Here is a 143,698-nt window from a genome sequence, read left to right as displayed (position 1 = left end):
CATAGACAGAAAGTAGAATGGTAGTTGCCAGGGGTTGGGGGAGGGGAGAATGGGGAGTTAGTGTTTAATGAGGATAGAGTTTCAGCTGGGGAAAATGAGAAAGTTCTGGAGATGAATGGTGGTGATGGTTGCACAATAATGTGAATGTACTTAATGCCACTTAAGTGTACACTTAAAAAGGGCTATACTCAATATTTTGTAATAACTTATAAGGGGAAAGTATCTGAAAAAGAATATATATATATGTGTGTGTGTGTACATGTATGTGTGTGTATGCATATATGCATGTATATATATATATATATACACACACACACATATTAATTGAACCACATTGCTGTACACCTGAAACTAACACAACACTGTAAATCAATTATACTTCAATTTAAAATAAGCAAAGGAAGCAAAAAAGGCAGGGCTAAAATGGTAATTTCTCTTATGTATATTTTATCACAATTTTTAAAGAAACAATGTTGGATAACCCAAAATTAAACTAAGTAGCTGGACTTGAAGAAACATTTAAAAAAAAAAAAAAGAGCATCTAGAAGTCAGAAATTGGAAGCAGCAGAGAGCTGCAATGCTGTGGGCCTTAAGGAAGCTTGATGGAGAGGATAGGCAGCCTCAAGGAGCTGAGGGCCTCAGTCCTACAACCACAAGGAACTGGGTTCTGCCAACACCCAGGGAGCTTGGAGGAGGAACCTCAGGTGAGACTCCCACCCTGGCGGACATCTTGATTGCCGCTTTGTGGGATACCGAGCAGAGGACCAGCTACTCCGTGCTGGGCTCCTGACTTGTAGAAACAGGGAGATACTACAGACTGTCTTAATCAGCATAGGCTGCTGTAACAGAATACCATAGACTGGGTGGCTTGTAAACAACAGATCTTTGCCTCTCACAGTTCTGGAGGCTGGAAGTCTAAGATCAAGGTGCCAGCATGGTTGGGTTCTGGCACAAGCCTGATTCCTAGATGCAGATGATAAATATTGATATATATATCAATACAGTATATACTGTATATACTTGGCAGAAGGGGTGAGGGAGCTCTCTGGGGTCTCTTTTATAAGGGCACTAATCCCATTCATGACAGCTCCACCCTTATGACCTAATCACCTCCCAAATGTCCCACCTCCTAATTCCATCACATTGTCAGTTAGGATTTCAACAGATGAATCTGGCGGTGTTGGGGGCACAAACAGCCCATAAAAAATAAGTTTTGTGGTTTCATCCACCATAAAAAGAAAGGGAGAGAATCCTTCTACGGGGAAGTAGGTCCCTGCATCCCCTAGGACACAGCTCAGCTGGATGCTCACACTGGGTGACTGGGGAGAATGGGCAAAAAGTCAGGGTTTGGGAAGCCAGCAGGGCTGGTCCAGCAACACTGGGGGGCTGTTACTACCCCAAGGCAGCAGGGGTGAGGGAAGGGCAGGCACTGTGTGCTGGGGAGGGGAGTGTGGCCTTCAGCAGGAGATGAAGTCACCTCAGAGCCTCCTGGCAGGAAGGGACCCCAGAGGACCATTTCCCCAAACCACTTCCCTCCTGCCCTCAGTGCCCCTCAGGGGCCTCCTACTGACCAAACCGAACAAGGAGCCATCAATGTGTTAGAGGCCAGCCTCCTGGCCCAGAGAAGGATGAGAAAACAGAGAGTAGAGCCAGCACGGGCCCCACTGTCAACCTCCTCAGCTCAGCATAGGAGACAATTACCCCTGGAGTCCCCCCACTCCCTGGCCTCATCTCTCACGCTCCCCTCAGGCACTGAACACCCCAGCCAAACAGAAAACCTAGAACACGGTTCCCCAACACACCATCTCCACATGAGTCTGGGCGATGCACGCACTGCTCCTCCTTGGCCTGACCGAAAAGTCTGCAAACTTTTTCTATAAAGAGCCTGACGTAAACATTTTTACCTTTCCTAGTCATACATTTTCTTGAAATGACTCAATTCTGCCGTTGTAGTGCTAAGCAGCCGTAGGCAACGTGTAAATGAGTGAGAGTGGATGGGTTCCAGTAAAACTTGATTTGTAAAAACAGGCAGCCAGCCCGTGGGCCATAGTTAGAGACGCTTGGCCTAACCCATTTCTATCCACCACCCCCTACAGGAAGTTTTCCTGGATGCCCCTCTGCCTGGTGAAGTGACATATGCTCCCACTTTTTCACGTGTCCCTGCAAATTCTTCCAGGCCAGGGGACTGGTCCCACCCCCCGACCCCGCAATGCTTGGGACAGAGTCTGCACAGAGCAGATGCTTTAAAATGGATGCAAATCAAACCCACTAGGTTGGCCAAAAAAAAAAAGGAAAATAACAAGTGTTAGTGTGGAGAAATCAAAACCCTTGTGCACTGCTGGTGGGAATGTGAAATGCTGCAGCCACCAAGGAAAACGCTTTGGCAGTTCCTCAAAAGGTTAAACAGAATTACCACATGACCCAGCAATTCCACTCCTAAGTATAGACCCCAAAGAATTGAAAGCAGGTGTTCAAACACTACTCAAACAGCACTACTGGGACTTCTCTGCTGGCGCAGTGGTTAGGAATCCGCCTGCCGGTGCAGGGGACAGGGGTTCAAGCCCTGGTCTGGGAAGGTCCTACATGCCGTGGAGCAACTAAGCCCCTGCGCCACAACTACTGAGCCTGTGTTCCACAACTATTGAAGCCTGCACGCTTAGAGCCCGTGCCCGGCAACAAGAGGAGACACGGCAATGAGAAGCCCGTGCACCACAAGGAAGAGTAGCTCCCACTCGCCACAACTAGAGACAGCCCACGCACAGCAATGAAGATCCAACGCAGCCAAAAATAAATAAATAAGATAAATTTATAAAAAACAACAAACAGAAAAACAAACAAACAGCACTACGCACAATAGCCAAACAATACATAGCCATCAACTGACGAATGGATAAACAAAATGGGGTCCCGCCACACAATGGAATATTATCCTGCTTTAAAAAGGAATGAAATGCTGATTCATGTGCCAATGTGGATGAACTCTGAAAACGTCATGCTGAGTGAAATAAATCAGCTAGCATCTTGATCTCGAACTTGGCAACCTCCAGAACTTTGAGAAATAAATTTTTATTGTTTCTAAGTCACCCAGTCTATGGTAGTTTGTTAGAGCAGGACTAAGACAGGTTACTTTTATGTGGTATGAATTTCACCTCAATTTGTTAAAAAAGTTAAAAACAAAAATGAATACACAGAACCAGAAGGTGCATATCTGAAATTCCGCTCGCTCTTTCCCTCTTTCTCCAGGGGTCTCGGCCCGGCACCACCCTCCGTGGCTGACTCAACCTTCCTCCTACAAACAGCCCGGGGCTCCCAAGGGTGCAAGGCCATCATGGGTCCCACACCCCTTCACGCCCTGGGTGTTGCAAGCAAGGACACAGCCAAGCCCAACTGCCATGGGTTTAGCCAATATTTTCTCAGAGGGGTGCCGTCCCTGGGTTGAGGGCACAGGTATGACATTGCCCTGAGTCAGGCCTTGGCTGCGCTCCCAGCATGGCAGCACATGAGTCAGGCCAGGAGAGCTGACAGCCCCTCTGGTTTTTCTTGCTCTGCACATACCGGCATATGACCAGCTTTCTGCGGTTCGTAAGTCATTGTTTGGAGTAAACAGTACAGATCGCTGAGCACAAGGCTCCCCTGAGTCAGGGGAGCTTAGACTTTGCTTATTAAATTGCAAATGTCCAACGTCTTCCAAGCCAGCCAGTGACGGGGATGATGGAGGGAGGTTTCATTCCCAGAGCTGGGAAGGGGTCTGACCACCCAGCAGGGCTCTGGAGTTTGCTGGAAATGCAAATCACTGCTCTGAGGAGCAACCTCGCCTCCTATGCTTACACAGAGCATCTCTCCTCTGACCTCCTGGGGAAAACTTGGAGACATTTTTGGTTGTCACAACTGAGGGATGCTATCACTGGCATCTGATGGGTGGAGACCAGGGATGCTGCTCAACATCCTATAATGCACAGGACAGCCCCACCACAGAGAATGATCCGGTCCCAAATGTCAGCAGTGCTGAGGTTGGAAAATCCTGCTTACAGGCCCCTGTAACTAACCCAGTTCTCACGCTGGCCTGCCCAACCCCCTCCTTTTAAGAACATATTCTAGGGGAGATGCAACTTAACTACTGAGGCTTCTTGCAATAGGGAGCAGAGTTGGTGGGTGTAAGCAGAACCGAGCTGCTGTGTGATCTTCAGGAGGTACCTTAGCCTCTGTGAGCCTCCGTTCTCCCTGGGATAATTTGGATAACATCATGGAGCTGCTGTGCAGATTAAATCAACTCTGAGAGTTAAAATGGCTCAGTTGATGTTCTTTAGGCTGTAAGTTAGAGGAACATGCTTCAGGCAAACCTCTCAAAAGCTGCTGCCTCTCTTATCGCTTACTGGGGCTGTAAAGTGTGCATATCGGGAAATTGTTTGGGGAAAAGATAAGAGGACCATTTCAGGATTCCAGGCTCTGCGGTTGGAGAAGTTCTTCTGCATCCATGTTCTCCCATTAAAATCCGTCTTCCAGCAGCATGAAGGGGATGCATCCCAGGGCCTGGCCCGGTGCCCAGTACGTGCTATCGCTGTCTTCTGCTTTCAAGAAACCAAAACTCAATCTGGTTCCTGAAGATGTCTAAGGAATGTTCGTGGTGCCCCTGAGCATGAAGCGCAGCGTTCACATCACAGTGAAAAGTCATGCAGACATCAGGTACCCCTGGGATGGTGTGATGTGGAGGACCCGTCACCTTTGTGGTCCTCTCCCCAGATATCCCCCATCTAATCACAAGAAAAAACATCAGACAAACCCAGATGTGGGGGGAGACATCCCTGGTGGTCCAGTGGGTAAACTCCACGCTCCCCCAATGCAGGGGGTCCTGGTTGGGGAACTAGATCCCGCATACATGCCGCAACTAAGAGTTCTCCTGCTACAGCTAAGAAGTACGCATGCTGCAACTAAAGATCCCATGTGCCGCAACTAAGACCCAGTGCAGCCAAAACAAATGAATAAATAAATATTAAAGAAAAAAAAACAGATTGGGGTGGGGGACATTCATTGGTCCTAGGAGATAGCCAGCCAACACTCTACAAGACTATCAAGGTCATGAGAAAAACAAAGTCTGCAAAACTGTTACAGGCCAGAGGAGACTGGGGCAAGGTGATGACTAAATGTAGTATGGGATCCGGAACCAAAAGAGGACATTTGTGGATGATGTGGGGACATCCAATGAAGTCTGCAGTGCAGCATCAAACAGCACCGCCCAGTGTTAATTTCTGTTTTGACAAATGCCCAGTCCTCTCGTAAGATGTTAACTTTCAGGGAAGCTGGGCCAAGGAGACACGGGGGACTCTGAATATGCTCTTCGCAGCTTTTCTGCCATCAGATTTGTCATTCCAAAATTAAAAGGTTATTTGTAAACACAACAGCTTTAAGCTAAGAATGGAAGGGGTAAGCAGTTAAACAGGAACATACTTAATGCGAAAACATCTTTCCTCATCTATCTGAAATTCAAATTTCACTGGGCGTCCAGTGTTTGATCTGGCAGCTCTAGCCTCAGCAAAAGAAGGGCGTTCCATTAACTGGGTCGCAGAATGGAGGGATGGGCTGGAGTCGAGGGGGTAATGAGCGCCCCATTTCATGGAGATGAGTAATGACTCAATCCTAATAATGGTGATGAGAACAATAATAACTGCACCTCTTTCATGGCATTTATCTTGCTACACCCTGGTTGTTTGTGGGCATGCTTTACTCCCTTCTGGGCCCAGGATCTCAGCTATGTTCAACCCGGACCCAGCATGCAGAGACCCCAGCTCACTCCTCCTGTCCATGCATATGAGTTTCCTGGGGCTGCTTTAACAAATGACCACAAACTGGGTGGCTTTACATAAAACAAATGTTTTGTCTCACAGTCCTGGAGGCCAGAGGTCTGAGATAAAGGTGTGGGCAGGGTTGGTTCCTTCTGGAGGTTCTGAGGGAGAGAATCGGCCCCATCTCTCTCCCAGCTTCTGGCGGCTGCCAGCAACCCTCAGCGTTCCTTGCTTGTGGCTGCATCACTCCCATATCTTCCTCCATCTTCACACAGGCTTCCATTCTCTGTCTGTTTCCCCTTCTCTTTCCCTGTAAGGACAACTGTCCCTGGACTTAGAGCCCACCCTAAATCCAGGATGACCTCATCTCGGGAGCTTCCACTTGATCACAGCTGGAAAGACCCTATTTCTAAGAAGTCACAGTCACAGATGTGAGAGGTTAGGGTGTAGACATATCTTTTAGTGGGGACACCACTAACCCCACGACACTGTGGATATTTTTCCATCAGGACCTGTCTCTCTTTAAGTTTTTTTTTCTTAACATCCTCCCCCAAAATTCAACCAGAAAAGCCTTTGTAGTACAGGGAGCACGTGTCAGCATTTGCCCAGGGTCAAGGAGCAAAACTGCATAGATGTTGAAGAACCGGGAATGAGAGGGGGCTAGTGTGATGGTATAGGGATCCCAAACCCTGAGGCAGTAAGCCTCAGTTTCCTCATCTGTAAAGGGGGTTTATTACACCATCCAGGTGAGGTCCACCCTGGCTCCCAGTGGGAAGTGGGAGAAGCCTTGTGTTACAGGAACAGGAGAAGAGAGAAAGTGTGCAACAGAGAAAGCCAAACCACGGGGTCTGGAAGGAGGAAATGAGATTGTGCTTATAGAGGCTCAAATAAATGTCATCAGAAGAATAAATATCCTGGAGGCAGGGGTTGGGGTCAAAGCTAGAAGACCCGTCACTGTCTCCAGCCCAGGAGAGCCTTTTCAAAGTGGATCTGATTAGGTGGCTCCCCCAAAAGTTAAACATAAAGTTATCATAAGACCGAGCCATTCCGCTCCCAGGTATAGACCCCAAAGAGCTGAAAACAGGGACTCAGACAAATACTTGTACACAAATGTTCACAGCAGCACTAGTCACAACTGCCAAAAGGTGGAAACAGCCCAAATGTCTATCGACAGATGAGTGGATAAACAAAATGTGGTCCGTCCACACCTTGGAATATTATTCAGACATAAAAAGGGCTGCTACAACATGGACAAGTTTTGAAAACATTATGCTGAGTGAAAGAAGCCAGACACCAAAGGTCACTTAGTGAATGATTCCATTTATATGAAACGTCCAGAACAGGCAAATCTATAGAGACAGGGAGAAGACTGATGGTTGTCAGGGACTGGGGGAGGGAGGGAGTAATGGGGAGTGACCACTAATGGGTACAAGGTCTCCTTTTGGGGTGATGGAAATGTTCTGGAACTAGCTAGAGTGGATGTTTGTACAACATTTTGAATGTACTTAATGCCACTGAGTTGGTACACTTTAAGTGATTACTTTTTTGTTTTCTGAATTTCACCTCGATTAAAAAAAATTGAAAGTGAAAAAATAAGTGGATCCGAACAATATATATGCTCCTTTGTTTTCCAGAGAAATGGTTCCAGGCATCCAGAAATACCTTGTCCCCAAACAGAAGATGTGGAGATTCACAAATAAACTTTAACAATGTTAAATGGGGTCCTTAAGCAATTCATCCCTTGTAGATCACCGGCCAACCTGTCGAGTGCCTATCATTATTAACAGTATATAATAATGATATAATAACATAATAACTTAATCATGTTGTTATTATTTTCCACCCTGATTACAGCATTGCAGGTCAGCAGGGTGAAGCAATGTCCCTGAGGCCATTCACCACAGAAGGAGCAGAGATAGATTCAAATGAGGTCAATGCCAAAGCCAGCTCCTCTGGCTGATGACAGGAAACCAAAGCAAGTTGTGTGACAACAGGCCACGATCCCTGGGGAGGGGAGGCTCTGTGCAGGCTTGTTATCCATATAAGCGAGAATCAAACCTTCCTTGAAGTCAGAAGGCAGGCAGGTCAGGGGACTGTGTGAGGAAGCGGGTCCCCCAGGTGCCAACAATGTGGGGCTCAAACTTAGTCACTGTTGCCCCAGCCCCCAGGCCTTTCCTGCTCCCCCTACCGGGTCACACATATGGCTATGCCGGGCACATGAGTGCAGAACACAAAGGTGTCTTGGAGGGCAGAACGCCAGCCTCCTCCTCCTGGCAGGGTGTGGCAGGGAGGCCTACAGGTCTGACCAGCTTCCCAAAGGGGTGACTTTACAGGCAACAGTGCTGGAGTCCCGGGCCAATGAGGGGAGGGGAGGCCAGGGCACTCAAGGTGGGAAAGGACATGACTGTCTTTTCTAAGTTATGTGTGTGGGATTGTTCCTGGGCTCCAAGAAGTGACATGGACAACACATTATTCCTCAGTCCATCAATAGGTGAAGGGGTGACAAAGTTGTGGTCCATATGTAAGATGGAATACTATTCAGCAATGAAAAGGAACCAGTGACTGGTACACGCTGCCTCAAATTATGCAGAGTGAAAGAAACCAGATGCAAAGGACCACATTGTGTGACTGCATTTATATGAAATATCCAGAAAAGGCAAATCTACAGACTCAGCACATCAGTGGTTGCCTGGGCCCGGGGGTGAAAGTGGGGATGGACTGAAAATGGGACAGGAGGGATTTCCTTGGGTTGATGGAAAAGTTCTAAATCTGGACTGTAGTGATGGTTGCACCACTTGGAAATTTCACAGTATGCAAATGATCCCACTATAAATAGAAATAAAATTAAAAATTTAAGAACCTAAATAAAGGGCTTCCCTGGTGGCGCAGTGGTTGAGAGTCCTCCTGCCGATGCAGGGGACACAGGTTCGTGCCCCGGTCTGGGAAGATCCCACATGCCGCGGAGCGGCTGGGCCCGTGAGCCATGGCCGCTGAGCCTGCGCGTCCAGAGCCTGTGCTCCGCAACGGGAGAGGCCACAACAGTGAGAGGCCTGCATACTGCAAAAAAAAAAAAAAAAAAAAAAAAAAAAAAAAACCTAAATAAAATTAAAATTTTAAAATAAAAAATTAAATCTAAATAAAACTTTAATTTTTTTTTTTTTTTTTTTTTTTTTTTTTTTTGCTGTGCCACACGGCTTGCAGGATCTCAGTTTCCCAACCAGGGATTGAACCCAGGCCACAGTAGTGAAAGCCAGGAATCCTAACCACAAGGCCACCAGGAAGCTCCCAAACTTAAAAATTTTTTAAATTAAATAAAACTAAAAATTTTTAAATAAAAAATAAATAAGATTAAAAAAGTTTACATCTAAATAAAGCAAAAATTTTAATAAAATACAAATAAATAAATCAAAACTTAATAATTTGGGGCTTCCCTGGTGGTGCGGTGGTTGAGAGTCCGCCTGCCAATGCAGGGGACATGGGTTTGTGCCCCGGTCCGGGAAGATCCCACATGTCGCGGAGCGGCTAGGCCCATGAGCCATGGCTGCTGAGCCTGCGCGTCCGGAGCCTATGCTCCGCAATGGGAGAGGCCACAACAGTGAGAGGCCCACGTACCGCAAAAAAAAAAAAAAAAAAAAAAAAAAAAACCTTAATAATTTTAAATCTAAATAAAACTAAAATTTCTCAAATAAAAATAAAACAAAAAAGCAGCCCCTAGCCCAGATGCTATAGCCAACATGTAACAAAAAACCTAAGCAAAAAAAGAAAAAAAAAAAAGCTCTCAAGTCAGTCATCACTAATAAACTGTACCTTTACAACCAGGTGTTGAGACATCCCTTGATGGTGAATATCCAAACCACTGACCTAAAGGATGTCTTCAGATTCACGCCCATATCTATTTGGCTAGTTATTGATTTAACACCTGGAAGCTAAGTAAGGGCAAAGACCAGCTTACTCTGGATATCGGTTCACTCTCCAGCACCTGCTCAGTAATAAGAATTCCAGAAAGGTCTATGAAATGCATACTGAGAGGCAGTGATTGTTTGGGAGCCCAGCTCAGACTCTGGAGTCCAAAAGTAGCTCTGCTGGCTTCTCCATATGGAATCAACTTCTCTAAGCTTTGGGCCAGAGATTCAGTATTTCTGCTTATGACCATCCAGTCTCTTTCTGTGCATGGTCTCAATACATCCATGAATGGGAGTGGCTGCATGCCAATAAAACATATTTATGGACATTGAAATTTGATTTTCTTAGAATGTTCATGTATGAAATAGTATTCTTTTGGGTTTTTTCCCAAACATTCATAAAGGAAAAAAACATGCTTAGCTATTGGCCAAACAAAAGCTGTTTTGGTCACATAGTGTGTGCTTCCCTTTGGAAGAAATATCTAGAATAAGCAAATCCATAGAGACAGAGAGTGGATTCGCAGTTACCAGGGGCTGAGGGAGGAGGGGATGGGGAGTGAGTGCTGAAGGGGATGGAGTTTCCTTTGTGGGGGATGGAAATATTCTGGAACTATATAGAGGGGATGGTTGCACAATACTGAGAATGTCCTAAATGCCTCTGAATTTTTCACTTTAAAATGGTTAATTTTTTACTATGTGAATTTCACCTCCATAAAAATTATGCACACATATATAATTAACATTGGAGTATAGATGAAATATTAAGAACACTTTGCTGTACAGCAGAAATTAACACATTGTAAGTCAACTATACTTCAATAAAATAAAATTTTTTTTAAAAAGAGCAATACTACTGACATTTTCATACATATATTTTGTAAAAAAGCCACAAGTCAGGATGTGCCAGCCCTTGATTTAGGCAAATAAAAACAGCTTCCAGGATCGGAGGGCCTCTTCTAGGAAAAGTTCGTTACATGGGGTGTCTCTTATCTTCATCAACAGGTGACAAGGCATTCTCATACTCCTTTGATGGAACAGGAACAAACGTTCAAAAACAGAAGGCCCTTCATTCAAAGTTACTGAGATATAAGTGCCAGGGCCAGGATCTGACCTGGGGTTCTGGCTGAGCACTCCCATTCTGTTCTTTGCTCACCACACTAAACAGACCTGCTGTGAGGATTAAATGAGAAAACACATACAACTCTTCAATGCAGGACCTGGCATACAGTAGGTGTTTTTTTTTTTTTAAATTAATTAATTAATTAATTATTTTTTGGCTGCCTTGTGTCTTCGTTGCTGCGTGGGCTTCCTCTAGTTGTGGCGAGCAGGGGCTACTCTTCGTACAGTAGGTGCTTCATAAATGTTCCTTCACCTCTCATGTCCCTGCATCAATGAGACTGAGATTGTCATGGTCTGGCTGGTGAGGAGATGATGAGGGGTCCCCATAGGAATCCATCAGTCATCAACCAAATGCAATTCTTCACCTTCCCTACAAGCTCACTACTTAATTGTTCATAAACAGTAAGAAAACCTCAGAGACAGGGAGGCAAATTGGCAAGTGCCCTTTCTCATTGGACCTTGGCCACAAGCACGGCAGTGGCAAGGTGGTGACCTTCAGAAAAAAGCCCACTTGCAGGGGCATCCCTGCCTGCATCACTTCCCATCCTGGAGAAACACCGAGCTGCCAAACATCTTTGCAACATGGGGAGCTAAGTTTGGCAACACGCTGCAAAGAACTTGTGCAAACTTAAGCAGAAATACCCCGACTGCCCCAGCTGGGAGTCATCGTGCAGTTGCTGCTGTCATGCGACTGTAATTCCTCTAGAGCATTCACAATTAGTCTTGGAAGCTCAGCTGTATTTTAAGTGACGTGTTTTCTGTAGAATTCCTGAGTGCTTGCTCTTGGGAGTTGGGCCAAGTGCACACAATAGCTATTTGGGGAGGAACAGCTAGTAAAGGGAGAGACGGTCTAGACTCTAGAAGAAAAGTGGAAAGAAGTAAAGGATACTAGAAATGGCCAGGACCCAGTTAAAGGAGATTGTAAGCTCTCTGTGGGCAGAAACGGAGCTGTGTACTTCTTTACATTCCTCTCCATGTCCAGCAGAACATGGAGAGGGAGCTCAACATTTATTTTTTGTTCAGGCTCAAAACCTCTGATTTGCAAGTTTCCTGGGTCCTTAAAGACAGCCTGGCAAGAGATGGTAAATGTGAAGCTTCATGCATACTACTCCAACAAGGCTCCACCAGTGACAGACATCACCAATCAATCACGGACAGACATCACTAATCAATCACAGCACTCTTTTCCAGCATTGAACCTGGATGTAATCTCAGAATCTGTGCGAACACAGTGCTCAAAACATTACCAATGGATTGGAGGGAAACTATCTGCCCCCTCAGGTTAGATTATTCATGTTGGGCTGTTAGGAGAGGATGGGAGGCCTTGGGAAAGAGATGAGAACAAGGGCATCACCATCAAGAGGCATAAAGTTCCCAACTGGGAGAGGGGGGCTGGCAGGGCATGAACACAGAGTCAGTCCCTACCCTTTAGGAACTTAGCCATGACAGGGAGAAGGGTGCTCATTTACTTAGCACCCACTGTGTTCTTCAGCATCACCAGTTTGCTTACTGACCATGTAATCCTTGGACATGTGCCTTATTCTCCCCCACTTAGCAGTGGGACAGGCTGCTTGGAAGCTTTGCCAAGAGTAAGTCGCCCAGCTTGTAAGAGGTAGTGCTGGGACTTGACTTCAAGTCCAGAGCTCTTTCTCCAACAGCATCATCACCTGAGACGTCACAAAGACACATACCCACACAGGTGGGCGCAGCCTGGACAGCAGGGAGACAGGACCACAGCCTGAGAGGTGCCATGCTCCAAACCCCTCTGTGCCAAGCCTCTCCCTCTGCCTGAGACCCTCTATCTGGCTCATTCATCCATGCCTATAATCACGCAGTAAATACTCATATCTCACAATGAAACTGATGCTCAGAGAGGTTGTGTGATATGCCCAAGGACACACAGCTAAAGTGGCAACTAAAGCCCACGTTCTTTACGCTCATTGGTGGCTCTGTGTAATTGGTTCCATTCCCCGGGTGCTCTGCTGGAGTGTCTCACGCTGCCCCAGGAGGTCCTTGGTGGGTTGCCAGCATCCTCACATCACGTTTGTTTCAACAACAGGTCCACAGCTGGGCCTGGGGGACACAGAGGTGAATCAAGGGAGGCCCCTGCCTTTGAGGGGCTCCCTCTCTGAAGAGGAAACCAGGCAGGCAGGCAGGCAGAACAGCTGGTTACCATGACGTATGAGCTTCCTGGGGCTGCCGCAACAAAGTGACACAAACTCGGTGGCTTAAGATAACAGAAATGTATCCTCTTTAAGTTCTGGGGGCCAGAAGTCTGAAATTAAGGTGTCAATAGAGTTGGTTCCTTCTGATGAGGCTCCGAGGGAAAATCTGTCCCAGGCCTCCTTCCTGGCCTCTGGCAACCCCAGGCAATCTTTGGTATTCCTTGGTTTATGGCAACAAAGCTCCAATCTCTGTCCCCATCTTCACATGGCCTTCTCTACATTTGTATCTCTGTGTCCTTTCTCTTATAAGGACACTTATCATTGGATATAGGACCCATCCTAACCCAGGATGATCTCATTTTGATACGCCTAATTACATCTGCAAAGACCCTCTTTGCAATTAAAGTCACATTCACAGGTACCAGGAGTGAGGCCATGGACGTATCTTTTGGGGACACATTCAACTTATTACCACCCGTGGTGACAAAGAAGGTGCACAGGAGGCTGGGTGAGGAGGAGAGAGTGTAGACAATCCCACAGGAGCAGAGAGCCACCTGCAGAAGTTCCTCTGAAGAGCCGCAAGAGATGTAGCTATTCACTTGCTTGTTCATCCCTTTGGTGAACGTTTATTGAGCGCCTACTGTGTGCTGAACTGGGGTTGAAGAACATAATGGATCCAATATAGACCTGGCTCCCATACTCCCTGTGATTCATACACTATTTGTGGTGGAGACAGAAAAAAAGCAAACGGGTAAATAAAAATAATGACCAATGGTGAAAAGTGCCACAGAACAACAGAAAAGAGGGGGTGGAGGAAGGAACTATATGGCCTGAGGAAGGGTACTATTTGTGGGGCTGGTGGGTGGGGGTGGAGCCTGGAGAGCCCACATTTACACTGAAACACACAGTCAGATGAGCTGAGGACACAGCCTTTTCAACAAAGTGTGCTGGAACCACTGGGTATCCACGTGCAACAAAACAAAACAAAACAAAAAACCAGCCAAACAACTACAACAAAATTAACTCAAAATGGATCATTCACTTCAATGTAAAATGCAAAACTGTAAATCTTCTAGATGACAACATAGGGGAAAATCGAGATGACCTTGGGTTTGGCACTGACTTTTTAGATACGAGACCAAGAGCACAATCTGTGAAAGGAAAAACTGATAAGCTGGGCTTCATTAAAATGAAAAACTTCTGTTCTGCAAAAGGCACCATTAAAAGAATCAAAAGACAAGCCACAGACTGGAAGAAAATCTTTGCAAAACACCTACCAGGTAAAGGACTCGTGTCCAAAATATACAAAGGATTCTTAAAGTCCAATAAGAAAATAAAAAACCCAGTTAAAAACTGGGCCAGAGATCTGAACAGACCCCTCACCAGAGAAAATATACAGATGGCAAATAAGCATATGAAAAGGGGCTCCACATCAGATATCATCAGGGGATTGCAAATTAAAACAACAATGAGATACCACCAAACACCTATTAGAATGGCTGAAATATAAAAAACCAACACCACTAAATGCTGACGAGGATGTGGAGCAACAGGAACTCTCATTCATTCACCGCTGGTGTTACAGCTACTTTGGAAGACAGTTTGGTGGTCTCTTACTAAGCTAAACATAGTCTTATCCTACATTCCATCAATTGTGTTCCTAGGTATTTATCCAATTAATTTGAAAACTTATGTCCAGGCAAAAACCTGCACATGAATGTTTATAGCAGCCATATTCAATGCCTATTCAATAGCAACTCGATTGCCCCAAACTGGAAGCAACCAAGATGTCCTTCAATAGTTGAATGGACAAACTATGGTACATCCATACCATGGAATATTATTCATTGATAAAAAGAAATGAGCTATCAAGCCACCAAAAGACATGGAGGAATCTTAAATGCATACTGCGAAGTGAAAGAAGACTCTGAAAAAGCTACATATGGTGTGGTTCCAGCTATATGACATTCTGCAAATGGTAAAACTATGGAACCTAACCAGGACTTAGAAGGGAGGGAGGGATGGATTTTTAGGGCAGTGAAAACAGTTCTATATGATAGTTCTATATAGTTCTATATGATGTAACAGCAGATACATGTCACTATGCATTTGTTGAAACCCACAGAATGTACAACACAAAGAGTGAACCCTAAAGTAAACTGTGGGCTTGAGTTAATAATAATGTATCGATATTGGTTGGATAATAACTTATCAATATGTAACAAAGGTATCACGCTAAAGCAAGATGTTAATAATAGGGGAAACTGTGCCTGGGGAGGGGATATATGGGAACTCTTTGTACTTTCTGCTCGTTTTTTTCTGTAAACCTGTTGCTGCTCTATAAAAATAAAGTTCATTCGTTTGGGGGGGAGGGGGCGGGAGATAAGCCAGAGCCAAGCAAGTGGAAAGTGAGAGGACTGAACGCTTGGTGGAAGGCACAGCAAGTACAAAAGGCTGGAGGGAGGAATGTGCTTGGCGTGCTCCAGAACTGGCAAGGGACGGGGATGGGCTGGAGAGAGCTGCAGGAGCTAGCTGAGGCTGAGGGGAGGACCCAGGCGCCATTTGAGCAGAGGTCCGCAACTGACTGAGAATTATACAACCTGGGAAACAAATCTGATTCCCTTCAACTTCCCCTCATTATCATTCAGGGAAATTGAACGAAATGGCAGTGAGCAAAGCTCATCTAACCAGCACTTGAGTGAGCTCACAGGATATCGTCAACATTTCCACCAAAGAGAAAGCACCCGCATGACCCTCATGATATCCCTTTGGGGTAAGGTACTATTATATTCTGCATTTCTCAAGATTAGGAAGTGAGCCCAGAGAGGCAAAGCCACTTGCAAAGCCACTTGCTCAAGGTCCACTGACCACACAGAGAGTGGTCAGTGGCTGAGGCTGACTCTCAACCATCACAGTGGCAGCCACAGGAAGCATCTTGGAGCTCAACTTGAAATCTCCAGCAGCCCAGGAAAGCTGCAGAGGGGATCCCTGAACTACTACCACCCCAGCAACTGTGCCTGGGACTGAAGCACCTCTGGGTGCCCCACACCTGGCAAATAGGGCTTATCAACAAGTGTTTGCCTAATCCACAGTCTGATGAATCACGATGAGATGGCACACCTCTGAGGCTCCTTCCAGCTGGGAGGGTCCAGGACTGTGGACCCCAGAGGGGTCTCTTGGTGCCTCTGTGATGGCAAGGCAACCCCCTGCAGTTTCCCTGGGATGTGGGGGTCCAGATGCTGTCAGTGACAAAACCCTCCTGGCCCCAGGGAAGGCTTCCAGGTCAGGAGCTGCCTGCACCCGTTACCACCTGGCCGTGGGACTGTGGCTGACCATGGACACCTCCAGGCCTGAACATGGGTTCTGGACTCAAGAGACCAGGGCTGGATACTGGTTCCAGGTTACACCATGAGATGTTCTCCCTCTGATACCCACTTGGCTCCCCTTTTCCCCAGGTCTTGACTCACACATCTCCTCCTGGGTGTGGTTCAAAATTCCACCAACCTCTTTCTCCCCTCTCACACACACTCACTACCCATCTCCCTCTCCTGCCTTCCCCAATATAGTTGTTTATTTCACTTCTCCGCCCCCATCCCCCACTACAGTGAAAGCCCCAAGGGCAAGGGGATTTGTCTGCCTGTTGGCAAATGTGTTCCCAGTGCCCACACAAGGCCAGCACACAGTAACAGCAGGAGTAACGGTCCGTTCCTGGCAGGCCCCATGCCTGGTGTGGGGCATCTGGTGGTGGTGGGGGCGGGTGTTTACATGCTCACAGGGGAGGCCTGTTCCCTGTGGCCCCTCTGGTGCTGGGTCTGTGTTGTTAGATTCCTTGTCATGAGTCTCCTCACTTACGTGAGTCAGTAAAGGCACCAGGCCTGCTGGCAGCTGTAGGACCTCAAGCGTCTCCCAGCACCTCCTGAGCCTCAGTTTCCCCGCCCTGAAGGGCTTCCTTGAGGGAGAGCATCTCAAAGACTTAACATTTCTTGCTGTCATCATGCAAGGTTTTTGACAGAGTGGTGGGCATAACAGTGGATCAGGCTTGGTGGGTTCACAGAAAATGAGGAGCTGAGTCCGGGGAAAGCCACTCTGAGCTCGCGGGACCCAGTTAACCTCATCCACCTAGGATTCTGTGGACCCCTCTGTGGCTGCGGGGGCCCATCTCCCCATCCATCAGAGATCCCTGCAGGCCCCGGATGCCGCCCCCGCTCCAGGTCCTCCCTGTCCTCCCGCAGGCGGGAGCCCACGGGGTGCCCCGGGGATCCCTGAGCGTCACGCTGCTGTTGTGGAGCGTGTGTTGACGCCGTCGCCGGGGAGACAGGCGGGGGCGGGCCCGGGCCGGGGGCGCCGCCTAGCTGCGCACGATGGGCCGAGCCGGCCGCTCAGGGCCCTGGCGGCCTCAGTGGCCACTGCCGCCGCCGCCCGCCGGCTTATATACCGCGGCTAAATTTAGGCTGCGCCCGGAGCTCGTCCCCATCCGGGACGCGTTTCCGCCGCCGCCGCCTTGGCCCGGCCCCCGCGCGCGCCGTGCCTATAAGGCTTGGGCGGGCCCGGCCGCTGCCCGCAGAGCCGTCCCCGCCCGCCCGCGTCCCGGTCCGACCAGCCCGGCTCCGGGCAGCCACTCACCGGTGTCCCGAATCCGCGTCAGCCCCGGGTCCCAGCCATGGCGCTGAGCGAGCCCATCCTACCGTCCTTCTCCACTTTCGCCAGCCCGTGCCGGGAGCGCGGCCTGCAGGAGGTGAGGGCGGCAGGGACCGCGGGCGGCGGGGGCGGCTGACTCAGGGTAGTAGAACGTGGGCTGCGGGGTAGTAGAACGCAGGCGGCAGGGACAGCGGGTTTAGGATAGTAGAACGCAGGCAGCGGGCAGCGATCCCCGGCCCCACCGCGCGCTCACGCCCGCGCCTATCGCTCTGTCACCCGCAGCGCTGGCCGCGCGCAGAGCCCGAGGCAGGCGGCACGGACGACGACCTCAACAGCGTGCTGGACTTCATCCTGTCCATGGGGCTGGACGGCCTGGGCGCTGAGTCCGCCCCGGAGCCGCCCCCGCCGCCCCCGCCGCCTGCGTTCTACTACACTGAGCCCGGCGCGCCGCCTCCCTACGGCGCCCCCGCGGGCGGTTTGGTGTCCGAGCTGCTGCGGCCCGAGCTGGACGTGCCGCCGGGGCCAGCGCTGCACGGTCGCTTCCTGCTGGCGCCGCCTGGCCGCCTGGTGAAAGCCGAACCCCCCGAGGCGGACGGCGGCGGTGGCTACGGCTGCGCGCCGGGCCTGGCCCGTGGACCTCGGGGCCTCAAGCGCGAGGGTGCCCCGGGCCCGGCAGCTGCGTGCATGCGAGGCCCCGGGGGCCGCCCCCCGCCACCGCCCGACACGCCACCGCTCAGCCCCGACGGCCCCGCGCGCCTTCCCGCGCCCGGCCCGCGCGCCCCCTTCCCGCCTCCCTTCGGTGGCCCCGGCTTCGGCGCACCCGGGCCCGGCCTGCATTACGCGCCGCCCGCGCCCGCCGCCTTCGGCCTCTTCGACGACGCGGCCGCCGCCGCCGCAGCTCTGGGCTTGGCGCCGCCAGCCGCCCGAGGTCTCCTCACGCCGCCCGCGTCTCCGCTGGAGCTGCTGGAGGCCAAGCCCAAGCGCGGCCGGCGGTCCTGGCCGCGCAAACGCACCGCCACGCACACCTGCAGTTACGCGGGCTGCGGCAAGACCTACACCAAGAGCTCCCACCTCAAGGCGCACCTGCGCACGCATACAGGTGGGCAGCGAGCACGGGCTGGGGATCAATGCGGGGGGAGCTAGAGGAAGGGCGTGCTTAGGAACCCCCCAGAGGGCGTGGCCCAGAGCTTGGGGAGGGGGCAAGGTCTTAGAAAGCCCCCTGGGGCTTGGCTGGGGGCGTGGCTCCGGAGCCTGGGGACTGGGCGCGCGCTTAGGACCCTCCTGGGAATGTGGCTCGGGACTTTGGGCAGGCATGCACACTTATGAAACCTAGGGGGATGCTATGTCTCAGACTGTCGGGGGGAAGGTGCAGGCTTAGGAGCCCCCCGGGGGCGTGGCTGAAAGACATTGCAGAGCGGACTGTGCACGCTTAGGACCCCTGGGGAGTGAGGATCAGGAGACCCGGGAATGGGAGATGACGTGCCTAGGATCCCTAGAAGTTCAAAACATAGCGGGGCGCGCTTCAGAGAGCTGGTTAAGGGTAGGTTGTGCGCCCCCGAGTAGCCACTAATCAGGGTGAGTGGCTGTGAGTATCAGAGCCACAGGCGGGAGAGAAACTAAGGCCGGCTCTCGCCCCCTCCCTGCAGGCGAAAAGCCCTATCACTGCAACTGGGACGGCTGCGGCTGGAAGTTTGCGCGATCCGACGAACTTACGCGCCACTACCGCAAGCACACGGGCCACCGACCCTTCCAGTGCCACCTGTGCGACCGTGCCTTCTCACGCTCGGACCACCTGGCTCTGCACATGAAGCGGCACATGTAGCCTGGACGCCCCCCGCCCACCCGCGCGCGGCCGTGGCGGGTCCCACGCGCCGGGCACGGCCCCCTTCCAAACTGTGACTGGTATTTATTGGGCCCAGAGGACCGGGCCGGGCACAGCGTGGCCACCGAGGGGGCTCCCCCCACGACGACGACGACGACGCCCGGCCCCCATCAGAGACTGAAGGCCCGGTGGGAGAAGACCACAATCCTCCTTGACGAGTTTTGTTTTCAAAATGGTGCAATAATTAAGTGTCGTCTTCCTCCCTGCCGGGTCTACACTAGAGGATCAAGGCTTGATGCCTTGTGAAAAATACAGCCTTAATTTGTACTGTGCAACATTTTTTATAATATTGTACATAATGACTGTGACAGATATTGTATTACTGTAAATAGGAAGACAGGTGGGCATTTTGACTGCCTGGTTCATTTTTATAAGATTTTGCTGTTTTTTAATTAAAAAAAAAGTTTTGCATCTTTTGAAAAAAATCACAGCACTGGTCTGGCTGCTTGGAAGCTGGGGGCTTGGGGCACTTGGGGGAGGGGCTGGGGGGAACGGGCAGCTTTGATGGAGGGCAGCCTGGCAGAGGTAGGGTGAAGTGGGTCCTGCCCTGGCCAGCATCTGGGGTTGCCAGCTGCAGCCCCCAACTGCCAGGAACCTGTGGGTTTTTCTATAAATTTAAACACTGCCTTTTAGGACTGAGGGAGAGTTATTTTAAGGTTGTTCCCTGAGCCATAAATTGCCTCTTTTTCCCCAGAGCTGGAGAAACTGCTGGTCCCACTGACGTGGCCTCCTCTGGGCTGAAAAAAGCCTTACCTCCTTTTGGAAGCTTCTGAGGTTTTAGCCAAACTTCTGTAGTGTGCAGACTTTTTTTTTTTTTTTTTCCCCTTCAGAAGGGGCAAAATGCTGAGTTTCTGACCTGTTTTGCCTTTCACTAGTCTTGCTTTTTAGATTTTTTTAATTTTTTATTTTTAAGATGAGTTCCCCATCCTGTTAGAAAAAAATGAAATCCACATGTGAGGGTCATGGATGGTGAGTACGCTTTTCCAGATGAGCAGACAGAGGCCCAGAGAGGTAGCTATGGAACAGTGGTGTCAGGGTGCCAGCCTGGTCTGGCTGCCTCCCAGGGGTCCCTGAATCCCACTAGAGGGATTTCTGCAACAACCCACCTGTTGCTGGTGGTGGAGGGTTATAAGACCCTCCCCTGCAGCTGCCCTTGTGTGAAGGAATCCCATCAGAGCACCAGCCTTGCTGGCTGGAGGCAGCCACTCCAGAAATGTACCTCGTGAGCAAGGGAGGACCCCTGTACAGCACCCTGAATACCTCAATCAGGCGAGGAGGTGCCTCTGCCTGGCAGTTTCCCCCTCCTCTTCCCCCTTCTGGGGGCCCTGGGTGGGTAACCATGGCCACTAACAATTGCACAAGTTCTTTCCAGAAAGTGAAAATAGCTTGTAAGCAGCGCCTGTTTTAAAACCCTCTTGCCCTATTGCGACAGAGGCTGGGATTTCCTCCCTTCCTCCCTCTCTTCATCCTTCCTCCCCACCCCCTACCCCTGACGGCAGCCCTGGAAACAGCTGAGAGCGTTTGGTAATCCACAAAAAGCAGAAATGGGAGATGACAATCTGATGCATCTTTCTCGAGTCAAGAGCCTGGGCCCACTTCCGCTGGCGATGGGGTGTGTGAGTGTGCGTGTGTGTGAGCCTCTGAACCCTCTCTCTGCAGCTTTTGCAAAAAAACGATTCCAGAGCAGAGCGCTGGCCCCCTCAATCCGTGGAAACGGCCCTCTTTGCTCGGAGCTGGTTTCAGAGGCAGTAGGAGTAGAAGAAATACTCGCAAGAGATTTTAAATAATTTTTTGTACGGTCCTCCAGTCTTTCTCGTTGAGTTTTTAAACTTACGGGTAAAGCCATGTTTCTGGCTTGCTCAAAAACACCTCCCAGAGGCCTCTGAATCCAATGAGAGGCCACTTGTAAGGGGACTGAAGCTGTTGAGTTTCTGTTTCCTGAGCGCCTCCAACTGATACAATAGAAAGTGTCAGGCTCCTACGCAGCAGTACGTTTCAGCAAGACACGGGCTGGCAAAGAGCTGGCTTGCACTGATTAATGCAGAAACACTCCCTCATCGTTTTCTCTGCCCCTTTCTGAAACCCAAATGTTGACTTCCGCCAAACAGCTTCTGGATGGGTGGTTCTCAGCCAGTTGCAGCCCAGTCTTGAGATATTTGGGGGTTTCACAACTGGGGGATGCTGCTAGCATCTAGCGGGCGGGAGCCAGGGATGCTGCAGAAACATCGTAGAAGGCACAAGGTAGCCCCCTCCACGGAGAACCATTCGGTCTCGGTGCCGTTCGTGCCGCAGCTGAAACACCTGCTCGAGTTCCTAAAAGATCATCATCATTCATCGCTTTTACTAGCAAGGAGGGGGCTCCACCCCAGGAAGCAAGTTTCCATGACAGATGCCACCCAGAGAAAAGTATGAATAAAACCTCACTGCTGGGCCCTGTCCCCATCCCTGTGACAAGACACAGAACACTTTTCCTTCCTGGTGTCCACTTGAGAAAATATAAAATATCAAACCAGAAAAAAAATGTTTTGCCCTGCATTCTACAACCCAATTTTCGTCAAAGTTTTTTGGAGGAAGGGGTTTCTGGTCAGTGGTTGAATTGTTTTCACATGGCTGTGACTATCACTGTATCCTTTTTTTTTCCCAGGAAAAGTTATAACCATTTTTCCACATATTTTCCTCCACAATATGTTTTTATTATTTTAAATGGCTGCATAATATAACATTTGGACGTGCCAGAATTTGCTTATACAAACAAGCGCTGGGCATCTGTATGTACACACTGGGCCACATTTCAGATTGTCCCCCAGGGTTGGAAAGGATGACAGTTTTGGAGGACTTTGGGCATTGCCAAAATGCTCTCCCAAGAGTGACTCCAGTGATGGGGGAAAGATACAGGAGCTGTTTTTCTACTAGAAGTTTCCTGTATGTCAGGGAGCCCAGGCATCCTAGAATGATGTGGTGTGAAGTGGGGGGAGGGAGAGCCTTCAGAGGGTCAGGTGAGTCCCAGCACATGCCTGACTCAGCACCTGCCCCATCAGCAAAGCTGAGCTAGCACCCAGGCTTAGCCACACCCTGGGGAGTTTCAAGGCAACAGGCCAGAGATGAATGGCTCTCAAAGGCACCAGCACCAGGTGTCTCTGATAGCCTAGACCCACGCTGAGCTGGTGTGTGACAAGCACAGGGTTTCTCAACCCCATGATCATCAACATCGGGGCTGGACCCTTCTCGGTGGTAGACGCTGCCCCGTGCACTGTAGGACGTTGAGCAGCATCCCTGGCCTCCACCCACTCGATACCAGCAGCACCTACGCCCCCAAGTTGTGACAACCAAAAATATCTCCAGACACTGCCAGTGTCCCCTGGAAGCAGGTTCACCCCAGTTTGAGAACCACTGGGTTAGGGGGTTCTGTAGGCACGTGAGACACTTTGCATCTGTAACTATCTGACCTGAGGTGCTAGGATGCTGCACGTATTTAAATACAGAAACTGAGTGGGAGGGAGAGAAGAGGTAACTCACAAACACTGAAGGATCAGCCTGGTTTATACCATCTGACCCATCGGGAATTTTTTCTGGTGCGCAGTGTGAGCTACGAACCTACATAAATTTTTTTCCAAATACTTCATACAGGGCTTCTCAATCTCGACACTGCTGACATTTGAGGCCGCATCCTTCTTTACACTGGGGGACTGTCCTGCACATTGTAGGGTGTTCAGCAGCATTCCTGGTCTCAACCCAGGAGATGCCAGTAGCACCCCCAGCCCTGCAGTCCCGCAGTTGTGACAACGAAAATGTCTCCAAGTGTCCCCTGGAGGGGGAGGGTGCAGAATCGCCCACAGTGAGTACCACTGCTTAGGCAAAACCATTCTTTCCCATGGAAGCCCTCAGCTCTGCTGTGCGGGCCTGTTTCCTTGACTGGGAGGTGAGGGTGGTGCTGCGGGGATGGAATGACAGACGGGAGATGAGTGCCCAGCACTGGGGTGCGGCCTGCAGGGTGAGTCTCCCCTGTGAGGTTGGTGTGTGTGAATTTCAAGTCTTGCTACCCACCGTCTCTCTGTGTCTCTAGATAGACGGACGGACCGACAGATGGATAGATGATTGATTGATAGATAGATAGATAGATAGATAGATAGGTAGATAGATAGAAAGGTGGATGGATGGGGCTTCCCTGGTGGCGCAGTGGTTGAGAGTCCGCCTGACGATGCAGGGGACACGGGTTCGTGCCCCGGCCTGGGAAGATCCCACATGCTGCAGAGCGGCTGGGCCCGTGAGCCATGGCCGCTGAGCCTGCGCGTCCGGAGCCTGTGCTCTGCAGCGGGAGAGGCCACAACAGTGAGAGGCCCGCGTACCGCAAAAAAAAAAAGAAAGGTGGATGGATGGATGGATAGATAGATGATAGATAATCTTTCTCTCAATCTCTCTCCCTTCTCTTCTCTCCACCTGTCTCATTCTCTCTCTCAACCTCTCTCTCTCCTCCACTCATTCATTCAGCAAATGCTCCCAATTCCTCAGCCCTGATCTGAGTCCTGGGGAAGCAGGAGTGACTCAGAAGTGACTCAGCCTTGCCTCTTCACCCACAGCCACTGTCAACAAAAGTTTGTTGAATGACTAACCCAGTGTGAACTTGAGCTGAGCTTCAGGCTGGGGCAGGTGCTTTCATCCTGGGTATTTAATACAAATTCTCTCTTTCAATCTTCCCACAAAGCTGGGGGGTTTGCGGGAGTGGAATAGCCACCCCCATTTTCCAAATGCAGAAAGCTGGTGCGGAGAGAGGAAGGCTAGCCCCTTGCCTGGTGTGGGTGTAGGTGGTGGAGTGAGGGCTCCAACTCAGGCTGGTCCAATCTTGACGTCACAGCTCCTACCCACACCTGGAAACATCTACATGCTAAACTGCATCAAGCTCGCCTGGTTTTCTTCCACGCACACAGTCTGGGGGTTCCTGGAAGCCCCAATGAGTTCCTTCGAGGCTTCCGTCTGAATATCCTGGAAAACTCACTTTCCAGGAAAATCTTGGGCAGGGAGAAATGGGGTCAGGAAACACAGGTGTCAGGGGGCAGCCTGGCTAGGTGAATGGAGTTCCCTGAGACATTGTAATAAGAAACAAAAGGAGGCCAGAAGGAAGAAGATCCCCCCAAAAGCTCCCACTCCTAGGTGTAGACCCCAAAGAATTAAAAACAAGGACTCAGACAGATGCTTGTACATCAGTGTTCACAGCAGCGGGATTCCCAGCCACCAAAAGGTGGAAACAACACACATGGCCATCAACTGATGAATGGATAAACAAAAGGTGACACATCCATGTAACAGAATATTACTAAACCATAAACAGGAATGAAGCACTAACCCGGCTACCAGGTAGATGAACCTCAAAAACATTATCCTGAATAAAAGATGCCAGACACAAAAGATCACATACTGTATGAGCCCACATATGTGAGGTCCTAGAGCAGCTAAATCCACAGAGGCAGAAAGTAGAAGGGTGGGTGCCAGGGGTTGGGGGAGAGGACCAGGGAGTTAATGTTTAATGGGGACAGGGTTTCTGTTTGAGGTGATGAAAAAGTTTTGGAAATAGTTAGTGAGCATGGTTGCATAACAGTGTGAATAAAATTAATAGCACTGAATTGAGTACTTAAAAATGGTTAAAATGGTATATTTTATGTTATGTACATCTTATGATGATTTTTTTTAAAGGCTTGGGAGTCTCCATAGGCATGAGGTGGGGAGAGAGATTTCTATGAGTCAGACCGTGCGATGAGTGTTTTCCAGGCATTTGTGCCTATTTTACAGGTAGGAAAATGGAGGCCTGGGGAGACAAGGCCACTGTCCACATAATGGAGCTGAGCTTTGAACCTGAGTCTTCCTGAAATGAAAGTTTTTCTCCAACTGGATGTCTCTGCAGTAGACAGTCCCTGGGTCTCTCTGGCCCTCTGTTTCTCCACCTGAAAACAACCAGGGCAATGGCTCCTCTACATGGACCATATATTGGGGACAATTTTATCTTCCCAACAATATCAGATGGTATCCTATAGCAGGTCACTACCATTCTAGAATAAATCCAAAGATTTCATTGTGGTCTGGGGAGCCCCACCTCCTCCTGCCCACCTCTCCTTCATGCCTATGTGTTCACTCAGCCACACTGTTCTCCTTACTGTCCACCAGACATGCTCCCCTTCAGTGCTGCCTCAGGGCCTTTGGACCTGCTATTCCCTAGACCTGAAATGCTGTTCCCTGGATTCTTCCCATAGCCACTAGTAGCAGCCAAGCCAAGCTGCACTGGGAGAATCTCTGCAGCCTCAAAGCCAGAAACCAGATCCTCAGGTGAAAGGCAGGAGGCCACCAGACAAGGGGCCGGGGCCCTGCTGGCCCTCACCCCACAGGGGGTGAAAGAAGCTGTCCCTGGAATCTCAATTCCCATCACCTTTGCTTCTCAAGCTGTGCCTGGGAAAACCCCTCAGTGGCGTCATCTCTCCTCTTGTAGAAGAGGAAACTGAGGCCCAGAGGTGTTTCCCAGAGTCATACACTGATGCTAGGACTCCCACTCTGAAGGTAGGGGTTTTCCCTTAGCTGTGCACTCGCAGAAGGCCAGGTTCACTCTGGTTCATGAGGGAGGCTGAGAGAGGAGGCAAATCTCAAAGCCCCATCCTCCACCAGTTTTAATTCTTCTTTTTTTTTTGGAAGAGCGTAAGGGTGGAGAAGGGTTACATTTATGGCCATTTGTGGCTCTGGGAATAAAAAGACATGCCCTCCAGACCTGCCTCAGGGCCTTTGCACTTGCTGTTCACTCAGCCAGAAATGCTGGCCAGCTGCTCCTTGTCTTTCAAGGCCCTGACCATCCATCCAGCTGACCTTACCCCCTCCCTGGGATGGAGGACACAATGTCCTCCTCCCGCTGGACCACACTCAGCAACTTCTTTCAGATGAATGGGCTCCTCGAGGCCTGACTGCACGTTGGCAAACGTTACCCAAGCGGGTGGAACTCAGTGGTGGGCGGGTGGTGCGGGGGTGCAGATGAACTCTTCAATGTGCCAGAGAGGTGAGTAGTGCATGGGGAGGCTCAGAAAAGGGGAGGAAATTGCCCGAGGTCACACAGCAGGAAAAGCCAGAGTTCCCTGGAGTTCTGTCTCCCAAATCCTTACCCAGACGCCCCAAGGCTGAGACCCTGTGGCCGTCCTGTCTCAGAAGGCTCTGTGCCCCACACCTGCCTCACCCCTCTCCTCCACAAATCCCAGGGCCTTGGCTGGGCCTCCTGGGAGAGCACAGCTGATTCAGCCTCATGGGACCCCAACTAGCCTGCCTCCAATGTTGGGGCTCATGGATTGGCCCACCTGGGAGGGAGTGGGGTGGAGGGAGACCCCACATATGGGGCTTTCAGGAGAGCACAGGGGGCACAGGGGTGAGCCAGGGCTGCGGGACTGAGAGGCAGTGGGGAGCCACAGAAGGACGAAGGCAGGGGTGACCATCAGCTTTGTGTTCTGTCTCTCAAGCCCTATAACATGGTTCTTCCACCATGACCCACGCCTGCGAAGGCACCCCTTTCTCCTCTGAGGTCCCACACCCTTCTCTACCCTTCTCTGGGTTCCTTAAGCATTTTTCACCCCAGAACCTGGAGGCTGGTTCTGACTTGGGGTTCCCTGGGGGCAGAGGCCAGGCCCTGGCTGGGACCAACCAAGGGAGACAACCTCACTGTTCTACGGGGGACACAGCCCTAGGAGGATGGGGATAGGTACCCTGCCAAGACCCTGCTCCAGGCCTGAGTACTTTCTCTAGGCTGTGTCTCCTCCATCTCCCTATTCTCTTCCCTTCCATCTCTTGTTTTCTTTCTTTTTTCATTGCCGTAAAATACACGTAACATAAAATTAACCATTTTACCCAGTATTAAATGTACATACAGTTCTGTGGCATCAAGTACACTCACACTGTTGTGCAGCCGTCACCACCATCCATCCCCAGAACTTGTTGACCTTCTCAGACTGAAACTCTGGCCCCATTAAACACTAACTGCCCAGCCCCTTCCCCCAGGCCCTGGCACCCACCACTACCTTCTGTCTCTACGAATCTGACTACCTTAGGGACCTCATGTAAGTGGAGACTTACAGTATTTGTCCTTTTGTGACTGGTTTATTTCACTCAGCATAATGCCCTCAAGGTTTATCTAAGCTGTTACGTGTCAGAATTTCCTTCCTTTTTAAAGCTGAATAATATTCCATTGCGTGGATAGCCCACATTTGTTTATTTATTCATCCCTTGATGGATACTTGGGCTGCTTCCACCTTTTGGCTGTTGTGGGTAAAGCTGCCATGAACATGGTATGCAGACATGTTCTGAGACCCTGCTTTTGGGGATCGACCCAGAAGTGGAATTGCTGGATCCCTTGTTTTCTTTTGAAAGCTTTATTCGCTGACTCTCAGAAAGTCAGAAGTGTTTTTCTTTTCTGAGCAGCTCACCCAGGAGCTACAGGATCAGGCTGAGCATCTGCAAATCTCTCAGTGTTTGGATCTCCTTTCTGCACCAGTTCGCCACTGTTAGCTTCAACCAGCCACTCTCTGGGCCTCGGTTTCCTCCTCTGTGAAATGGGGGCAACAGAAAAGGGGAGGGGAGCGCTGCCAGCAGCCTAGCTTCGGGGTCACCCGGAAATCGGGGTTTTGCAGCAGCCCGGGCTGTGCAGAGAGGCAGAGGCTCCCCAGGAGCTGGACAGGCCTGCGGTCGAGGTGCCACTCACACCCGGCACGCCCGCCCGCCCGCTCAGCCTACAGGCTGCTCTTCTTGCAGCCAGCACCCGGCCCCACCAGGCCTGGACTACCCGGGACAGCCTTCTCGGGAGGGAACACAGACCCCTGGAGGCCAGATCAAGAGACCCTCCACTGGGCCAGGGCCTGAGCTGGGCTGACGTCATCCACCCTCACTCCGAAGCAGCAGAGGCCGTGCCGTGGTACAGGCCAGCCAGGCCTCCTGGTCCCTTGTCCACCTTGAGCCACGGGAATGGACACGCTGGCTGAGTGCCTGCCAATGGCACCAGCTTGCCAGGGCCTGCTCCATTTTAACCTACAACAACATGAACAGAATATTCTATTGACAAGCCTTTCTATTTTTCCCTCCCCTCCACCACTTTTTTTTTCTTTTTTCTTTTTTTTTTAACAGAGGGAGTCTGGAAACCAACCAGACTGAACAGACACATCTAGAACACTCCACCCAACGGCGGCAAAATACACATGAACATTCCCCAGGATGGGCCACCAACCAACCTCAACAAATTGAAGCGGCTTGAGATAATACCAAGTATGTTCTTAGACCACAATGGAATGAAATTAGAAACCCCAGAGAGAAAGCTGGCAAACCCGGAAATACGTGGAAATTAAGTAACAATAGTACAGAATTACCTGCTCCAAGATTGAACCAGCAAATCTCGGAGGCAGGAGATTAGTTCTGGGGCCGAGGCTGGGTGGGGGAGCTCCAAGGCTGGGGGGAGGTGGGACACAGATCCGGCTTTGCTTGGGGGCCTGCCTGCACCCAGGATTCATCTGCAGATCTTGGGGGGGAGGGCGGGACCGTGAGGTCTCCGGGTGTCCCTTGGGGATTTCTTGTGGTTCCCATGGGGTCGTAGCCTCCAGAATGCGAGCCTGCCCTGATGCGCGCGGATGACCCCCAAGCCCCCAAGGGCAGCTCTCCTCGTGGCTCCAGTGGGGTCCGCTGGGGGGCTGCTTCTGAGAGCCTGCCCCAGCCGTCCAGACAGCCTCCTCCCTTGCTTGCTTAGAACATGCTGGAGACTCCTTCACTCTGCATTCTGGCCCTTAATGGTCAGCAGTCTCTCTCCTCTGAGCCTCTGCTTCTCCCACGTCACTCTCCACCTTTCACCCTAATCTCTGGGTCTCCCCCGCCCCGATCCGACTCACTCTTGCTTCTCCCCAACCCCACATCTTTGCAGAGGCTGTTCCTTATGCCAAAAAGCCCTTCCTATGTATCCATGGAGGGACCGTCCATCCTTCAAGGCTTAGCTCAAGCGTCACCTCCTCTGGGAAGACTGCCCTGACTCCCCCAGCAAAACCTCTTCTCCCCACCATGTGAACCCGACCTCACTGGGGCGGGGGCACCTGCATGGGTATCTGGCACCCCCATCCGATGGGGCCTGAGCAGCCAGGAGTGAGGGGTGCTGCATGACCGGGGGGGCCTGGTTGAGAAGGAGTCAGCACCACGAACAGACGTAGTGGCTCTGTTCCCGGGTCCTCATATGCAACCAAACCCCAAATTCAGGCCTTCCTGGGGTAGCAGGATTTCTGACCAACTCCAGGAGTCGGTGCTGATGCTAATGCGGGGCAGTGTACAGCATGCAGTGTAGACAGGACTTGGGAGTCCAGCAGCCCGGGTCACCCCAGCTCTGGTGTTTGCCTCTTGGCTGCGGCCCCCGGCAACTGCCCAATCTCTGGGAGCCAGAGCTTCCCCCTGGGCTGGTCAGAAAAGTAAATCAGAGTCAAGTTCCCTCCGACACACATACTGTGGGAGCTCAGCCTCTGCTGTTTCCTCCCCTGCATCCTCCAGGGGGGATTGAATCTTATCTGGTGGGTCTTGGGCAGGGCCCAGAAGTTGCCATGTGTGCAGCGCCCCGGGGATTGGCTCAGCCACACTTTGAGACACGCGGCTCTAAATTGTCACAGTCATTCAGGAAATAGTTCTGCACCCGCTGAATGCCAGATGCTGTTCGCTGTTCGAGAGGCTGCCATCCTGCCTTCTCCAGCACATCCTGATTGCCCTCCGCCTCCATCACCCCTGATTTCAACCTTGACCCCAAGTTGGCCTTTTGGGGACTGTCCCAAGACCGAAAGACACACTCCTTGGCCAAACCCCCTGTCTGTGGCCTCAGGGTTCTATGATATTTCAAAGCAAGGAGAAAAACCAGGAATCAGGAGTCCAGCCAGCCCCATTTTTCACTTGGCTTTAAAATATGCCCAGAGGTGCCAATCCCAGCTCTCAGGAGCAGAATTCTCCGCATTCCTGGTGTGTTTCCGTTGAACCCCAAACCTCAAACACATCCTGATGTCTCATTTCCTCAACAAGGCCTGGGGTGACTTAGGCCAGCTTGCCGGGGGCTCATCGGTTCATTTTGAGTCACAACGGAGGTTTGTCGAAGGAAGGATTTCTCATCTCAGAAGTTGGCGGCTGTTCCATCAAGCACGGCTGGTTCCCACCAACTCTCCGCCTGCCTCTGTGCAGTTTACTGCAGGAGCCCATGGCCGGCTTTGCCCTGCGTGCCAGGATCTGGGCTCCCGATGACTTGGAGGGGCAGCCCCGGTCACAAGGCAGGGGCTGGGGACACTGGACAGGTCTGAGCTGAGCTCCTGAATTCATCACTGTCAACCTGTGACTCCCAGGCCCCCCTTTCCTCCCCTGTCAAAAGGGGTCCTTAGCAGCTGTCTTGGTAGCTGCTGTCTGATGGATGGGGCCTGCCCTATGCCTGGCACACAGTAGGTGCTCAATGAAGGAATGGTGGCCATTATTAAGAGAGAGACAGGGAGTTCCCTGGTGGTCCAGTGGTTAGGACTCTGTGCTTTCACTGCTGAGGTCCTGAGTTCGATCCCTGGTAGGGGAACTAAGATCCTGCATGCCTTGTGGTGTGACAAAAAAAAAAGAGAGACAGTGGAACTCCAAAGGAACACGCCCACTCATTCTGCTTACTCCTGCTGGCCTCTGGGAGGTGGGACTGGAGGTGGGGGGACTGCCATGTCTTGGGACAGTTCCTGATGTCACTGGCAACTGAGCTGACTTCTGCACAGGGAGACTCAGGCGCCCTATGCAAATGCACAGGGAGAGCATCAGTGCAGGTGACCTCGTCCTGGACCTTTCTGCAGTGTAAGCGGGCATCTCAGGGGTGCCTCTTTGAGTGGGAAGGGCCCCTGCAAGATTTTTGCCTGGAAGAAGAGTTGTGGCAATTATTTTTATTATCGCTGTTGCTGTTGTTGGCATGTTGGTTTAAGAAATAATTGGGATGTTCATTGCAGCACTATTCATAACAGCCAAAAAGTAGGAGGAACCCAAGTATCCATCAGAGAATGAATAAACTAACGAAATGTGGCCCATCCACACAATGGAATATTACTCAGCCATAAAACGGAAGGAAGCACTGACACATGCTACAAACGTCGATGAACCTTGAAAACATCAGACTGAGGGAGAGAAGCCAAACATGAAAGGCCATGTGGTGTATGATTTCATTTACATGAAATGTCCAGAACAGGCAAATCCATAGAGACAGAAAGCAGATCAGTGGTTGTCAGGGGCTGGGGGAGGGAAGTGGGGAGTGACTGCTAATGGGGATGGGTCTCTTTTTGGGGTGATGGAAATGTTCTGGAACTAGAGGTGGTGGTTGCACAACATCGTGAATGTATTAAATGCCACTGAATTATATACTTTAAATGGTTAATTTTATGTTACGTGAATTTCACCTCAATAAAAGCAAAATGATTTCTAAAGAAGCAACTGGGAATAGAGGTTTCAATTGTAAAACTTTGCTATTTTTAACGAAATTCTTTTCGTGAATGTAAAAGTAAAATAAAATTTATCAAGGGATGCATGGATAACAAAACATGGTATATACATACACACAAGGTGCATACAACGTGCACAATGTATATACATCTATACGATGGAATATTATTCAGCCTTAAAAAGGAAGGACATTCTGACATATACTACGACATGGATTAAACTTGAGGACATTATGCTAAGTGAAATAAGCCCATCACAAAAGGACAAATACCGCATGATGCCATTTACGTGAGGTCCCTAGAGCAGTCACCTCCAGAAAGTAGAAGGGTGGGGTGCCAGGGGCTGGGGGAGGGGGATGGGAAGTTAGTGTTTAATGGGGACAGTTTCAGTTGGGGAAGATGAAAAAGTTCTGGAGATGAATGGTGGTGATGGTTGCACAATAATGTGAATGTACTTAATGCCACTGAACTGTATTCTTAAAAATGGCTAGGATGGTGAATTTTAAGTTATGTGTATTTTACAAGAGTTTAATAAATAAGCAAATAAGTAGGAAAATCAGAGTAACAACAAAAAACTAACCTGCAGCCTCTTGGACTCCCAAACAGTAATTTCGCATCTGCTTTGCTGACAGTAACATTCACTCATTATATTAACAACGGACACACAGGAAGGGTGAAAGTTCAAACCCTCTTTTCCATTTTCATTACGTTATACTGTATAGAGTGTTAGCACTGTGTATAACTGCATACATGAGTGATTTTCAGGAAAACGATGGATTTCCCATTTTATGGTTAAAAAAAATTCTTTACAGCCTGAGCATTTGCCAGCCTTGAGCCAAGATGGGAAAGAGGGCCCCGAATATAGAGAATGAGGGATGGAAGAAATGGAATGACCTTGACACTATCATTAGATTCACAGAAGGAAACATTCCTTCTGTGAATTTCACATAATTTCCTTTAAATATATTGGTTCTATGGGAAAACAGGGAGGGGACTTCTGGTTTAACAATGTTGCAAACAATGTAGTATTTAATTTTTATTCTTCCAAGTAATGCCACCTGCACCCCAGAGAGAGCTAAAAATCAAATTACACAGGAATCAGAAACTGTTCAGCCCTAATGAAAAAATTAATTCAGCTGGAGCTCCGTGGGGGCAGAGAAACTGTCTGGCTCACCACTGCCTTTCCAGTACCCAGCTCAGGCCCTATATCTGGCGTGGCAAACTATGGCTTGAGGGCTGAATATGGCCCTCCAGCTGCTTTTGTAAATCTGCTTTTGTAAATAAAGCTTTATTGGTACACAGCCACATGCATTCATTGACATCTACTCTATGGCTGCCTCTGTACTATAATGGCAGGCTTGAGTCATTGCAACAGACACTGTGTGGCCTTAAAAGCCAAAATATTTATTACCCGGCCCCTTACAGAAAGTTTGCTGTCCCCTGGTCTAGAACAATATGAGTGACAGTAAAAAGTGTGCTGAATTAAATCAGATGCAAAGTAGAATTGGCTGCTGGCAGCATCTCCTGTTTCTGGAAACACAAATGCATTTGCGTGCATCAGGTTCTTGAAGAAATACAGCAAATCGACTTTGTATGGTTTTCCGAGGCTCCTAGGAGAAAGTTACAAACGACAAACAGTAGGAAAGAGTGCCCAGGCCTCGGGACTTGAACAGAGTAACCGGAGCCTCTCAGGTAATTGGACGGAGGTGATTTGGTGAGAATGGGCTCTGCTGTCATTTAACCAACTGCAAGTGGGAGGAATTTTCTAGATCCAGTTTCACAGCCACCACAGGCCCTCGGTGAAAGTCAGATGAGGGTAGCTTCCTGAGTCTCACTGCCTGACTTCAACCCTTATAGATGGCTTGCAAAGTCTCCCATCTGTCCCGGGTCCCTGAAGCCCATAAGAAAGTGCACAAGCCCATGGAGACTCTTAGTCTCTTTTGTGGGGAGGTGACCCAGCCCATGACTGATGGAAAATGCCTGCTTGTTTGCTCAGCCATGCTTCCAAAGAAGCATTTTAGTTCAGGGAATACATGTGGCACTGTCCTAGGGATTGGGGTGCAGTGTCAGCAAGATAGCATGTACGAAAACAGGGTTCAAAAGGGTTGGTGTGGATGTGAGAGATGCTGTCAAAAATAGAGAAGAAGAATTGCTGGAAACGTGTCAAAGGCCCTAAAGACAAGATATCCAAAAATGCCACCCGCAGGGTCTTCTCCCGAGCTGGCACATAGGCCTGGGGGACAGAGAGAGCACTGCTATGGGTGATGCATTCTATGTCTGAAAGGAGCCCCACACCCCCAGCTGAAAATCAGGTTCCCATCACTTCCTCCATCAAATGAACCATCTTCCTTGGCCCAGTCAATGCTTGGGGGTGGGGGGGGCACCTGGGAAGAGCGTACAACTCAAGAAAGTGGAATGGGGAATGGAAAACGGGGGAATTCTCTTCCTCTGTTGGGCAGATGCATTTCTTTCCTGGGAGGGCCAGGTACGAGAGGTGAGGTAAGCCTGGGGTAAGCCTTGAGGGTCAGAGGACCATGATACCGGAGAGAGGATAATGGCTCTGTGGCATCAAACAGGTGTCCTAAGAGAACGGGTCCTCAGGAAGGCTGAGCATCCCTGGAATTTCTCCTGGGCTGGAAGTGATCTGCTCTGTGGGAATGTCTTGGTCAAGGGCTCATGCCAGGACTCATGCATTCCAACTCCTCAGATTTAAGTGCAGGAGCTTTCTACACAAGAATGCCAAGCCATTTCCAGTAAGTCTCATCAACAGCTATAAAAATAACCACTGTTGAAGTGGTGACAAGCTCATGATACAGTCCTGTAGTGCCACAGAAGGGCCATGGCATCTGGTCCCCCTTGAGTGGAAAGTCCCCTGGCTAAGCCTCTGGATTAAAAGTAACATCTTGGTTTCAGACAAGACTGCCATTTTCCTGAATGGTGGCTGATAATGGACTTGGTCTGTACAAGGCACTCAGTACACTCGAGCCCCCTTCTCTCGTAAGACCACAGAATCATACAGAAAGTTAATGGCAGGGCTGGACCTCATGTCTTCCTCAACCCAACACTATTTCCTTTAGAACGAGACTCCCATAATAAGAAGGAATAATGTAGTAGCTTATTTAGTACAGACAGAGTTACCTCTCTGCATGCTCCTGGGTAGTAGAACTAGGATATGTATGCCCTGCTCTCAAAGTGCAAAGCAATCACTATCACAGCAGCCATAGATCTAATAATAACCATCTGACTCAGTAATAACAAAACCCGCTACTACTGGCTGGGGGGAGGGAGAAATGGGGAGCTGTCATTCCATAGGTACAGAGTTTCAGTTATGCAAGATGAAAAAGTTCTAGAGAGCTGTTGCACAACAATGTGAATGTACTTAACACTAATGAACTGTACATTTAAAAGTGGTTGAGATGGTAAATTGTATGTTATATGGTTTTTTTTAAACCACAGTTAGTAATTAAAAAAATAAAAAACAAAACAACTACTACTGTTCTGATTATAGAATGTTCTGGGAACTCTGCTGTGGATTCTCACAAAAGCCCTGAGAGATAGATATTATCATCTCCACATTACAGATGAGGAAAAATAACTCCAGAGGTGAAATCACCACCCCAAGCTCACCCCACTACTAAGAGAGGAGCTGGGTTTACAACAAGTCTGCCTGACTCCAAGTCTGTGCCCTTTCCAACACACCCATGGCCTCTTCATAACTTTGTGTCTTCTGTGGTCTCCCTCAGGGGAAGAGAAGCCATAGGGTTCTTATCCCAGGATCTAGAACCGGAAAGGAATCGGAGTTCTGGCCTACCACTTTGTTCTCGTAGAACCGGGATCCCTACTTCCTTTAAAAAGTATGTTTGCGGTAAAACAATGGCTGCATCTTGTCTTGGGTCTTTTTTTGGCTCTTGGAGTGGAAACTCTGCCCTTTGTCTTTAGTACAAAGAAACAATATTCGTAGCAGACCACTATCTCAAAAGTCCTTAGGCTTCTAGTCCTTGGAAAGGGCTCTCTCTCCCCTTGGTTGAAGGTTAGCATAGAAAAGCCACTGGAAGTTCACAGAATTGTTACTTATTAAACTAGTGTTTCTTATACTAGTTTTTTAAAGTTTATAAGATACATACTATTATATAATTGATATTGATATAATTATACTATTGATTTATATTTATATATTACATTATATGACATTATACTATATCATATTAAACTAGTGCTACTTAAATTAATATTTCTCCCTTAGCTATCAAATGGTTATCAAGAGCGGGCAAAACATTAAAACAAAATTTTTTTTACACTCCCACCAGTGGTGTATGAAATTCCTGGTTGTTTTACATTCTCATCAATATTTAATGCTGTCAGTCTTTTAAATTGTAACCACCTATATAGTATATCATGTGGCTTTAGTTTGCATTTCCTAAGTCACTATTATTGGTAAGCACTTAAGCTTATTTGCCCTATGCACATCTTCCTTTGTGAAATGTCTTTTTAAGTCTTTGGCCCTTTTTTATATGAGTTGTTTGTAGGAGTGGTTTATATATTCTGAATACAAATCCTTTGTCAGATATAGGCATTGCAAATATTTTATTTCAGTCAGTTACTTACCTATTTATTTTTAATGACACCTTTGTTGGGATATTTTTAAAAATTTTAGGCATGGAAAATATTTTTATTTGGAAAAAAATTTGAAATATATTTGACATTTAACATTGGGTAAATTTAAGGTGTATAACACATTGATTTGATACATTTCTGTATTTTAATATGATTGCCATAGTAGCAATTAGCACCTCTATCACATTAGATAATAATTATTTCTTTTGAGTGGTGGGAATAATTTATGAGAACTTACTAGTCTCTTAGCAAGTTTGATGATTGTAATACAATATGGTTGTCTACATGTGGACAAAATATTTTCAATAAAGATGAAACTGACAGGATGACATCTATTCCATTTCCTTCTTTTACGTTACTTGAGATCCTAAAATATGTGTTTTCTAGAGATTTGAACAATAATATTAAGTATTCTAGAGTTAGAAAGGTCTTCATTAGTCATCTAGTCCAACCTCCTCAGCCAAGTGAGGAAACTGAGGTAAGGGGCCCAAGGTCACGAAGCAGAGACCACACAGCATGGCCACCAGAAAGCAAATCAAAGCAAGATATTTAAAGACCCACTAAACATAAACACAGCTCCAACCATGCAAGCCCACATCACGTAATTTCTTTGGAATATGCTCGTGATAAGGATCACATTTCCATTTCCCTCTATGTTTTTCCAACAAAAGCTCATGATACAATTTGTACAGCCTCTGGTAACCTTTACTGGGGAAAATTTTGGGAAAGAAAAAAAAAGGACCATGTTTCAAAGGCACCAGATCTGATAAGGGGGCAGAAATATTTACTCCATTATTTCAAGAGGCAGGTTCTTTGTTGCTCAGACGCTTCCTGTTTTAAAAATAGCTCTCCACCACTGTTCCAGAACTAGAATGTCCTTTTAAATGAAATTGGCTTTGAAGATGTGATTTCATTTACTTGGAGCAAGTTTGCAGATAATCAATCATCCTTTTGCAAAATGCTGCTCAGACCAGGTATCCGGGACCTTTGGGTTCTGGTCCAACTGCAGCCAGAGCTGGGTCGCTGGACCGTGAGGGGGGTTGGGAACCAGCTGCCACAGGTGGGAGCCGTGCTAAGGGGACAGAGACTTTCAAGCACCCGGGCAGTAAATCAATGACGCTGCAAAATCACAAGTTGCCACTCATCTGAAAGATGAGATTGGTGGAAGGAGGGTGTTACTCTTAATTTTGTTAGGTGTGATCATAGCCTGGCAGTATGTGAGAAGGTCTCACATATCTTGGCCATGTGCATTTGACCGTGGAAGGGTGAAGTGATGTCATCACCGAATTGCTTTAAAGCACGTTCGCGAAGAGAAGGAAAGGAAGAAAGGGATGGGTGAAGTGAAGGTGGCAAAATTCGGAGGACAGTGATGCCAGGTGATGGGTATTTGTGGGTTTATTGTACTCTTCTTGCTGCTATTATGCTTGGAGATTTTTCACGATAAATTTTTTCAAACTGGATATTCTGTTTTTCAGGAAAGGGTGTGAATGTTCTCTGCCAAGGAAGAGGCTGAGAGAACCCATGGGAGTGTAAGTGGATTGGTGGATTTGAGGCTGGTTATTTACACAGCAGGTGTGTGTGTGTGTGTGTCCGGGGAAAAGGAAACAGGATTTAAAACTGTCTGCGGGGGGGACTTTAACACACCACTTACACCAATGGACAGATCATCCAAACAGAAAATTAATAAGGAAACACAAGCCTTAAATGACACATTAGACTGGATGGATTTAACTGATATCTATAGGACATTCCATCCGAAAGCAGCCGAATACACTTTCTTCTCAAGTGCACAAGGAACATTCGCCAGGATAGATCACATCTTGGACCACAAATCAAGTCTCGGTAAATTTAAGAAAATTGAAATCATTATCAAGCATCTTTTCCAACCACAACATTATGAGATTAGAAATCAATTACAGGAAAAAAAACGGTAAAAAACACAAACACATGGTGGTTAAACAATATGCTACTAAACAACCAACGGAATGCTGAAGAAATCAAAGAGGAAATAAAAAAATACCCAGAGACAAATGGAAATGAAAACACGGCGATACAAAACTTACAGGACACAGCAAAAGCAGTTCTAAGAGGGAATTTTATAGCAATACAATCTTACCTCCAGCAACAAGAAAACTCTCAAATAAACAACCTAACCTTACACCTAAAGCAACTAGAGAAAGAAGAACAAACAAAACCTAAAGTTAGTAGAAGGAAATCATAAAGATCAGAGCAGAAATAAATAGGTGAAGAAAACAATAGCAAAGATCAAAGAAACTAAAAGCTGGTTCTTTGAGAAGATAAACAAAATTGATAAAACTGGCTGGTAACTTTTTTTGAGGGGGCGTTCTGGGATGCTCTAAAAATCAGAAAAAAACGTCATGGACACTCTCTGCCCCCCCCAAAAAAGAAAGATTCACAAATGTGCATTCAGGGGTTCACAGATGCCCAAAAGCATCCCCTTGGATGAGAGCTCTTAATTCAATGCATGGTCTTCCATTTCTAAGACACAAAGAGACAATTCCTGTACCTTTTCTAGGTACAATGGCTGTGTAAGGAAGCAGCAGGCAACAAGAAATACATCTTTTAAAGATCAGCAAAACGCTGAGCCACAGCCACTGGCTGGCTTTGGGGCTCCGGGCAAATGACTGCAGACAGTGAGCCTCAGTTTTCCCATCAGGAAAATGGGCTAACACCACACCCCCCTTACCTACAAGGTTGTTCTGAGGTAGAACAAAATAACAGATGTTGAATGCTCTGAAAACCGGGAGGTTTTCACCAGATATAGAGTGTGGGTCACATGCTCAAATGGGGACCTATGACCACCTCGGAGAGAGGTGACGTGGTCAGTGCCTTCCCCAAAGGGATATAATAGTAGGGGTACGCAGCATGGGGCTTTCGGATTTATTCTGATGGTTCCACTGCAGGAAGAAAAAGCCTTAGGGATCACCTCCAGCCACGTTCCGGGAGCTGCTAGCTCTCCTAGAGAGGATTAGGGGCACATCAGAGGCTAGGAAGCCCACAGGCCTTGGCACCAGGCACCAGGTCCCAGACCCACGTCACGGCAGAGAGGCAAGGCCCTTCCATGGGCACCGAGGAATCCCACCCACTCCAGGACCTCAGAAAGACTACCAAGGGCTTGGACTGTCCTGGTTGATCTCTACATTCCCCTAAACCTGTCGTAAACACCAGTTTATGGTTTACTTTCAATCTCACAGAGTATCGCTCTGATGCAAGACTGTGTAACTACATACCTGGGTCTGAAAAACTGTCTTTCGAAAGCAATCTATCCTCAGGTGATGAAGGTCAACATCAGTGGTGATGAATCCTGTTGATGACACGGACTCCATACGATGTGATGAGAAGGGCATTTCACCCCTGAGGTCCTCCCCAAACCCGTCACCCCAGGCTAACCATGAGAAAAACATCGACAGATCTCAACGGGGGACAACATACAAGACAGCTGACCACTCCTCAAAACTGTCAAGGTCATCAAAACCAAGGAAAGTCTGAGAAGCTATCTCAGTCCAGAGGCACCTAAGGAGACACGACAACCAAATGCCATGTGAGATCCTGGGACAGAAAAAGGCTATTAGGGAAAAAACTGACGAGATATGAATCAGGTGTGGACTTTAGTTAATAATCATATCTCAATATTGGGTTCCTTCAATAACAAATGTACCAGCCTGAGGCAAGATGTTAAAGAGAGGAAATCGTGAGGGGTTTATGGGAACCCTTTGTATTATCTTTGTGATTTTTCTGCACATCTAAAACTGGTCTAAAAAAATTAAGTTTATTAAAATGCAAAAACAAGCAAGTAAGTGTCTCTGTCAGAATGATTCCCTGGCTGGGATAAAGTATTTGGGGTAGGTAGGGGGTTGTCAACAGCCCTGCCCTAGCTGGGGAAGGAAGGGGAGAAGGTAAGACTGGTGGGACCCAGAGACCCAGAACACACACTGAAAAGGAACTTTTCGAGAAGGGTTTCTAGGTATCTGAGCCACAGATACCTAGAAACAGGGCCTGTGCATGCCCTGCCATTTCCAGTAAAGGCTCCTTCTGATGTGGAACATTCTGGGTCTCTTTAAGTCCTGGCAACTGGGGACTTCCCTGGTGGCACAGTGCTTCAGAATATGCCTGCCAGTGCAGGGGACACGGGTTCAAGCCCTGGTCGGGAAGATCCCACATGCCATGGAGCAACTAAGCCCGTGCACCACAACTACTGAGCCTGTGCTCTAGAGCCTGTGAGCCACAACTACTGAGCCCATGCGCCACAACTACTGAAGTCCGTGTGCCTAGAGCCTGTGCTCCGCAACAGAAGCCCCCGCAATGGAAGGCCTGGGCACCGCAACGCAGAGTAGCCCCCGCTGGCCGCAACTATAGAAAGCCCGCGTGCAGCAACGAAGACCCAACGCAACCAAAAGTAAATAAATAAAAAATAAATAATTAAGTCCCGGCAATGGTGTCTCGCCCCCTTCCTGCATGGTTTTAAGGTCAGAGGTTCTGCACTGCATTTCTCGGTGCTCAGGCCACTCAGACTCACAAGTTTTGATCATCTTTACCCAAGAGAAGTTGGCCAGGGCTGTCTCGTCTCCCTGGGTACGTGAGAAGCAAAGCAGGGGGCAAATCTGCAATATCCTCATCAACTCCTGAGGTCGTCCCAACAGTTATGTCCAAGCTTCTGGAAGGTTCTAGGGGAATTCAGCTGCATCCCGGTGGAAAGCTCTCCCCGTGTGCCAACTCTGAATACGGGTTCCTGGTGTGGAGACCACCCTGCCGGCCTCACCCCTCATGCAGACTAGACGAGGCCCCAGTGAACTGTATGCAGGAATCTTGTTTCAAACTGCACTGTTGGGACAAAGGGCCACCTGCCTTAGACGCAGTGAGGTCACAGCCCACCATTTCAGAAGCACGCTGCATCCCGAGGGACAGGGTGACCCTTGAAAACTTCCAAGACTGGCTTTCTCTGCTCAAACACTTAGGATTTAACCGGGAACGTTCGACCTGGTCTTCCACCTCTGCCCGGTCTGCCTCATGTGACATCACGTGTGAACGTTAATGCAAGGAAAACAACGTTTAAGTGGAAAAGAGAGAAAAAAAAGGATTCTTGTGTTTTGTATTAAAATATTTTATATTAATCATTCAAACTTAATTTTTATACAATGAATGCATACATCACCGGGGTGTCTGTCTCAGAGGGAGGTCAGGGAGGCGACGGGGTGGGGTGTGCCCCACACGCTGGTACTTGCCCAGCTGTGAGCAGGGGATGAAAGGCAGGAGACAGGCGCTTTCCTCTGCTCGTCCTGCTGGTTCTGGGAGGGAGACGGGGATGTCACAGCGAAGAGGTGGATCCTTGGGCATCTCCTCGGGCCTCCCGCACTGGGATGAGCTGTGTTTCCATGCCCTGGGTGAGCCACCCAGAGCCCGAGGCCCTCCGACCAGCGAGCCCTTGACGTAACAGTGGCTGTGACATGTCACAACGTGAAGCGGGGACCGCCGAGACCGAGTGTGCGTCTATCTATAGGGACTTCCGAGGCCTCGCCTGTGGCAAGCCTGCCCCGCGGCCGTGCTGCCGGCGGGCGCGAACACGGGGCCGCGCCTAGGCGGCGGGCATGTCAGCCTTGCTGAGCGCGATGGCCAGCTCCAGGTCCTCCTGCTCCTGCCGCCGCAGCCGCGCCAGCCTCTCCTGCTCCGCCTTCTCGCTCTCCCGCTTGGCCCACGCCAGCTGCTGCTCCTCATTGCCAAACTGCGAAGGAAAAACGGAGGGTGGGTTACACGGCCCCGGCGCTGGCTGCCTGCTGGCTGGGGCGGGGAGGGGTGGGGGCGTGCAGCTGGGCGAGGAGGCGGAGGCCTGTCGTGGGTGGACGGGTGGGTGCAGGGAAACGCAGTGCTGGTGTGCGTGCGGGGAGGTGCCCGGTGCGCAGGTGAAGAGCAGGAAACGCCGGAAGCCCTTGTCTTGGTTGGGGAGGGGGAGGGGGCGCGCACGCCCCAGTCCTGACCCCCAGTCTGGAAGGGGTCAATGCACTGAGACACAGGGCTGAGTCTGACCTTAACTGCCACCAGAGAAACCAGCCGTCCCGTCCCTGCAGGGGCCTGAAGCAGGCGGAAGCCAGGCATGATATCGGGGACACTGAGACTTCCAGGGACTCCCCCCCACAGCACCCCGAGGAGGCTTCACGGGGTGTGAGGGAGAAGCTCCGCGGGGCCTCTTCTCAGGGGAGGCCGGGGCGTCTCTGGAAGCAGCTGGGGAGCAGAGTCAGCGGAGGCCCAAGGAGCTGGGACAGCAAACCCTGCGGAGCCTGGGCTTCGACGGGCCTTCATGCCCAGGTGAGAGGCGCTGGGGCTGGAGAGTTCGGTTCAAACAGATCTCTGAGTCTCAAACGCGTAAAGGGGCCTTGAGGCCAACTGAGATGATGAGGTCCTGAAATGCAGCATCTCCGTCTCAGCCAGTCCCAGGAGCTCTGGGAGATGCTCAGAGCCACCTTGTACTTGGACGTTTACAGGAACCCTGGCATTTACACCGCCATCTAGTCCAGGAGTTTTTTATTCTTGGGGTCCTTTTCCGAAAGGTTCAACTTTTTTAAAAATAATTTTTTAAAACAAGGGAAGAAACCGTTTTGATCCCGAGATGGGCGAATTCAAACCATTCGGGGTACCTTAGCTCTATGGAAAGAAAAGCAAAGCCAGACCTCACACGCTCTTCCCCTGGTGGGGGTCCCCGACCCCCCGAGGCTCCCGGTTGCTGTACTCTGTCTCCAGATGAGGTGCCTCCAGCACCAATGGCCCCGAGCAGAGCTGAAGCCCATTCGGACCCCTGGCCTGCCTGGATCAGCGTCTCTCTTCTGTGCACTGACTCTGGCTGGCTCTCTGCTAAGCACTGGATGACACACCAAAGGTAAAGAGGGGCCTGGCGCCACTTGGGAACAAACAGACCTACAGACAATCCCAACCTGAGAGAGGCTCTTGCGTAGGCCCCGGCAGACCCACCAGGAGCCCCGTGGAAGGAACAGAGACAGGAATTCATGGCTACTTCTTCACTCACACACACACAGTCTGAGTGGGAGTGGAGGTGCAGGTGGCTGCAGAGCCTGGGCCCTCAGGACTCTGGACCTTCTCCCTGGTTTGGGGGGCAGTGGGGATGGCAGTGGTCAGCTGTAACTGCAGAGTTGAGGGCACAGGACAGGCCCTGGAGGTCTGGGCACCATCCCCAGTGAGGTGCCAGCTCTTGGGAGCCAAGTGCTCAAACTTGGTGCTGCCAGAACAGAGCACAGGGTGGAAGGGGCCGGACCTTGAGGGGCTTACAGGCCCCAGAAGGGAGCTAAGATTCTCCTGAAGAGGCTCCCTGGGCAAGCGAACGGGGCGATGGGGTTGGCAGCTTCTGAATGTTTCATGACCTGACAGCCAGTGTGTGGGTGAGGCAGGGCCAGACAGCGGGGACTGGGGCAGCGAAGGGCTGGGTTGGGGGAGGCTGCTTTGGAGCTGGATGTGGCCCCGAGGAGGAGAAGGAGGAAGCAGGGCAGCCTGGGAGGCCTTTCTCCACCTGCCTGGGGAGTCAGACAGGGGCAGGTGAGGGTCAGCACAAAGAGGGGCTGTCCCCGGGAACAAAGGCTGGTCCTCGTTTTCTAGAGAAACTGCCCAGAAAAATGCTCAGAGGGCTGACGGGTCTCCAAGTTGGACTCCTGAAAACCAGTCCCCGCCCCTCGTGTTTCCACCGCTGGTCACAGATAATCGCCCTCCCCCCTCCACCGCCTCCCCCCGCCGCCCCACCGTATTCTTTGGGGAATTTTTCAACACCTCTTCAGGAGAAAAACAAGGAAAAAACAACAAATGCTGATGGGAATGACTCTGCGGTGCTGCTGATAGCAGCGGGAGGGGACAGCTGGGCTGACAGGGACCTCGCCCTTGCCAGCTCAGAGGAGGGGGCGGGTAGGGGCCAACAAGTAATGACCGGGGTGGTCCACACCAAAGCTGAAAACCAAGGCCTGGAGGGGTCAAGGGATTGGCTGAGGTTACATGGCCAGGGACGGGCAGGCTGGGCCCACGCCACGGTGCCCACTCAGCCCGGGTGCCTCCTGCTCAAGGAGTCCATGTGTTCAAAGTAAACGTGCTGACAGGAACGTTCTAGATGCCTTCAGAGTGGACTGGTTTGAGGCCAGCTTAGGATCCAGGATGGAGACTCGCAGCAGGCATGCGGTCTGCTTGCACTTGAGGAGCACAACGGGCTGTGATGTCTGAGGGATACTGGAGGAAGGGGCTTCTCTGTGGCTCCCTCTGTGTCTCGGAGCAGCAGAAAATCCTTCCCCCGGCCCCGGTGGAGATACCTTGACCGGGCCGCGCTCTTGTCCTCTGACCTGGATGCGTTACACACCGGCGCGAACCTGGACCGCCTGAGGGTGCAGGAGCTGCTCGGTAAACGGCAAGCTCCGATTTCTGCTTCACTCTTGTGCCGTCGAGGAACCGAGACCCGGCTGGGCATGAGCATTCTGCTCTTCCGAGATACCTCCCGCGCCGGGGCCTGACGGACTCTAAGCGGTTTGATTTCGGCGGCCTCTCCACAGAAATCCGAGGTTCAGAGGCCTCTGAAGAGGCACGTGAAGCACCGGCACCCTTCCTCCCCAGGGATCGACATGTGCACCTGTCTGCCATCACCATGCGTGGGGACACTTCTAGCCACTTCCCATTAACTCGCTTATCCTGCTATCGCAAATGCATCTGACTCGTTTGACGACGCAAAGCGTGACTGATCCCGTCTGATATTTGCTCTGCTCTTAATGCAGACTTCCCAAAAGAAAGCGCTGTTTTGCTCACCTCTAAATACTACTTCCTAGTAAACACATTCGCCTAAGACAGAAAGGCTTGTTTTAAAAGAAATACCAGAGAGATTTCCTGTGAGCCGCTACAAGCACAAGTAACCCACTGATGGAAACTGGGGGCTTGTAAATCAGAGGGTTCCAGAGTGGCAGAGCTGGGGCGCCAAGGGGGGCGGGATTGAGTACACTTGTGACGCTGGCGTCCCTGAACTCCAACACGGACCAAGCTGCTTTTGCACGGGTAACAAGATGTCCTGATGGCACGCTTAGAACATCCAATCTGAAAGAGTCACGCTGCCAGGCTGCTGGGCAGTTAGAGACCTCTCTGCCTTTACTCAGGGAAGCTGAAGTACACAAACCAGAGGAACCAACTTTGACCTTGAGTTGGCATGTATCTTTGAGGTCCAGTGAACACAGAAACCACCGGCCAATGGACTGAGCCCCCGGACGCCATGAAAACGCAAGGACATCCTGAGTCCCTGGAGGTGGGACACTTTTGACCATGTTTTGGACCACGGTATGACTGAGGGGACAAACCAAACCGGTTAGGTGTCCTGCCTCCCACGCATCCCATCCCATTAGAGTGGGCTGAATCTCCCAGTCAGGTGATTTCCCCTGGAAAGACTGGGGCGTCTGAAGTGGGAAAGGTGATTTTAAACGTAAAACAGCAGGGCGGCAAACTGGGCAGAATCCAATTCCTGGCCTGGAGTTGAGGGTGATTAAATCCCAGGGGTGTTTTAAAATCAATGTTAACAACTGTGCTGGAATGACCAGAAATGATGTGTCAAATGATAACTTGAAATCTTGGGGGTTAAAAAAAAAAAAAGTTTTCCAAAAACCAGCTGGAGTGGGGGGTGGGGGGGTGGGCACAGGAAATAGAACTGTGCATTTCAGAGAGAGAACAGTCATTTCTTCCAATTGCCATTCAAATCCACTTACCCTTCCGCCCTACCCTAGAGTACCTGAGTCATGCGTGAATAGCTCTATTTTTTTCATCAGTGTTTCACAGTTTTTCCATTGAAAAATAAAGGCAGTGCTATCTAAGAAAATGTAGATAAAGCGGGTTTTGTTTCTGGCTTTTATTAACAATGTTGCCACTTGTATATATATTCACAGTGTGCCCTGGCTGTCAACAAAACCCGGCTAACTGCAGTCATAAAATATTTACAGGTCGCCAAGAGCCAGGAATGTGTCGGCATCTTGGGCGATTTCAATAAGCCACGACAGCTGTGCACGGGGTGTATCTGAAAGGAACTGGGTGTTCACTGGGCACTGATATGGCAGAGCGTGCTTTAAAATGGATATTCTAGGAGTGGAAGCATCTATAAACAATACATCTCACAACGAACGAGGAAACAGGGTACTCTGCAAAATCGAGGGAAGAAAACCTTTTAAAACACACAGGTGCGCAACAGACAGTGAAACTGATTCTGGGAAGACAACGTCTGAAGCTCTCTGAGAACAAGATCTCTGGGTGCTGATGAGGGTACTGAAAACACTCTAATGTGACAGCGTTTTACAATCTGGAATCTTTTTTCACACCAAGACACAAAGCCAGACTTTCAAAATCCCTGGATTAGCTTCGAAAAAGGCACTTAACTCTGCTAATGGCTTTCTGAATTTTTGTTTTGCTTTTTTGGGTTTTTTCCCTGCAAAAGGAAGGGGATTCAGAGTGGCTGTTCTAGGTTGCATTTCAGTTTTCATTGTAGCTGGTAACTGAAATAAAAGTTTTAAAAAATCAAATTTGCTTTCCCTTCATGTGATTCGGCTGGGTCCTTCAATTCGCACTTGCTGCCCAAACTGCACTGGGTGGGACCATCAGAACTCCCCCACAAAGACTTTTTTGAGGACAGCAAGACCCGAATGTAACTTTAGCAGTCTTGTTTTCGTACTTCAGAAGCTTTTGATGTCCTGGCTTCCAAAAAAGTCAATGAACACAACAGGCTCTGGGCAACAGAACTAATACAAAGAGTCTACCGTGAAGGACAGAAAAACAGGCATACTGGGCCACCCTGCTGGAAGAAAACGTGCCCTTATCACAGAGTATCCAAACCAGAGCTCTTTTTTTTTTATTGAGAAACCGTTTTTCTTACAGAAAGCAGCAGTACAGAATAAATAACACGGGTGATGGTGTGAGGTACCGGGAGACTTGAGCCAGGAGGAGGTTTGCCATTTGAAAGAGACAAAAAAGAAATAACCCCAAAGAAGCTGCAAGCGTAGGGAGGGGAGGGAATGGCGCGGAGGCGGAGAACTTAACTTACAGAGGTGAAGTCTGCAAAGCCCAAGGAGGAGGCTTTAGAAGGTTTAGCTGAAGAGGAGGGAGCAAATGGATCTTTTCCACTAAACGGGTCCCCAAACCCCTTTTTATTTTGGAACGGGTCACTGCTGTCAGCCCCGAGTGGCTGGAATGGATCAGGGGGCTCGGGAAAGTCTGCAGAACCAAGCTGGCTTACGGGTGTACTTTTACCTGGAAAGTTTAGGAGGAAAAAAAAAAAAAAAAAAAAAGGAGAAAAAAAAGAAATACAAGTTACTGACCACGGACAGAACAGAGTCCTGACTGAAGAGCCCGGCACCAGCTCCCTGGGAAACCCTATCCCGCTTTGGAAAGAGCTGGAATGCCGCTTGTGGGATGGACCCCGGGGAATCTGCGTGCATCTTGGCTTTCCTCTCTATTTATCCCGGAGGCTTAATGGTTTGTGGGCGTTACAAGAAAACCACTTCAGATGACCCCCTCCCCTCCCCTCCCACCGCAGCTAAAATTTACATCATCTTTAAAAAGCTCACATGCAGGCGTGTTTCAAAGTGATTCATTTTAGCATGGCAACACATTTACTATCACACTGAGTTTTTAAAAAGTCATGGCTGAGCAGAAAAATACACTGCAAGCTTCCAACAATTAAAAAAAGGGGGGGGGATTACTTGCAACTAAACAGAGCGATTAGTTTCACAACGTGGTATGTGTAGAGTTAGCCGTGTTAGTCGTGAGGGTCTGGAGGCAGCTCACCAGACAAACCCACTCTGCCGTCCTGGGTTTAAATTCGTTTCCAGCTCCCGCTTCTGTCCCTTTGGCTCCAAGGGGCAGGCTTTGGGCCTTTCTGGGCTCTTGCCAAGAGGGTGGCTCTGGGATGCCCCGGTCCCGGCAAGGCAGATCTCCACGGGGACGTGGGAGAGAGGTGTTTAGAATTGGAGGGAAATGAGGCTGTGAGGCCATGCTTGGGGGTTGTGGCCTGAGGACAGGTGGCTTCTCCCAACAAATCCTGCCAATATGTCAGAACAATCCGCTAGGAACCAGAACCTTCTCCAGGCCTGCTTGGCAAGAGGGGGCGGGGGGCCCAAGTGATGAGCCTCAGGGATCTGCCGGTTTTGCAGGCCAGGTTCCTGTCTGATGCCATTCATTTGCCCAACAGCTGCCCAGGGTACTGGGGTAACCCAGGGGGTGAGACGTTATTTGGCAGCTCTGTGTCCAAGCCCGGGCTAGAGGCTCAAGGATACTTAACATGATTCTGATTTGTTAACTGAGCTGCCTATGTTTACTCTTGCAATTTCAAAGTAATGTGCAAAAAGAACCCAAAAGCCGAGGGTCACATTCCTCAGAAGACCTTGGACATCCAGCTGCACGTCCAGAGAATGCCCGTGGCCCTGAGCTACAGCTGACCCCTATAGCACCTGAGCCCAGGACACCTGCCTTCTTCACCCTGCTCGCCTCTGCTACCCACCTGCCCACACGTCCATCTCCATGCCCAGCTCCAAAACCACCCTCTCTGACACTGCTTCCCAGGTCACATTTCTGATGGCCCCAAGGTGTCCCTAACGACTCCTGCCTCTGTCACCCTTAGTTCTGAGACCCAGATAAGGACAAGCCCCTCAGCCCCAGCTGGCCTCAGTTTCCTGTCTGGGAAGTGGGAACGAAGAGGTAGGGGTCAGACTGGGTGACTGGTGCACGGCATGCTCCTTGGGGCTGCACGGGGCTGTGCCCCACTCCAGGCCACTCAGCATCTGGCACCGCAGTGCCTGTGCAAGCAGGGCTCAGTGTGTGTGGGGCCTGTGAGAGCCTGGCCTGAGGCCCCCCTGGACACGCAAGTTTATTTACTTGTCACTCGACGCAGCAGCTGGGTGGCCATAAGGTACCAATGCCACCCCGTCTCTGTCAGCTTCACCCATGCATGAGAAATTCGAGTTATCAGTGACGCGGTCCCGCCTGGGAGAGCCCACGGAGAAGAGATGGGCGCCGAGCCCACCAGAAGCACTGGTTAAAATCCCCACACCCCATCCCACCTGAATCGGGACTTCTGGGTGGGCGGGTGATGCCAGTGCATGGATGCCCCCACCGACAGCTGGAACACAGAGGCCCCAAGTCGCCCCCTCCCGTCAGAGCTGCTGCTGGTTTCTTTTTGCGTGTTCAAGGAAACCAAGATTCTTAACTTCCCGAGGCTTGCCCAGGACTCTGAGACACAGGCAGCCCTGCACCCAGCCCTCTGTTGCTTCCTGCGGTCAGAGCGGAGCACCTCTATGCCCTTGCCTGTGGCCTAATGGGGCCCCTTTGCTGACCCCTGGCCTTTGCAGGCTCTCACTGTCATGAGCAGTACCACCACACACGTGTGTTTATTTATAGGAGACGTTTCTGGAGGTGGAGCTGTGGGTCAGAAGGTGTGCCCACTGCAGCCTGACCTTCCCTGTCACACTGCCTGTCCCAGGCTCTGACAGGATGCACCCCGACCAAGAAGGGAGGGTGGGGAGGAGGCTGTAGACTGGGACATCGGTCAACCTCTCCCTGTGGCCACGAATCAGTTCAGTCAGCCCTGAGGCCCAATAAGCCAGGTGAGCCTCCGACAAAGCCCCTGGTGGGCCCTTCCCCAGAAGGGCGGTGTCAAGTCCACCCCGCGGCACAGCAGGAATTAGGGCCTCTCTCCCCCAGGGTAACTGCTTCTCAGGGTGAAGTCCTGGGGCTGATCCCCACGGCCCATCTTCTGTGCAGGCTGAGTTCTCTACCTCTGGTCCCTTCTCTCCTATTTCTGACAGAGCCACAGACTTCAGGCTGCCCCCCAACCCCGCCAGCACCAAATGCCCCTCCCTGAGACGTTCTCCCTGCTGTCGGCTATCCCGCCTCCTCCTCTCCCTCCTGGACCTCAGCCCCTGGGCTTCAGAGAGCAGGGCGATCTGGGTGCCGGCCTTGAAGAAACGCCTCCCCCAAGGCCACCTTACACAACCAGCCTACTCCCTGGTCCAAGGGTCGAGCCGATGGGTGAGCCAAGGCCTCCCAGGCCCGGCACCACAGCGACCGGAGGGCGCTGCCGTGTTGCTGTGGACTGCTTCCCCTCTCTTCAGAGGCGAGCGTGCAGCTCTGGCGGGAGCGGTCGGGCAACACCTGCCTGGCAGCTTGTCAACGCCAGGCTGCGCAGCTGCGAGCAGTGGGCAGCCAGGCGGAGCCCAGGGGCACCCTGAGCAGGAGGGAGGGTGGGCATGAGACAGGGTGCTCTGGTCCACATGGCTGCACCACCACCCCAGGCAAGTGGTCCTCACCTCTCCCGGGTCCCTGGGAATCACCCCTGCGATAGCCACTGGCTGCTCACCCTCAGCTTCTCGCCCCATGGGCCATCCGCACCCAGCAAGGTGGCCTTTTAATGCCGAGCTGACCCGACACTGCCAAGCTCTCCCCGCTGTTCTGGGAATACACACCCCAGCCTCGGCCATCCTGCCCCTGCCCAGCACAGTTCTCTGCGCTTGCTGCTGCCCAGGCTGGAACGCTCTTCCTCGTGTGGGTCCCGCACACACAGAGGCCGCCCTCCCCACTTCTGGCTCAGACACCTCTGCAGCCCTCGTCGTGCTCCGTCATTATTATGTCACTTGCTGTGTATTTTCTCTCTTTCCCAACAGAACGTGAGCTCCACGAGGGTGAGGGCCCTGCTGTCCTCCTCAGCTGTGTCCCCGCTGCCTAGGGCAGGGCCTGCTGCTTAGACCCCTCTGTTGAACGGAGCTTTCTAACATGCAAGCTCCACCATGCCTGGCCCTGCCTTGTGGCCCCACATCCGCTGTGGCGAATCCAGAAGGCCCTACAGCCCACACGAAACCCTTCCCAACCTCATCCCCCGACAGCCCTCCAGGGCCTGAGCGGCACCTCCCTCCCCCTGCCAGGGCCCCCCAACCCAGGGCTACTTTTCAGACAGTCCCTCTGCCCAGATGGCACCTACACCTCAAACGCCTGTGACCCACTGTCTCCCCATGCCTGTGTTCAGCCCTCCCAGCTTGGCCCTGGGCAGGGAGTGGGGTCTGGGCCCCTGGAAGATGGTGCAGAGCACGGCCACCACCCCACTCAGCCTTGCTCTCTCAGCCTCAGTTTCCTTATCCATGAAATGGGGTTGTGATGGGCTGAATTGGTTCCCCCCACAGCACCCCCCAATTCACTATGTTCAGGTCCTCTACCCCAGTACCTCGGAATGTGACTGTCTTTGGACACGGGATCTTTGCAGAAGTAATTAAATTAGAATGAGGTCCTATGAGTGGGCCCTAATCCAATAGGACTGGTGATCTTGGAAGCAGAGGAGAGTCGGACACAGACGTGCACAGAGGGGAGACCACGGAAAGACACGGGGGGAGGACGCTGTCTACAAGCCAAGCAGAGAGGCCTCAAGAGAAACCCACCCTGCCTACACCTTGATCTCGGACTTGCAGCCTCCAGATCTGTGAGACGATCAGTTTCGGCTGTCTAAGCCACCCAGTCTGTGGTGTTTGTTACGGCGGCCCTAGCACACTCACACAGAGTAACAGAGCACCGGCTATGCACGGCTGCCGGAGCCGGGCTCGGCCTGGGATGGGCTGCCTGCTTTCGTAAATCAAGCGTTACTGGTCTGCCAATGCCAGGCCAGGCTGGCACAGCTCCAATCCCTAGAGGTCAGAACAGCTTGCCTCTATGGGCCCCACTAGGAAACCGAGGACCCCCGACTGCAGCTCTCTGCTCTAACAGAGCCACTTGTTATGTCCCGTGCACAGCGTGGTGGGCACGTGCAGCCCCTGGGCAACAGTGTCCTCCCCTTGAACTGCTGAGTTGTCTGCACTGGCCGCCACCATCCTGCTTCCTCAGTCCTTCTGTGCAACCTCCTTCTGCAGGGTGGAGCAGCACCACGCCCCAGGTGTGCTCCACACCCACCACAGAAGAGTCTCCCTGCAGGGTGCGCCAAGACGCAGACCCCGCTTCGCTCTCCAAACCCCAAGCTGTGGCATCACTGGGGCTTGATCGTGGACGGACAGACATGTTCCCGAGTGAATTATGCTCGGGGGGGCCCCTGAAACACCTGCAGCCTTCTCTGGGCCCAGGGTGATGGGTCCTCACCTGCGAACTGAGCCGGTATAATGTGTGCCTCTGGCAGGGGCACCCTGGGAGACGCGGTCCTGAGGGGTGGGGACACTGAGGGAAGGGACACTGACCTCAGCGGTCACAGTCCCTGCAGCCTGGCCACCGCGGCCTCCTTCCCATAGCAACTAGCGACTTCCACCATGCTGACCGCCCTGCACTGTCCAGCCCGGCCAGTCTCCCCACGCCCTGACACAGCCTTTCCCTTCCCCTGGAAGAGCCTTCTCCAGGGCTCACTCCACCCCCGCAGGCTTCCCCACTGCCCTACTTCCCGTGCACCAACCTGTCTTGGTCTAGCCTCCAGCACACCTGAGGGTCAGCTCCACGTAGGCGGGGCTCAGCACACTGCAGGTGCCAGTAATACCAGCCCCCTCTTCCTGGTGGGGGTCCTCATGGGCGGGGTGCCACCACCCAGGCTCCACGGGGCCATCCTGAGGGGCCTGAGGCCTTTGGGGGAACCCCACTGATGAGCCAGGAAGGGATATAGCCATCTGGCTTCCCTCCTTTGCAATTGATTTCCTGGAGCATTTCTTGCAGGAGTTGCTCACAAAGGGCAGACATCTGAGCCGGGGTAAGTGGGTCAGTCGACCCCAGCCAGGCCCTGAGAGCGACCACAACAGTCCAAATGTTCAAATAAATACATCATCGCCCACTTCTGTGCTTTTCTTTTTTTTTCCTTTTTCAATTAAGAAGACCTTCCTCCCCTGCTTTGGGGGATTTTTTTTTTTAAATCAGTTTTTGGCGGGGGTATGGGGGGCAGTTAAGAATCCAGCCAGCTAGAATGTCAAGTTGAGGTTTCCAACAAGCAAAGAGATGATCGGGGAGATGAGAACTGGCAATCATGTCAAGCACAGCCCGGGCCTGGTTTTGCTCTGCTGCCGAAACCGTTGTTATTTAGAAATCATGACTGTGTTAATATGAAACCAGGGCACATCAACTGCTCCTGTTTTCGGGGGTGTGGGGGGTAGAAAAACAAACGGTTTTTTCTCGGTTATCTGTTTTTGTGCTCGGGCACAGAGGCAATTCAGCACAGAGGCAATCGGACCTGGCACGTGCGAAATTGGTGGCATCCCCGGATCGGCCTGACATGATGCTCATGAGCAGAGGCTTTTTACAAAGAAACCCTTGCCCTGATTGCCCTCGGTCCAAACTTCCCACTCTGCGCTCCCGTTTATTTTTAGCAGCTGCACTTTTAAAACATTCTGGGGCTAGTTCCTGCTTTTACGTAACTACTATCTGCTAACTCCTTAATTGTTTTTTTTTCCCGATTTTCTGAGGTGTTGCTCATCTCAAACGGGACAAAGTAACTCGATCTGCCTCTGTGCCCCCTGAGCAAAGTCGGCTGCCCGGCTTTATGCCTTTCCATGGCTCTGGGTACTGTGAGTAAGGAAAGAGCTTGACTGGGGCGTGTTTCAGTGAAGAGAGCACAGATCACTTTTTTTTTTTTTAATTTTGGTATAAAGCTAACCAGGATGATACCTGGCCTGTCATTCCTAGACACCTGCCCAGGGAAGGGAGCCCTGAGCGTAGGGGAGGCTGTGACTGCAGAGGCTGGAGGCTGCGACTTCCAGCCCTGGGGGCTGGAAGCTGCTGCTGCGCCCCCCAGAGAGACTCTCCGTCACTCAGAGAAGTCTTCATGACCAGGGGGAGGAACGCAAGGTTGAGGATAGGACAGAATAGGACTTATTTCAAACCGCAGCAGTTTCAGCAGCTACCCCAGCGGTGCACCGAAACCACACACAGGACGGCCTTGAGCAAAAACAATATGAACCCGATGGTTTACCACGGTGTGTGCTGTTAAAAAAAACCTCGGTGGCCGGCCCCACCCTGGTAGCAAGGTCTTTTATTCTCCTACATCTGAACTTTCCGAGGCCACACAGGCCCCCGGCAACCCAGCAGTGGTGAAGCCCGTGCCGACCCTCACTCCTCGCCTCTCGGGAAGCTCTCTGCCGGGAGGGTCCCTGCAGCGGCGGCGAGTGGAGAGAATGATGGAACACAAATCCCCCTCAACGTACAAACATGAACACTGAGAGAGGCCAGGTTCTCTTGCTTGAAATTCTTTACTTAGAAGAAAAGTAAGAGGGTTGGGTGATTTTGGGGGGGGGGGTCTCAATAAATCGGATGAATGAAAATATCAAAAATAGACATGAGTCTGAGTGTATGTTTTCATCCCAACCAGATACTTGCTGCGTTCTATTTATAAGATTGAGGGCTGCAGTTGGAAAATGCAGTTCTGTAGATGAGACTTATATACAAAAACAACAAAACACAAAAATAAAAAACAAAGGTTTGTGGTCAGGACAGCTGCCCCACCTGAGCTACTACCGTACACAACACAGGACGTTCCCAAACTGCCATTCGTTGCAACACGGGACGTCCACACAACTGTCACTCGTCCTACACTACGGGGGACACCTACACAACAGTCACTCGTCCTACACTACAGGGGACACCTACACAACTGTCACTTGTCCTATACTATAGGGGACGCCTACACAACCTCCAGGCTTCCGAGAGTCATACTACACAGGAGAGCTGTGGCTGGGAGGAGGCACTCCTTGTCACCTTGGTGCCTCCCTTCCTGCCCCCTTAAACCCACCAAAAAAGCTTAACTGCAGGGAGAGAGAAAGCAGGCTGTCCGGAGCACAACCTTTCACATCCATAATCACTTGGGAACTTTTTACTGAAGAAGATCGCTTTTCACCAACACACGTGAAAAACACACGTCCCCCCGTGGCGGGATGGGGCGGGAGAGCGAGGAGAGCTAATTTCTCAGGACGTGACCCACAGGCTTGCCAGCGAGGAGTCCTGCAGACACCAGCCCCGCTCGCTGTGGCTGATGCACACGCGAGGAGAAGGCAAACCCGGCAGATCAAAGCCGTGCCAAGCAGCACAGCACCGGCAGATAAAATCTGAGGTCCCCACCATCACAGTCTTGAGATTTTCCACTAAAAATATTTACTGAATTTTAAGAAAAATCTGCTTAATGCATTGAAGGGAACAGGATGAGGTTTGGTTCTGAATTGTTGAGAAAAGCTGAACAAATATTTACTATTATCCACCAGGCGCCCCCTGAACTGATGCGTTTTTCATTCTCTGTGAGGTGCCCGGGGTAGTCAAGGCTGAGGAGCCCACTGGATGTGGGGTCTTCGCACTGTCAGAAGGAAAAGGAGAGAAGGGGGGAAAGTAGCCACACTTTTGGGGTCCTCAAAAGACAAATATCCTTTGGACTGAAAAATACAATTTTCAAGGTTTCCATGAAAAGCTCCTAAGACATTCATATGGAAACCTGACAGGGGCTACTTTAGTTCTGCAGGAAAAACGGGGAGGGGGTACATGACATATAAACGAATTTATAAATCACAAATCAGTCTTTGCAACTAAAATAATGCAGACTGGCAGGTCTCACAGTTCTGCTTTTTGAAAAATCATATTTGTTCTTTGATTTGCGCCTGCAACACACTCTGCTGAATCAGCCCTGTGTGCTGGCCTGCCTCGTCCCTCTGAGGGGCCTAGGGTGCCTTGGGCGGGGGACAAAGGAGATGTTAGCTACAGCCTGGTGGGGAGAGCCCTGGGGCCGTGGTGGCCCAGGCTTTGTTCCTCCCTATAGAGCAGTGCCAACGCTGCCAGAACGCCCCACTGCATGGGCAGAGAAGCGCTGTGCCCACATTTAACAAAATCCCCAGGGTGCCACACAGCGGGTCTGGAAGCCAGTTTGAAGGCATCTGTGCACTGGAGGGGGGGGGTGCAGAGCCCACCCGGAGCCCCCTTCCGTTGTAGGGGCCGCACGAAAGGAGCCGAGAGAGCCTGCAGTAGATGGGGGACCCGCCCACTCTCACTCCCTTTACGGCCAGTTCCCACCACCCACTCAGATACACACATGTGCTGTTTTGCAACTGACAATGGTGGCGGCGGGGGGTTGACTCAGTGCTCTCAATGTGAGAGATGGAGGGATGAGGGACCACATTCATCCCATCAGAACAGCAAGGGCTGCACAGGGAACATCTTCCTGGGCCCCCTCACCTTGCTGTAGGTGGAACCAAGGGGCTGCGGGAGGCCTGGGGGCAGGTACACGAGGCACTCCCCCGGTGGCCGGGGAGGGGGCCGGGGTCCAGGTGGCCGCTGCTGTCTGCTCACACGGATGCACAGACAGCAGAGAGGAGAGTCCACACTCTGCGAGCCTGCACCCCAACCCGAGGCCCCGCTACACCCCGCCGCCAGAGACCAGCGGGCTGAGCCCTGACTCCTCTGCTCCAGAACGCCAAGCCTGGGCACTCGCACCCCGCTGAGCAACAGGCAACAAAAGCGTCACTCAACTCCCACTCAATCCACCGCTCGATTCCGGGTGCAGGAGGGTGGGCGTGTGCTAAGGTAGGCAAATGCTTCTATTTTCGAACTCTGCCAACTTTGCAGAACAGAAATTCACCCCAAAGAGCAATTCATCTCCAGGCGTTTTACAGGTTAAGAGGCTGAGAGGACAATGACTTTTCTCCCTCTGCTGGGAGCCGGCTCTCGAGCACATGTTGTCAGGGGTCCCGCCCAGCCCTGGCACAGAAGCTCCCGGCGGGCAGGGGGTGGCCTGTGGGAAAGGAGGACTCTGCCAGGCTGGGCGCCTGAGGCTCCCCTGGAGCACCCCAACCCTGGCTGGCTGGCAACTGCCACAATTTTCCAGGCTCCTCGAGCTGGCAGTGAACTGCTTTTGTCCCGTTCTAGAACTTCACAGGTACCCACCAAATTATCTCTCTGAAATCATCGTGGGAACGGAATTAAAGTAGTTAAGCTCAAGGCTGAGGTGCTAACCGCACGGCTCAACTGGAGAAGCCATTTTAAGAGTGGATCTTGTGCAATAAACAAGGGGACAGAACCCACACGGGCCAAGGATGACCACCCTGGTTTCACCCCCAGCCTGGCATCTCAGAGCCAAGCACACACCTGGGCTGGCGTCACGGACGAACCCGGGGTGTCCTCCCTGACCGAGTCCTGTGTGGCAGCTCCCGGGACGGTCAAGCAGACTACCGAGCCAGCGGGCTGGCCCAAGAGTGGGTGGCAACCAGAAAACCGCCCAGGAGAAAGATTCCGCAGCCAGTCACCCTGTGTGGAGTCAGTCATGGCTGTGGGAGGGGACTCATGTTCTAGGGGAGAAATGACTATTTATCTATTTACTTTTTGAGAATCACTTGAACCAAACAGGACCCCAGTTAAATGGTATCCCATTGTCCTGTGTGTGTTGGAAGAATTATGGGAAGGGGAAGGGTTCAGAAAGACATCACCAGTGTGTGCATGGTTTTATCCTGAAGGTGCAAAGGTTATTAGCAGTAATAATAATTAAATTGGGGAAAGGTTAAAGGTGACTGGCTGGTTAGCGGTGAAGGCGCGCTAGCTGGTGTCACCCGGGCGCTGCAGGAACCGCAACGCGGGGCTGCACTTGCAGGAAGTGGCAAGGGTGGGGCCCGGGGCACAGGATCCCGCTATCTGTCGCCGCAGGCGCGAGGCCCAATCACTGACACCCACACAGCCATTTCCTGCACTTAAAAAAAAAATCTGTTTCTCCCTTTGCAAATCAACAACTTTTACCTAGAAACTCTTTAGCGGTGAGCTCTGACTGATCTCGATCTCCGGTCCGTTGCAGAAAGCACACCGCTGTTTACCTGGGGGAGGTGTGCCAGCGCTAACTCTAACGGACAGGTTTCGGCGGCTGCCAGAACGGTCTGTTTTGCATCTGCCTAGAAGAAACCAATTCTCTCTACCCCAAACAGACACCTGCTGGTCATTTCATACCTTGATAGACCTTTCTAGAAAAGACCTCCAGGCACAGAGAACTCAGCGCTGACGCCAAAGCTCCGTGCACATGCCACAGAGGGCGATTCTTGACAGCCCCCAAAGGTCCACTTTCTGGCTTGGGTCAGAGCAGACGGCCAGCCGCGGGCTGTGCCGGTCACACACCTATGGCACCAGAACTCTTTCCCAGAGAACGCTGGTGAGGGTCCCAGTTGGTGGGATCCCCACTGTGACTGCACAGGCTGATGCTTATATACGTGTGTTTGTCGCATGTCAATTAATCTTTAATCAAGCTTAAAAACACAAACAAAAAAACAGCTCCCACAGAATGTAAAAACTGAAGCCCCTGGTGCACAAGAGATGGCACCCCAAAAACCAGGAGTAACTCAGACCCAAACGTGCATTTGGTCCCACGAGTGACGACAGCTGAGCTTCGCCAGAGAGGACCCTGGAGACCTCTTTGAAGTTCAACTACCCACGCTCTGACTTTTTTTCAACTGCAAAGATTTCTGCTAAACTGCAATCTCATGGGGGAAAAGGATCCCTTGATAAATCCCTGTATGCATATGTCCACCTCAGGCCCAGCCTCTGTCTTTCCCGGGAAAGGAGCTAGGGAAGGAGGACCCCGAGTCCTGGTCTCTGTACCCTGGGGATGGGTTGGGGGATGCACACCATGCCCATCATGGTAATCACTGTGCAAGGCACTTACCATGGAGGCCACATGCTAGGCCAGAGTTGGTCCCATGTTCAGGCAGGGAAACTGAGGTTCGGCGAGGTTAAGACACTTGCCCAGAGCCCCTCAGGGAGATGGAAGAGGCTGGAACGTGAAACCATCCCGATCACACAGCCTCTCGGGATTCTAGTGGGACGGGTGGCCCAGATGCTGGAGGGATATGGCATCAGATTCGCCTGTCCTGGCCTCACACATCGGAGCCGACTCCAGGCGCAAAGACCTGGCAGGGTTCTAGAAACCTCTGGGTCCCCTGCAGACAAGCCTCAAGTGGGAATGTGGCCAGTCAGACCCATTTCACACGTGGGGTGGCGAGGGTTACAGAAGAGCCCACTCCTTCCTCTTGGTTTTTGGAGTGCAGGTACGAAGCTGTGTGTGTGGGTTGTGAGAAAAATCATTATCACCCAGCAGGCTGGACTCTCCACTCGCCTACCTTCGCGGGATCACAGCTCGACCGCCAGGGCCACACGTCCCCGGGAGCAGGGTACCTGCCTCATCTCCTCCCAGCTCAGCCGCCTGGGACCAACGCTCCCCCACATGTCAGGATGGCCCTTGAGCGTGACCGCCCGGCGTTCCCAGGTGAAGGTGGCCACTGCCACATGCTGGCCACGCGGCCCCTCGAAGTGGGAAAAGGCTGGGTCAGCAAGATGAGCAGAAAAGCACATTCCATTCCCTCCCTTGCAAATTGCTGGACTTTGTTTTCTTACAAAAACAATGACAACAACACTTGGCCATCTTCTTGGTTGCTTCTCATCTTTAGCAGCCAAGAAAACAAGAGCCAGGCCTGATGCTTTCATAACAACCGTTCTGAGTGGGACTTCCTCCAACTCTCCTCTGCTGACCTGTCTTGCTAAGAACCGGATAACTGCCAGGCGGCTCCTGTTTAAGTGGCCTTGCTCCTTGCGGCCTGGATTGGGGAGGGGAGAGCAGTGTGCACAGCTGGGCTCCAATTCCCTCAATCAGGGAAGCAGCGTGGGGTGGACACCTTCCTGCGCATCCCTCAAAGAGCCAAATGCCCCCCACCCACCTACATCCACCTGCTGGGTCAGGTGTCCCTCGCGGGTACATCGGCATCGGCACAGCCAGCAATTTCCAGGTTGTTAGAGGTTAGTATGAAATCACAGCAGAAACATCACTGGAAGTGTTCCAGCGGCACCCGCCACACTGTGTACCTACCACCCAGCAGTGTGTACAACGCAGGGATTTCCTGTTCAGCCACTGCTTCTAGGTGAGAACCAGACGAGAGACATTTAGGCCTCTACGCAGACACATCGTGGCCGCTCACAGATTAAGCACTGCACACAAGCTGACTATTGTCCAGAGCACCCGAACCTCACAGCTTGATTCTCATTACAGTTGTCTATGGGGGTGGGAGGCCGGCAGGGGGGTGGCGGTGGTCCCTGGGTCCAGGGCTGGTCCTGCTACCACCTTGCTGCGTGACCTTGGGTCACACGTGACCTCTCTCACTTCCCTTTCCAGTTCCGGTAAGAGGGCATCATGGTGCCTGCCCCGTCTTTGCGGGTCTTGCTGGAATCTGGCAAGCAAACAGTCATGCACGTGCACCTTGAGGGCTGTGATGTGAAGAGGATATTCGGGGCACCTGGCACCTAGCAGGCTGTGGCACAGCAAGGTTGCGGCAGCCCAAAGCCACGAGCAAAGGCAGCCTGAGACCCCCGGCATACAGGGCCAAACCTCCCCAAACGTGGACAGCGCTCTAAAAAGCCCGAGCCCTGAAGTCAGCTCCAAGGAGGTGAGCCGTGCCTCTGGCGGGCTCTGCTTTCTAAGTCCACAACACACTGAAAGCAGAAGCCAAGGCGGGGTGGAGAGGCTCGCAGAGGGAGACACAAGGGGAGGTGACAGCGGAGGGCAAGTTCAAAAGCACCCAGCATTGGTTCAGGGAAGGGGAGGAGGCCGAGATGAGTGTTTCCAAGAAACCCTGAGAGTGAAGCTCTGCGCCTGCCACAGCCAATGAGGGGAGCAGCTCCTCCACAAGGCCCGACAGATGCTGAGCTGCTGGGCGTGTGTGCACTCGTGTGTGTGTACTTTCACGTGTGCAGTGTGCATGCAGGTGTATGCAAGCACTGTGAGAGCGTGTGCACGAGTGCAGTGTGTGACTGCGTGTGCACGTGTGTGCAGGTGTGCTGTGGCTCCCATCTTTCAGGCGGAGTGAGAAGGCCCAATGTCATTCCATCAGGAGACCATCAGGGGTTCCCTAAGGGCCACTGCCTCTAAGGTATATATAAGCGGCCTCTCACAGACACAAGGGAATTCCTTTGTTGTTTTTGCTTTTCTCCCCCGTTTTATGATAAATGCCTTTGATGCGTGGCTTACAGAAGTGATCTCTTTATGTGTGTGTTTCTGCTCACAGTTCACAGAAAACCTGTTATAAATTCACCCCGCCTGTTGGTCGTGCTTTCTCTCATGACCCATCCACAAGGAGGCCAAACTGGGCAATGCAGGCGGAGTTCCTGTCCTCCTGAGAGAAAGCCCTGGCCAGCCCAGGTGACAGAAGGGGAGAGGGAGCGTTTTTAAATAGCTTCCCCTCTGTTTGGCTCCAGTGGCAGGTGTAGGAAGACTGGCCAGCCTTGGACTGATGACCCCTTGAAACTAGAGAGCTTGGGGGCCTGCACTGATGACCACAAGGTACCAAGGCGAGTCCCCGGAGCAGACTGATGGGGAAGGGTGAGCTCGGGCGGGAAGGAGAGCACCGCCCTCCGACAGAAAGGACCGGGGAGAGGAAGGCTGTGGAACAGAAGGCACGACCGAGGGAGCGTGTGGTTCTCCTGTGGCCACCCAGAAGTCTAAGGACAACATAGGTGACTTTGCTGGGAGATGAGCACGAATGATGAAGAGCGGACAGATAAATCGACTGGGAAATTGCAGTGAATCCCTCTGCCGCTTGGAGCAATAGCTTTCTGCTTTTGAGTCTGGTAACCTGGCCTGTTGGCCTATCGCCCTCACGTAAGAGAGGTCCCCTGCCTGAGCTAACAGTCCTCAGCATCCTCAGGCGGACATGCCAAGCTCACTCCTGAGAGAAAGCAGCCACACCACCGCAGCCAGGAGAGGTACAGTCTACAGGAAACCCCTTGCTCGGAGCCATCCACCTAGATGCTGGGGCTGGAGCGGAGGAGAAGGGAGCCCCGAGCCATCCTGCCTCCTCTCACATCAAACACGGCCAAGGAAGACCCCCCCCCACCCCTCCCCAAGTCCTTAACCAGTCTGGAGGCACTGGATTGAGGGGGGGCCTCAGCCACTGCTGCTGCCGTCCCCACCCCTGGGCCCTCCCTGAGCCAACCTGGGAAAGAGCTCGGGTCGGGTGGGGAGGCCGGAGGGGCCCCGACTGCATGCTGAACCGGGGGCCATGCGGCAGCTCTCCCGACCGCAAGGAGAGCTCTGAGCTCTTGGCCTTCCCGAGACCACCCTGGAGCCCCACATAGAGCCCAGAGCCAAGGGGCCCAGACGACGAGGCGAGGGCAGGTGGGGCGGGAAGCATGTCCCAGGCACACAGTGTGTGCAGACCCAGGCGACGGGGCGGAGGGGAGACCCTCCTGCTCTGAGTGCAGGCCCTGCAGCGTCTGCTCTACTCTGGGCTGGTAAAAGGAGGGGCCCTCAGTGCCCCCGCCACCTGGCGACGGTGGGCGGGTGGCTGTGAGAGAAGAAAGCGTACTGACCGCTGGGCGGTTTAGGCCGCGGAGGAGCAGGTTTCTTCGGAGGCAGAGCGGGAGTGTCCTGTTTACTTTTAAAGGGGTCATCTGAGCATCCTGCCCCTCCAAAGGAGGAGGTGAAAGGGCCAGAAGTTGGGGGCTGTAAGAGAGGACACGAAAGAGAGGCAGAAATAATCGTTAACACGGAGGCAGCGGACGTCCACCGAGCCCTCCGGGGTGCACAGCACGGCCGCCACTCGGGCCCAGAGTCTCTCACAAGCCCCCCCCCACTTTCCTCCACCCTCAACAGCCGGGGTCCTCTGGCCTGTGAGGAGCAGCCAGCAAACACACAGAGCAGGTGAGAGTAGCCCGGTGCCTCGACGGGCTTCTGACATGGGGTGGGGGTGGGGTGCTCCCTGCCACCCACAGGGGGATATCAGGTCTCTCCTGACCCCAGGGTCCCCTGGGCTTCCTGCTCATACTTCAGAGATGCGCCCAGCATCCCCCCCTTCAGTCAGTGTCAGGCGCTGGGTCAGAGCGGCACCAGACCCTCTCTGTGCCCGTGGGCTGCCTGACCCAGTGGCTCAGGTCAGAGCCCACCACAGCCCCGTGGGCACAGTCATCGCTGCCTCCAGTGGGCTCTTGTCACCTCTGGCCCGGACCCTCCCCCAGCCTCCTCCTGCTTCTACCCATCTCCACATCTACCACCTCAGACCCAGGAGGGACCATGTCAACCAGCAACAGAGAGATGCCTGGATAGATGGGTGGGCAGGTGGGTAGATGGGTAGGTACAGCTGCCAGGCAGGTAGGGAGGTAGGTAGATGGGGGTTGGGTAGTAGCACTGAACAGCCCTGAAGCTTGAAGGTAACTTCCAAGCACTCCTCAAGTCACGCAGGGCCTCCCTCACAGCCCCTCACCACCCTACCCACCTGCCACTGTCCAGGGCTTTAGCTTCATCCCTGCAGTTGCCCCAACCCTCTCCTGGCCAGTTCCCTGGTGCCTGGAACCCCCTTGTGCCCCATCTCGAGGCCTCCATACATACAGGGTCCCCAACTGGGGGCTCAGCCCACCCCGTCCACCTCAAGCCCCTCTTCTTCCTCAGAGACTGGCTAGACCTCACTGCCGCCCCCAGAGCTCTCCCTGACACCCCTTCCCACTAACTGCCTGCTCGGACATCCTGGTGGGAGCTGACGGGACACACACTATCACGCCACAGTGATGGGTACTCAGGCCCCTCTCACCTAACTGGGGCAAGCTGCCTGAAGGGCAAGTACCAGTGACAGGGCGCACACCTACCAACTGCCTGCAGCAGGCAGGGACTTGTCTACCTGTGCACCCTCACCTGGAGCACCAGCACAGTACCGGGCACAACAAACCTCCACCGACAGACGGATAAGCACAGACAGCCAGAGCTGCACCCCAAAGGGAGGAGACTACTTTCTACAGAGGTGGGAGACCACATTTAGGAAAAAGTAGAGCAAGGAGATTCATAGCTGCTAGACACTAAAGGAATTGGTGGACACGGGAGTGAAAATGCTGATAAGGTCCTCAAAAAGCAAAGGAAAGGAGAGGCGCAGTGGGACAGGGTGGGCCACACGCAGCAGCAGTGGAGGGGGGGTTGCGTGAGGAGGGGCACTTGCAATGCCCTCCCCAGTGGGGCAGGTCAAGGGACACAAAACAAAGCAGGAACACAAGAGTGCACTTGTGGGGCCTTCTTAGGTAATCTGGTTCCGACCCATCACTGGAGAAGTGGGGAGAAGGGCTGATGCCAGTCACAGGGACGCGGCTCCCCCTCTTCCGGATCCAGTCACGGGGACGGGCATGCGGCCGCCCCTGCCCCTGGTACCTAGATACTAGCCTCAGGTGGGAGAGAGGCGGCCAGCCCACAGGGAGGAGGAGGGGGCCCGGAGTGGCTGCTGCACACTCAGCCAAGCCCACTGGGCGCCCTGGTTCCTCCCCACAAGCCTCTGGGGCCGCCAGGGTAGGAGACGCTCACTCGCCAGGGTAGGAGACGCTCGCTGATCTTCTCACATCTTCCCAACGGCCTTGGGACAAGTCCTACTGTCACCACTTCTATCTTATACGCAGGGAAACTGAGGCACGGGGAGGAGATGCCTAACCTGCTAGTCACACAGCACCTCAGTGGGGGAGTCAGGGCGGGAACCCACGCCATCCACCTCCTGGGCCAGGGCTCTCAGGCCCTGCCCTTGGCTGCTGGCAGCCCGCCCCCCGCCCCCCACAGGAGGTCTGGGGACTGTCCTCATGCCCATGAGGGAGACATGCGCAGATGCAGGCAAGAGGCAGAGCAGGGCAGAAGGCCCTGGGGAGGATGGGGTCTAATGGGAAAGACTCATTTCCCTGCCAAGACCACCTGGGCCCGCCGGGAAGCTCTGAGCCAGAAGGGCTACAGCGGGGCGAGGAGGTCCCTCCCTCCACTGCTGCTCCCCCGCCTTTCCCAGGCTCTGTGACGCTTGTCCTTTTCGGTACAAAAGTCTGGGAGTCTCTGCAAAACCTGCTGCTCGAGTTTCCAGAACGTCTGCTGCAGAGCACAGTGGTTGGGGTGGGATCTGGAGGCCCTGCTACCGGCTCCGTGCCTCTGTTTCCTCGTCTATGAAACAACAATAATGACAGGCCCCAGCTTGCAGGGCTGCGGCAGGAAAACGAAAGGTAATGCATAAATTGCTCCGGTGGCGCCTCGACCGCATCAGCACAAAGATAGCATGATTATTATCACGCCAAGGATGTGGATGTGACTAGAACTCTCTTGGATGCCCGCGAGAATCTGCAAACGCTCCATCGGCCACCGATGCTTCATTTCTGCTGCTTCCCATCATTCACAGAGCCTTTCCCAGACGAAGAGAGCAGTAGAGCTAAGGTGCCGTGTCGACCAGCAGCTTAGCTCTAAAGTGAGTGGGTTAGGGTCTGCTGGTTGGGAAAGAAGACGCAGTGGGGGCTAAGGAGATGGAGAGCGAGGGAATGCTGGTGCCTCTGCTTCTGCCGTTCCCAGGACACAGCCTGGGTCTAGGACTCTTGCTACCCTCGCCACAACCTGAGACAGGCAGGAGGGAATCAAAACCAATCTCTTGGCAGAGTGGAGGCGCGACCAGCCCCCGAGGCCCGAGTGGGCCCCAGTTCTTGTCTTGGGTGCTGCGAAGGTGCCAGCTCTGGGGAAGGGTGTAGAGGGACACCCAGGGCTCTCTGCACGTGACCCCCCCCAGAGTTGTGGGGTGCACGGGGCCCTTGTCCACTCAGCCCGTGCAACCCCCAGCCTGGAGCGCGAGCTGCAGTGAGCCTCCCGGCTGGCTGGAAACTCCACGGGCCAAGCCGACTCTCCGCCCCCTCGTCTGTCTAAACCCACGGAGCCAGTGGGCCCGCTCCAAGGTGAAAGGGTTCCAACTGTAAGCGCCTGGTTCACCCACAGCAGGGAATTATATCACTTCTGACACCAAAAAGCCTGCGTCATTTCCGAATCCTAATTTTCATGACTTGAAGTTTCCCAAGAAGCTTCCTTTGGGACCTGACTGGTTCCTACTCAGGCTGCGGCTTCAGGGAAAGTTGCTATTTTTAGAGGGGTTTCAGTAAAGCCGGTAGGGGCTTTCTGGCTGGGCTAGAGTGAAGTGTGCTCCAAAAAAAAAAGAAAAAGAAAAAAGGACAGACAGAAAAGCTACTATATGAGAAGCAGCTCTAAGAGATTCATGGTTTAAAGAATTGATTTAAAGCAAACGACTCTCAACTTAAAAAAAAAAAAAAAAAAAAAAAGACCTAAATAGGGATGCACGCTTGAAAAACAACTGAAAATGGGCTGACAATGGGCAGTCAAGTATTTCATAGGTGGTTTTTTTGGGGGGGCAGGAGGAGTGAAATAATTAAGTTAGAGTCTTGTTTTTATTCTCAGATGCTCTCTGAAATCTATTTTGGGGAATGTGTTCTTAAAGCAAGGTAATACTGTCTAGAAAAATCTTCTCAGGTGTTGAGGGACCTCAACGAAGGGTGCAAGCCCAGAGAACTTCCCAAAGGAATCTACTGGAGTCAGACTGCTGGCTGGCACTCTCCTCTAGCACTGCCAGGCAGAGGGAGGACACTCTAATTTAGGGTGAAGTTAAGAAAGGGAGCCAGCATGCATCGCCAGCGTGCATTGCCTCCCCACCCCACTCAGGTGGAGAAAAGATAGCGATGTTAAAACACACACACACACACACACACACACACACACACACACACACACACACACCAAGAAGTCAAAAAAAAAAAAAAAACACCTTCTTGCCACTTTACTTTCATTTCCTTCAGCATTTTATTTATATACACAATGTTGTTCTTGAAAAACAGAAAGGGAACCAAAAGGGAAAAACAGAGACCTATGAGGTTAGGGCCCTGTATTCAGTTGGGCAAGTGGCATGAGATCAGGAGCTGATGGAATCATGGAAACAAAACAATGGAGTACTGGAGACAAACTTTCCATGGCCCCATCCAGCTCTGTCCCGCCCAGCGCCATGAACAGGAAGGGGCACTGGCCCTGAAGTCACAAGTGCACGTGTGTGCAGCCTGATCTGGGACACGAGGACAAGGAGAGGGAAAGCGGAATTAGAAAAGGGAAAATGCAACTTTAGGTTAGAACGGGCAGAAGGAGGGAAGGGCCAGGTTCTGAACTGCCCGGCTCTGGGGTGTTTCTGCAGCTATGGGAAACGCAGGCACTGCCTGGAGGAGGGAGACGCGGCCGTTCCTGCCATCCGGGGCCCCGCCAGGCTGGCCACCCCACACACAGCCTCAACTCAGGTGCTTCTTGAAACAGAGGACCCTGCTCATGCCCTTGTCCTTGTCCCAGCTCGGGGGCACTGCTAGCTCTCACTCCCTCCTCGGCCTTGAGCAGGGAGAGGGCCCACTTGTGCCAACTTGAGAATACAGTGTGAACCCCTTCCCTGGAGACTGCCGCCCCCGTGTGGCAGAAGTTTTCTCATTTCAGGGGATGGTTTTCCACTCGCTAAGCACGGACAGAAGACAAGGACACACAGCTCCACTCGAGGAGTGTGTGTAACAGCCACGCAGTGACAGGCAAACATGAGGGCAAGTCTCAGGCCCTGGTCCCTTCTGGCTGATCCCAGATGGTGCCCCGACCGTCAGCGTCACAGTTCCCATACGAGCGATGGAGGCTCATTCCCTCCAGGCACTGGAAGGAGAGAGGCCAAAACTCCAGCACCTCTGGGCTCCCTTCTGCGGCGGCCAATGGGCAAACAGATGCTCTGCCTCTGGCCAGAAGCTACATTTGCTACCTCAACAGTTTATACTCGCGCGTTTCTTTGAAAACATAAACAAAATCCCAAATGTTTCTCGGAAGCCACGCACCACAATCACGTTGCTAACCACGAGTAATCAGCGCCCAGACAGTCGTGAGCCCCGCGGGCTGAGTGAACGTGGAGGAAGCACGCAGGATGCCCTGAGGAGCTGGCATGCGGGGGGAGTGGTGCCGGGGGCCCAGGACTCCCCACCGTGGGTGCCCATCCCACACACTCCGGGGGGCTCCCTCCCCACCCCACCCCCACCAGCGAGGAGTCAGGAACCGTATCTGAATGTGGTCGCCCCCCAGTGCTCACAGTACCTGGGCTAGAGCAGGCGGCTGGGAAAGACAGGTGGACTAAACAAAGAATGCAGGGCTTTATGGCTCCGCGGCCACAGGCTGTGCCACACGCAGCTCTTTATCTGTGAGGGATCCCACCCTCACCCACCGAGGCCAAGATGCGCACACCTAACGCTGCTTCCCTTAATTCTTGGCAAAGAAACACAGGCTCACGGTCAAAACCAAGGGACACTAAAGGTTAGAACAAAGAACAGCAGACCTACTCACCTAGGCCAACATTTTCGACTTCTTAGCAGTTTCTTCTGGAATTTACCTCTCAGTCGTGGGCTTCTACTCTTATTTCTTGATCTGTCCATTTTGGACATATCTATTGACTTCCTGCTACGTTAAGCACCACCCTCCAAGCCCCTCTCGAAAGAGCTCTAACACCATCTGCGGGACTACATCCACAGTCAGTTTATGTAACTATGGCCGCGTAGACACCATCCAGTCCAACCAGGAGTGACTATCGTCCTTCCTGAATGGCTCACTTTTCACCTGCATATTTATTCACCGAGCCTAGCCCTCGATTTCCACATCCTTCTCGGGTTCTGTCCATGGGCAGCTCCAGACACACCTCCCGCCTTCTGGCCCATGGCCCATGGTTCCAGCCTCAGCGGGCTGCACGCCAGGCCTGGCCCTCTGGGCCCAAGACCTTCTCAACTTTGTTCAGCCACAGAGTCGACTTTATCACCTGAGGTCTGACTGCCATCAGACACCAGTGGCAGTAGCGGGGAGCCCGCAGCACTTACGCCTTGGGGATGGACTCAGGGCTCTGGCAGTTTCGCTTGGAGAAAGGGAAGTGGGTCCAGCCACAGCCATGGGCACTTTCTAGACCCCGTCTGCTGACTCACGACCGCACATGAGGATACATTTCAGAGTTTGACAGGTGCCAAAGAAATATATATGTGGCATTAAACAGTTACACCTGGCAGCCCACGACAAGAGGCACAAGGACACTGGCAGAGGCACAGGGGCTCCGTGGGAAGGGCTTTACCTTGGACATCTGGCTGAAGTCGGCAAAGCCCTCAGCACTATTGAAGGACCCACTTCCGAAGGGGTCTAAGGTTCCAAAGGGACCTGCAAGCAGCACCAGCAGAGGAAGAGTTACAGGGCATTCACAGAACACGCCTCCTGGGAGCAGGGGAAAGTGTCACCTCTTGGTTCTCAGTGGCTCCCAAAGCAGGAGATCCATGGAGGTCACGTTTGTTTGATGGGGTGGTGAATCGGGTGCAAGTCCTCAACAAGGCCCCCTGCCCCCGCCCACTCTGGCTCATGGTTGGTGCAGCTCAGCCAGATGGTTTGCGGCCACGAGAGCCGGCGCAGGGAGAGCCAGAGGGACTCTGCCCTGTGGCTGTGCTGCAAGCCAGCATCGTTCACCGTCACCAAAGGAGTGACAAGCACCCTGTGGAAGGAGAGCCTGCTGTCTGTCCCGCTGGATCAGGAGGGAGAGTGAGAGGGAGGCGACCAGCCACCCACATGATTTATGTGGGGAGGTCATCTGCAGGTAGAGATTTTTGCTGAGCTTTCTCCTTTGGTGGGTGGTGCGATTTGTCCAGAATAACCCACGAGCTCACCTACGAAATCAAACTCTGTAACTAACAAGTGCAAGATGTTAGGCAAGGCGGCAGTACCAAGTGGAACCTGTTTCCAAAAGCAAGGGGGAGTCTGCAAACGCTCCCCTCCCTTAAAGGCACACCTAAGAGTTTTATGCTATGAGGGGAGGTTCCCTCAAATCCAGTGCCCATAGCACAAGCCTCAGTAAAACTTTGGATTCCTTTAGGAAAAAAAATCCAAAGGTTAGAACCAAAGATTCATAAGGAGCACTGAGCAAAGAGTAACTAATACATTGGTGTTATTACTAAATTAATCCCTACCGCCAAGCTTCCTTTTCATCCAGTAAGATGCCAGTTCTTGCTCAGAAAGATGAGCAGCCAGAGGGGAATGGCTTTGGCTGCACTGCCTCAGGCGAGGATCTGAGTCCACTTACTAATGACAGAAACACTGAGGACACACCAGATTTGGAAATGGGTGGGCCGTTCCACTGCCCGAGGAAGAGTGAGAAGGAAAATAAGCCATCAGTCTCACCTGATCCTTTTGAGGAGACACTGGAGGATGAAAAAGGATCACTGGATTCAAAGGGGTCGAGCTGAGCGAAAGGAGAGAGGAGAGAGTGAAAAGCAGTTCCTTTGTTCATCATCCATTCATTCAACCACAAACTTTCTTGACATCTATATGCACCACATCTGCTGCCCAGCCTTGGGGAGGATATAATGATTTAACTAAATCCCGGCAGAGTTAAGTCCCAACAGACCAACCCCTCCTGCAGATAACACCTATAAACACTCTGAACTGGAAAAAAAAAAAAAGTCATCACCTGAAGACCCAGGAAGTGAACCAAAGCAGGAAGACTTTGGAAAAGAATTGAAACTTGGCAGAAAAAGCAGTACAAGATTGAGTTTTCCGGTTTTTTTTTTCTTTCCCTGTGGTTGTTTTTATCTTGGCCGCGCTGCTCAGCTTGCAGGATCTCAGTTCCCCGACTGGGGATTGAACCCGGGCCACGGCAGTGAAAACACCAAGTCCTAACCACTAGACCAGGAAACTCCTGAGCTTTCCCTTTTGACAGCTACAGTCTGAGAGTATGGGGGAGCTATGACTCCAATAGAAAACTCACTGTCTTTCTGGACTGAAGCTCAGAGGAGGGAGCCCCAGGACAACCACAGCCATGAGAAAGGGATGCGGGATCTAGAAAGGAGAGGCAGAGAATGGGAGCCCCAAATTCCATGACAAGCTCTGTCCACGTCTCAGGCTCACCCCTACACTGTGTGTGGGTGGGCAGACTCAGAGCAGCCTACAGCTAAGGCCACAGGAATGAAACCACAGGTGAAAGAGGGAGAGTTTGCAATACAAGTCTCACCAAGTTAGTTGCCTGCTGAAATAAAACCATCCACACTCTTTGGAGGAATGCAACAGAATCCAGTCTCCACAACAGAGCACTCACAATGCATAGAATATGTTTTTAAGTTATTCAACATACAGAGAGAACCTGAAAAATGCGGTTCTCAAGGGAAAAGACAATCAATGGAGTCAATCTCAAGATGACCCAGATTTTGGAATTCTCAGATGAGGGTGACTTTAAAGCAGCAATAACTGTGTTTAATGAGATAAAGGAAAAAACACTCAAGATGAACAAAAAGACAGGAGATCTTAGTAGAGAAATGGAAACTATACAGAAGAAACATGGACATTCTCAAACAATGTAAAGTACAATATCTAGAATAAAAACTTCACTAGGTTAGCTAACCAGCAAATGACAGAAAAATGTAAGTGAAGTTGAAGATAAATCAGTAGAAATTACCCAATCTGAAGAAAAAGGAGGAAAAAAAGAATGAAAAGAAACAGTAAAGACAATAGCAAAAGGTCTAACATCTATGTAACTCGAATCCCACAAAGAGAAGAGAGAGAGAATAGAATAGAAAAAAATTTTTTTTCAAAGAAATAATGGCAGAAAACTTACCAAATTTGGTGAAAGACATAATTTATGGATGTAAGAACTTCAGCAAACGCCCAGCAGCATAAATACAGAGGAAAACATATCCAGACCCTACACAAACTACTAAAAAGCAAACGTAAAGAGAGGCTCTTTAAGGCAGCCAGAGAAAAGAACATAACTATTTTTTCCTCTTTAGAATTCATACAGTGGATTAAAGCAAAAATTAAAACACTGTCTTATGGAGTTTAATACATTTAGATGTATTACATTCATAGGACAACGATAACAGAGATGCTACTGTTTGGGGGAGGGTGGATAAATGAACCTATATGATTACAAGTTTTCTACATTTTACATTAAGTGACATAATATTAATTCCAAGTAGCCCATGATAAGTTAACAGTGTATATGGTAATCCTTAAAGCAACCTCTAAGAAATAATGAAAAAAGGTATGGTTAAAAAAGGCCAACAGATACCAGAAAATGGAATTCTAGAAAACATTCAAATAATCCAAAAGAAGACAGAAGAAGGGGAACAGAGGAATAAAATACAGAGGATAAAAGAAAGTAAATAATAAAATAGTAGACTTAAATCCAACCATATCAATAATTGCATTAAATGTTAACAGACTAGACACTCCATTTTGAAGGCAGAAATTTCCAGACTGGATAGAAAAGCAAGGCCCAACTACATGCTTGACACAAAAGACATCCTTCAACTCCCAGACGGTTGAAAGTTAATGGATGAAAAAAGATATATCATGCAAAGACTACGCATAAGGAGAACGAGGTGGTTATTTTAATATGTGATAAAAATAGATTAAGACAAAGCACCAGAGGAAAAAAGGAACCCTTTATAATGAAAAAAAGGTCACTGAATCAGGATGACACAACAATCATGAATGTGTAGGCACCTGAAAGAGCTTCAAGACACATGAAGTTAAACTTGACAGAATTAAGGAGGATATGGACAATTCTGCAATCATAGGAGAAGATTTTAACACCCCTCTCTCAGCAACTGGTAGAGCTTACAAACAAAAACCATAAAAATAGATGACCAGTCCTGTAACAAACCATAATGGAAAAAGTATATATATATATATATATATATAATATGTATACTGAATCACTCTACTGTACATGAGAAACTAACACAATATTGTAAATCAACTATACCTTACATTTAAAAAAAGGAAAAAAGGGGAACTCCCTGGCAGTCTAGTGGTTAGGACTGGGCACTTTCACTGCCATGGCCTGGCTTCAATCCCTGATCGGGGCACTAAGATCCCGCAAGCCACATGGCGTGGCCAAAGGGAAGAAAAAATAGACAATCAGAACAACCACCTTGACCTAACTGGTATTCACAGAACGTTACACCCAACAATGGCAAACAGACATTCTTCTCAAGTGTACAAAGCATGTTCACCAACACAGACCATAAAACGAGTCTCAATAAATCTAAAAGGACCGAAAACATACAAAATATGTCCTCCAATAACAGTAGATTTAATTAGAAATCAGTATTATAAAATACCTAGGGGGAAAAAAAAGTATCTCGAAATGAAACAATATACTTTAAATAATCCAGGTTCAACAGAGCATTCACAAGGAAAACTGGAAAATATCTCAAAATGAATGACAATGAAGATACAACATATCAAAATGTATGGAATGCAGCTAAAGCAGCACCTCAAAAGAAATGCATAGCTTTAAACACTCATATTAGAAAAGAAGATCCAAGATCGATGACCTAAGGTTGTATCTTAAGAAGTTAGAAACAGAAGAGCAAAGTGGGAGGAAGGAAATAATGAAGAGAAGAAATCAGTGAAATAGGAAACAAACAGGAGAGAAAATCAACACAGCCAAAAGTTGGCTCTCGGAAGAGATCGACAAAATTGATAAACGTAGATAACACAGACCACCAACACCAGCAATGAAAGGGGGGTGGATCCCGTGACAGGTCTTGCAGATAGAAATGTTACAGGTTAATCCCTGCCTTCAAGGAGCTCTGGGGCCAGTGATACATACCAGTAGGTCCATGGAGAAGTGAAAAACTAGGGAATGGGTAAGGTGGGGACAGAGATGCTGCCTAGAACGTGAAGGAAGGCTATACATTGCCCTCACTTAGACACAAAAATTCTCCATTCAATCACAAAGCTACTTTTTGCTTTTTAAATCCTCATTTACACCAATTTAAACCAGTCTGTTGAGTCTAACGTGCAAAACGTATGGTTTACTACTTGCTGGGGGGCAGGGGAGCATACTAAGTGCAGCCAGGCTGTGGGTCTGGACTTCCTCCTGCCATGGCGGGGACCCACTGAGGCTGGCTGATGCCAGTGTCACCATCAGTGCTTTGCACTAGGAAGATGGCAGGAGCAGTCACATGGAAACCTGTGGGAGCGTGTGGTGCTCTATTTTGTCTTTGTTGGGAGGTGGAGTGGCACTGGGGGCAGACGATAGAGCAGAGAACCCAGCAGGTGGGCCTGAGCTGAAGTAAAGGGGCACAGAAAGGGACAGAGGAATGACAGCTCTTCAGGACACAGCGCGCCCTGACTTGGGCTCACTGGACTGCTGGATGTGACACCTCGCTTCGTGGGACAAGCCTCTGTAGGGATAGGCAGTAACGGTCACCTTGCTAAGCAGTAACGAGGCTTGGCCTTCGAGCCAGCCCCTGGGGAATCCCCTGGCCTTGCACAGTCCTCATTCGTCAGGCTTAGCACTCACAGTCTGAGTGATGGAGGCCCTGACTCGGTCCACGGAGGGTGGGGAATGGAAAGGGCTGCCTTCACACACGCAGAGTATGCACGTGGGCAGCACCAGAAGGCAGCCTTTCCGGGGTCACTCACCTTTGAAGGTAAGGAAGGGTTTTTCGTGAATGGGTCTGAGGTAAATGGGTCGTTCTTTGTCTGTTTCTTAAAGAAGTCGTCGGGGGCAGAGCCATGGAATGGGTCGTTTTCTTTGAAAGGATCCCCTCCAAATGGATCTAGGTGTTTTGGAAAGAAGAAAAAAAACGCCCCATGAATAAACATTATGCCTAGTGAAAGAACCCAAATATAAAAGAACACACAACTGACTGGCACTATTTACATGAAAGTCTAGAAAAGGTAAAAACCGCAGTGGCAGAAAGCAGGTCAGTGGTTGCCAGAGACCGGGGGGGTAGGGGGTGGGGGAGACCAGGGAACCTTCTGGGATAATGGAAATGTTCTCTCTCTCACACAACTATACACATTTGTCAAAACTTGTCCAGTTCTGCACTTAAAATGGGTGAGTTCTGTTGTGTGTTTATTATACCTCTCAATAACACTTGATTTAAAAATAATATGAACAAACAGATAATATGAGTAAATCCATAAGGACAGAAAGCAGGGGCTGGAGAGTGGGACTAGGGAGACTGCTCATGGGGACAGGGTCTCCTTTTGGGGTGATGGAAATGTTCTGGAGCTACACAGAGGGAGTGGCTGCATAACACAGTGAATGAACTAAACGCCAATGAAATGTGGTTAATCTGTGTTATGTGAATTTGTTAATTTTGTGTTATGTGAATTTCACCTCAATAGAAAAAACAAATACAAGGGAAAAAATTAGATAAATAGGCAGCATGATCCCAACACCACGCCCAGGGTGCGTTCATTCTCCTCGAATGTGGGGTGTGGGCCTGGTGACTAGAGGAGGGGCAAGCCACCATCACCGGCAGGGAACAAGATGCTAGGTTTTTATGCAATGCGACGCTGTCCTTCCCAGTCCACTCCCTGGCATGTGTGGGCAGAAGTGCCACCACATGTGGGTACCAACGGGACACCCTGATGCCACCACAGGTGACACAAGCGGGCACAAGTGTCCAAACAGTGGCCTAGCTATCAGGGGCTTCTTTTCTAGTTCTAGTTCTCATTATGCTGTGCGACTGGCAAGAAGGGGCACCAGACTGTGAAAGGGAGGGACAATGGAGGTTCCTTCAGAAACTGACCTGGCAAAGGAGGCTGCAAGGTGTTTCCCCATTTCCCTCAACCTGAACTAGGAATGGGAATATTCTGAGAGCCAGTCCACAAAATGTTTCTTTTAACAAAGCCTTTTTTTTTTTTTACCTGTTGAAGCCGTCTGTTGTTCGGCAAAGGGGTCGCTCTGGAACGGGTCACCTGGATTTAGAGAAGAGAGGACCGTTCAGGTCTATGGTAGAAATGACCTTGGTAGAGCAAAGTGGGGAAGCAGGGGCAGCCACTGACTAAGGCAGTTTGTCATGGCGAGGACAACTAAGATAAAATGAAAAGTACTGTTGGCTGCTCAATACGGGCCTAAGTCAAGGAAAATGTAGGGCAAGCCTGAATTCACTCTCTCTTTCTACACAGTGCTTTACTCTCCTGTCTCACCCCCGCCCCTCCCCATCACTTCCCAGGGCTCCAGGAACCTGGGACCCTGGAGCTGCCCCATCCTCAGCCACATATGGTACATCTGAGCTTCAGGAGCTGCCTGACTCATCTCTCAGAACTAAGGTGCTTCCACTCCAAATCTGAAACTGGAAAGGCACTCCCTCTGCCCTCTCCCTGCCCTGGCATTTTTCTCAGAAAAGTACAGATAGCCTTCTTGGAAATACTGTTTTGCTCTGCAAAAACTGAAGAAACTTAGGAAATCTTGTTTCTAGAATTCTTCTTAGTTATTCTTGACTCGTGTGTGGATCTGGATGAACTCACCACGTTAAGACCTTAGATGTTTACGTGGGGATCTGCTGTTTACTAGGTGGTTCCATAATCACTACTACATCTGTTTATCAATCCCGAGAGGTGGATGGGAACTGAAGCATGCAGAGTCTCAGGGCCAAGCAGGCCACCCTTGAACGTGGATGTCTCTTGGTGAGCCTGAAGCTCTTCCCACCCCCTCCCCTCAACACCACAGCTCTTTAGATAACCAGGTGGAGTGAAAAACTCAAGAGGCCCATTAGGCTCAAAGAATTTCTTTCCTCCTAACTGTTCTAGTCACTGGACAACCCTAGGGGGCACAAAACAGCCTTTCAATGATAAAGTGGGTGCCAAATGAGATACCTTTGAAGGGATCAGCTCCTTTAAATGGGTCAGATTTGAAGGGGTCTTCTGCCTGAAAAGGATCCGGATGCAATTCTTGGGCGTTGTTGCTAAATAACAAGGCTTTATTTTTGAAAGGATCGTCCTATAATTTTGTGAAGAGACAGGACAGGGATTTAATTATTTCAGATTTAAAGCAAAGTATAGAATTCTATACCTAACTGGTATATTTTCCCTCTAAGTGATGTGACCCTAAAGAGAGTAATTTTTTTTAAAAAACATAGAAGATGGACTTTAGTTAATGATAACATGTCGACAATGGTTCATTAGTTATGATAAATGTACCGTACAAGATGTTAATACTAGGAGAAGCTGGGTGTGGGGTACATGGGAACTCTCTGTACCATCTCTGCAACTTTTCTCTAAGTCTTCTAAAATTTAAAAGTTTATTTAAAAATCATTGAGTGGAAGCAACCCAAGCGCCCACCGATGGATGAATGAATAAGCAAAATGTAGTATCTACATACAGTGGAATACTATTCAGCCTTAAAAAGGAAATTCTGACACATGCAACACAGATGAACCCTGAACACATTATGCTAAGTGAAAGAAGCCAGTCACAAGAAGACAAATATTGTGTAATTCTACTTATATGAAGTCCCTAGAGACATCAAATTCATAGAGAGAGAAAGCAGAATAGTGGGTGCCAGGGACTGGGGGAGGGGGGATGGGGAGTTGGTGTTTAATGGGCATGAAAAAGTTCTGGAGCTTAGTAGTACAATGTGAATATACTTAACACTACTGAACTGTACAATGAAAAATGGTTAAGATGGTAAATTCTACGTTATGTGCCTTTTACCACAATTAAATTAAAAAAAAAAATCGAGTCAGAAAAAAAGTCATGTTTTTGGAAATGTCAGAAAGAAAATGTAACGAGCCACCAACAACTGCAGCTAGAGGCCTTGTTCAAAGGTGTGCCTCCCTCAAACACCTCCTCAGAGTGTGTTACCTATGTGGGCACTTTAAAACATGCCCTTTCCACACCAAGAAACATGCTGGCTATTTACATCCTGAGAGGAAATGAGTGCTTATGCAGTTAGAACTACTAGAGCATATGCAACACTTTGCATTTTTTTAAAAAAGTGCTTATTTCTAGAAACAAACAAGAATATTTAAATCAGAAGGGAAAAAAACTTGCTTTTGAAGAGCAAGTTTTTATAGTGGAAAATGACCTGAAAGGGCTGGGGAGAGGTTTCACAGTACACATAGGGACGGTGTACTTGGTTTAGAAATACTGAGATATTTTGGTTAATGAAGACACACCCTCAGTGAAAACATGAAGGTTTCACTATGATATTAAAAAGCACAACATCCTCACTGAATCTGGCAAATGTGTCAGCATCCTCGGGGCTGGCAAACTCAGCCATTATTCCAACTGACCAAAACCAAATGATTAAAGAGCTGGGCTTCCGTGAAAATACAGGGCAATGACGTCAAAGGTGCCAAAGGAAGATTCCTGACAAGGCTCCTACCACCCTGGGCCAGTTGACTTCAGGGAGCAGGACGGATCTCAGAGGCACCAGGCTAACAGGAAGCCCAAGGCTTCAGAAGGACTGACCAACACCCCTGCCCTCTGATGAATACGGAACGATTTTCCTTACCTGAGAAAGATTATCTGGAGCCTCCAACCACAGGGTTTCCCAAGGTGGGGAAAATAAGCCGGTTCTTAGGAAAGTACCAATGTCTGCAAGCACCGTGTCTGGCAGCAGGGCAAGGACTCAGTAAGGACGTCATACTGCTAACTACTGTGGCATGCCCGCGCCAGCAAGCACCCAGTGGGGTTCTGAGACACAGATCAACGAGACGGAGAAGTCCTAATCTAAGGAAGCCAGGAGGCCGGTGTGGAAAATAAATCTCTCACACTGCAGCCCGGGGGAAGGAACGTATCTGTTCCAGAAGAACAGAGAGAGATGATATATGAGGTGGATAAAGTAGTGAGTTAAGAATGACAACTTGGCCTCGGAGGGGAAGCTTCTATTTAGTTTTTAATTAGCACTGATGTACAAACTGGTTGTGTTTTGTTTTTGTTTTTATAATGTTTTCAATTGCCACTCGGAAGACTGACAAATAACAGTGGACAATGGCAGAGAAGAGACTGATCCTGGGGGGTCTGGCCCCCGCAATCCCTGAGCGGAAAGTCAAGTCTGAAATCTCTCTCTCAGGAGCAACTGTTTGCCTGAGGCAGCAACCGCTCCCTCCCCTTCAAAGGAGAAGCCTAAGAAGACCCCGGCAGGATTCGTGTGGTTAGGGTAACCACAGGTGGTTTGGATTCCATTTCACAGATCCAGAGCAGAAAACTAGATTTCCCCTGGTGCAGAGAGGCCGTAAACTCCACCATCCACTGACCTCCTGCCAATGAGCACGGAGCAATCTGCCCACTTGGGAGACGCAAGTGCAGCAGCCAAGCATGGGGTGAATGATCCCACCTGTGGCAGAGGGAGCAGAGGGAGAACACCTCGAACAATGAGTTCTGGTCTTAATTACTGCACTTCTTGGGAAACAGACATGACAACTCTGAAAGGGCATCTAGGTGACATTCCTTCCCTTTAGATGGGGGCTAGGCAGTGGTGTGCTGGTGAACCAGCGCTCTGGGGAAAAAAAAAAAAAGCCCTGATTGTTAGCCTCTGCCAATTACCATGGTGTAGCTACTCCCACCATGGTTGACGTCCAGTTACCAAAGGTTGAATAACAGCTTACAAAATTCCTATTTAATAATCGGCTCTGGAGAGTCAATAAAACTGGCTCCAGCACTCCAGGAGCTGGATGTGACAGACAAGCCCATCTTTCATGATGAGTTCTCGGCGAGACTAAAGTCTGGGATGATTTATTACCTTCTCTCTAGTAGACCGGTTGGCTGAGTGCTGACTCCAAGGACAAGAGGCCAGTATTCTCATCAGTGGATGACAGATAAGAAATAAATATGGCTTTAAGAATCCTGCTGTCTTGGACAAAGTAAAATCATGTGAGCCTAACACTAAAGTTAGTAACTTTAGTAAAACCGTCCAGACTTAGAAAGTTCTAGATGCACCTCTTTGGTTACACTTGTTCTCAAGAAACTGAACTTCTCACTTTCATCCCCCTCAAAGAGAACTAAGAGAGGTAGGTCCCTCTCCTCCGGAGCAGTCCTGAAATGTCCAGGAGTAAACAAAAAGCCCTCTTCAAAGTGTTTATTAAGAAATGGAAACAAACCAAAAAGTGCTTCAAAAACTGTATTTGTACAAGACAAAAATAGTTTTTCTCTCAAACACTGGTTTTGAGTTTCTACGTAACATATGTGACGTCGACGTTTCAAGATGAATTGACTATCATGTAAACTTTGCCCGCTAATGAGATGAATAAAAATAAAGGTAAAAAAATCTGTGGGGGGCGGGAGGGGGGAGGGAAGTCCCACGCTGCTTTCAAACTGCCACTTCATTGTCAACTTTTTATCCAAGGAAACCAATCTTATCAAAGCCTGCGAGAGGGTTTAAAAGTGAGCTGTTCCATGAACTAAGGTGGAACAGGGCAAGCCAAGAGCCGTGTGAGGGTACCAGTGACAGACGGAAGAATAAGGGCAGGGCTATGAAGCTGAAACGCACACTCTGAGACAGACAGCCAAGCAGGAAATTCTGCCTCATGCGGTTCACGAAGAAGGAACGTTCACAGTCTCTATTTAGACGGTAAAGCTGACAAAGCTGACAATGGGCCCAGGAGCGGATACGGAATTCACTCGTTTACAATTCCCTGAGGAAAGGAATGTGTGAATGGCAGAGGGAGGCAGTGCCGGCCAGAGACAGGAGACAGATGAGAACACCAACAGCGTCTTCTGCAATCCAGGGGAGGAGGCGTAAGCTTCCCCATAAATCCTTGGGACTGAGTACTTGGCTACTGAGAAAAGAAATGTGTCAAGAAATGCACAGAAAGAGCCGAGTCTCACAGGAAGAGAGACAGAGAGGCTGAATTATTACAAGGAGGGGAAGGAATCCATGAGGCAAACAGGGCCAGGAGCAAGAGCCTGGGACAGAGAGATGGCAGTGCAGGGCGCGCGGTGAAAGGCTCTGGGAGCAGAGCACAACAAAACCACCGAGACCAACAGCGTCCCACTGGCTCCCACAACGGCACAGAGATGCACAAAGACACTCTCGTCAGCCAGAATAAACTGCAAACGGCACACGCCAGGGCCCAGGGCTGCTATGGTCGGCGGACTCTAGCAGGAACAAAGGACAAAGTAACACTGCTGGATGTCAGCAGCCTGAGGGCCTGCAGAAACCTAAGTAAGGCCAACGGCCCCTCACCAGCACCCCCAGGGTCATGAGGTTTGAACCCAAGCGCCAAAGTCTCAAGATTTCAGGAGAGAGGCCAATCCGTAGGTGACACAGCAACACCCCAGGAGGGCTGTCATTGTTCTTGATCTTTACCTATACGTGTGATTTTCAAGGTGCTCCTTGTAGAAACACAGAAACACACACACACACATTCCTCCAACCTCCCAATTAGTAGGATGTGGGGTTTCACAATGTGTGAGAGTTGATCCAATTTTGGTTAAGTTTGGGAAGCCCTCCAAATTTGGGTGATCAGCTCACGGAGATGCAGGTCTTTACAAACTGGTCTTAGAAAGGATTCAGACCTATCCTTGGCTTTGTCCCAGACACCAGGATGGAGTGTGGGCCCGGATGCCAGGCTGCAGGGCTGGTGGGGACACGCAAAGCAGCAGCGAAAACAAGAAACACCCTGCACTTGAACCGAATCAAGGCTGGCAAGTGCTGGATCAAGCGGACAGGGCCTTCTCTGATCCCAATGTGGGGCCTGATTCCGGGACCTTTACATTTACATTTATTCAACCTTTACCATGGCTCCAAAACCGCCCCTCTCTGTCAGGGAGACGCCCTCGCTCAGCTCTGCTAAGTTGGTCAAGCTGGCACCGTGGGCCCCGTCGAGCACCTCGTCATACTGCTCCAGACTCCTCTGGGCTTCCTGGTGGCTTTCGTGCAGCTGGGAAAGCTTGCTTCTTGCCTGTACAATAAAGACATCGTCAGCATCAAGTAGGGTCTAGGAAAAAAGTATTAGGCAACACATTTTTTTCTCCTAACATCCAACCCCGGACGATTCACACTGGTAACTGAATTACCCATCTACAGAGTAGACAATCCCTGTTGCCATGTTTACGAAACTCGAGACCGCTTGTAAACCAAGACGAGACCCTTCTGCTGCCCCAGGCGGTCCCTGAGAAAGGCAAGTGGTCAGACATTTGTTGACTCAGAAGGAAGTGAAATGGGACAAAAATCCAGATTCACAATCTATTCAAAGTGATATTCAGCGGTCACTTTCCTTTGTGGGATTTTATCACCCCATTTGAGCCTCCTTGCTCCTGGAGGAGGCACATGAGGCCAGGGGAAGGAAGGCAATCTGTGACATCAGACAGATCCCAGCTTTATCTTAACTGTCTCGTACGCACTGGTGATCTAACCTCTCTGTTTCCTCTTCTCCAAGATGGAGCATTGGAAATGACGGGTAAAACCCCTCTTGCAGTGTCCAGCAGGGTGGGCCTTAATAAGCAGTAGCTATCATTTTTAATATCATTATCATTATCACTAACATACATTTATGTCTCAGCTCTTATCTGTTTTATAAATTCCAAAGGCTGGGAGGGAAAAGACATAAGATAACCCTACAGGTATTAATTAACAAAAAAGCACAATATATGGTATTAAATCCCCGAGATTTGAGTTTGTGATCAACTTTTGCCAGTAAACTGGCAAAAAGAGCAAAGAGATCGAGTCAGTCAAAAGAAAGGAAGCACAAACACGCATTTAGATATTGCCAAGGTCAAACAAACATCACCCTCACTCTGTAGGTGCAACACTCGAGGGCCAGCAAGGAGGCCTTTGGCCGTTACATACAGGGGAGCAGGAAAAGAGCTCTCCCTCTGCTGGTGGGCAGCGGCCACAGGCCTCAAGGCCTTCACCCCAGAGCAGGACAGGGAGGGGTGCCTGGACAGGGGCCCATGTGGGGCGATGCTCCTGAGAGGATGTGCTGGTCTTTGAACTATCAATACATGGGGACAGAGTGGTGCTGGAAGGTGTCTTGGATTCTGTCCCTCTTGCTTGTACGAGGACCAAGGCTGGGGAGAGCACGTCCTGAACCCAAGGCTCTCTCCAAATGAGTTAACTTGATGTCCTCACCCAGACCCCGCCCGCTCCACGAAAATGATGTGCACTCAGGTGGGGAAGTGGAAGGCCGGTGAGGCAAAGCAGACACCACCAGGCCAAAGTCAACACGATGGTGGAACACACGCTGGGGGTGTTCTCAGCACTTCACCTTCAGGCTGAATGAAGGCTTCCAAGAAGAAAGGGAGGTGGGTGAGAGCAAAGAAAACAACTACTGCGGCGCAGACACCTGGGACCGCCGGTCGCACACCCCTCTGTGACTGCTCTGCTCGTGGCAGCCACCCCACTTGGCAGGAACCCCAGAAACCCCCAGCCACAGCCAGTGGCGGCAGGCCCCGCCCCACCCCCTCGGAGGTACCTGGTTGATCTCGTCCTGCGTGGATTTCAGGGACTTGATGATGGTTTCCAGTTGAACTTTCCCAGCCTGAATGCTCTGCTCCAGCTGCGTCTCCTCCTGCTGCAGTCGGTTCAGCTCAGATTTGGCCCGGTTCAGGTCGTCTTCCTGGGACTTGAGGTCGGATTCCTGAGACTGGATCTGCGTCTTCAGTGAGGAAATCTGAAATGAGATGAAACACGACTTCAAGGAAGAATTCTGGCTCATGTTCTTGAAACAAGCTGACCCAGGGAAGAGGATACCAGCCTGAAAGCCAGACGCCTGGCTTCCTTTACAGGGACCCCTCTCCACACCTGGGACAAGCATAGGCAATCTGTCTGTCCCCTGGGGCTCAATGTCCCCACAAGAGGCCTCAGACCAGGATGTAAGGGTTTTACAGTCTGCTGAAGCTGCAGCCTCCCTTGTTTGTAACAAGCAGCTAAGACACCAGGGGAGGGGAGACACGTGCCCACACCGTGCTGTGGGGCATGGGTCAGAGTGGTGTGCACACACGGGTTCACGCTTATACATGTGACATGGCGGATGAGACTGAGGTCAGGCCACAAATGCTTGGACACTTTTCCACATGATACGTTCAACTACTCTATTAAACCAGTAGACGTCTCAGCCTTGAGCTGAGAGGGTCATGGTGAGCTCAGGGAAGTCCGTAAGAAGCCTCCTTCCCCTGCTGGGCTCAGCGGGGAGACAGGGGATGATGACTTACCATCTGGGTCTCATCCTGGCACTTCTGCCTGACGTCGCTCAGCATGTCTCGGAGCTTGGCCTTTTGCTGATCCATTTCGTCGAGGCGGTCTTGGGCGTCCTGTTTCTGAGCTTCCAGCTCTTGCAAACTGCTTGTTTCCCGGTCTAAATCATTTTGCAATTCCTAGGGGAGGGTGGCATGAATTTACTCGAGACTTGTTCACATGGGGCACGTCCAAGTTAACACTGTCACAGCCTGGGCTGGAGCCCCCAAGATGTCCTACAAAACCGCACACTCCACAGGGAATACCACACACATCTCAGTGTGGCGGCCTCCGCTGAACCTCTCACTAAGTCCCTCAGCAAATATTTACTGATGGCCTAAGAGAGGCCAGGCACCAGGAGAGGGGCTGGGTTCCTGGCAAGAAGAGCTCTCCAGTGACATGTGGTCATCACTGGGGCGGGAAGGGCATCACCCAGACACAAATGAACTGAGACGAACATGGGACAGCATGGGTCAGACTGCCGGTCAGAGTCACGGGGGCATGGGGAGACCATACTGGTGCTGCACAGGTGGGCAAGAGCTCAAGGAAGCACCACTTCGATGGACCCAAAGGACGAGCAGGTGGTAGCCAGGCAAAGAGCCAGGAATGTGAAGAGTGGATGGGGCCGCAGAGGACCCCGAAGAGAAGGGGGTGCCGTGCTCCAGCTGGATCAAAGAAAAGCGGGCCGAGAGCACCAGAGGCCGTGCCCCACAGGCCATGCCAAAGAGGGCACTGGCTTCTGCAGCAGGAAGCCCCTGCGGACATCCAAAATGGGAGCAGGACATGATGATTCTCAGCTGCTAAAGCTCCTCCACGTGGGCTGTATCTAACGAGATGACCAGTGCAGGTGTCTTCAGACTCGACTGTTAGACCTCTAGGGAAAGGATCCTAGAGGGGGATGGCGCAAGTGAAAACGTGCAATGTTTGTGATGGCAAAATCTGTCAACAATGCAAATTTCCACAGGCGGAGTTGGCTGGACTTATAGCACAGCCCACCCTGAGGGATCCTCCACCTTGTAACCGAGTTATAATGTGAAATGAACGAGGCATGCAGCAGAGCACACGTGTGAGGCACAGTGGCATTTGTGCAATTAGGAAGGGGGGAATATGCACAGACGTCTCTCCTTACACACACACACACGACCTTTCTGGAAGGCCTCATGGGAGCTGATGGACTACACCTCTGGGGGTACGGGGGGAGCAGGAGGGGTCCATTTTCAACCAGGCGAATGTCTTATGGGATGTCTTACCTACCTGTAAGATAGATAACTAAAGCAGGGATGGGATGGGTGGGGAGAGCATGGTCTATGGGGCTGACAGTGGGGAGGGGACTCAAGCTGGGGCCGAGGGAGAGGTGATGGCAGCCTGGGTGAGGTTGTGGCCATGGGTATCAAAGGAAGGGGCGGACTTGAGGGGACTGTTGGGCGGTCAGGGAGGACAGGAGTGGTGAGGCCAATCCCCAAGGCTGGCCGGGGCTGCTGGTGGCTGACATCATTTCAGAAGAAAACTCGAAGGAGGTGCAGGGTCTCCCTCTCCCTGCTTTGAGGACAAAAAAATCACGGCTCTCTCTCCTCTCTCAACAGCCAAAACACACCTCTGAGCTATTCTGTGGGGCTAGGTTCTCTGCTCCCCAGTCTCCTTGCCCCTGACCTTTAAGAACAGATCTCAAGCCAGACAAGTTTGGGAGAGCTAACAATGAATGTTTGATAGGAAGCTAATGGCAGAGTAGGGAATGTGGGCTTGCCACATCTGAGGGAAGGACAAGTGATGGGGGAGGGGGAGACGAAGGAGGAAGGAGGGTCAGGCCCACCGTAGCCATGGAAAATCCCACGGGAAGACGACCTGCCAGCTTCTGGTTAGGAAGAGTGCTGGGGTCAAAGTGGGGGAGGTGTCTGAGCAAAGAGAAGACAGAAAAAACCCAGACAACCTACAGACTCAGAGCAATCCCCACTGGAACGCCAGCCAGCTTCTGACAAGCAGATTCCAAAATTTATAAGGAAATGAAAGGGATCCAGAATAGCCAAAACAGTCTACGGCCATACCACACTGAATGGGCCCGATCTCATCAGAATAGCCAAAACAATCTTGAAAAATACCAGGTTGGAGGACTCACACTTTCCAATGTCAAAACTTACTACAAAGCAACAGTAATCAAGACAAGTGTGATAGTGGCATAAGGAAAGACAGAAATCAATGGGATAGAACTGAGAGTTCAGAAATAAATCCACATGTCTATGACCAACTGATTTTTGAAAATGGTGCCAAGACCATTCAGTGGGGGAAAGATTAGTCTCTTCAAGAAATGGTTCTGGGACAACTGGCCCTCCACATGCAAAACAATGAAGTTGGACCCCTACTTCACATATTATGTAAAAATTCACTCAAAATGGATCAAAGACCTAAATGTAACAGCTAAAACTATAAAACTCTTAGAAGAAAATGTGTGGTAAATCTTTGTGACCTTGGATTTGGCAATGGATTCTTGGATATGATACCAAAAGCAAAAGCAAAAAAACGGAATAAATAACTGGAAAATTTTAAACTTCTGTGCTTCAGGGAATTCCCTGGCAGTCCAGTGGTTAGGACTCCTCACTTTCATTGCCGAAGGCCCGGGTACAACCATCAAGGAAGTGAAAAGACAACCCAAAGATGGGGACATAATATTTGCAAATCATTTATCTGATAAGGGAACTTATCTAGAAAATATAAAGAACTCTTACAACTCAGCTATAAAAAGACAAATAACCCAATTTAAAAATGGGCAAAGGATCTGAATTAGCTTTTCTCCAGAGAAAATACACAAATGGCCAATAAGTACGTGAAAAGATGCTCATCAACGTCAGGGACAGCATCAATGAGCTACCACTCCACACCCACTAGGAAGGCTGTAATAAAAAGTGGAAAATATCAAGTGCTGGCGAGGATGTGGAGAAAGTGAGAATGAAAAATGGTACAGCCACTTTGGAAAACAGTCCGGCAACTCCTCAAAGGGTTAAACATACAGTTACCATGTGACCCGCAATTTCACTCTTAAATGTATATATATACACACACACCTAAGAGAAGTGAAATCATATATCCACACAAAAACTTGCACATTAATATTCACAGTGGCATTACTTGCTATAGCTAAAAAGTAGAAAAACACAACCATCAACTAATGAAGCAATGAATAAAACAGCCATACACTGAAGCATTATTCAGTCATAAAAAGGAATGAAGCACTGACACATGCAACAACATGAATGAACCTTGAAAACTACACTGAGTGAAAAGAGGCCAGACTCAAAACGCCACATAGTATGTGATCCCATTGATATGAAATGTCCAGAACAGGAAAATCCAGAGAAAAGAATGTAGATTAGTGGTTCCCAAGGGCTGGGGAAGGACTGGGGATCGCTAATGGGTAGGGGGTTTCTTTTTGGAGTGATGAAAGTGTTCTGCAACTGACTGTGGCGATGGCTGTACAACTCTGTGCATATGCTAAAAACCACTGAATTATACACTTTAAATGGATGAATTGTATAGTATGTGAATTACGTCTCAGTGAAGCTGTTGTTACAAAAACAAAATGAAACAGTAAACCAGGCAAAGATGCTGCAGGTTCTCACTAAGACAGTCGTCATGGAAATGGAGATCCCCAGGGCAGGAGGGGGAAGGGGAGGCCTGAGGGGGCTGAAGCTGAAGCTCCCACTGCTTAAAACCAAACATAAACTAACCTGAGGACCAAGGCCTGCTACTCGATGCTGGGCCCTGACCTGCAGCCTGTGCTGGCAGGCATGGCACATGATCTCCTGGCCAAACCCATCTGGGAAAAGACAGCAGGAACCAAAATCAAACCTGGTTTTCACACGGGAACTTTAAAATGTATATAGTGTTCTGTCCCTGACCAAAGAGCTGCCATCACACGACAGCAGAGGCCTGTCCTGGTTGGAGTACACGTGATGCTCCCATGGGACAGGGGCTGGCCTGGCTGGAGCTGGGCCCCCTCCAGCTCTGAGGGGCCATCGGGGCCCACATGGACGCCAGCATCTCAAAGGCTGCAGGAGTGCACTGACAGAGCCCAGTAGCGAGGGTTTCGGGTGGCCTTGCTGAGCCTGCCGCAGACCAGAGGAGAAAGCACCCCCAGACATCACAGTGACCCAACGGCTTTCTTAGAATCACACAGGAGCAGGTGCCAGAGACCCGGTGACTGGTTTCCCTGGAGCCAAAGGACATCACAGCACCCAGATCCCCAGCTTTGGGAATGCAAACCACAGCTCGTGCAGAGTGACCCAGACACAACAGGAGGGAGAACTGCCCAGGGGCCCACATGGCCAGCCGGGCCAGGGCCAAGGTGAAAGGGAAGATGAGGCCAGCGCCACCACACCAAACAGCTGAAAGGATGGGGGTGAGGTGATACGGGTGACAGGGAACTGTGTCTGAGGGGTCAGTTCTAGGACATGGGTGGAAATCAGAGGGCTGAGGTGAGAATAAAATGATAGGATGAACATACAAACACCCAGAAAAATAGAGTCACTTCACCTGTGGTCATATAAATGATGCAACTCATTTGAGCAAAAAAAAGACAAAAACAAAACAAAACACGATTATCGATAGAGGCAGGCTGTTCCCTGCCTTCTGATCCAAAACATTCCAGGGGACCATCTAAGGCCCAACCCCCGATGCCAACGTGTACAGAGTGAGAAGCCAGGAAAGAAGAGCCTGGACACTGCACAGTGTGAACCAATGAGAGTCCCAAAGCATCCACCCTACCCCACCTGCAGATGGCAGCTACGACAGAGGACATTTCCCGCAGCCGGCGGGCAGGCACTGCGTGCCATCTGTCCACTGGGTATCTCATGGAATCCTACAGCCCCTTTGCGGACAGGCTCAGGGGAGGGGGAAAGAGGGCCGCCCAGCACCCCATGAGCCTGACTGAGTCAGGTGCTGCTTCCCCTGGCCTGGCTCAGGTCACTGCCCTAGGAGGTGGCCCAGAAAGAACCAGCCACTTAGGCAGTGCGCACGGCGGCCAGATGCTGCTCTTGGTGCTGATCCTCACTGCCAGGTGGGAAGACGGAGGCCAGGAGGCTGAGCCACCCATCCACAGTCCCCTGGCCAAGCCGTGGGGGCTGCAGCGCTGACTGCTCAGCCTTGCTCCTCCTTCCCCAGCTCTGAGCTCGGAGCACTCGAAGCCCCACGCAGAGACTGTCAGGCCCAGCGGCACAGCTCAGCCACGCTCTCAGAGCCCCACAGACAACTCGAGTCTCCTCACGACGGCAGAGCCGTCTCTATTCATTCAAACCTGAGACATCTCGGAACCGATGTCTCTTCAAGGGTGCAGCTCCCACGCACTGACCATTTCGCTTCTGGCACAGCCTCCCTCTGCCCAGACGACGAGTGAGTGCTGAGCACATGCCAGACCCCACGCTCCAGCCCAGCACCCAGGAGAGCAGACCACTCACTACCAACGTCACGCAAGGCCTAGAGATGTTAAGTAACTTGCCCAAGGTCACACAGCTGCTAAGGCGAGCCAGGTTTGAGCCCCAGCAGTCAGACCCCCAGTGTCGCTGTCACCACTACCCACAAGGAGACTCTCCAAGCAGGACTGTCCTGAGAACAGGTTAGAGGTCACTGTCTGAACCTCAAAACTTCAGGCTGAGTGAAAGAAACCAGACACAAAAAGCCGAATGTTGTATGATTCCCTTTATATGAAATGTCCAGAACAGACAAACCCATAGGGACAGAGAGTAGATTCGTGGTTGTCAGGGGTTGGGAGGGGGAATGGGGAGAGACGGCTAATGAGGACGGGGTCTCCTTTTGGGGTGATGGAGATGTTCTGGAACTAGACAGAGGTGGTGGTTAAGCAACACACTGAACATGCTAAACACCACTGAACTGTACACCTTAGAACAGTAGATTTTACGTTATGTGAATTGTACATCTCAATTTTTAAAAAATCCACTACTTATGGTATAGGAAACTAAAAAAAAAATCACTTGGAAGCCCCCAAAAGCTCAAGTTTCCAGTGAGTGCATCGGTGCCCCCCCTTTGCCCTGCTCCACCGTCACTGCTGGGAACTCCCTGCACTGCGTGTGACACCAGGTTGATCCCTCCAAAACCAGCCATGTGCTTACCTGTACTTCATTGGTTTTCTGTCTGATTGCCTCTTCCTTTTCTCTAATGTCTTGTTCCAGTGAGTATTTCTCTCTGTGTGTTTAAAAATAGTTCATGAAAGCACAGATAGAGTGAATGAGTTGACCATTCCCCCAGTATCCCAACTTCTCAAGACCCAATCCCATCCATCCCACAGAAACCCACCCGGGCTGACCCCACTCAGTGGGGGCTGAAGTATAGGAACGCCCCCAGTGACCATCTGCCCTACCTGACCTCCTCCCCTACAAGTGTGGGTCGAACCTGTGGATGCCATGAGGCTTTGCCCCCAACATGGCCGTGCAAGCAGAGAATGTCAAAGCAATGCCCAGGGTGAGAAGGGCTGGATGTGCCCCTGCTGACTTTGAAGATGGAGGGGTCACGAGAGAGGAGGCACCGGGCAGCCTCTCAGAGCAGAATGAGCCCCTGGCCACACAGCACAGAAAGCAGACCCCAGACCCCCAACTTTGAGGAACTCGATTCAGATCCCCACCTACTTGGACAACACCCTGAATTCGACCTTGTGAGGCCCTGAGCAAGAAGCCCAGTTAAGCTTATCAAGACTCCTGGTCTACAGAGCTGTGCACTAATAAATCTGTGCTGTTTTAAGCCATTCCATACACAGCAAGAGAAAATGAATACATTCTCTAAATCCTATGCACACTCGCTCATGAATGGTGAGCAACAGCTGCTCAGAAGACTGAGCACTGAAGACACGAGGACACACGGAGAGAGGCTCTGCCTTCACGGAGCTCACAGGCCAGTGAGAGAGACAGGCGACAAATCAACACACAAAAGCACACAACCTAAGTACCACGAAGGGAAATCCAGTGGGATAAGGAAAGGGGGTGTGCAGTGTCCTGCATAGGACGACCAGGGAAGGACTCTGAGGACATGGCCTATGAATAGAATATATGATGGGAAAACATTCTAGGCGATGGGAACAGGAAGGCATAGCTCGGCTTGGGGAGCCACGGTGAGGAGTTTGGAGTGATGCAAAGTCGGGTGAGGAGTCCAGAGGGCTGGCAGCAAGATGCGGCAGTGAGGGTCTCTGGGCCCGGCAGCTGACCCCAGCTACTCCCTCACAGGAGGCTGTGGCTGGCCGCTGTGCACACCAGGGCTTGGTGGGGCCCTGCCTGACTCCTCAGCTGCAAACAGCTCTCCCGGGGCAGCAACCAGCCTTGCTCTCCTCCTTAGAGACTGACTGTTTGTGCCCCCCACAAATTCATATGTTGAAACCCTAACCCCCCAATGTGATGGTTTTTGGAGGTGGGGCCTTTGGGAGATGCTTAGGTCATGACGGTGGAGCCTGCAAGAATGGGATTAATGCCCTTACGAGAGACCCCAGAGACCTCCTTGCCCCTCCACCCTGAGAACATGGCGAGAAGACGCTGTCTATGAACCAGGAGATGGCCCCCATCAGACACTGGATCTGTCTGCACCTCTACCTCGACTTCCAGCCTCCACGATGGGGGTAAGTATGGGCCTGTTGTTCAAGCCCCCAGTCTGTGAGAGTTTGTTACAGCTGCCTGAAGGGGCTGCCTCGGCATCAGAAACCTCACGTGGCCAACATACTCTGCCTCCCCTGCTGGGAACCCAGCCCTTGCTCGACAGTAAGGCCCCCTCTGGGACATTGGGCCAGACATGGAATCGCGAGCGTCTGCATGTTCGTTTCCACAAGTCTAAAAACTACCTAATGATACAATGTGCTCTTTACATCCAACCCATTACGACTGAGTCACGTCAAGGGGAGAGGCGTGTTTCGCCACACCGCCAAGCAACAGGCCTGAAGGTCACTCTCAAAGCCACCCAGGCCTGGCTTCTTGCACACTCTTGCTCTGCACACGCTTGCCCCTCACCTTCACAGGGAAACGCTCCAGGCTGCCAGAGGCTGCACAGCTGTGAAGAGGCAGCCCTGGCCTGACTGGGACACCACTGTCCCTTCCAAGACCCCAACCCTTGCATTACAGGGTCCCCTCCCTCCTCTACCTGCAGTCCTGATTAACAGGCCCACCCAGGCTCTAAGATACTGGCCCTCCGTCCTCACAGACCCTCTCAGCCTTGCCAGGCTGCACGTGCTGATCTCTGGTTTGGAAATACAGCCCCAGGGAGCCGATGACAGAATGGGAGCCATCCTCTGGGCTGAGCATGAAGCAGAGGGTCTGGCTTCAGCAGGCGGCCAAGGCTGAGGCTTTGTGGCCAGCCAGCCACCCACCTAACCAGTCTCACATGACACCTGACCTGCCTCTGCTTCTCAGGGCTCTGCTCCACCAAGGACACAAACTACACCACCCAAGGGGCATCCAGCTGTGAGTGGGATCCAGCTCGCTCTGGCAAAGTAATGTGGTTTTCATTTTCGGTCAAGAAACAGTCCCTCTCCTGTGGAGGGCTGGGTGCCTTTGGCCCTTCTGCTCGTTGCACCCCAGCCCCCAGCCCTCCCCCAGAATTAACTGGTAAGAGGATGGTGTTCTGCAGAAGATCACAGGGGCACACAGGAAGTAGATGTATTCTTTTACGCCAGACTCTGAGAGTACAGACACCCCATCCAAAGCCCTTGTTTACAGGTGGGGAAACCAAAGCAGTGGGCGCTGGAAGTGAAGACAGAAACCTGGACACAAGGCCTGAGACTCAGAGTTGACCTGTTGCTCCTAAGCAGCAGTGTCACTACCTGAGACTCAGTCACTTTACGTGTTCAGAAATTACAAGGCCTTCCTGAGCCCGGGGGTGGGGGTGGGGGGGTGTCCCTGCGGGCCGCCTAGCAACAATGTGCCTGAGACCCCACAGCCCACACCAGCTCCCACTGAGGATGTCAGTACTTGAGCTCATTAAGTCAATTCAGGAACTCAGGAGAATCTGTGTCCCTTCATTTCTGCTGAACAAACTCACAATGGTCAACTCGCCACATGGTTCACAAGCCTCTGCTACTTCCGATAACAACCTGGGACGTAGATTTGGTTGGAATCTGAAGGGAAGGAGATGCTTTAACATACCTTTGTAACTGGGCGATCTCCTGACTGATATCATCAAGTTCCTTCACACCAGTAAACTCCCCCGAGCCAAGAGAACTTGAACTGTCCTGCAACCAAATTCAGACAAAGAATTACAAATTGGCTAGCGGACCTCACAGCACAGCGTGGGCTAGCAGGTCTTAGAATAAGGGATAAAATCATGTCTCCAGCCCCCAACCTGGGAACCAGCTGGGCAGCCCAGACACACCCCGAGTGGCCCCAGTGAAGGCTGGGCAGGTTGCCAGCGCCACCTGGTGGCGGGCTGAGGGAAGCGACGCAAACACGATACGGATGGGCCAGCGGCTACTCACCGGGATGGGAGTGCCTCTCTCTGAAGGTGGGACCATGTCCGGCGAGAGGACTTGAGGGGGATCGATGCCTTTACTGACCTTCTGCTGAATGAAATACATAGCTAACGCGAATTGGTCTTTGCTTAACTTCCCCGTTTGCCTCGTATCGGCCAGGGCCCTGGGAGAAATGTGGGGATGCTAATTACACATCACAAACACCAGAATCGGTTCCAAGTACACGGAACCCACGCTTCTAAAAAATGGACAACAAAAACGATAAAAACAACGGGCCACAGCTGCAGCTCCTTTTCTACTGAACATCCCCCTCCTGGGGAGCAGTCCCAGCCCCCCACCAGAGCGTCGGGGCAGGAGGGGGCTCTTCTCCCAATTGGAGAACCGCCAAGCCCCACCCACGGGATGAGGAGCCGGTCCCTTGGGAAGCCCTGTTAGCAGCCAGGAGACACGCAGCTGGCTTCTGATGGTGTGCAGGCAGTGGATGCGATTCACATTCCTGTGTAAATGGAAGCTGGAGCCGAGTGCCCACACTCAGACCGTCAGCTGGTTCCTGCAGCCTTGGGTTATCTGAATAGCCTGGGCCGCTGGTCTTCAATGGGGATGACAAGCAGCACTTGGGGTTGTCATCATGAGGGGACGGGGCCTGGAAAGCCAGGCATGGCTACACAGGGGACAGTCCCTCGCTGCTAAGGTGACCCCGCCCTCGTGGCCTTCTGGTGTCGTGGCACATGGGCAAGGCAGTGTGGAAGCTCTGCCACGCCCGTGGTCACCGAGAGCTGGCCGTACAGGAAGGGAAGCCTCATGCAGCAAGGACAAGGCCTCCACATCTGTGAAAAATGTCATCCCTTCACTCTGTCCACTCAACACACAGTCTCTTTCCCACTGCACGTAGTTACTGAGAGATTAGGGAAACCATGTCCTGATGCAGAGCGAAGAGCCAGGAATGTGTAACAGACTCAGGCCCAAACACTGTGAGCGAACAGGGCTGGTGGAAGATCCCTGTTAATGTCTCTATTCAAGGCTGTTTTCAAAATGTCTTTGTTTTTGTCACACTTCAAGGGCGGGGTGTGATAATGTCGAGCTGCAACTATTTCTCCTGATGCTGCTGGAGAGGGCCAGTCCTGCTGCACACCCAGCCCACGGCAGCTCTCGGGCTGCGGTCCCATCTCTCTGGCCCGTCCCTGCTCCCTGGTCTCTGAAGAAGCAGGGGCCCCCAGGCCCACGTGCAGGGGTACTCTGTCCGCGTCCACCCAGGGCAGAATTACTGTGCTTATTCGGACACCACGCTGAGCGGCACAGTGCCGGGCACTGTGGGGGACAGGCCTACGTCCTTGTTTTGTCCCTTCAATCCTTCTTGGCTTGTTATCTCCACTTTGGATATGCTCCCACACCCGGCCACCTGCAAACAAACCCAGACTGTCCTTTCACTGTCCCAGTGGTTATTCTAGAGCTCACTCTTTCTGTCCTTGCCTTTTTTTCCCTGTATGCAACGCCTTCTGCGTGTTTTCTTTTTAATCCAAGCGTATTTGTGATTTCGTTGTGTCATTTACCTATTGTCATGTCACTTACAGGCTGAGATACATGTTATAAATTACTCTATGTTATGATCGGGGTATAATTTGAATTCCGTGCACATGCATTTCAGCATGATAAAGGGGGCATTGGATCTGAAGGGCCTGATAGAGACTGCCCCTGACTCGTCACAAGGGGCCAGGCTTCCCACAGTCTTTTGCTAACTGACTAGGTGTCGTGTGCTTCTTGAGAAGGGACAGCCCGTTTTCTCCAGCAGGGCCTCACCTTGTAACGTGGCTATCTCTGAATTACTGTTAAGGATGGTTATTTCCCCAAGTCACAGTGAATTTCACAGCTCTATTTGGAGGGGTTCATCCCTCCAGAATTACATGGAAATTCTCTTCTTACAACTCCCAAGTGAAGCCCTCTAAAGTGGGAGGGCTTTCTCTCCAGAGAAAGCTAGGAAGCGACTTTCACCACTGGCTAGTTACAAAAGGAGCCATCCCGGTGCCATGAAGATTGCTCCGCCAGCCCTGGAGGAAAGTGGGGGTGAAGACGGCTCCTCGACCAGCCCTGAGGTGCAGACCAATCTCACCCTCTCCCACCAGCGTGTCACTGACCTTCACAGGGCAGGGCCTCTAGGAGAGATGGCCACAGCCCTGATGCCCAGGGTGGCCCTGCCGGAGCCTCTGGGCCCCTTACTGCACCCTCCCACCAGAGGGGGGTGGGGCCGAGCACCTGCACCCTCACTGGCTGGGCTGAAGGCTGCATAACCACTAGCAAGAACTTGCCCCAGAGCTCTCTGGAGGGACGAAACAGGAGACCTTCCTGCTGGAGGAGAGTGAACTGACATGCACGGAATACAGGGTACAGGTCTCTACACTCAGCCCTGACTACCGCTCCCTCCTGTCCTGCTCACCCGCTCCGGCCCTTCACACAGCACAAGTCTCGCTCAACGTGTGAGCCACCCACAGCCGTTACTTTCACACAGCAAGACCCCCTGTACTTAGGAAGAGATGTCCATCCATCTGCTCTTACCATATGTGTGCTAGAAGGTTCTGGGTGAGGCCCGAGTGCATGAAGATCTCCTTCACCTCCTGGCCGCTCACATAGCCGTCCAGGTCCAGGTCGGTCTTCAGGAATATCTCATCAAATCGCATCTTGTCTGCCACTGGCACCACCCAGTTTACTGTTGGCTGAAAGGGTTTTTCAGAAGTTAATCCTCAAGCTTTTTATCACCTGCAAATACACACTATTGAAGTGTTTTCATGTTCATTTTAGCAGAAAACCCTCCACGAGCCAAGAGGGCAGACAGGATCCCTGTTCTGTAAGAGGGGAAACTGAGGCTCAGAGAGGTTAATGCTGACTGGATCAGTCTCACCCAGTGGCCAGTCTGCGCCTCTTTCCACCCCATCACAGTGCCTTGAAATCTTTGTACTGAGAGGGATGTAAAGACCCAGCAGGTCCATCTACCAACAGCCCTTCCATCCCCGCTGCCTGGGACACAAAGGAAAGCCTTCCACGACAGAAAGTGATCCCCTTCCAGGAGGGGGCTTCAAGTGTACTAGAGAGGACCCTCCTGACCACTCATTTTGGAAGGACTGTCTCCCGAGAACCGGCCCAGCACCGATGCCAGCCTTCCTGGCCTTCTGTCCTCCACCTGCAGACCTTCTTTGCAGTGGCAGGGGCATTCTCAATGCCCACAGTGCCAGGATTCTGTACTCCATCCTTCTTTGACCCTGACCCCACTCCCTGTGACACAGCAGACCCCCGTGAGGTGTCAGTACACACAAGGCACTGACAGGCAGTGAGTGAGGCTGATGTGAAGACTGCACCTGCATGACAGGCGGGCACGCAGGGCCCTGCGGTGCTGGTCGGGGAGCCCGGGCCTCTGAGGAGCACGCCCACCACCTGTGAGCGTCCCACATTCACGAGGACCCTGCCGCGGCAGACGAAGCTGAGAGCCCAGCGAGCTGCTGTGATTTCAGTGCATTGGGGCTGGGCCACCTCATGCACCTGTGACCTCTTACACCACCTGCTCCAGTTCTACTTAAGAAAAGCAAATGCCAGGGTCCGCCAGGGCCAGAGCACCTCCAACTCAGAGGCATCCAGGCCCCTCGGGCACTTGGTGGCAGGCCTCTTCAACTGCTTATTCTAGGTGTGTCACCTCTGACTTTTGGGGCTCCCATCACAGCACGTTTCACAGCGTCTCTGCCCCTTTGTGTAGAGATGTTTCCTTTCATCTGCTTTTCTGACCAGGTCTCTCTTATCATCTAAATCAGTGGGACCCTGATGTGAGCACCAGGAATCCAGAAAGCAATTTTGGGAAGAAAGGGATAACACATTACCCAGCGTTTGGGTTAGGGAGTAGAATGCTTTAAGACAGCAAGGATTTATCAAAAAAAAAACCTCATCAGAATTTACGGACCAGATTCAAATTGCAAAGGCTCAGGCAGCGAGAACTGAGATAGTGTTTTACCTGCTGCATTACAGGAATTTCCTAAGCCACCTCAGGTCTGTCATTGAACAGTTCAGAGGAGATGTAAAGATGCACATAAAGGAGCTTTAATGAAGAGGCTTGCTGTCTTTAAGTCAAGAGCCTGGAACGAGCTCATACGCTGACACTGAGATGCCCACAGAAGGAGCAATAGTCAGACAAGCTGAGCTGAGGCAGGATTGGTTTCTGGGTCCCATGGGCCCCAACAGATCATGCCTCTGGGGTGATGAGGGTCCAGACATTCGTTGCGCAAACACAATGAACTTGCTGCCTCATTTCTGGGGCTCTCAGGGTATGTCAGCAGCAAGAATCCGATGCCTACTTGGCTAAAAATCCAACACTGGACAACCTCCCCCTTGGAGCTGGGTCTCCTGGAAAGGGCTGGGTTTAAGGTCAGCTTAGCAGCTGCAGGCCTCCAGTCAATGGGAACAGACCCTGGTGGCTGGAAGGGGCCTCCCCTCACATATGGCCATGAGAGCTGGACTGGGTGGCCCTCTGGGGGCCCCAGGTAGGGTGTTGCTGCCCTGGGGATGAGGAAAGTGGGGGAGGGGAAAGCATGGAACTTGTGGGTCCACAGAAATGCCCGTTCTCATGTCTGCGATTCCACCAGCTGCCCCTCTTCCAAGGGGACAAAGACACCCCCACCTGTGACCCCCAACAGCGGCCACTAGTACAACTGGTCTAGTCAGGGGGGTCAGCAGCATGCTCCTGGGATCCGGGGAGAGCTGCCAGATCACCAAGGGGTGGTATTATGAGGCTGGCTGGCCTGCACCCAACAACAACTTCAGCCCTGCCTGCTTCCTTGTCAGTAAAACATACCCCATCTAGCCTAACCTACGGTACTTAAGAGCTTTCGGCAAGAATTCTGCAGACTCAAGGTGTTGGGTCTTGAAAACCAGCAGCTCATGTAGGTCTAAGTAGCTGGCCTCAGTCCCGCTTCTCCGACTCCATCTCACCATCCCCTGGCTCACCCTGCCTCAGCCTTTTTCCGGTTTCAAGGACACACGGAGCGTTTCCACTTCAGAGCCTTGACATGTACTAGTCCTCAGATGGCTTATCGTTCAGGTGTTAGCTCAGATGTCACCGCAGCAGCGATAGCCTGCCAGCTGGCTCCACCTGCGGGATCACGCCCCCCTCCTCACCCCGACACTTCCAGGCCAGGCCCTGCTCTGCTTTCTCATGACTGGTGGACCTTCCTTAGTTTACCAATTTGCTTATCGTCTTGTCTCCCCACAGAGGGCAGGGGCCCATCGCACAGTCACTGCAGCACCCCCAAGAAGTGCCGGGCACGGCTGGTGAGCTGGTAAAGGTGCCCAGGCTGGGCCATCTGAGGCTGGGCTCCTTCACAGAGAGCCACATACAACTCACCAACCGGAGGCCACACCTCTCCAACTGGCCGGAGTGGTGAGGGGAGTTGTGTTAGCCCCTATGACCAAGTCTCATCGACCCTCTCTGATCTCTTTTTTTTACTCTAGGATATGATAAAGCTCCTTGAAAATGAGCCTTGCAAGTCGAATATTTAACTTTAAAATTATGTCACTATCAAGAGAAATCACTGTCTCATTATGCCTTTCTCGTTTTCATTTTTATCATATGCCAAACTTGCATGGGGTGCTGGCTGGCCTTCTTGTCACAACTCATTGCTTTGCCTTTGAAACCACAAATGAGGCAGAAAGCAAAGCATGATTCCACGTGTAACTCACGTCCTTGCACGTTTTAGACAATCTCCAAGGTGCCCTTTTATAAAGAGCCCATTATGCTGCCTTTGCCAGAACAAGAAACGTCTTTTTTGACATATAAGATACTGCCACATGCAGAGCTGGAGCCCCCTCCTGTCTTCCTAACACGAGATGGATACCTCCCTTAATTACCTGATTACTCAACATATTTTTAATGAGCATCAGAGTACCAGAGATTCTTCTAGATGCTGAGATTATAACCAAGAACGAACTCTGCTCTCATGAAGCTAATGGCAGGGGGTTGGGGGGGAACTGGACAGATGATACATAATTAACCGCATAACAGGCCAGCTGTGGGAAATCTAGGAGAGCAGGTAGAGGGTGGCTGGTCCGGGGTGTGGTCACACCAGGCTCCCCAGATGAGGTGCCCCGTGAGCAGAGGCCTCATGACGCCAGGTGCCTCAGTATGCAACCTGGGGACGCGCCCTACCAGCAGAGGGTCTGCCTGAGGCAGGAGGGGCAGAGGGGTGAGTAGGGCTGGGTGTGCTCGCGGAAAGGCGGTATTTATGTGTAGGTGAATGGGAAACTTAATTCTGAATCCCTGTTGCTATGGTCTGAATGTTTGTGTCCCCCCCTCCCCTCAATTCATACGCTGGAAGTCCTAAGCCCCATTGTGATGGTATTAGGAAGTGGGGCCTTTGGGAGGTGATTAGGTCGTGAAGACAGAGCCCTCACGAATGCGATTAGTGCCCTTATAAAAGGGACCCCAGAGAGCTTCAATGGCCTTTCTGCCATGTGAGGACCCAGCAAGAGGACGGCCACCTGTGAACCAGGAATTGCCCCACCAAACACTGAATCTGTTGGCACCTCGATCTTGGACTTCCAGCTTCCAGAACTGTGAGAAATAAATATCAGTTGTTTAGAAGACACCCAGTCTACAGCACTGTTACAGCAGCCAGAGAGGACTAAGACACCTATTGTAAAGATTTAATTTAATCACAGACTTTACCCTTCTTGGGTCACGAACTACTTGCTGCTGAAAAACATCCTGCTGGGACTCTACACAGCAGTGCAAACAGCTGCTCGGAGACGTGGCCATGCATGCAGAGGGCACCGTACCTGTGTTTGCTTGATACTGTGCTTGGGAGACAGGCTTCCAGTGCTGTTCAGGCTGCTGACACTGCCGTGGGAAGGTGTGGAGCGGAGGCTGTCTTTCGGTGGGGGGCTGGCAGGCAGGACAGGCACAGCTCCCGGGAACACCGTCTTCTTCCTCTTGGACGGTGGGATGAGGGATGGGGGCAGGGCGGAGGGCACAGGCTCCTTCTCGAGGGCTCGATACACCAAGTGCATGGCCTATGAGCACAAAAGAGAAAGGCGTTCAGATGGCGAGGCCCAGGGCCAGGGTGGGCAGAGGGCAGTGCTTTCAGGGCCTGCAGTGATGTGATGAAGACTGCTCTTTTTGAGGTTGCTTCCAAATGGAACACAGTAAAAATAAACCTTTCTGATGAGCTACACCGCCAATGCATAATTTTCTAAGACATATGTTTAACCATCCGAGACTGAAATGAGTACAAAAGGAATACAATCATGCCAGACTCCACACATGTCCCTTCGCCACACAGCAAGGCCACTGTCTTCAGGTCTGACGACTTTCAAAGTAATGGAACGTGGAAGTCTACAGACTCACCATGATAGTACATCTTAAACCTACATAGTGCTGTCTGTCAATTACATCTCAAGAAAACTGGAAGGGGAAAAAAAGACACACCATGAGAGCTGCATGTACTTCAAGATATTCAGGAGACAGAAAACTATCCAAAAGGGTGTGTGTGCTGAGGATGGACAGGTGGCTCTCCTGCTCGAGGTAGGCAGGGGAAAATAAACTTTGTCTAAAACAAGGATTGAAAAGTCTGTTTTAAAAAGTAACAAAACAAAACCAAAATGACAACCGCCCCCCCACTTCAAACTAGTCTTTAAGTTGCTACCAACAGATCATTAACACAGGCAAAAATTTACAGTCACTTAAAAACTGTACTAAATGCCAAACTCAGCTAGTGATGAAAAGAAACACAAAATGACACAACTCTAAGACCCACTTATAAAAGAACATAAATCTTGGCTGAAATGATGAGAAATGATAAAAACAAAACAAAAGTAGAAATTCAGGGCTCATGAGGCTGTGAGGAGAGAGGTGTGTTCCTGGATTCACTCCAGGCCAATCACCCGGTTCCTGGAGACCACCCCAAAGCCAGTTCAATGATACTAACTAACACCTGAAGTCAAGTGCTGTCAAAAGAAATATAAAAACAAATAATGAGGGGCTTGGGGGAGGGGGGATGGGGAGTTAATGTTTCATGGGGACGGAGGTTTAGTTTTGCAAGGTAAAAAGAGTTCTGGTGATGGATGGTGGTGATGGTTGCACAACCATGTGAATGTATTAATACCACTGAACCATACACTTAAAAATGGTTATGATGGGGGGCTTCCCTGGTGGCGCAGTGGTTGAGAGTCTGCCTGCCGATGCAGGGGACGCGGGTTCGTGCCCCAGTCCGGGAAGATCCCACATGCCGCGGAGCAGTTGGGCCCGTGAGCCATGGACGCTGAGCCTGCACGTCCGGAGCCTGTGCTCCACAATAGGAGAGGCCACAACAGTGAGAGGTCCGCGTACCGCAAAAAAAAAAATATGGTTATGATGGGACTTCCCCGGTGGTCCAGTGGTTAAGACTCCATGCTCCCAATGCAGGGGGCCGGGGTTCAATCCCTGCTCAGGGAATTAGATCCCACATGCCGCAACTAAAAGGATCCCACATGACACAACGAAGATCCCACACGCAGCAATGAAGATCCCACGTGCTGCAACTAAGACCCGGCACAGCCAAATAAATAAATAAATATTTTTAAAACTAAATAAAAATGGTTATGATGATAAATTTTGTTATGCGTATTTTACCACAATAAAAAAAATAATAATGGACAGCTAGTGAAAAGAACAGGATGATGGAGAAACATGGAAAATGCTCAAAGTAAAAAAGGCAAAACAGAGTCGATGTGTGGGGGAAAAAAACACAACTGAGTATTATGGGGTACAAGGGATTATGAGTGGAATTGTAAGAGAAATTTATAATTTCCTTGGCAAATGGTTTAAATTTAACCTAGAAGTTTAAAATCTCAAAGGCTTTACACCATAGTAGAGTAAGATAATAATAAGCTTTCATTCATTTGTATGCTGTAAAATCACATTTTAAAGACATTTAAAATTCCTAAAACAGAAGATATATCTTAGGGATATTGATATAGTTCCTCGTTTTCTATGACTTAGGAATTCCCAGCTTTTTTTTTTTTTTTTTTGCTTGAACTTAATTACTGTTTATTAGAGCATTGTCCTTAACTACAAGGGGCTACTTTATTCTACTTTGAGATTTAACGGAATGAGATGAGTGAATGAACGGGAGAGAAAGATCAAAGACGTGAGTAAGGAGAGGGGAAGGGAGAAAGAAAAAGAGGGACAGAATGACATGGGCCCAGGGTGGGGAGGCGAGAGCCAGGCAAAGTCAGCGCAGCAGGCAGTTGGGAGAGGTGAATGGGGAGCTACAGGGGTGTGGAGGGAGGGCAGCTGAATGGGAAGGCAGCCCATAGGACACAAAAGCCCCAATCCTCACATAGATCTAGCACTGCTGCTAAAACGAGAAGAGGGTGGGAGTGTCAGGGCTCTGGCATGAACAGAAGCAGACGTGGAAGTAGATGGCAGGCTGCTAGGGCACCTGGTGGGCATGTCTATACATACACTTACTTCCCAGCTCTGTCTGCTGAGAAGGCCTGGAAGCAGTGGTATCCCAGGGGCACTGACCACCCCAGTGCCCAGATCCTGGTTTCTAATACCATTCTCCACTATAAGGAACTGGGGGTCCCTGGAAAAATGGCTGATGATGGAGCTGAGAGAGGGGATGTACAGGAAGAGCCAGGAAAATCCTATCATGCCAAAAGTAAGCAAGTGCTCAAGAATGATATGATGTGACCAAATGACAAAGGAGTCAGCTGGGAGGAACTCCCACTGGGCAAAATAAATCATGCCAGTAAAGGATTATAAAACATGGAACAGAGAACAGAGGACATATCCATAAGTCCAGTCTGATATGAACAAGTTCCTTATAGTAGAAGGCCAGCTAGAAAATGTGCAAGGAATGAGAGAATTAGAAAACCATCATCTGGCAACTACCAGAAACCTGACTGATTCAGGTGAGACTCCTGGGAGGATGCAAGAACTAGCGGGTGAGAGTTGTAGGGGTAACAGGGTATTCAGTCTCCACGTGTCTCTCATGAAAGACTGAGCACAAAGGAAAAGAGAGAATCCTGAAGCCTCCACCCCGACCTTGATCAAGGTCGGGTCAAGGTTGACATCAAGGTAGTAAGACATGTAATAAGACATTATATGTCCTATCAATGTCATGTGCCCTGGGGAGAACAAGCATCACCTCGGTGGGGACCTGCCACACAAAAGTGCATCGCCTGGATCATCATTAGGAAACAGCAGACAACCCCGCACCGAGGGAGACACTACAAACCACTGGCCTTAAAAATGCCCACATGGCCATGAGACACAAAGACAGATGCAGGAGCTGAGCTAGATTATAAGAACACGAGGCTGTAGTCTCTTTCACTTTATAGTGACATTTTGGGAACAATTGGCAAAATGTGAATAATATCCTTAGATTAGATAATAGATTAATACAATAATAGACATAGTAATATATAACATATATGATATAACCTATCATAATAGATACTGTAATAAATTAGACAATGTCCATTTCCTGATTTTGAATTGGACAGCAGTTATGTAAGAGAATTCTCTGGTTTGGGGATATAAACACTGAAGTATTTCAGGATGAAAAGGCCCATGTCTGAAACTTACTTCAAAATGGTTCAAAGGGAAAATTAATTGTGTATACATATCCATGTATACATTCATATGCAAATGAGAGAGAAGGAGAGAGGGAAGGGGAGAGAAAGAGAGGGAGAGAGGGAGAAGGATAAAACAGTGTAGTAAAACAGCAACACTGGGGAATCTGAGCGAAGATTCGAAAGAATTCTCTGTCAAATTACACCCAAATTATGTCAGAATAAACGTTTAAAAAATTAAACAAGAAACCCCCACATGAGCTGCACATTTGCTTCCTCAGCAGAGTGGGAAAAGAGAGTCACAGCAGGGGCCTACCACAGCAAACTCATCTCTGTCCAGGTGCCCGTCCTTGTCGATGTCACTGAGGTCCCAGACCTGCAAGGGAAGAGAGCAGCAAGGCTTAGCGGCGGGCGGTACCAAGGGTTACTGCTGGGAGGAAGGGCCTGTGTGGCAGCACACATGCCCACCAGAACTCAGATTTTGACTGCACACCAGAGTTAAGACAAGGCAATCAAAATGCATTTAAGAACCAGTCTGTAGGTCCTCTGAAAAACCATCATCCAATAAAGTACTGTCAATTCCAAGATCCTTTCCACCATATTACCATTCATTTTCTCTAACAAATGAGCATGATTATAATCACGTCCATCCTGATTTTTAGATTCTTTGGTTTTGGTGCAGGTGTTGCTCTGGACACAAGCCCGCCTTCCTGCCCCCACTGACTGACACACACACACACAGACACACACACATCTAGCCCCTGCCCCCATTCACGGCAGGGCCACGGGAATGCATTTGAGTAGGTCTGTGGGATCCTGTCTCCTCTCCCCTATCAGTGGATGGTGAGAAAGATGCCACAAAATATACCAGGCCAACCTAGCATCCTGAAAGACAAGGCAGGCATGGATCAAAGGCTGTGTGCTGGGTTTTCTAAAGTACAACCAAGGCACTACCTTCCTGACCCAAGTCAGCCCTCCAGGACCAGCGGGGCCTGTTTGACTTGGACAGTGCTGCACATGGCACCAGTGCCCAGAGCCAGGCAGAAGCCCAGGGTCCATCCGTGATGCTTCATATGCTGGTACCCGCCCCCAATCAATCACTAGGATCTTCAGCCCAGGGATGTTTCTCACATGTGGACCCTCCTCTTCACCCCCTGCTGCTGTGTCCTTGGCTTGTGCCTCTCCAACACTCCACAGAGGCCAGAGCTTCCAGCTGGCCTCCCTGCCTCTAGTCCTGTACGCAGGGTAACCACAGGACCTGCTCTAGAATTCACTCTCACCCCACCTCACCCTGCTGACGGCATCCAGTCCCTGTGCACATGGAGACCACTGTGCCCTTAGCTGGTCCCTCAACCCCAGCCCAGTCTCCTGGGACTCCACCTTGATCTCTAGGACTTCAAATTGTTTGCAGTCCCCTCAAGCATATGGAGGCCCTCTTAAAGGTGTCTGGCACTGGGCTGAGTGTTTTATATCTTTGGTCTCAATTTAAGAAGCAGAAGCTCAGAAGAGTAATGTTCCCAAAAATATGGCACACACAGGCCTTCCTGACTCCAGTCCTCCCCTGCCACAGCACCACTGATATTCGGGGCCAGATCGTCTCTGTGGTGGGACATCCTGTGCATTACAGGATACTGAGAAGCAACCATAGCCTCAACCTACATGATATCAGTAACACCCAACCCAGGTGGGACAACCATAAACGTCTCCAGATATCGCTCAACATCCCCCAGGGGTAGAACCGCCTGGTGAGAATATCAGCCGTACTCAGCGTGCCAGGCTGCCTCTGCTCATGCTGTCTTGTGCCTGGCCTTCTCAACCCGTCATCTGCCACCTGTTCCTTCCCTCTAAAGGCTATAACCCAGGGGCACCTACTCTAGGCAGCCTTCCCTGCCTGCCCTGTACCCCTCTGCTCTGGCGGGTCAGGAACCTCCCCCTCTACCACTGTCCCCAGCAAGCAGAACTGTGATAATCAGGGAGGCAATGGTTGGTGGGGAGGGAGCACCAGGGAAGAGTGCAGGCTCTGGGGACCACCAGGACCTCATTCCCTTCTCCATGCAACCCTGAGCGACTAACCAGCCACTCTGAAGGACCTCCATTTCCTCACACGGAAAACGGAAGTGACACCATCCATAACAAAGTAGTTACAAGTACTTGGTGACTTCATTCCTGCAAAGCACTGGAACAGGATCTAGCACATACTAAGCCCTCATAAATACTAAGATCTTAACTATTACTTACTTATTTGATCTCCTGGACTGTATTTAATTTCATCCCCATCTTCCCAGTGCTCAGGACAAAGCTGGCCCAGAGCAGACTCCGAAAAATGCTTCTGAATGACTAAATGGATGCATAATGCGTGGGTGCAGGGATGCACAGGTGAATGAGTGTGTGCAGATGCAAGGATGGATGCCTGAGTGCACTGATGCATACATGCACAGATGGATGGGTGCGTGAATGTGGATGCATGCATGCATGCATGGATGCATGGACATAGATGCATGCATACGGATGCATGCATGCATGCATGGAGGGGCACACGTGTGGGTTGATGCTTGGAGGGAGGGAGAGAACGAGAGAGGAGTAGATGAGAAGTGACCCCTGTGGACAAGACCTGGAGCCAAGGCAGAAGATCTGCAGAACCCACCCTTCCTAGCCGTAGCTCCCTTTCTAATAAAGCACACTCCACCTCTGTTGATCTCTTTGTCTTGTTCAGGATTTGGCTCTACAACAATATTACACCCAACTGTCAGGTATTTTGAAGAACTGTCACACTGTGCAGGAGCGGATCACCCCATCCTGCCTCATAAAGACCACTGGTGATCAGCGTGGGTCCCCATCATAGGCCTCCGTCTACACCACACCACAGCCAAAAAGAAGACAAAGGGATCTGTGAGATCGCCTTTCTTAGTGGCCTCATTTCAAAACAAAGTCCTATTTGGGTCCTATCAAATGGGCCAGTATCTGCAAAAGTGATATTCAAACAGGAAAATTATTAGGTGAATCCAAGTGGGTAGGAATTTGCACCTTTCCCCATGGTTCTACCAAATGTCATGAGCCAGACCCACAGGCGTGGCCTGGGGCAGCAGGGACCATGCTCCACCCTCCTGCTCTAGGTCTGCACCTGCCACATCAGCAATTCCATCCAGAGAGATGACAACATCCATCCCCTCTCGACACAGAGCGGGAAACTCAGCACAGAGATAGCCATGCAGAACTGGGCTTTGTGCACAGAGCAAACATGAGGGGCCATAACGCAAAACCTCATTAGAAGGAAAACAGTCTGGTTTAGAAACCTGTATCTAAAAAACTTGTATTTAATAGGAACAAAACTGAGGCTTTTTTTTTTTTAATAAAAAGGCGGGGAATGCATAACATTTTATCTAAACTTGCAGCAGAATTGAAAGTATCTTTACCTTAGATTCATAGGCAGGAAAAAAAAATTAAAAATAGAAAAGAAATAAAGAAATACAGACATATATGCCCATACTCCTTCCCTAGAAGCACAATGCAGAGGGGGAAATCACAGTCTGGGTTTCAGTCCCAGCTCTGCCTGCCCCGAGCCCTGGGTAGTGAGTGCACTTCTCAGGCTGCTCCCCACGTGTGCTGGGGAGCCTCTGTGAGCTGCACCCTGTGAGGTCCCAAGCCACCCCAACTGCAGCAATTGCTCCACCCATGTCGGCTCTTATGAAACCCGACATTACATGGCCGTGCAGCAAGGCCTCAAAGTGTCCGTGGCGGGTGAGCATGGGGTTGACTGGACTCAGCAGCAGTGCCTGGTGTGAGAGAACCACTTACCCTGCCCAGGACATCAAGAGGCAGCTTTGAGTTCATGAGGACTGGTTTGACTTTGTCTCCAGAAAGCAAACCACTGATGGGTAAGAGGCTTTCAAAAATTCCATCAAATTTTGCCTTTTCTTCTACCTAGTTGGAAAGAAACAGCCTGAGTGAGTGAAAGTGTGAGAGTCCAAAATGAGCCCTGGACTGAAGCTGATTGAAAATGGGCAAGGACACAGCGCTGGGCTCACCTAAGAGTACAGGATTGTCCTACTGCACTTCCAGAGTGAACTCTAGCCAAAAGAATACAGCCCTCTGGTGACTATGGATCTGGTGGCCAAGGTCAACAGGGGAGAGAGGAGCTGGGCTTCACTCCCTGCCACAGGGGATGCCTGGGAGACCAAGGTCATTCCTACCTACCTCCTAGTTCACTAGGATGAGAAAGGTGAAAGAATGAAGAACGAAATCTGGATATCAATCCATAGAACTTAAACAATTAAAGAACCAAATATAAAAATAAACCAAAGATGTAAGCAACTAATTATCAACTTCAAGCATAAGAAGTCCTCTGTGTCTGACAATAAAAAATAAACAAATAATAAAGCTCCTCAGGAACAGAGTGAAGGGCTGGGCAGGGTTTGCAATGCAGAATAGCAGCCTCTACCATTCTGAAATACAAAATGTGGGCAGCATGTAAAGGGAGTTGTCAGTGAGGAGGGTCTGGGCAGGGACCTCCAGTCTGCCCTCTGATGGAAATAAAGCCTGTGGCAAGGGGAAGTGAGGATATGGCAAACCTCTCACCACTCTGACCACAAGCTGGAGCCACTGGGAGCCCTAGGAAAATACTCTCGACAAGTGTCCATCAATGGAACAATGGATAATAAACAAAATGCTCCGTCTATACAATGGAACATTATTCAGCCATTAAAAGGAATAAAACACCGATGCACGCTACAATATGGATGAACCTTAAAATCATTACGCGGAATGAAATAAGTCAGTTACAAAGAGATAAATGCTCTATGACTCCACTTACATGAGGTCCCTAAAGTACTCAGATTAATAGACAGAAAGTAGCATGGTGGGTGCCAAGGGTTGGGGGAGGGGGAATGGAAAGTTAGCGTTTAATGGGGACAGAGTTTTATTCTGCAAGATGAAAACGTTCTAGAGATGGAAACTGGTGATGGTTATGATGTGAATGTGTCTAACACTACTGAACTATACACTTAAAAATGGTTAAGATGGACCTCTAGGACAACTTCAAGCATACTAATATTCACATCATAAGGGTCCCAGAAGGAGAAGAGAGAGGGAAAGGGACAGTGAGCTTATTTCAAGAAATAGCTGAAAATTTCCGTAACCTGGGGAAGAAAACAGATATCCAGGTCCAGGAAGCACAGAAAGTTCCAAATAAGATGAATCCAAAGAGGTCCACACCAAGGCATCATAATTAAAATGGCAAAAATTAAAGATAAAGAGAGAATCTTAAAAGCAACAACACAAAAGCAACTAGTTACATACAAGCAAAGTCCCGTAAAACTCTGCTGACTTTTCAGCAGAAATCTTACAGGCCAGAAGGAACAGGCACAATATATTCAAAGTGCTGAAAGAAAACACTTACAACCGAGAATACTCTCTACCCAGCAAGATTATCATTCAGATTTGAAGGATAAATAAAGAGTTTTACAGACAAGCAAAAGCAAGAGTTCAGCACCACTAAACAAGCCTTATGAGAAATGCTAGAGATTTCTCTAAGTGGAAAAGAAAAGGCCACAACTAGAAACAAGAAAATTATGAAAGGAAAAAATCTCATTGGTAAAGACAAACATACAGTAAAGGTAGGGACCAACCACTTATAAAGCTAGTAGGAAGGTTAAAAGACCAGTAGTAAAATCATCTATTTCTATAATAAGTAGTTAAGAAAAACACAAAATAAGAAGATGCAAAATACGATGTCAAAAACAAAATGTGGTGAGGGGAAGTAAAAATGTACAATTGTTAGACTGCATTCAAACCTAAGAGAGCATCAACTTAAAATACTCACCTATGCGTAGGTTGTTATACATGAACCTCATGGTAACCACAAACCAAAAACCTATAATGGATCTACATAGACACAAAAGAGAAAAGCATCCAAACATAACACTAAAGAAAGTCACCAAATCAGAAGGGAAAAGAGCAGAAGAAAAAAGGAACTCGGACTTCCCTGGTGGCGCAGTGGTTAAGAATTCGCCTGCCAATGCAGGGGACATGGGTTTGAGCCCTGGTCCGGGAAAGATCCCACACGCCACGGAGCAACTAAGCCCGTGCGCCACAACTACTGAGCCTGCGCTCTAGAGCCCATGAGCCACAGCTACTGAGCCCGCGTGCCACAACTACTGAAGTCCACGTGCCTAAAGCCCGTGCTCCACAACGAGAAGCCACCACAATGAGAAGCCCGCGCACCACAACGAAGAGTAGCCCCCGCTCGCCGCAACTAGAGAAAGCCCACGTGCAGCAAGGAAGACCCAACGCAGCCATAAATAAATAAATAAATAAATTTAATTTCTAAAAAATGGGAATAACATCACCAAAGATTAGAAAAGTATGCATTTTAAAAAAAGAAAAAAAAGGAACAACAACAATAAAACTACCAAAATGAACTGAAAACAATGAACAAAATGGCAATAAGTACATACCTATCAATGACTACTTTAAATGTAAATGGACTAAATGCTCCAATCAAAAAACATGGCGTGGCTGAATGGATAAAAAACAAGACCCATCTATATGCTGCCTTTAAGAGACTTCAGATCTAAAGACACACACAGACTGAAAGTGAGGGGCTGGAAAAAGATATTCCACACAAATGGAAATGAAAAGCAAGCTGGGGTAGGAATATTTACATCAGACAAAATAACTGTAAAACATAGACTGTAACAAAAGACAAAGAAGGGCATTACATAATGATAAAGGGGTCAATCCAACAAGAAGATATAACAATTGTAAACACAGATATGCACCCAACATAGAAGCACCAAAATACCTAAAGCAAATATTAACATAAAAGGAAAAATTGACAGTAATACAATAATAATTGGGAATTTTAACACCCCACTTACATCAATAGATCATCTAAACAGAAAATCAATAAGGAAAGAATGGCCTTAAGTGATACATTAGATCAGATGAAATTAATAGATATATATAGAACATTCCATCCCAAAACAGCAAAATACACATTCAAGTGTACATCGGACATTCTCCAGGACAGATCACATGCTACAGCACAAAGCAAGTCTCAATAAATTTAACACTGGAATCACATCAGTCTTTCTGACCGCAACAGTATGAGACAAGAAATCAACTACAGGAAAAAAACTGCAAAAAACACAAACACATGCATTCTAAACAATATGTTACTAAACAACCAGTGGGTCACCGAAGAAATCAAAGAGAAAATCAAAAAATACCTGGAGACAAATGAAAATGGAAGCAAAGTGATCCAAATTCTGTGGTATACAATTGTACATCAACTATATTCCAGTAAAATTTAAATATTAAAAAAAAAGACTATGGTATACAGCAAAAGCAGTTCTAAGAGGGAGTTTATAGTGCTACAAGCCTACCTAAGGACACAAGAAAAATCTCAAACAATCTAACCTTACCCCAAAAGATACTAGAAAAAGAAAAACAAACAAAACCCAAAGTTAGTAGAAAGAAGGAAATAATAAAGATCAAAGCAGTAATAAATGAAAAAGAGACCAAAAAGACAATATAAAATATCAATGAAAGTAAGAGCTGGTTCTTTGAAAAGATAAACAAAATTGATAAGCCTTTAGCCAGACTCATCAAGGAAAAAAAAAAAGGGCCTAAATAAATAAAATCGGAAATAAGACAGGAGAAATTATAATTGACACCACAGAAATACAAAGGATAATAGAGGATTACTATGAACAATTATATGCCAACAAATTGGAAAACTTAGAAGACATGGATAAATTGCTAGAAATGTATACTCTCCCAAGACTGAATTAGGAAGAAATAGAAAATGTGAACAGACCGATTACCAGTAATGAAACTGAATTGGTAATTTTAAAAACTCTTAACAAAGTCCAGGAACCAGACAAATTCTACGAAACATTTAAAGAAGAGTTAACACCTATACTTCTCAAACTACTGCAAAAAATTTAAAAGGCAGGAAAGCTTCCAAACTCATTCTACAAGGTCAGCATCACCCTGATACCAAAACCAGACAAAATTACAGGCCAATATCACTGATGAATATAGATGCAAAAATCCTCAACAAAATATTAGCAAACCAAATTCAACAATACATTAAAAGGATCATACACCATGATCAAGTGGAATTTATTCCAGGGATGCAAGGATGGTTCAATATCAATAGCACAACATTAACAAATTGAAGAATAAAAATCGTATGATCATCTCAATAGATGCAGTAAAAGCTTTTGGCAAAATTCAACATCCATTTGAGATAAAAACTCTCCACAAAGTGGGTAGAGAGGGAACATAATTCAACATAATAATGTCCATATATGATAAGCCCACAGCAAACATTATACTCAATGGTGAAAGGCTGAAAGCATTTCCTCTAAGATCAGGAACAAGACAAGGATGCCCACTCTTGCTACTTTTCTTCAATAAAGTACTGGAAGTCCTAGACGCAGCAATCATACAAGAAATAAAAGGAATCCAAATTGTAAAGGAAGAAGTAAAACTGTCCCTGTTTGCAAATGACATGATACTATACATAGAAAATCCTCAAGACACCACCAAAAAAATACTAGAGCTCATCAATGAATTTGTTGCAGGATGCAACATATATAGAATTCTGTTGCATTTCTGTACACTAACAATGAACTATCAGAAAGAGAAATTAAAGAAACAATCCCATGTACAGTTGCATCAAAAACTATAAAATATCTAAGAATAAATCTAACTAAGGAGGTAAAAGATCTATACTCAGAAAACTGCAAGACACTGATGAAAGAAACAGAAGACAACACAAACTGATGGAAGGATATATCGTGCTCATGGATTGGAAGAATTAATATTGCTAAAATGACCATACTATCCAAGGCAATCTACAGATTCAATGCAATCCCTATCAAAATACCAATGACATTTTTCAAAGAATGAGAACAAATAATTTTAAAATTTGTATTAAATACAAAGGACTCCAAATAGACAAAACAATCTTGAGAAAGAACAGAGCTGGAGGTATCAAGCTCCCTAACTGATGTTACAAAACTACAGTAATCAAAACAGTATAGTACTGACACAAAAACAGACACAAAGATCAATGGAACAGAACAGAGAGCCCAGAAATAAACCTATGCACTTATGGTCAGTTAATCTACGACAAAGGAGACAAAAATAGACAATGGAGAAATGACAATGTCTTCAATAAGTGGTACTGGGAAAACTGGACAGCTACATGTGAAAGAATGAAATTAGAACATTCTCTTACACCATATACAAAAATAAGCTCAAAATGGATTAAAGACCTAAATGTAAGACCAGAAATCAGAAAACTCCTAGAAGAAAACATAGGCAGAACACTCTTTGACATAAAGCATAGCAATATTTTTTTTGGATCTGTCTCCTAAAGCAAAGGAAACAAAAGCAAAAATAAAGAAATGGGACCTAATTAAACTGAAAACCTTTTGCACGGCAAAGAAAACCACCAACAAAATGAAAAGGCAGCCTACCTAATGGGAGAAGAGATTTACAAATGATTTATCTGTTAAGGGGTTAATATCTAAAAATATACAAAGAACTCATTCAACTCAATATCAAAAAACAACCTGATTAAAAAATGGGCAGAGGATCTGAACAGACATGTTTCCAAGGAAGACATACAGGGCTTCCCTGGTGGCACAGTGGTTAAGAATCCGCCTGCCAATGCAGGAGACACGGGTTCGATACCTGGCCGAGAAGATCCCACATGCCGCGGAGCAACTAAGCCCATGCGCCACAACTACTGAGGCTACGCTCTGGAGTCCATGTTCTGCAACAAGTGAAGCCACGACAATGAGAAGCCCGCACACCACAAGGAAGAGTAGCCCCTGCTTGCCTCACCTAGAGAAAGCCCATGTGCAGCAACGAAGACCCAACACAGCCAAAAATAAAAATAAATAAATAAAAATTTTAAAAAAGATAGTGAACTTTATGTTATGTGTATTTTACCACAATTTTAAAAAAAAGAGAAAAAACGGAAATCAGAGCACAAGCAGACACTGTGTACTCGAGTCACCATAAGCACTGGGAATCCCAACTCCCTGCATCCGCCTGGAGTGTGGAATTCTCCCTGGATCCGTCAGACTCGCTGGCTCAGGCTTCAGGAAGCCCAGGAACTTCCACCACAGAAAAGAACATTAACACTTGTCACCTTTTCTCTGAATGGACTGTAAAGCTCTCTGCCCCACCACGGTGCCATTCCTGCCCCAACTCCCCTCTTCAAGGCCTCACAGGCTCCTCAGCCGCCAGCTCTTCTCTTGAGGCCTCAACACAGTCCCTGCCAGAAAGGGGCCGAAATGGTTCAAGGAATAATAAGATCCCTTTGGCACCATTTTTCACAACAAAGCAGCTGCTTTTCAAAGTAGGCGCCGTGCAATTGGACTACAGAGAAAGAAATCCTTCGGCACTGCAGCAACATGCTTGATTGCTCACAAAGGCAACTTCCTGACCCCTCAGTCACCTGAGGCCTCTTCCTGCCCTGTCCCTGCACGGACCTCTCCCATCTAAACCCTTTCAAGGGGGGATCACACCAACCCCATAAAAAGGGACAAAAAAGCACTTGGGGCTGGGGGGTGGGTGAGGGGTGTCTATTTCATAGCAGGACTGCTATTAATGTCAGTATTTAAGCCAGATAAAAGTGAGGAAATGTGACAACCGGCTCACAGTGAGTGGGGAGGATGTCTTATTACTGGGAGACTGTCTCCAAGTCATACACAAATTGCCTTCTGGAGTAAATTCTGCACTCATTAGGAGACACCACTCGTTTTTCTTTCTAGAAGCAGTAACACAGCTCTACAGACACAACATCCTGTCTTAAAAAGAACACATTAAGTGTTGAGAGAAGCTTTTCAAAAAGCAATAGGAGCAACAGAAAGGAAAGAATTATAACGTATAAACTGGCTGGAAATAAGGAAGAAAGCTACGAAGACATCCTGGAAGTCTTCATGCTTGAGAGTTCTCACAATTTCTCCTTCTATCCTGATTAACCAACCCAAGCATCAAAACCACAGAACATGACCTAGGAATACGAGATTTCAACTGTAAACATTTCAGAGTCCAACATCTGAAACTTAGCTAACTGCCTTAGTAGGCAACACCCAATTACAGGAAAAGGGGATAGATAGCCTTTGAAAAGACTCTAATTTGGAAAAGTATTTTGTCCAACTTCTGTGGCATACTCACTCTGAAACAGAGTGGATGATACAATCGTCCTATGAAATGTTCTGAACGTCATAAATGCCTAAACGACTGCATGTGAAAGACAGCCGAGGGGCGCCTTCCCCGGTCACTTACCCTCACAGCCCAATGGGCCTCTGCAGAAGGCGGTGTGACCATCAAAGGGCTGCTGGTGTCGTGCTGAGGAGAAAGAGGTACATTGCACTGTAGCTGGCACAGAATTTTACTACTGGAGGATGTGTTTACTATAAGGATACACATTTCAAAGTGCTTTCAAAAAGGAGAAAAACCTCAAAAAGTTAAACACAGGATTACCATATAACTCAGCAATTCTACTCCTAGGTATAAACCCAAAAGAACTGAAAACAGGTGTGCAAACAATTCCTTGTACATGAATTATTATGTCCACCAACAGACGAATGGATCAACAAAATGGGGTAGACCGCACAATGCAATCTTATTCAGCAACGAAAAGGAATGAAGTACTGACACATGCTACAATGTGGATGAACCTTGAAAACATTATGCTGAGTGAAAGAAGCCAGATGTATGACTCTATAAAATGTCCAGAACAGGCAAATGCATAGAGAGAGAGAAAGCAGATTAGTGGCTGACAAGGGTTGGGGGAGGGGGAAATAGGGAATGATTATTTAATGGGTGTAGAGTTTTCTTTTGGGGTGACGAAAATATTCTGGACCAGATAGAGGTGATGGTTACACAATATTGTGAATGCACTAAATGTCACCCAACTGTTCATTTTTAAACAGTTAATTTTAATTATGTAAATTTCCCTGCAATTAAACAAAATTTAAAAAGAGGAAGAGAGAAAACATGGAGAGATAGATAAACAGATGATATTAGAATAACGTGAACTTGAAGGATTTTGACACTTACAAACTTAGGCGGCGGCATGTTCAAATTCAGATTGCTCAAGGTAACGTCGTGGCCGCTCTGTGCACAGGCCACTAGTCTCAGTGCAACATAGAAACCCTGCAAATCCAAAAAAGGGGGAGGCGTAAACCCCACCCAGCTGGCAGCGGCAGTGGCAGAGCTGTCTGCAGCAGTGGGCTTTGGGGAAAGAGGGATTTCAGTTTACTTCAACAAGGAAGACCACATGTGAGCAAGTCACTTACAGTGTTGAGCAGAACTGGTCTCACCCTGGGAGCACTGTTTAAACGAATATGCTAAAACGGACTTAGCCCATTGCTTTCTGAACACCGTAAAATTTCAAATAAATGTATTTTCAAAAATAACGAGCTCTCAACATTTAGGAAATGCTAGATTATAAAAGTAGCAGACTGCAGTTTAAGAGTCTAAAGGATGGTTCAAATATGCGTTGACTTTTTAAAAATGGTTTGAAATAGACACAGTTGTTTGGGAATTGACACTCACGATTCACTGGGATGCCCCTGGCCTCACTGAACAGAGCATCTCCCACTCACCCCCCCTGCTCCCCAATGGCCTGACGTGGACTTCACTTCCCACATAAGGACAAAGGACCTGAACCAGGCCAGCAGGGGCCTTGGCTCCTCCTCGCCCTCCTCCTAACCCAGAACTGGCCATGCCACAGTCTTAGTGGACTCGTGTGGCATCACCTAGTTTTTAAAAATTGATCAACGGGCCTAAGAACATGGACTCTTTTTAAAACTGTAAACACAATTATGGTTTTCAAAACCTCTTCAAAGAGATGAGCACTAGAGCAGCTTTTCTCAAGCTGATGTCTACAGAATGCCCATGTAGAGAAATGGGGACATTAGTAAGGTTAGAAGAACTGCATTAAGCAAAGTTAACAGGGCTCTCTTACACAAAGATCCTCAGAACCCTTAACACACACATGTGCACTGTGAATCTCAAGCGAGGGAGGAAAAGCTAACGGTGCTTTCCCGACGGGTCGGGTCACGGACAGTGAGACACCAGGAACAACATCCCTTGGAATATAGTTTGGGGAAGGACTGAACTAAATTAAAATACGACCATTTAAAAATCATAAGTACTATCACATTCCATTTATAGAACATTCTCAAAATGACAAAATTATGTCAGAGAAGGAACCAGTGGTTGCCAGGGGTCAGGGTGTGACTACCAATGGGCTGCATGAGGGAGACTCTGAGGTCTGAGAATGTTCTGATCCCGACTGTCGTGATGGTTACCTGAATCTATGCAAGTGATGAAATTACATAGAACTATATACGACAGAAACAAAAACCACAAGAAAGTGCAGGTATCAATAAAACTGGTCAGCTCTGAGTCAGGCTTCTGAGCAGTGTGCTTTGGTGAGAGCCGGGAAATGATACACGGGAACTCACTGAACTATTTTTTGCAACTTCCATGAGAGTCTGAAGTTATTTCAAAATAAAACGTTTTGAAAACATTTCAACTGCTTGTAAGCACACAAAATATTAATAGATACGCTAACCATGAAAGATGGCTCCAAGAGTTCAGAAGACCTTTATTTCAAAATGAAACCTTCCCATTTTAAAAGTTTGATGTCCGCACTTATGACCAGTAATACTTGTCAGTGGAGACAACGAGGAAGGAAGTGCAGAGGTGACCCGGCCTGGGGGCTCTGGCTCAGCCCCTCCACTTGCTCTGTGTATATGTGTATATACCTGTTTGTCCAAGAACCCTTTACCTTCTGGGTCGGCCAAGTCCCATATCTGTGGAAACACAAAAATGCTCGTGAGTGCGACCGCTGATCATTGACTGTTTAATCACAAAACAGGAGCCACCATCGCTACATGTGGGCCTTATGTATACGCCACAGCAGCCACAGACTCAGAACAGGTGAATAGCCTTCACCCCTCCCTCCCCCCAGGGGCACACAGCGGTCAGTGGCAGAGCCCGGAGAACACCCAGGTACACCTGGCTCCAAGGCCAACATAAATCCATAGCTATCAAGATCCCAAGAGCACTCAGGCCTCTTGTCTGCTATTCAAGCAAAGGGTGGCAGTAGCCATCAGAGCACTTGGATCTACCAATCACAGCCCCGAGAGGCTCGCAATGGCCAGCTCACTTCCAAGGGGAGTACAGACCGCATGAAGAGGGGTCTGCACAGGCCGGCCTTCACCTGCCAGGGGAGCCCTGAGGGCGGCCACAGAAATCGCTATCATTCATCACATACCTTCCCAAGGATAATGTCTGAGAGCCCAGACTTCTTTAGAAAAAGTGCAGCTTCACTCGCCCCAACTCGCCCTGTGTATGCTGGGTCTACCTGGAATTGGGGAGCAACACTTGAGACAAGGCTTCAGCAACAGAGCAGCAGGTAGAAGCATTACCCATGACACTGGCTGCTAGCTGATAATTTGGAAACAGAAAGGGACGAAAGGCCTTACTGGGCTGCAATTCACAGCTGTGGTTTCTGAGTCACTCACTCTAATTTCAATCCAAAAAGACACTCGTGAAAACTTACCTGCTTGTAATAAGATTCATATAATGGATTTCCAGTGTGAATCTGTAAACAAAACCACAGATATTGGTCAAAGGTGGACACAAAACCCTTCCAAAAAGAAGTGTCTCTCAATTCTGTTATCACCAAAATACACAATAATGAAAATCAAAATTTATGCACTTTAAACGTCCTCTATACGTGGCCTGTAGTTTATTTTCAGAGAGAATACACTTACTCAATTTAGAAAAAGGAAATGTTAATGCTCTTAAATAATCCTGATTCCAACACAAACAACACAGTCGTTCAGGAAGGAGCAGCAGCCCAGAGTCGTTTTCTATTCACTGACCGATGGGATTTTGGTGTGTCCAGGAGCTCAGAGGGAAAAGACACCCTTATCCTTTGAGATTGTTCTCTGGCTCCGGAACCAGAACAGGAGTTTCTGCACATCATCATGAATCACCAGTCACAGAAGCTTCAGACTGGTTTCCCCGCTCCAGGTCTCATCCCCACCCATCTCGTCCTCCACCAGCCGCCCACCCAAGGGCTGCGCAAAAACCACTGACCAGCCCCAGACGCCAGGAGACAGCTGGCCAGTGACTGCTCCCACAATGACAGGCAGGAAGTTCAAAATCCTAAGCTTGGCATCGAAGACATTCCATGTTCCAGACATTCCAGATTCCCCAAGATGTCGCTGTTCAGAGAAGGTAACCACCCAGTCTAGGATCAAGCGGCAAATTGAGGCCACGCTTGGATTCAGCCTGGTTGGTGGCCAAACCCTCACACATCCCACCGTGTCCACGGTCTCTATTCCCAACCTCAGCGAGCCGCCCGCCAGTGGGGAGGAGGGGATCTGCAGGAGTAGGCCAGCAGGGGGAGGAATTCAGCAGCCACTAAGATGTTAGCTGTAAAGGCTTACACGTTGGTCTTCTACCGCATGAAGGGGAAAAAAGCAGGGCATGGCAAACTTGCCGTTGATTTAGTGAGCAAGAAAAGTGAAGAAGACACCATTAAGCTTAATCTTATGGAAGAACTGGTGTGTAAACAGGTAAAGAAAAGAATTCCAGGAAAAATGAGTACCAGGTGAGAGGCGGGATGACAGTGTTTATTTTAAAAGTCTTTGAATGCTGTTGTGCAACTTTTCATAATGAATAAAACTAGGGGGAGGCGGGTTCCCTTCAGTTACAATCACTGATTTGAACCAGCCCAACACTTGCATTCTGCTGTGCTGTAAAAAGTCATTTCAGGTTAAAAATAATGCCCAGAATATGGTCAGCTCCTCTGGAGGATGCCAACACCTGCAAACACAGAAAGAAGCGAAAGTACAAGAACACCAGCAAGAGAGAAGGAAAACAGAAGGAAAAGGGAAAAAAGATCTGAAAGGCAGCAGAGGAAAGTCAAAAAAGAAAAAGGGGAAAAGAAAGAGTGAAATCCTGAAAAGGCACAAAAAGCTAAAAAGCTAGGCAGAACAATGTGAAAAAGCAAGAAAGAAGGGTAAAGGCCAATGGCTTGAGAAAGAAAAGGCAACAACACCAATAAGAAAAAATGAGAGCTAAGTGGGGAATTCCCTGGTGGTCCAGTTGTTAGGACTCTGCGCTTTCACTGCCCTACTAAGATCCTGCAAGCCGCATGGCGCAGCCAAAAAATAAAGAGCTAAATGTACAGCTACAGCAGCTCCCTGGTGGGAGGGTTCCTCCTGCCCTGGGCCCTTGTGTATACCGTCCTGGGGGAGGCTGTCGCCTTTAGCTTCTTATGACTGAGATGGCAATGCCCACCATCACACCCTGTTTGATCTCCAGGGTTTAAAACCCCACATGAACTCATACAACTCAATAGCAAAAAACCAAACAACCCAATTAAAAAACAGGCAGAGGATCTGAATAGACGTTTTTCCAAAGAAGACATACAGATGGCCAACAGGTATGTGAAAAGATGCTCAACATCACTAATCGTCAGGGAAATGCAAATCAAAACTACAATATCTCACCTCACACCTGTTAGAATGGCTAGCATCAAAAAGATAAGAAATAACAAAGTGTTGGAGAGGGTGTGAAAAAAAGGGAACCCTTGCACACTGTTGGTGGAAATGTAAACGGGTACAGCTGCTATGAAAAACAGTATGGAGGTTCCTCAAAAAATTAAAAACAGAACTACCATATGATCCAGCAATTTCACTTTTGGGTATTTATCCAAAGGAAACGAAAACACTAAGAAAAACAAACAAACAACAACTCCATGTTCACTGCAGCATTATTTACAATAGCCAAGCATGAAAGCAACCTAAATATTTACTCATCGAAGAACGGATAAAGAAAATGTGGTGTGTACACACACACACACTCATGCATACAGAGGAATATTATTCAGTCATTAAAAAGAAGGAAATCTTGTCATTTGTGACAATGTGAATGAACCCTGAAGACATTATGCTAAGTGAAATAAGTTAAACAGGGAAAGACAAATACTGGATGATCTCACTTATATGTGGAATCTAAAAAACAAAAACAAGAAACCAAACTCACAGATACAGAGAACAGATGGGTGGTTGCCAGAGATGGGAATAGGGGGTAGGTGAAATGGGTAAAGGTGGTCAAAAGGTGCAAACTTCCAGTTATAAAATAAGTAAGTCATGAGATATAATGTACAGCATGGTTAATATAGTCAATAATACTGTACTGTATACTGAAAGTTGCTAAGAGTAGATCTTAAAAGTTCTCAATACAAGAAAAGAGATTTTGTAACTATATAAAATCTGGTGATGCATGTTAAGTATTGTGATCATTTCACAATGTGTATAAATAGCAAATCATTACATCGTACACCTGAAACTAATATAATGTTATATGTCAACTATAACCTCAATTTAAAATAATTAAGTAATTAAAAAAAAAAAGCTCTGCATGCTTTCAAAACATATCTCCCCGGAGGAGTAAGGCTGACAGAGGAAGCAAAGTCAGGCAGGCTGTTTGTCATCTATCAGTAACGGTAACCGTGCTGGGTCTAGATAGCACATCCTGTGCCCCGGCTCATGGAAATGGAATGCACAGACCCTAGGGACCCCCACCTTGACAAAGGTCCCCTTCCTCCCAGCAATCAGAGAGGCACGGGTCGGAAATGCATTTCCAGTGGGATTTTTTTAAGATCTCATGGTAAGCAAGAGAGAGGTTTCCAAGCTACTACAATTCCAATGAAAAAAAGTTATGATATTTGGAGAATAGATGGTTAATAACTGTCTCAAACTTCCCAAACGCTTCTGAACGAGATCCACAATCAGGAGGAACAAGACCCCAAATAGTCCAGAGAAGGCTCTGAAGCCCCAGGCCCAAAGCTTGGACCACCGATGCTAAGGGCTCATCCCATAGACAGTCTATGGCCAGGTGTTGATCCCAAATGACCTACAACTAACGGAAAACCACAGAATATGCCTCACCCATTCCTCTCTCAGTACAGGAATCAATTTGGGTAACCTGGGACAATGACAGCAGTGAGAGGTTCTGATTTAATTACACATACCTCAGGCACTACATAAGCAGAAGGGGGAGTAAAGGGAGAACACCACCAGATCTAATGGCACTTCCTCTTACCACACTACTTCCTCCCAGCGACAGCGGAGTCACACCTGCAAGCTGCCCAATACACCGCTGCAACAGAGCTGACGATGAATGCTGCTAAGGCCTCGAGTCCCCAAGTGACGGGCAGAGACCTCGGACACAAACAGCTCGTTGGTACAGGCAGCCGCTCTGCTGGGACAGAGCCCCCTGAGAGCTGAGAGTGGGCACCAGAGCTGCCCACCTCTGCCTAACCCCAAAGTGAGCCCAGGGGCAAAGGGAGAAAGGGGACAGGCCAGGGCACAAGGTCATCAGTGTAAGAGGCTGCAGACAGCTCTGAGATGGCTTCAAGAACGGACGGAGCCGGCCCAGCAGGGTGTTCTCCTCCACCAGCCCGCTGTGCTAAGATGCCATCTTTGACTCTGAATTATTCATTGAAGTTCAATATAACTTTCAATTTGATCTTTCAGTTGGTCTCCTAAAATACTAAGAAAAGTTCCTGTGGCTTCTTCACTCTAACCTCCACCCCAGAGGCAACCTACAAATGGGGAGACGGGGAGGGCAGCACACCAGGGAACAAGTTCACATCCTTCTGCTGGGAGGCCTTTAAACTCCACAGTTCATGCAGGTGTGCGCAATTTTTTTTTTTTTTTTTTTTTTGCGGTACGTGGGCCTCGCGCTGTTGTGGCCTCTCCCATTGTGGAGCACAGGCTCCAGACGCGCAGGCTCAGTGGCCATGGCTCACGGGCCCAGCCGCTCCGTGGCATGTGGGACCTTCCCGGACCGGGGCACGAACCCGTGTCCCCTGCATCGGCAGGCGGACTCTCAACCACTGCGCCACCAGGGAAGCCCTGTGCACAATTATAATGCTGGAGAAAACCAGCTTGAGATGAGGAACACAGCAGTACTACTTTGGAGGGAAAACCCTGAGGACTGGGGTTCTGGCCACACCTAACCCTCTCAGGATTGAGTCCATCCAGCTCTCTGATTCCTGCTTTCATCCATGGGCAGGAGCTCTTATGCAAAACAAAGCAATGATCGCTGGCCTTGCTTGTTTCAAAATGACATTTGTAAAGCAAATTAATTTTCATTTTACAACTTTTAGAAAAGTATAATTCCTTGTTCTGACAAATAGTGGATCACATTTACTGAGCCTCACTATTTTCTATCCTGTACCTCACTTAATTGTCCCAAACAATGCTATGGGCAGGTACTACTGTTTGTCCCAATTTATGGGTGAGGAGACTGAGGTTACCTTGCTCAGGGTCACACAGGCAAGGAGTGACGGAGCCAGAGGAGACCCAGGCCATGTGGCACTAACCTACTCTGCACCCTGCAAAAACAGCCCAGGCATGACAGAGCCAGACACAGGGCCACTGCACAGCCTCCCGTGCATGCTCACCTAAGAAAAGGCAAAACACGTGATTATGTCATGGTACATTTTATTCAACAGACATGGTCAAAGTGCAAGACTTGACTTAAGCATATGAACTGACTTGAAAACCAGCGCAGCCTGCCATTTCCTCAGGAAAACTGAGACCCCATAATGGCTGTGTTTTTCAAAGCTGTTGCCAAGTTTTGCAGGAAGTTAGGCACATAACACCAAAAGACATCCCTGTCTGAGTTCCTCCTTGGAGAGCAAGATGCTGACGCAAAAACAAGGCTAGAGAAGTGCTCACTTGATAATCCTTGCATTTCGGCTTCCACTTAGAGATAGTTCCCCTCACTATTTGCACAACCATTACCTTGGTGGTGTACACGGCCCTCCAGGCAGGCCGGACCACATTCTGCAGGTGAGGAAACCGGGACCTAACTCAGTAGCACTCAAAGAGCATCAGCAAACACTGGAGCATCCTAAACCTCCTTGAAACTGACAGCTCACTCCAACTGCCAGATGAGAAGTTTCTAAGCCAGAGCTAAGGTGAACACTGCCGAGAGAACTGAGACATGAGAAAGAGCTTTCATAAATCCTGAAGAGACATCCCAATTTAAAAATGAGCAAAGATAAGAAAAAGGTGATTCTGAAAGAAGAGATGCAGCAAAGTTAGGGGAGATGTTCAATTCAGGTACTGCAAAATAGAGTGAAACGCCAGTTGTTTGCTATCAGGTTGGCAAAGTCAAAGAGAGGTGCCATGCAGGGTCGGCAAAGGTGGAAACACATCTTGGGCCCTGCCAGTGGGAAAATAAACTGAGTGGAATGGCCTTCTGGAGGCCAATGCAACAACGTGTGATAAATGTGTATGCCCCTGATATGCAGGCTTAACGTGATTCTTTGTTGATACAGATAAGATTACTCTAAAATTTATACAGAAAGGCAAAGGAGCTAAAACAATGTTGAAAAAGAATAAAGTGGGAGGAATCAGTCTACTCAATTCCAAGGCTTGCTATAAAACTACAGTAATTACGACAGTGTGGCACTGATGGAGGGAAAGACACGTAGAACCATGGAACAGAACAGTGAGCCCAGGAACAAACCCACACAGATGTGCCCAGTTGACTTCTGACAAAGGGGCAAAAGCCACTCAGGAGGAAAGAGGCCTGTTTCACAAATGGTGCTGGAGCAACTAGCCATCCAGAAAAAGAGAATGAGCCTGGAGACCTAAGTCTCACACTTCTTACAAAATTAACTCCAAGTGGATCATGGACGTAAATGTAAAACTATAAAACTTTTAGGAAAAAACAGAGGAGAAAATATTCAGGATCGGGGCTGGGCAAAGAGTTCAGACTTGCCACCAAAAGCCTGATTCATAAGAAAAAAAAATTGATAAACTGGACCTCATCAAAATTTTAAATGTTTGATCTACGAAAGACCCTGATAAGAGGATGCAGAGACAAGCTACAGATTAGAAGGAAATACAGCTGACCCTTGAACAATGTGGGAGTTAGGGGTGCCTGCCCTCCACACAGTCAAAAATCCGAGTGTAACTTACAGTCAGCCCTCCATATACAGTTCCTCTGTACCTGCAGTTCCACATCTATGGAGTCAACCAACCTCAGATCAAGTAGTACTGTAGTACACATTTACTGAAAAAAATAAAATAAAAAAAATTTTTTTAAATAAAGAAAAAAGAAAAGAAAAAATTCAGGGGCTTCCCTGGTGGCGCAGTGGTTGAGAGTCCACCTGCTGATGCAGGGGACACAGGTTCATGCCCCGGTCCCAGAGGATCCCACATGCCGTGGAGCGGCTGGGCCCGTGAGCCATGGCCGCTGAGCCTGTGCATCCGGAGCCTGTGCTCCGCAACGGGAGAGGCCACGGCAGTGAGAGGCCTGCGTAACACACTCACACACACACACACAAAAATTCACATATAAGTGGACCTGCGCAGTTCAAACCTGTGTTGTTCAAATGTCAACTGTATTTGCCAATCACATATCCAACAAAGGACTAGTATCTGCAATACATAAAGAACTCTCAAAACTCAACAACAAAAAAGGAAACAATCCAATGAGAATATAAGCGTAAGACATGAAGGAACAATTCACCAAAGAGGATATACAGATGGCAAATAAGCACATGAAAAGATGGCCAGCATATCGTTAGCTAGGAAATGTAAATTAAAAACCACTGTGACAGGGAACTATATTCAATATACTGTAATAACCGATAATGGAAAAGAACCTGAAAAGTTACACATATAACTGAATCATTTTGCTGTACACCTGAAACTAACACATTATAAATCAACTATACTTCAATTAAAAAAAAATTGTCTTGAAAAACCACAGTGAGAGGCCACCACACACCTACTGGAATGGCTAAAACGAGAAATAGTGACACCGGGACTTCCCTTGTGGCACAGTGGTTAAGAATCCGCTTGCTAATGCAGGAGACACAGGTTCAAGCCGTGGTCCAGGAAGATTCCACATGCTGCAGAGCAACTAAGCCCGTGCACCACAACTACTGAGCCTGCGCTCTAGAGCCCATGAGCCACAACTACTGAGCCCACGTGTCACAACTCCTGAAGCCTGCATGCCTAGAGCCCGGGCTCCACAGCAAGAGAAGCCACCACAATAAGAAGCCCATGCACCGCAACGAAGAGTAGCTCCCGCTCGCGGCAATTAGAGAAAGCCTGTGCACAGCAACAAAGACCCAACGCGGCCAAAAATAAGAATAAATAAATAAATAAATTTATTTTTTAAAAAAAGAATTGGTGACACTGGTAAGCATGCAGAGAAACTGGATCACTCATACGGAGCTTGTGGGAATGTAAAAAGGTACAACTACTCTGGAAAACAGCTTGGCAGCTATTAAAAAAAAAAACTAAACTAAACATGCAACTATCACAGGACCCAGCAACTGTCCTGGGCATTCATCCAAAGAAATGAAGACTTAAGTTCACAGAACATCCTGTACTCAAATGTTTAATGCAGCTTTATTCATAATCGCCCAAAACTGAAGCACGCCAGATCTCCTTCAATGGGTAACTGCTTCAATGAACCGTGGTCCCACAGCACCATGGAATACTACTGGGCTATGAAAAGGAATCAACTACGGATATACACAGCAACCCAGGAGAATCTCCAGAGGATTATACTGAGTGAAAAAGGCCAATCTCCAAAGGTTACCTACTGTATAATTCCACTGTACATTATTAAAATGCTGAAATTATAGAAATAAACAGATTAGTGGTTGCCAAGGATTCAGAAAGGAATGAGGTAGGAAGGAAGTGGGTGTGGCTGTAAAAGGGCAACTAGAGAGATCCCTGTGGGGATGGAACTGTTCTGCATCTGACTGTAGCAATGTCAATGTTTTGGTTAGGATGGTGTCCTACAGATTTACAAAATATTACCACTGGAGAAAACCAGATAAAGAATACACAGGATCTCTCTGCATCAGGTTTTTTTTTTTTTTTTTTTTTTGCGGTACACAGGCCTCTCACTGTTGTGGCCTCTCCCGTTGCGGAGCACAGGCTCCGGACACGCAGGCTCAGCGGCCACGGCTCACAGGCCCAGCCGCTCCACAGCATGTGGGATCTTCCCGGACCGGGGCACGAACCTGTGTCCCCTGCATCGGCAGATTCTCAACCACTGCGCCACCAGGGAAGCCCCATCATTGTTTTTTAACAATTTTATGTGAATCTACAATTACCTCAAAATTTTAAAAATTTAAAAAAAAAGAGAGGCTCAGGAGATCTCACAACCAAACGCAAGGTGATATTTTTAGATAATGAGGGTAATTTGAATATGGACTGGGTATCAGGTTATTATTAATTCAGTTGTGGTATGGCACTGTGGTAATGTAAAAGAAAACAGTCTCAGCTACTAGAAGTGCATATGAAAAACACTTGGGTAAAGACATTTGTAAAACGTTGGCATCTGTTGTGAACGGGTGGTGAGTACATGGGAGTTCATTAAACTCTTCCCTCTACTTTTAGTGTGCTTAAAATTTTACATAATTAAAGACCAACATTTGATGTGTTTCTGCCCTGGCAAGGATTTTAATGGTACAAGCTGCTTCAGGTTTAAGTGTGATAAATGAAAAGTAGCTTTATCACTGGCAGGATCATGCTTTTGTCAAATAATAAAAACCAGAATTTCTTTAATTGTTAATTTCTTTAACAAATAATTTCTTTCTTTTTATTATTTGACAAAACCAGAATTTGCTTTTGTCAAGTAATAAAAACCAGACTTTCTTCAGGCCTTCCCGATACTCCAGGGTCTCCTCCTGGGATTCTGTAATGATCAGATATGCAGGAAGGCAGAAGGGCAAGAGGGTTTGATCAGTTTGCCCTTCTTCAGGGCGGGACTGCAGGTGACAGTAAAGGACTGGAAATAGTCAAGAACTAGTTAAGCCAACAATGAACTGCTGTGTCTCCTTGGGACAGAATACCACAGAGCGGTAAAAATGGCACAGGCAGAACGTTTACGATGTTTGCTCAAGTGAAAAGGGAGGGGCCCAAATCAGCACGCAGTTATGACCTGGCTGGTAAGCACACAGTGATCACATCCACTTGGATCTAAACCTGGCAGGACGGACACCACATGTGACAGTGATTCCGACCTGTGAACTGGTTGCCTCTCCTGGCTTTCTGAGTTCTCCAGTGATCCACGTTAGCACACATTGCTTTTTGTAAATAGGACAGAAAAGGGAAAAGGAGACGCGAAACGAGAAGAGGGATTGGAAGGATGATACACGATTCTCCCCAGGGACCCAAATGACCGCCATGACGAAGGCCAGCTGAAGACGTGTGCCTGCCATTTGGCACAGAATGCGGGGCCTCCCTCCGACCCACGCAGAACTCAGGGCCTGCAGTGGGGACATGACACGGGGGAGTTCTCCTACAAGGAGAACCAAGGAGCAAGAGAACTACATCTGAAAGTTTAGACACACAATGAGGCATCAATGTGAACAAGCCAGGCAGGGGGAGTTTAGGGTGAGATGCCATCTGGAAGAACACAGAATCAAGGTGTGAAAGCTTCCACGCTCCGGGAGTCCAGCACTCTCAATCCCATCTACGGGAAACAGAAGTGAGGAAGGAACAAAAGTCACTGGAGGTAGCCTTCCTGCTCCAACACACTGCCCTGCACAGGATGCAGGACCAGGCAGGAATGGCAGACACAATGAGATGACAGGTCTGCACACCCCTTGCTGAGAGGTCAGAAGTCATCCTGTCCTCCTGAAGGTGACCTGAGCAGACGCGCTTGTGAGAAGGTGAACTGAGTATGCACTCAGCTACTCGGATCGGGTGACAGGAGGGAGGGGAGGAAGCTAGGGAGCGACTGCCATCCTCCTCCAGGAGAATGAGGCCCGAAGAACACAGCCATGCACGATGCGGAAACACTCAGAGAAGAGGGGGCTGTTCCCCCTTGAACACATCTCTCTGAGATGTCCCTATGGGACATCGGTGGAAATCTCTTTTCCATTTCAGCAGTATCTGTGGAGTGCCTGCCTGGTCCCAGGCACTGGCCTCCATGGGGGTGCAACAGCGAATAAGGGGACCATGCTCCCGCCCCAGCCTCTCGGAACTCCTGGTCTGGAGGAGAATGTCATTAGACGTGACAACACACGCAGCGGGGTGTGTTATGAGGAAAAGACAGGATGGAGGGCGACTGTAGCCCACAGACACACACCTGCGAGGGCAGGGAGACGGCGGCTACACTGCTGAGCCTGCCCGAGGGGACACAAGACAACCAACAGGCTGAGGAGCGCCCACACGGATGCGCTGGGGGAAGACAGGCCCACAACGGAGACAGAAGGAGGTGCCGTTGGCAAGAAAACACCAAGGGAGTGGGGTCCTGTGGGGACCAGAGGACGGGCACAGAGAGAGGGGTACAGGGTTGAGTACGGCCACGCAGAGGAGCAGGTGGATGGCACTGGAAAGGGACCTTGCCCAGGCAGCGTGGGTGGGGCAGGGAGCAGATTCCAGCCAAACACTGCGGCTTAAGATCAACGTGGCCCTGGGGACTTCCCTGATGGTCCAGTGGTTAAGACTGCGCTTCCACTGCATGGGGCATGGGTTTGATCCCTGGTCGGGGAACTAAGATCTCACATGCCTCGTGGAGTGCCCCCCCCAAAAAATTTTTTTTAATTAAAAAATATATAAATAAAAAGATCAACGTAGCCCTGGCCTCCCCACGGCCCTCCCTGGACACCACTCCTCCAGGCATCGCAGAGAACACCCCCCGCCCCATCATTTCCATTCTATCTTCCCTTCCTCCATTCGATGGACCAGGCCCTGAAGAGGCCCTGGGGAGACTCATAGGGGCGACATCTTAGCAGTAAGTGCCCCCTACACAGCAGGGCACCTACAGCCCTCCTTGAAAGCACCCGTTTCTCACAGTGCTCCTAACTTTCCCCAAGTGTGCCCCGAACCTTCCCAAAATTCCTTTTCTACATCGGCCACCCCAGGGTTCCAACATCCCTGCCATCTTCTGAGCCTTGGCCCAACATTACAGGAGGACCCAGGGATCCCCCGGACAGATCGAGTCAGCAGCTCTCTGTGCCTCCTCCCTGCTCCCCTCTGTAGGTGGCAGGATCAGCCTCCCACTGCCCACTGCTCTTCCTCAGAGCCTAGGAGCCCTCTAGGCACCAGGCACCAAGCCAAGCTCCCGGATTCCACTGTGAGCAGAAAGGCAGTCCCCGCCACCGCAGAGCAGAGCATCACATCACGGTCTGGTCAGGGAACAAACACACGAAGGCACTGGCAAGGGCAGCACAGGAATGGAGCTTTGTCCTGCCGGGCAGGCAGGGAGGGATTAGGTAGACAGAGCAGCGAGGGTGGCCTTCCAACCCCCTCCTCACTGCACACACCTCTGCCCAGGCCCCAGCTTCTCAGCTGGAACCTCACCTTCACCAGCTTCCCCCTCCATCCCATTTGGCACGAGGTCACGCCCCTGCTCGAAAAGACCTCTGTGGTTGCTGAGGGAGTGTGAAGCTCCACCTGGCCATGCTTTCGATGCACCCCAAAGCCACCTCCTGGCCCTGCCAGGTTAACTTCCCCCAAACTCACCCCTACACACACACACACTCACTTGCTCACAGACACACACACAGCCGTCAAGCCCAGCCTTCCTTCCTGGTCTGGCAGATGCTCTACTGAGCACACTGTGCACCTTTCACCCTTGTCTGGGCACAAATTATCCTGGGGGGAGGGGGGATCTGCCTGCTGAAAGCCAGTTACCTTCCAGCCCCAGCACCAAACCCCCTGCTGTAAGACGTTGCCCAAATTCCCAACTGAAATGAGTCCCTCTCTCCCACACTCCTAATTTTTGTTAAGGCTACTGTTATGACCGGGCCCCCTCCCTACTTTTCACTACTTGGGGGGTGGAGGTTTCACATTTATTCAACCCCACCCACAACGCTGGGCCCATACCTTCAGGAAAAGTTTGTTCATGGGACAGGTGAGATTTAAATGAAACCTCGGGAGGGAGTGGGTAAGATGGGTGGAGAGTGGTCAGTTCTCAGGCAGACAAAGCTCCACCCCTCGGACTTCCCTGGTGGCACAGTGGTTAAGAATCTGCCTGCCAATGCAGGGGACACGAGTCCCAGCCCTGGTCCAGGAAGATCTCACAGGCCGCGGAGCAATTAAACCTGTGCACCACAACTACTGAGCCTGCGCTCTAGAGCCCACTAGCCACAGCTACTGAGCCTGCGCTCTAGAGCCCACAAGCCACAACTACTGAAGCCTGTGCTCCTAGAGCCCATGCTCTGCAACAAGAGAAGCCACCGCAATGAGAAGCCTGCGCACCGCAATGAAGAGTAGCCCCCCGCTTGCTGCAACTAGAGAAAGCCCACGCACAGCAATAAAGACCCAACGCAGCCAAAAATTAAAAATAAATAAATTAATTAATTAATTAAAAAAAAAAAAAACTCCACCCCTCAGAGGCAGAGTGAAAAGCTACAAAGCCTCTCAGGGCCTCAGTTTCCTCATCTGTAAAATGGAGATAGTACAGTGACTGCCCTGACCATCCCTGTAAGTATCAAATGAGAATATGTAGGTAACTAAATGTCCATCGACAGATAAATGGATAAAGAAGATGTAGCACATATATACAATGGAATATTACTCAGCCATAAAAAGGAATGAAATTTGAGTTATTTGTAGTGAGGTGGATGGACGTAAAGTCTGTCATGCAGAGTGAAGTAAGTCAGAAAGAGAAAAACAAATACTGTATGCTAACACATATATACGGAATCTAGAAAAATGGTACTGATGAACCTAGTGGCAGGGCAGGAATAAAGATGCAGACGCTGAGAACAGACTTGAGGACACAGGGAGGAAGGGGAGGCTGGGACGCACTGAGAGAGTAGCATTGACATATATACACTACCAAATGTCAAATGGATGGCCGGTGGGAAGCTGCTGCATAGCACGGGGAGATCAGCTCGGGGCTTTGTGACCACCTAGAGCGGTGGGATAGGGAGGGTGGGAGGGAGGCTCAAGAGGGAGGGGATATGGGGATACGTGTGTGCATACGGCTTATTCCTTTGTTGTACTGGCAGAAACTAATACAACATTGTGAAGCAATTATACTCCATTGTGAAGCAATTATACTCCAGTATAAAAAAAAAACATACACTCAAAAAAAAAAAAAGAATATGTAGGTAAAGCACACGCTACAAAGGGAAGCAGTTGTTATAACTATTTTTATGGTGGTTGTTATTATTGTTACTGAGACAGAAGAACAGGTTTTATCTACAAAGAATTGTCATCCTTACAGCTGGTCGTGACAAATGATCTTTTTACCAAACAATAAAATATTTCACCAAATGTTGGACACTCTATAGTACATATCGTACTTGTTTTCTCACTCAACTAGTTGGCTGAGCTGCTCCCAAAACCAGGACAGAACAGTCTTTACCAGTTCTCTTAGTCTCAGTGGTTGCTTTTTTTAAACATATAGTTTCACACACAGTAGGTTAAGTGCATACCTATAAAAACCCACTTACAGGGTGGTGAATTAAAGAATATTTTCCAGCAGCAAAAAGGCAACAAAAAAATTTTAAAAAGTCAAATGCCAATAACTAAAAACTTGGCCTGAAAGAAAATGCTGATTCCATGGCCTGATGTGTGAGCACCACAGTGACCCACAGGATTGCCCGACCCACTAGGCATCATGGGTATCAGCTCATCCCTTTGGGAACCCTCTTCTCCATAGAGGTAGTGTTCAAAATGTTCAAAATGGATGTAGGGGTGCACTGAGGGCACAGAAGCCGCCCCTAATCTTCACCAAAGAAAACACCCAAAGGGAGAAACATCTGTGATCACACATACCAAAGTCTATAGGGTTCTGGGACCTCCAATAGTGCTGTTTCTCAGGTGTGGGGGAATTTAGAGGGCTAATCCATCCCCCAAACTTCAGAGTCCTTGTTAAGCAGTCTCCTAAAGAGGGCCCCACTGTCAAGTTTTTTTCTTGTTTAATCTTTCCTCTTTAAAAACAGCCTGAAAGAAGATAGTTTTCTTTCTCCACTGGAAATGTAAAGTTGAAAAGCCCATCCTATGTGGATTAAGAAAAGCCAATCTTCTATGGATCAACAGGGACGCTTGTTACTGTCACGAGTAAATCAGAGAACCCCTTCCCACACCCTCTCACAGCAGAAGTGAAGAGGCATCGGGAACCCTGGGGAGGGGTGGGGGCCTGGCCATCAGGATGCTGGCCCAGGGGTGAGGGGGGTGCCCTGACTTTCGTCACCAGTAGAGTACGTACATGCCTGTTTTTTCACCCAAGACATAAAATACAAAATGTTCCAACCAATCGACTACCAACAAGAGCAGCTAGAGAGAGACTGCGCTCCTGGCTGCTATTCAGAGCATGCAGCAATCAGTCAACAGGTGACGATCACCTGCCTGCTTCAGATGCGGGGGCACAGCAGGGATAGAGCTGCTCCTGCCCTCCCAGGAGCCCACAACGTGGCATCCACGGGAGTTTTAGATCTGTGGGCCAACCCAGACACCCCACCTCCCCAGGAGGTCTGACACCAGGCATTTTACCTCTCTCCCTTTTCAGTTTCCTTGTTCAGAAATAAGCACAAGAATGATGACAATGACACCTCCCTGACAGGGAGTCAGTGGTGAATGGGCACAAAGTGGGTATCCAACCACACTCCGTTACTTCCATGCAAGACCTGTGCCCCAAATCTCTCCACAACACCACTCTGGGACACCCCGGGTGACCAGAGTCTGGGAATGGGGGCTTTGATTGGGCAGAGCGGGTAGGAGGGGCAAACTATAAAGACGGGAGTGGAGGGGCGAGCAGCCAGACTGAAAGGCTGCACAGCTCTGCTTCCTCCGGTCCTACTGGAACAGAGGAGGGAAAAGAAAAAGGGAGATGCGGGTCTCCTCTTCCTCCTCTCTTATGTCCAGCCCAGTGGAGGCAATTCATTCCACTTCTGCGGGCTGCCACCGGACCTCCACGAAGATGTCTGCCACAGGAGGTCCGCCACACGGTGTTCGGATTATCCGTGCCTGGGAGCCCGGCTCCAGTTCAGCCATCTGAAGGGCAGGTGTTCAGTTTTATTTATCTTGGGTCTGAGCCAGCACAAAGTAGGTGCTCAATAAATGTAACATTGGGGGGGTCCCCAGGAGATGGGCTGTGCCTCAGTGTGGGGTCTGGCCCAGCCTGGAGGGCCTGCAGCAAAGGTGATGAAGGTCTGGTCTCAACTAACACAGCCACCACCTGGTGCCACCCACCTGGCTCCCACAAAGGCTTGTCTTGTCCTGCTGGCTGCCCATACCACACCTGCTTCTTCCTCCTGCTTCCTGCCCCCACTCAGAGGATCCCTGTCCAGGTAGCCAATCCACATATTCCTTTGATCATCAGCCGTTCTGCTCTTCCAGAAACCTCAGGCCAGGTAGCTCTGTACCACTTCAGGACTGTAGCACAGCAAACGTCTCTGAGCTAGTACCCAGCTCCAGGCATTCCCTGTATAAGCAGTCAGACAATCTAAACGTGTCACTTCACTCCTCAAGAACTGCCAGAGCTCCTAACTGCCTCTCATAAAGTGGACCTGCCCTACCCGCCTCTCATAAAGTGGACCTGCCCTACCCGCCTCTCATAAAGTGGACCTGCCCTACCCGTCAGCCTTTAGTTCAACAGATGACTCCTAGCACCTAGGGTACAAGGTCAAATTAAAACCTGCACAGCCCCTGCCTTTGTTGACACGGTCTAGGCAGTGGGGGAGAAAGACCATCAATCAAATACTCCCACCAATAGAAAATTACAAACTGGTATGTGGAAAAGTACAGGGTACCCCCAAAGGCAGTAACAGAAAAGCTGGGCCAGGCTGTCAGGGAAGTGATGTGCCAGCTGAGATATGAAGAGGAGTAGGGATTAACCGGAGATGAAGTGGGGGAAAGAACAATCCAGAGAGGCCATGAATACCATGTGCAAAGACCCTGAGGCAAGAGAGAATATGCAAGCAACTGAAAGAAGGGCCTAGGGGCTGCAGGGCAGAGCAACAGGTCTGGGAGGTTCAGGATACAGGGGCGCCGTGTGCTGGGTGGGGCAGAGGCCTGATCCAGTCCGTAGACAGTGACGGCCAGGCACCACCTTCCCCTGCTTTTCAGCCAGTATGTACAAAAGGAGGAGAACTGACTCTCTATCAGGCAGTCCAGAACACAGTCAGTAAATCGATTCTGCTATCAAGAACTGCAACAATCCCACTCAGCAGGCAGAGCTGGGCTGCAATCTGAGGAGACGGCTGTTTGCGGTCATCTGTAACCTCTACTTCCCCCTCCATCAGCCTGTAGCAGTAAGACTGCTGTGGCAGGCAAAGCACTCCATGCAGGAGCAGCCTTTGGGCCACAGAGCCGGCAGATCTCCTTTCCTCCCCCATGTCTGCGTCAGCCACTCTCTGGACAAGCAGACACCCTGTCAGGCCCTTTTGTCTCAGGCCAATTTGTAGGCCAGGCACAGACTCCTGTGTCCCATTTTACCATGCCACCTTCTTCCCTTCAACCCTAAGTCACCCTAGTTAAAAGAGGGACATGTACCCCAAAGTCCCATCCCCGGCCTCACATTCGGCCCTTTGAGCTGGAGTTCCAGTTTCTTGGCTTTCGCTCATTCTGCTCTGCCTCTGTCAGAAATGCCATGCCGGGCTTCCCTGGTGGCGCAGTGGTTGCGAGTCCGCCTGCCGATGCAGGGGACGTGGGTTCGTGCCCCGGTCTGGGAAGATCCCACATGCCGCGGAGCGGCTGGGCCCGTGAGCCATGGCCGCTGAGCCTGCGCATCCAGAGCCTGTGCTCCGCAACGGGAGAGGCCACAGCAGTGAGAAGCCCGCGTACCGAAAAAAAAAAAAAAAAAAAAAAAAGAAATGCCATGCCTCCCTCCCCTCCCAGGATCTCCACGGCCCAGTCCAAATGCCCCTTCTCCTCCAGGCAGCTGTCTCCAAACACCCAAGTGCGAGCAAGTCACCCGGCCCTCCTCCAGCTCGGACCTGAGCCTCCCCAGCCTGAGCAGAGTGCCTCTCCCTGGGGGCCGGGCATGGCCCACTCTTTCCTCCATCAGCCTCTGGAAGCACTGAGTACCCACTGCAGCAGGGAAGCCTGCTGATCCCTCATAAAGACAACAAGCAGGTCCTTCCATCTCCCCCTCCACCTTCAAAAACAATAAAACAAAAATGTAAACAAGTGATCTTCTCTCCACCAGACTCCATAGAACCTAATGATGAAGTAGCAGGACCACTGTTTAAAAACAAATGAGACCTCACACTACCATAACGTTTGGCAACTTAAAAAAAAAAAAAAAAAAAAAATTCCAAGACAGGAAACTGCAGTGCAACGCAGAGCCCAGGATGGGGGTCAGAAGAGCCGTGTCAGCATCAGCTTGCTGGGTGCCACCTTTGGCAAGTGACATAAGGTCTCTGGGCCTCAGTTTACCCCTTTATATAAAGCGAGGATGACTGACCAGGGTGACTGGGAGGATAATCTGAGCCATTCAAATGCCTTTCCTACTCAGTCCTTGGAGCCTGTGTGGACTCCAGGCCTTCTCAGGCCTCCGTATCTGACTGTGCCCTCCTCAGCTTTACACTTCTCACAGCGCAGATGGCATCACTATACTGTGTACGTGTTTGTTCATTTCTGTACGTCTGCGTCCTCTCCTTAGAACCTCAGCTCCCTGGGGCAGGATGGTCTTCAGGTTTGCTGGTACATCCTGCTGCCCAGAAAGCACCAGCCAAGAGAAGATGCCCAGTAAATGCTTGAACAAACAGCGTGCTACACAAATGAAGGCACTTTGCGCACATGTCTATCACCCTGAGGGATTCTGACACTCCACTGTTGTGAGACAGATAAAACAGGTATAGAGTATTATTCCCAATTTGCAGATGGGGAAACTGAGGTGCAGAAAGTACTGCATAACTGAGGTCACTGAAAGATTATCTGGGAACCCTAACACTGAAAAACAGGCACCCTGAAGGGGACTCAAATGATAATGGGGCTCCGAGAGCACCGTCCCGAGGAAGAATATCGAGTAGTTTTCCGAGTGAGTGCTGGCTGCTCAGTTCAGGTCAAAGTGGACAGCACTCCTGGAGTGGGGCTGATGAGGTGCCTCTCACCACTGGTGGCCGGGGCTGTCGGCACAGCCTGAGGCATCAGAGAGTGGACACTCTATCCAATACATCTGATCAAAGACAGTCACTTGCTTCCCCGATCAACTGATCAGGATTAAGAACCAGGCAGGGGAAAGTTGTTTTAAAGCTCAAAGTTGGGGCAGAAGAGGCAAAACTTACATGTTCGTGCTTTACCGGGAGCCACGTAGTCAACAAAAACCAGGTTGAGGCAGGTCAGTAAGACAGAGACAGCCAGGGAACTCTGGATCTTACAGGGTGAGCCAAATTTACTCTAAAACCTGGCCCTCACAACATTGTAAAGCAACTATACTCCAATAAAAATTAATTTAAAAAAAATCTGGCTCTCTACCCACCCCCCAATTTATACTGCATTAACATTCTAGTAAGACACAGAAACTAGCAATTATTTTGGAGGAAAAAACAAGGGACAAAAGGACAAACAAGTGTCCCAAGCACTGAGTCTTCATTCCAGACACATTTGCCTGGTGCTGCTGTGGGCCAGCAGGCTGCCTAGAAGAGCGGAAAGAGCAGGGCTCTGCAGGCAGACAGATGTGGGTTCAATCCCAGCTCTGCACCCACCAGCTATGGGACTTCAGCAAGTTACTTAATTTCTCTGGGTCTCAGTTTCCCGTTTGAAAAATGGGAATAAAACACTCTTAAAACAGTGGTACCCGTTAAAAAGAAGCCTATGACTAAGTGGGGAGGAAGGAGGAAGGAACTCCTTGGGCACCGGGCAGACTCTCATCGCCACGGAGTCTGACGCTCTCCTCCCATTACCATTGTTCCCTGGGTCTGGTGGCCACGCAAGGGACCCACAGAAGGTACAGGAGGGAGAACTCCCGTTCAGATGGGGCTGAAGGAAGACACCACCAAAGAGGCCTCTGGGGCAGGCAGGATGCAGCAGGAGGTCCCAGCATGAGGTTCTAGCCACTGGGGGGTGGGGAGGGGTGGGAGGCGGTGTTAGAGTGCTCTGCCCCAGAGGCAGGAACAAACAGAAAGACAGGATGCAAGCAGGAGAGGCTGAAACTTGGGAGAAGAGAGACAGTAAAGGCTGAGGGCAGGCTACAGCGACGGACAAGTGCCGCAGGGCTCGAGGAGGACCAGTCCCAAGGACAGGCCACTGGGGTTAAGGACCACCGTGTGCTCTTGTAGGTTACTGGGGCAAGGTTGCCAGTAACCTACAGGAGCACAAGGGGGTACAAAGGGGGTAAGGGACACAGGTGCATTTCCAGGGTGGGCCGCAATTAAAGAGGAGAGGTGAAGTGGGGAGCTGGGAGAAACATAAATCAATGAGACATTGATGGAGGAAAAAATCACTTCTAGAGGGAGAACTACCTACTCTTCAAATTGACAAGATTTATATTCAGGGTCAGAGGAGACTACATGGGGAGAGGACATCACAGATATGGCAGAGTAGGGAGCAGACCAGGAAAGATGCTGATGGGAAAAACGCAGACAGGGCTGGAGGCAGAGGAAAAACACCCCACCCTCCATAATCCCACTGGCTACCCGCTTCACTCACCCTCAGCTGGCCATCCACGTTCCAAGTGTGCCCTACACCTCAATCCAACCAGACCACGGCCTCCTGCTCCAGGGGGCTCCCCTAGCGACCCCAACCAGAAATTATCCTGGAATTATAGCATGCTTCCCCTGTAATAACTGTGAACTCGTGTTAGACTGAACTGAACTTGTGTTAAGCCTCAGCTAGACGGGAAGCACCTGATAGGTCTGCGCCTCACACCTGGGTTGACAGGAACATGTGGCGCAGTGCTTCACTTAACAGGTGTAAATGTTGACATAATTACCCAAGGAAGAAAGCCTGGTCATGCCATCATTCAACAAAGGAAAAGGAAAAAGCACACCAGTCAATGACCTGAACTTGTCAGAGACCAGGGGATTCAGGCTGTCGAGCTCCTCGTTCGAATATGCTCCCACCCACAAGGGCCCAGACCCCAGGCCACATGGAGGGAAGAAAAGCCACCTGTGAAGGGTGCTGGGTGGTGCAACTCACTGGTCCCTGCTTCATGGGTTTACCTGACACCCCCTGGGTGCTGAGCACAGAGTCAGGAGCACTGAGCAAGAGATCTATGTCTGGTCTAATGGGGACACAGACAGCAAAGAGACCCACAGACATCTGTGGACCATGACTGGTGCTGACGGGTGGTGTGGCAGAGGCACAGTGCTAGGGGAGGGGGACTTACAACAGGTAACCAGCAAAGGCCTCTGGGGAGAATGACATTTGAGCTGCTACCTGAAAGGAGCCAGGCACTGGCACCACCAAGGTAAGAAATAGGGATGAGCGCTTCAGGAAGGAGGAACAGCCTGTGGGACATCATAAGGACAGACAGAGCTTAAACTACGAGCAGAACAGAAAAGCCACAAATATGGCTACAGTGTGGGTGCCAGGGTGAGAAAGAAGCAGGGGAGGCTGGCAGGCACCTGACCGGCAGGGATTCCTGGGGAGGGATTGGGATTTTATTCTAAAAAGTGCTAAGCAGATGAATCACATGACCTGATTCAGGTTTTCACACCTTACTTCACAGCAGCAAACCACTGCCTTCCTCTAAAGCTAGTCCTTCATCAGTAACGTAAGAAGTAAGAATCCCCTCTCTTCGTTGTGTGGATAAGCACTTAATAAACTCTAAAGCACTCAATTAACCTTAGCTATTGTCATCAAAGTTCAAATTAAGGGCTTCCCTGGTGGCGCAGTGGTTAAGAATCCGCCTGCCAATGCAGGAGACACGGGTTCGAGCCCTGGTCCGGGAATATCCCACATGCCGCGGAGCAACTAAGCCCTTGCGCCACAACTACTGAGCCTGAGCTCTAGAGCTCGCGTGTCACAGCTACTGAAGCCCGCGCGCCTAGAGCCTGTACTCCACAACGAGAAGCCACCACAATGAGAAGCCCGCGCACCGCAACGAAGAGTAGCCCCCGCTCGCGACAACTAGAGAAAGCCCACGCGCAGCAACGAAGACCAAACGCAGCCACAAAAAATAAAATAAATAAAACATTTAAAAAAAAAGTTCATATTAAGGCAGGTGCCGAAACTGGATAGGAAGTTTTAAAAACCAGGGGCGCTTCCTCACTAAATGAGCCTAAGCCTGTTTCACACACACACACACACACCACCATACCCTAAAAGGTAGCAACTGGCTATCAATAATAATACCCAACATCTGTAGGGCACTTAATAGCTTACAGAGCACTTTCATATCTGTTAATTAATAACCACTGGTCTCTAATGCTTTTAATTTAGTGACAGTGTTACAAATTGGCTAGTTCTGGCAATATTTAGCAAGTATGCACTGTCTCTCTCCTTGAATCAGCTAACCAGTCATGTCAACCTGCCTAACAGCTCTCCTGGGGTTTGGCATTCTCACAGCTGTAATCTCTATTTCCAAATGTCCAAATCTGCCAGAGAATTAAATAATGGTTATAATTACAGGATCAGTGAGTGAGTCCGATGTGCCAAGCACTGTTCTAAGTGCTTTACATGCTTAATCTTCACCTAAGCCCAATACTTTTTTTATATTCCCATTTTCCAAATGAGGTGGCTGAGGCATAGACAGGCTAAGAGCTTCGTCCAAGGACAGAGAAGTAAGCCTTGGAGCCAAGATCTGAACACAAGATGATGTGACCCTGTGTCCTCACTCTCAATCCCAATGCTGTGCTAGATAATTCTGGCAAAGTGCGTATAATACGGTGCTTGATACAACACAGATATTCAGCAAATAAAAGCAGCTGTTACGAGCAGGACACAGGTAGTTTCTAGTTCCCACGAGAGTGTCACCTCCAGGAGAGCAGCGACTCTGTTGGTCTGGGTGACTGCTGCGCTCCTAGCACCTGGCCCGACGCACACTTGACGGATGGATAAATGAATGAACGTCCTTCTCAGAAGGCAGGGTTGCCTGCGCATGGCTCTTTTTTGCACGTCTGTGTCGCGCCACCGATACTGCCACTTAGTAAGAGCATCTGGCTGATCTGAGGGCACCGCAAGGCGCCCGGAGACTTGCGACCCCCCTCCCTTTCACGGCGCAGGGGTGGCGGAAGCAGCTCCCAGTGGAAGAAGAGAAGAGTCCGGGATCGCACTGCTGGCAGGTCCTGGCTCCGGCGGGGCTCTGCCCTCCGCCGCGGCGGGGACACTGCCGCCCCGGCGTTGGGACCCGGCAGGAGACAAAGACCCGCGAGGCTGCCGCACCCGCAGAACTGCTTGCTCCCCTGGCCCACCTCCCCGGGAGGCAACCCAATGCTACCGTGCATCACCCGTCCTGGAAGCTGCGGAGAACGCCGGGCCCCGGGTGGAGCAGACACGCGCTGCGGCTCCGCCTGCGGCGCTCTGGTGCGGGAGGCCGAGGGCCGGACCGGCCTGTCACCTTCAGGACCACACGCCCGCCCTCCGCCGGGGCCCCTCAGCGTGAGCCGCCGCCGCCCAGCTGGGCCTCCTCGCGCTTAGGTCTCCCCGCAGCGTCCGCCTTGCGCCCGCACGGGTGGCGGCGCAGCCCCCACCCTCCCCCCCGCCCGCCTGGCCAGCCCGTACCTGCTGGGAGAGGGGAATGAGCGGGGCCGCCATCTTCCCGCGGACTCGGGCTCCGAGCGCCGGGGGGAACAGGGCGGGGCCGCGCGTGCGCACTGGTGCGAGGGGCGGTGCGCGCGCAGCCCGGCCCGGGAGAGGGAGGGGCCGAAACAGGGCCGCGCAAGCTCAGCGGAGCCTGAAGGGGAGGGGGTTGAGGGCGGGGCCGCGCGCGCCTAGTCCCAGCCGGAGGGGGCGGGAACCGAGACCTTTGCAGAGTGCCTCAGGCGCTCCTTCACCACCTCCTTCCCAATTCCTCGGCTCGTCTGCCAAGGTTCCTTACCCCTCCGGGTCCTAGCCGATGATGGGCCCTCTTCTAGGGATGCTGTTCCCATTGCCGTGCGCCTGGCAAAAGCACTATGAAGAGGCCGTCGCCCACCTGGCAGAGGGTCGGGACCCTCACCCTGCCCAACAAGACGCCCTGTTCCTAGGATAGCTGTGTGTGTGTGTGGCCACTTTCTTGCTGTGTGATCTTGGCAAGTCATTTAAGTAGCCTCTCTGCGCCCCCAATCCCCTCTTCTGAAAAGAGGGAATGGTAATATGTGTTTGCTATTGTTCCACCTCTATGCCTCACTCTGTGCCCTGTACAGAGCAGGCACCTGGTGTTTGCTGGAGGACCATTATGGAGGCACATTTATTTGTTTAGACATGTTTTGCCTTCTTTTTACTATAGACACCCACTCATCTGTGGCCGGTTTCCACTAAAAGAATGAGGAAGGAAGATCCTGCTGAGTAGCTGACCACAGCGGCACAAGGTTTCTTCAGCACGGGTCAGCTTCCCCTTACTTGGTCTCCTGTGATAGTGGCACTTCTCAGGCAGACAAGCTGGAAGGCTGTGCGATCTTGGGGTAGTGAGGGCACAGCTTCCTGTCCACCTCCTCCCCTCTGGAGTCTCACAGCTGCTTGCTCCAGTGTCTTCAGCAACTTGACATACCTCGTGCCCTTCAAATGAGCACAGTGTGCTTTGTAATTCATTCAACAACCATTCACCATCAAATGCTCATTGAGTACAGGTGCTCCATTTGTGGGCCAGGCAGACACACACTCTACACAAAAAGGTCTCACCCTGGAGCTACCCAGACTTGCTAAGTAGACTAGGTTTCCAGATTCTGGTTTACAGATCTGGGTGGGGCCAGAGATTTTTGCATTTCTAACAAATCCCCAGGAGGTGCTGAGGTTGCTGATCCCCAGGCCCCCCATTGTGAGAACCACAGGTCTAGAGGAAGGAAGCAGACATGAAAAAATCACATGAGGAGGGACTTCCCTGGTGGCGCAGTAGTTAAGAATCCTCTTGCCAATGCAGGGGACATGAGTTCAAGTCCTGGTCCGGGAAAGATCCCACATGCCGTGGAGCAACTAAGCCATGTGCCACAACTACTGAGCCTGCGTGCCACAACTACTGAAGCCCATGTGCCTAGAGCCCATGCTCCGCAACAAGAGAAGCCACTGCAGTGAGAAGCCCACGCACCGCAACGAAGAGTAGCCCCCACTCACCACAACTAGAGAAAGCCTACACGCAGCAACGAAGACCCAACGCAGCCAAAAAGATAATTGATTTTTAAAAATCACATGAGGGAATAGATAACCAGTGATAAGTGCTACAGAGTAGTCCAATGGTGTGACACTTGAAGGTTGAGCC

General features: G+C 49.9%; 2 protein-coding genes across 16 annotated transcripts; one reads left to right on the top strand and one right to left on the bottom strand.

Annotated features, from left to right (window-relative positions):
* The first annotated feature begins 17,520 nt into the window (after positions 1-17,520).
* On the top strand, positions 17,521-19,911 carry KLF2 (KLF transcription factor 2). Its single transcript, XM_082621151.1, has 3 exons — positions 17,521-17,701; positions 17,887-18,703; positions 19,251-19,911. The coding sequence occupies exons 1-3, from the start codon at positions 17,627-17,629 to the stop codon at positions 19,424-19,426; spliced, it is 1,068 nt and encodes a 355-aa protein (XP_082477277.1). The 5' UTR covers positions 17,521-17,626; the 3' UTR covers positions 19,427-19,911.
* Positions 19,912-41,671: 21,760 nt separating this feature from the next.
* Positions 41,672-142,101, bottom strand: EPS15L1 (epidermal growth factor receptor pathway substrate 15 like 1). 15 transcript variants are annotated; one of them, XM_082621148.1, is made up of 26 exons: positions 142,027-142,101; positions 125,410-125,503; positions 118,956-118,997; positions 118,668-118,757; positions 118,156-118,203; positions 116,441-116,536; positions 115,664-115,726; positions 108,149-108,274; positions 104,670-104,729; positions 100,574-100,807; positions 96,317-96,474; positions 93,773-93,929; positions 93,444-93,529; positions 90,438-90,510; positions 84,300-84,461; positions 83,561-83,758; positions 81,977-82,048; positions 77,018-77,141; positions 76,067-76,117; positions 74,831-74,967; positions 70,580-70,640; positions 69,489-69,571; positions 62,905-63,037; positions 60,410-60,457; positions 47,639-47,844; positions 41,672-42,313 (listed from the first exon to the last, which is right to left on the bottom strand). In XM_082621148.1, the coding sequence occupies exons 2-26, from the start codon at positions 125,452-125,454 to the stop codon at positions 42,167-42,169; spliced, it is 2,700 nt and encodes an 899-aa protein (XP_082477274.1). In that variant the 5' UTR covers positions 125,455-125,503; positions 142,027-142,101; the 3' UTR covers positions 41,672-42,166. The 15 variants fall into 15 exon arrangements, with proteins under 15 accessions (XP_082477274.1, XP_082477262.1, XP_082477269.1 ...); XM_082621136.1 differs by having other exon boundaries at positions 81,884-82,048; positions 142,027-142,094; XM_082621143.1 differs by having other exon boundaries at positions 60,410-60,454; positions 81,884-82,048; positions 142,027-142,094.
* Positions 142,102-143,698: the final 1,597 nt, after the last annotated feature.

The sequence above is a fragment of the Mesoplodon mirus genome, assembly GCF_964341445.2.
Source record: "Mesoplodon mirus genome assembly, chromosome: 5".
Lineage (NCBI taxonomy): Eukaryota > Metazoa > Chordata > Mammalia > Artiodactyla > Ziphiidae > Mesoplodon > Mesoplodon mirus.
The sequence above is the reverse complement of the archived record's forward strand: the minus strand, read 5'-3'. Positions and strand labels throughout refer to the sequence as shown.

Excerpts from the sequence above, each read along its gene's own strand:
- KLF2 (XM_082621151.1), top strand. The coding sequence starts at position 17,627 with ATGGCGCTGAGCGAGCCCATCCTACCGTCCTTCTCCACTTTCGCCAGC. Across the intron at positions 17,702-17,886 it reads GGGAGCGCGGCCTGCAGGAG|CGCTGGCCGCGCGCAGAGCC; the intron begins GTGAGGGCGGCA and ends TGTCACCCGCAG. Across the intron at positions 18,704-19,250 it reads GCACCTGCGCACGCATACAG|GCGAAAAGCCCTATCACTGC; the intron begins GTGGGCAGCGAG and ends CCCTCCCTGCAG.
- EPS15L1 (XM_082621136.1), bottom strand. The coding sequence starts at position 125,454 with ATGTGGAACTGCAGGTACAGAGGAACTGTATATGGAGGGCTGACT. Across the intron at positions 118,758-118,955 it reads ATGAATCTTATTACAAGCAG|GTAGACCCAGCATACACAGG; the intron begins GTAAGTTTTCAC and ends CCCCAATTCCAG. Across the intron at positions 84,462-90,437 it reads AGAAAACCAATGAAGTACAG|GAATTGCAAAATGATTTAGA; the intron begins GTAAGCACATGG and ends ACCCTCCCCTAG.